The sequence below is a fragment of the Populus nigra genome, chromosome 19 (assembly GCF_951802175.1).
Source record: "Populus nigra chromosome 19, ddPopNigr1.1, whole genome shotgun sequence".
In the NCBI taxonomy this organism is placed as follows: domain Eukaryota; kingdom Viridiplantae; phylum Streptophyta; class Magnoliopsida; order Malpighiales; family Salicaceae; genus Populus; species Populus nigra.
Genome location: NC_084870.1, coordinates 2,119,221 through 2,244,798, shown reverse-complemented (window position 1 = coordinate 2,244,798; position 125,578 = coordinate 2,119,221). Strand labels below are relative to the sequence as shown.

At 33.8% G+C, this 125,578-nt stretch overlaps 5 protein-coding genes across 6 annotated transcripts; 2 read left to right on the top strand and 3 right to left on the bottom strand.

The window, feature by feature from the left end:
- Nucleotides 1-35,160: 35,160 nt before the first annotated feature.
- Nucleotides 35,161-47,179, top strand: LOC133680401 (ABC transporter G family member 3-like). Its single transcript, XM_062103323.1, has 12 exons — nt 35,161-35,278; nt 36,311-36,895; nt 36,996-37,075; nt 38,584-38,870; nt 39,401-39,572; nt 40,071-40,184; nt 40,321-40,449; nt 43,747-43,938; nt 44,539-44,625; nt 45,735-46,007; nt 46,451-46,558; nt 46,803-47,179. The coding sequence occupies exons 2-12, from the start codon at nt 36,427-36,429 to the stop codon at nt 47,058-47,060; spliced, it is 2,169 nt and encodes a 722-aa protein (XP_061959307.1). The 5' UTR covers nt 35,161-35,278; nt 36,311-36,426; the 3' UTR covers nt 47,061-47,179.
- Nucleotides 47,180-47,425: 246 nt separating this feature from the next.
- LOC133680074 (UDP-glycosyltransferase 86A2-like) lies at nt 47,426-49,008 on the bottom strand. Its single transcript, XM_062102887.1, has 2 exons — nt 48,489-49,008; nt 47,426-48,366 (listed from the first exon to the last, which is right to left on the bottom strand). The coding sequence occupies exons 1-2, from the start codon at nt 49,006-49,008 to the stop codon at nt 47,426-47,428; spliced, it is 1,461 nt and encodes a 486-aa protein (XP_061958871.1).
- A 6,027-nt stretch (nt 49,009-55,035) lies between these two features.
- Nucleotides 55,036-61,060, top strand: LOC133680073 (dolichol kinase EVAN). Its single transcript, XM_062102886.1, has 14 exons — nt 55,036-55,358; nt 55,500-55,612; nt 56,046-56,228; nt 56,323-56,427; nt 57,073-57,143; nt 57,237-57,317; nt 57,418-57,632; nt 58,091-58,280; nt 58,384-58,449; nt 59,153-59,241; nt 59,348-59,462; nt 60,222-60,273; nt 60,363-60,463; nt 60,587-61,060. Exons 1-14 carry the CDS (start codon nt 55,165-55,167, stop codon nt 60,698-60,700), a joined length of 1,689 nt encoding a protein of 562 aa, XP_061958870.1. The 5' UTR covers nt 55,036-55,164; the 3' UTR covers nt 60,701-61,060.
- Nucleotides 61,061-71,182: 10,122 nt separating this feature from the next.
- On the bottom strand, nt 71,183-76,033 carry LOC133680423 (ABC transporter F family member 1). The gene is made up of 5 exons (XM_062103365.1): nt 75,696-76,033; nt 74,842-74,915; nt 74,528-74,738; nt 74,179-74,413; nt 71,183-72,683 (listed from the first exon to the last, which is right to left on the bottom strand). Exons 1-5 carry the CDS (start codon nt 75,915-75,917, stop codon nt 71,626-71,628), a joined length of 1,800 nt encoding a protein of 599 aa, XP_061959349.1. The 5' UTR covers nt 75,918-76,033; the 3' UTR covers nt 71,183-71,625.
- Nucleotides 76,034-90,654: 14,621 nt separating this feature from the next.
- LOC133679507 (heavy metal-associated isoprenylated plant protein 3-like) lies at nt 90,655-92,807 on the bottom strand. 2 transcript variants are annotated; one of them, XM_062102117.1, is made up of 5 exons: nt 92,650-92,807; nt 92,361-92,535; nt 91,937-92,166; nt 91,707-91,794; nt 90,655-91,587 (listed from the first exon to the last, which is right to left on the bottom strand). In XM_062102117.1, the coding sequence occupies exons 1-5, from the start codon at nt 92,656-92,658 to the stop codon at nt 91,052-91,054; spliced, it is 1,038 nt and encodes a 345-aa protein (XP_061958101.1). In that variant the 5' UTR covers nt 92,659-92,807; the 3' UTR covers nt 90,655-91,051. The 2 variants fall into 2 exon arrangements, with proteins under 2 accessions (XP_061958101.1, XP_061958102.1); XM_062102118.1 differs by lacking the exon at nt 92,650-92,807 and having other exon boundaries at nt 91,937-92,225; nt 92,361-92,531.
- Between the last annotated feature and the right edge of the window lie 32,771 nt (nt 92,808-125,578).

The following is a 125,578-nucleotide window of genomic DNA, read 5'->3' as shown; positions in this document are numbered from 1 at the left end:
AAAGATGCCTTCAACATGCAAAATACGACCATTCATAGCAACAGAACAACTAGAGACACAAAAAAGATATGGATTCCATATACATAATATCCCCCCCCGAAAGGCTTAATGAGGGAACTGCATACCAAGCCCTAGGATGACGACCCCATATAGCAGTAATAGTGAAATCATTCAAATTTTCCGATTTTGTTTCTGAAATACCCAGGATATCAAGATTAAATTTTCTACCAAGATTCCTTAAACATCTTTTCTTTTCTCTGCCCCCTAAGCCACACACATTCCATACAATGATACTACCCATTGAAGTGATTGCAGAGAGCATACCTTCAGACTATTTAAGGGACCAAATCACGTCTTCTTCCTTAGGATCCACTCTTCCTGCTCTCGGTCTAGGAATCCCTGCAGTGTCTGAGTCATGATTGTGTTATCATCATGCCCTTATAAAATAGCTTTTCCAACATCCCAGCAAGCAATGGCTTCAGCCCAGTTATTAGGATGTGCAGGCTTATTTGCTTCATCACCAACATTTGTGTTGGGTCTGTATATTAAACTACTTGCCTCATCCTCACGAATCAATTCCCTTCCAGCTTTGATAATAGCATTTATATTCTTGATTTCATTATCATAAAATGAGTATTCAACAATTACTGTCTCAGAGTGCTTACCACTGTGATTTCCCATTTGATGTGATTTCCTCCTCTTAAGAGATTGTGTTCTGCGTGTGAGCTTCTTTGCTTTTTTTTCTGTGGCATTTCCTGTTTCCTACTTCCAGAGCACAAAGCTCATATGGATCAACAATAAGAGTGATGAAGGTTGTAAAAGATGGCCCAATGCTTGTTGAGTCAGCATTTGTTTTCGGGCCTATGCTGGAAGATTTCTACCTTTTCTTACGGCCCATCTTCTTCAAGTGTCCACTATCATAATCCCTATGTTGATCCAGCCCATCCTTAGCAGGAAAGCAAGAAACTTGTTGCCCATCTACAGCTCTGCATGCAACTGTATCCATTTCGACATATTCGTAAGGTATCAAGGCTAACTGGTTATCAACTTCGTACATACGTTCATCAGATAAACCTGCATGTCTGCATAGCTCAATAATTTCTGGGTAGAGGTACAACTGTGAAACTTCAGACGTGGTAAGTATGCTATCAATCTGAGTTTGGGTGCCCAACAAACCAATAATATCATATTCAAATTCAGGTCTTTATCTTGTATCTATGTGAGTTGTTTCTACCCTATTAGTTTCCTCATAAAAATCATCTTCATCATCATCGAATAACACATATGCTAAACACAGTGATACATCCATAGAGTGTTTGACTGTTGTGAGAGAGAGGATGAACTCACCTTTAATTTCTTTCAAACTGACCTCAACCTGCACTCCATCGAGCTGGAGCATCACTTGATCATGTAAAGTTTCCAGCTTTTGAGCTGCAGCTAGAGAGAGATGCTCTCCTTCATTTTGAAGTTTTCTCCTCCCGATGGTGATCTGCAGCTCATGAGAACCCGATTAAAGCCTCTGTCTTCATGGGTCTCTTTCTCCGTTGGCCTTTCTATGGCCATCGTGAATTCAAATCTTTTGTCTCTCTTCTCTCGGTTTAACTTCCAAGAGAAGTTTTGGATTATTGTCTCTCGACACCCGGTTTTGGTCTTTGGTGTGCCTCTTATACATTAAGCTCCTTTCGTTTTGTCTCCCCTAGATCACAAATACCCAGCCCTCAAAACCTTTGCTGATGGGTCTTCTGTGGTGGATACATGTGCTGGATCTAGGGCTGAGTATGTTTCCCCAAATATTCTGACATTTCCATCTCCTGAAACCCTAGCCGGTGGACCCTGTTCTAGGGATGCGATTATGGGTTTTGGTGTTGTGAGCTTGACTCTCTCCTTGGCGAGGGATCTGGCGAAAGATTTGTTCCATTTCATGGGTCTGAACACTTCTTGCATCAACGATGCAAATCTTTTGTTTGATGCTTACGGGCAGATTCTCTTGGTCGCCACCGTTGGGGTCTTCTTGGTTGCTTCAGCTGCTGGTGCCACTGGGCATTATCCTTGCTCAGGTAACTCTGAACCTATTCTAAGGTTATGCCGAGAATTGCTCCCGGAAACTGCAAGTAGTAGAGCATCCCCTACTGCTTCTCCTCTGTAACAATTTTTTTTCTGTTTTGCTAGAGGGCTTATGCCCTCTGCATATATATGAGGCAGTCTACCTCATGTTTTTGGTATGTTAGTTCCCAAGTTCAGTTGTTCTTGGAGACTCTGTTCTCTAGATTGCTCTTTTGGTTTCTGCTACTCCTTTTAGTGTTGGTCTGCTAGAGTTGGGTCTCATTCTCTAGCCTTCTACCTTAGTTTGTATCCCAGATGCACGCTATATTATTCCTGTTGTTACTGCAAGTTCATCTTGCTAGTTGGTCTACTGTTGCAGTATGCTTGTTTTGCCTGCCATTTGTTGCTAGTTTGTATTTGGTCATGTTCCCTCAGGCCAAGCTTCTTGGACGGTTTGCTTGGTGGATGTTGTCCTCTTTTGTTCCTGCTTCATGCAATCTTGTTTGCTTTTGCTCTGTTTGTGTTGCTATGGCCGTTGTTTTCCCTGGCTGCTCCATTGCAGTGTTGGGTGTAGCTGTTATATATAGCTTGGTTGCAATACGTCATCCTTCTTGAAGATGGCTGGATGCTTGCAATACTGTTTGTCATCCTTGACTACTCTTGCTAGCTTATGCATGTGTCTATTGGAGTGTACCAGTGGCAGTCAATTCTCATGCAGGGTGTTCTGTTGGTGTGCTTCTACTGTGTTGCTATATCTGCAATAGAAGAGCTTGGTGGAGCATTTCGGGTGGCATTTTTCATCTCTGCTGAGTGAATATTGTTTGCTAGACTAGTCGTATTCTGCTAATACTGGCCTCTGAGCTGGACAGTGTGTGCGTTGTTGGTTGGAAGCAGTGTTTTGCTGGCCAGCTGTTCATGTGCTGCCACCCTACTCCAGTGTTGATGCCTTGGACTGTTGCCGGTTTTTAGGACTTCAGGTGGCCTGCTGCTGTCTGCCTGTTGAGGGGATCAATGAGGGTGAGGCTCTCTCCCCAAAGATCTGATCTCCCCCAGTTCCTGGATGCATAGTTTTCACAGGATTGGGGCTTGCTGTCTGATTGCTTGGTAAAGGGATTCATTTGGGTGAGGCTCTCTCCCCACTTAGTACCCTTGCATGTTGATGTACTAGAGTTGTCGTTTGTTGGTCAGTGATCCGGTTGGGTGAGGCTCTCTCCCCAATTGTTTGGTCCTCTTGCTGGCTGCTCTCCTAGAGCTGTTGTGTTCTTCTCTGGCTCGTTTATGTTGCTTGTCCTTTCGCTAGCTTTGGTTGGTGGAGGGTTGGTCTCATTGGCTGCTGTCCTATATGGGTGACATAATGACAGTGCCGTCTGTTGCTGCTCCTTGTCTCAGCTGCTGGGTTGGAAGGAGTTTTGCTGCTGGTTTTTGGGTCTCCTGACTGATGTTTTCATTGTATGCTAATTTGTTTTGCTTTCTGCCTTTGATGCATGTTCAAGGGAGCCTGTTCCCTTTGCTTCTAGGTTGATTCAGGGAGTCTATTCCCTTAGTTTTCAGATAGCCTGTCTTGCTTTTGGATTGTACAAGGGAGTCTGTTCCCTTTGCCTTCTGTAGCAAGCTTGTCTTGCTTTTGATTTGGTCAAGGGATTTTGTTTTGTTCCCTTTTCCTTGTATTGCTGGTCTCCAGCTCTTTTTGATCTATACAATACTTACATTTGATAAAAAAAAAAAATTCCAACTTTGTGGTTCGAATAAGAACCCTAATTCCTAATATGGACCCCTGACTAACACAGGAAGTGTCGTATCCTATAATATTTCCCCAGTTCTGAAGTAGAATATTAATATAGTTTCTGTTCCACCCTTCCATTGGCAAACCAAATATGGAGATCCAAGCGAATCTGTCATAAGCTCTAGTCCTTGTTTCCCACTGTCTAAGATTGTTGAAGAGTGAATGCAGCATAAATCCTTCATTCCTTTGTTCTTGCACTGAGGCTAACTGATCCATATAGGTAATAATCACTTGGCTAACTCCCAAGAAACGAAAGCCCACAGCTTTGTCACTTGATTTTAAAATCGTTGCCTCCAGTGTTACTACATCCATATTTTGCAAGATATTTCCCATTAAGCTCCCATGTAACCATTCCTTATCCTCATCCGTGGAGTTATACTGTATCATTCTTCTCTCCTTCGTGACCATTTATTGTGGTTTGGATGTGAGTACCTCAGCAAAGGACCTGTTATCTTTTAACATAAGTTGGGGTTTATGAGGTGATGCAGGTTTGGGTAGGGGTTTTGATGTTGGCAGGGGAGGTTTAAAGGATTGGCGCTTTGCTGGGTTCACTCTCAACTTATAGGAATCAAACCAAACATTACTGGCTTGGTCACAAAGATCCGACATAGGCAGGGGTGATAGTATTTCTACAAAACCAAAGCGTCGTCCAAGAACTGTTTTCTGTTTGGACAAAAACAATTTGATAACCCAGCCAAACTTACCGAAAGTTTTTTTCAGGTCTTGATATTCCACCCACGAAGGGAATCTCTCAAAAAACAACTTAAGATGGTCTATACCAGTAGGGGCATTGGCATAATATACTGGGCTAAAAGTTTTTGTGGGGGGTTCAGATGGTAAGACATGGGAAGCGGCTTGGTGTGAAGTAAAGGTGACAGGGTAATCTATTGGATTTGAGTAAGGAGATGTTATTGTGGGTGGTTGAAGTAGTACTTGAAGATGTTAGTAGGGGGTTTTGTGAAGGTTTAGGGTTGATGATGCAATGGCGGGCATGGGAGGGTGGTTTTTAGTGAAGGGTGCAGAGGATACAGAGGGTGTCATGTTGTTTGTTAATTAAAGATGCACTTTCTGGTCTGATAGGGATCTAGGACACTTTCTGGCCTGATAGATCATTAAAAGCTAAACCTATTTTGGAAACTTCCAACATTCAACAGGTTATTATTTTACATTGCGTTATAAAAGTATTTTTAAATTAATATGTTTTTTATGTTTTTAAATTATTTTGATGTGCTGATGTCAAAAATAATTTTAAAAAAATATTATTTTAATGTGTTTTGAAATGAAAAATACTTTAAAAAGCAACCGCAACTACACTCTCAAACACGCTCCAAACTATTCACAACCACACAAGTTGTAGTCTATACGCAATCACTCTCATGCTACACAGACGTGAGTTCCTTTCAACTTCATTACACTTTTCTTTTTCTAATTACTTCTTTCTTATGGTTTATATATTTCACTAACTTTAGAGAATTTTTGTTTGTCTTCAAAGGATTTGTTTTTTTTAAAAAAAAACATCTAGCCAGCTCATCAACTAAATGTCAGTCACATCAATATTCCAGAAAGCAACTATATATGTAAAGCTCTATTTTTATTGAAATATTTTCATGACTTCATCACATGAAAATTAAAAATACATTTCTTTTTTAAACCCTAATTTTTACCCCATAGTACATTCTAAGATTAGTAATATTTTTGGATATATATAGTGCTAATAAATGGTGTTTTAGAGTTATTGCTAATAGAAAGAAAAAGTTATTTCAATTGGATCAAACACAAACATGTTTAGTTTGCACAACAACTCATGATTACAATCTCTTAATTACCCATTTTTCTTTGGTGATTTTCCCTATTTCTCTTTGAATTTAAACAGTTTAGTAGCCTTTGATATTTTAAACAACAATTTTTAAGGCCACATTAATGTTACAAGCTAGTTTATGTAATAATTAGTATGGATGATCATTTTCGGTTCGATTCGATTTTTACCCATAAAAAACAACCAAACCGAAAAAACCTAATGCTTTTTTGGTCGGTTTTTTCCCGATCCCAACTATTGGGAAAACTAAAGGAGCACATGAACATGCACAAGCATACATAGATAGGAGGAGGGTTTTAGATCCATTGAATCATAATGCCTTTTCTTTTCACAAGGAAAACATCGAAGTAATACTGAATCACTGATGAATTGTTATAAAACAGAATAATCAGCAAGTCCAACACCCAATTTCCTATACCCTAATCCCAATGATGAAACAAAATCAACAAAAAGCTGAACAATAATTGAGGCAATGGTAGAATCACAAAGCATATGTCAAAAGGAGGGGGCAATTATGTGAACGAGAAGTGAGGCCTGAGGGAAGGGGCGGCTGTGGTAACGAGGACTGAGGACTGAGGCTTGAGAGATGGAATGGCTATGAGAATGACTGAGGCCGGAGAGAGGGGGCAGCTGTGCGAATGAGGACTTAGGCCTAAGGGAAGGGATGGCTATGAGAACGACTGAGGCCTGAGAGAGGGGGCGACTGTGAGAAGTGAGAATGACTAAACAAGGATGAGGTTACTCTGCTAGAGTTAACTATTAAGTCTTAATGCCTTATTGTAGAAACTAGAAAGCTTTGTAGCCTTTTTTATTTCTGAATCGAACCGATTCAGTTTACTCGATTCAAGCAATACAAAACTGAAAACCGAACCGGACCGGACATTTTCCTAAATATTTGAATCTGTTTTTTTTTCACAATTTGATTTTTTCAGTTAATTTTTGCTCACCCATAATAATTAGCAGGATTAACATTAATAAGAGTATCAGAAGCAAAGACAATAGGATTAATAAAAGTAGTTAACAAGAAATAATTTAAAAAGCAGTGGCTGAAAGTTGCAACTGTCATTGATGGTGCAGCAAATCCAAAAGAGTTACACGTGTCAATATTTGTTAGTTTGCTAGCTAGAATAGTTATAAGTTAGTTATAGGAATTACTTGTATAAATGTAAATATTATACAAAAACTTGAATGTCAAGCAATAATTAAAATCCCATTTTTCTTGACTTGTATTCTCTGTAACTTCAAAATTCCTTGGCTGAAAACCAGAAGCAATGGCATGAATAAACAAAATGAGATAAGCAGATCAATTTGCAAATGAAAGTTATTATGGCTACTTTAAAGTCGTTCATGACTGGTCAGGAAGGGGTAACTCAGTTTTTATTAGGATTGTAGACACAATTTTGAGTACCTTACAAATTAAACAAGTATATATGTAAAAATATTAAATTTTATTAAATTATATAATTGGGTATAATTTTCATTTAAAATACTCTTACAAAAAAATAAAACAATCCTTAAACTCCTCTTTTGAATTTGATACATGGTAATTTGATTTATTTATAAAATCATGTTAAGATTTGTGCTTTGCAAAAACATGAATTTAGACTTGTTTGTGGAGTGATTTGGTGATTTGATACTATTTTTAATTTGTTTTAAAAGTATTATTCAAAAACTTTTATAGAACATTTAAGTTTTATCAAATAAAACTTTATTTTTTTTATAGACTTAAAAGGTAGATAAAAGGAGCTTAAGAATTGTTTAAAGAGTTCCATTGCTTAAAAGTTTGTTTTAAAGAAGATATTTTGCTGAAAAGTTTTTAATAAGTTAGAGCTGATGAAAGATATTGGTTTCTTTTTCTCTTAGCTTGTCTCATTTTGCGTGCCTCCATCCTTTGTTAATTTCCTTACCTTCCTTGCTATAATACAACATTGAAAAGGGAAAATAAACCAATGCGGGTAATTAATTGAAATAGGAATTATTTTTTTTCCTTCTAATTGGCAAGAATTCATTGGCATTAGGGTAAAGTATAACTATAAAAAGCCATGTTAGCCCTTGTTTTCCTGTCCGTACCTTTTCATCCCTAAGAGTCCTTAGCACCCACGTGTACACAGCCACTAATTTACTTACATGGCTACTTCTTGACACTTGTATCTTTGAAAAACCCTCAGTTGACAAACTTATGGGCATACTTCACTAGCACACTATTGCGAACGTACGCCTAGAAGGCTTCCTCGCAGGCTTTTTCACGGTGCCTAAATTATATCTGCCTTTAATACATGATGTTTGGCTGGGCTAATTGTTCCACTGAAGTTGTCTGAAGATGAATTGCAAATTGGTGATTATCCAATTCATGGAGAAGAACCTTTTGCACTGTAGAATGATGAGGAGATATCTGACAACACCAAGGCTAATTCAGTTTTTGAAGAAGAAGATTTATCGTATATAAAATCAATTTCTTTGGTTGATGTTCAAATGGTAAGATAAAATTTTAAGTTTATGATGGATTTTTTTTTCAGGTCCGACAGCAAATAGGAAAAGGCTTTGGACCTTTTTTTGTCAGCAACTCTTTTGTTTACTGAATTATTATGGCACTAATTGCTTCACATATTCCTTTTATGCGGTTAGAATGATCTGTTGTGTTACGAATTCAATTTAAAAAATTAAACTATTAAGTGAGGTTTCAAGATATTATTTATATTATTCTCTAATACACTCCCTCAAGTGAAAGTTCTTTGGGCTTGAAACTTACACATGCCCACATTACCTTGTGCTTAATTTTTTTATCAAATAAATAGGGAGGGTGAGATTCAAACTCGTGATTGCTTGTCAACCAGGCTCTGATACCATGTCAAAGAACCAATTCAACCCAAACGCTTAAGTTGTTAAGTGGGGTCCCAAGATATGATTTATATTATTCTCTAACACACCCCTTCAAATGCACACATTACCTTGTACTTAATTTTTATCAAATAAAAGGGGTCGTGAGATTCAAACTCGTGACCACTTGGTCATCAAGGCTCTAATATCATGTCAAAGAATCATCCCGACCCAATAGCTTAAACTGTTAGGTGAAGTCCCAAGATATGATTTATATTATTCTCTAACATGTTAAACTTGCACAATTGCCATAGCTTGCTACGAAACATGTTTTCTCTTTTTTATTTCCAAAAATTATCTCTATATCCCCAGTGAATTGATCTTCTGCTTTTTTTTTAACAATCACGCTTTGGATTATCCATCGTGGATCATACGCTATTGCGGCATCTTGAAGATTATCAAAGCTTGGGCCACGACTATTAGTCTCAGATGTGACATTCACAACTTCTTTGCCCATTTGATTGATAACTCTTAGGGATAATTGTTCTAGCACATAGGATTGCAAGCTTGATCTGTTAAGCGCATATTAGCAACAAATTTTGCAACAAGAACTTGAGCTGAGATAGTGTTGAAACCATCTCTAGCATTGTCAACCTTCATCTCAGAAACATAAGGAGTCCAAGTAGAAATTGTTGACATTGCTTCCTTGATTGATCCTACTAGAACTTCACTATTTATTGATGATGGAGAAGCAATTGTATTAGTTTCTACAGTTTTAAAAACCCCACTACCATAGGATACACCATATTTTGCGGTGCAACAAGACAAGCTCATTTTCTACTAAGAGGTGTTTGGGGGTATGGTAACAATTATGATTTAAAGTGTTTTTTCACTTGGAAATGCATTAAAATAATATTTTTTTTTATAAAAATAATTTTTGATATCAACACATCAAAACGATATGAAAACATAAAAAAATTAATTTTTTTTAAAAAAGAAAAATTTTCAAATTTTTGGGAAACACGGTTTAAACTGTGTTCCCAAACATTGCCTAAGTTGGAGGAAAATCAAAGTAATTGTTGTAACCCAATTTTGGATCCACCAAGATTTTCTTGAATGTTATTTTATTTCTATTATTATTTATAAAAATCCAAAAAAATTAAGAAAAAAGTTTAAAAATTCAAAATATACTTTTCTCGAGTCAACCGCATCTTTCCATCAAAACCGAGTCCACCAGGTCAATACGGGTCAAACCATGTCGACCAGGGTAAAAAATGAGTTTCGGACCGTTTCGGGTCAAAACCGTCATTTTTGGTCAAAACCGAGTCCACCGGGTCAATACGGGTCAAACCATGTCGACCAGGGTAAAAAATGAGTTTCGGACCGTTTCGGGTCAAAACCGTCATTTTTGGTCAAAACCGAGTCCACCGGGTCAATACGGGTCAAACCATGTCGACCAGGGTAAAAAATGAGTTTCGGACCGTTTCGGGTCAAAACCGTCATTTTTGGTCAAAACCGAGTCCACCGGGTCAAACCATGTCGATCAGGGTAAAAAATGAGTTTCGGGCCGTTTCGGGTCAAAACCGTCATTTTTTACCAAAACCGAGTCCGTCGGGTCAATACGAGTCAAACCATGTCGACCAGAGTAAAAAATGAGTTTCGAGCTGTTTCGGGTTAAAAACCATCATTTTCGACTAAAACCCGGTTCACTGGGTTGATACCCATCAAAAGTTTTTTCCCGGTGTTTAAAATAATTTTCGGTCATTAAAATGGATTTTTAGTGGTTGAATCAGGTTTTTTCTAATACTAAATAGAGTTTTTTAATTTTACCTGTATAAATATATAGTATTATACATAATAAAAAAAAATATAATAAAAAAAATAATAATAATAAAATAAATTGTCAAACGGCGCAACGCGTTGCGCCGAAAGCAAACGGCGATTAAACAAATGATAAAAGCAAACGGTGATTTAAAAAATAATATTTGAAGATTTGCATGTCTCTTGGCTATAAATAGCCAGTGATACTTCGACACAGGGGGGAAGAGAAAAAGAAAGAAAAAAAAAAAGAAAAGGGGAAAAAGAACAAAGAAAAAATCTTTACTATTCATGTTTTTTTTTACTATTTCTTCATGCGAGTAGGATATTGATTTTCAAAAAAAACAATTTGAAAAATACCAAATATATCCTAACCATTAGATCTAGAGTGTTTAGATCTGAACCGTTGATTTAATAGGGTACAATAGAGCTTACCACACCAAATTAAAACCCAAATCAATCTCAGCCCTTAAAACAATTCTCCTTTAGATCCGTTGCGCCACGTCACACGGTGTACCGAGCTTTCGGTGCACCGCGCCACACCAGATCAAGGCTCCTCTCATCCGGACCGTCCGATCAACTTGTAGATCCATCCAATCGCAGCCGCAGGATCAGTTCAACGACGATCCAACGGTTCGCAGCCTTCAGATGCACCGGTGAACCATGCGCGCGTTCACACCATAGCACAGCTCAGAGTCTCTCTCTCCTCTCGCCGGCGACTTTCTCTCTCTCCCCCGATCTCCCATCTCCGGCCGTCTCCAGCTTCCGCACCACCACAGAAAGTTTTCTCCCTTGATTTAAAGAAAAACCCCGGTGGTTTTCATTGATTTCGCCGCCTCAGTTGGCCGGAAAAGGGCCGCGATTGTCGGCGGCCACCGAAGCTTCAAGTCGTCGATTCTCCTTCGTCAGCCATCAACGACCGACGATACCACCTCCATCAGAATCCTCGTCCTCAGATCTACCAGGATCGACCGTCGGTTGGACAGAAATCTCGCCGGGAAATCTCGCCGCCGCCCACAGTAACCGCGCGTGTGCCACACGCGCCGCCAGTGGCATTTTCGTAATTTTAGGAGAATTTCGAGGGTATTTCAGTCCTTTACCTATACATTGACACTCAGGTAATTTTTTGGGTTTCAACTGGTATTTTTGATATTTTTTTTATATATAAATGCTTGTAAATTTTCTTGCATGTTGTAAAAAAAATACAAAAAAACAAAGTCGACAAGTCTCCTAATTTTTAGGGACTGATGTCAGTTTTAACGTGTCTCCTATTTTTAGGGACCGACGTTAACCGTTTTTAAAAAAACAAGTTACCAATAAACCCAAAATATAATGGATTATATCCATTATTTCTTTTGGTAACCCAGACGTAATTCTCCTTTTTAGGGACAAACGTCAATATTTTAGACGAGTCTCCTAATTTTTAGGGACTGATGTCATTTTTAATGTGTCTCCTATTTTTAGGGACCGACATTAATCATTAAAAAATTTACAAATAAGCCCAAAATATAATCGCATTTGAATCAAATAGAAAACACACAAGTAAGGGTAACCTTTCTATTGAAAGGATGTTTTAAGGGTGGTGTCTACCTTCCCTTAATCATAACTAACCCCGTACCCGAATTTCTGGGACCAGTGTCTAATTTGGGATTTCTAGTTCCCTCAAATTACTAGATGGCGACTCCAATAAAATCTTTGTTTCCCCCAATCGAGAAAAAAAACCTTTTTGTTAAAATAAACAAAAAAAGCGTGAGCCGTCGCCCGACGTCGTGTATCGACAGAATGGCGACTCCACTGGGGACTTAGGGTTGAGCCAACTGCTTGTGTTTGCTTTTCATTTTTTTTTATTGCTTTTTTTTTGGGTATTTATTTTATTTGCATTATTTATTTTATGCAATATCTACTGTGATTATTTTCAATTTTCATATCGTCACATGCATACATGTTATTTATTTGTGTTTTCACACACTTCACGGTGAACCCATAAAAGCTCTGGACCCGAGCTCGCCCTTTTTAAGATTAGAAAAGAAAGATTCAAGTGGCAAGTGTGACTTATGTCCACTGATGCTCATTTGGACTTTCGCTTGGATTGTAACTCACCCTATGCAACTAGTATTGTGGAGTCTTTCTCCCCTACTCATGTTGTATAAGGTTAAGAGGCCGATTACTTCATGAGTAATTCGGGCAATCTAAGAACCAAAAAATATCTTTAAGGATAGACTAAACTGAGCCAAACCTTATGAGCTAGATCCTATCGAGTAGGATATACCCATTAGGACACGAACAAATGTCAATGCATAAACATACATGTTCATATACATTTCATATGCTCATTAAGTCTCCACCGATCCTTACAGGAAGTGTGAGATGGAAAAACCCATTACTATTGAGGAATTTTTGACCAGATCAGAATTGAGCCAACATGATGAAGGGGATTGTTTGCCATCAGAATTTGAGTCTCAATTACCAGCACATGTTAAATTAGAGGACAGACCACTTGGTACAGGACAACTGCTAGACTGCTGGGAAAAGTTATCCTCTCATGATCAAATCACTTTCCAGAAACAATATGGGGATCTGTCACAATTACTGAAAATTAGGGTCCAACATGCTTGTTTTGAGGCCATGATAGGGTTTTGGGATCCAGAATATCGGTGCTTCACATTTGATACTGTGGATATGACTCCTACTATCGAGGAGTATGAATCCCTGCTAAATTGTCCCAAGTCAGAAAAGGTGTACTTTTACACACCTATAGAGCATGCACTTTCTAACTTTGCTTGGATTACCCAGACAGACTGTCAACTAGCAAAATCACATGCAACTAAACGAGGAAATAGCCAGGGTTGGTTTTGGAATGAACTAGAGGCCATATTCAAGAGGAGATTACATGATGAAAGCAATGAAATTCGATTGAGAATTTTGGCCTTAGGGATATATGGTTTGGTTCTTTTCCCATCTGCCGAAGGAATGATCGATTTTGAGGCTGTCAATGTATTTAAAAATATGGTGACCCTTAAAATTAACCCGGCTACAACAATATTGGCAGAAACTTTCTCATCCTTGAATTATTGTAGAAAAGTCGGAAGGGGTCGTTTAAGATGTTGCTTGCAGTTGTTGTTTGTCTGGACTGTGAGTCATATGATTGAGGGGAAGATTTCAGGTTTGGTTGGTACCCCATGGCATCTTTATTCTCAGCTGGAGAATTTTGCTGAAAAACACTTGCATGAAGTAGGAAGAACCACATGGGAATCAATGTTCTTGAGTCTAAGTAAATCTCCATTTCATTGGAGAAGTCGATACTCTTATTTCAAATCTTATCTGGCATACTGTGGTGAGTACCCATGGGTCCCGTTGATAGGAGCCCGCTGCTGTATTAGTTACTGTCCCAACATGGTCTTACGACAGTTTGGATTTGAGCAATTTATTCCAAGGACTACCAAACTGGGAACATTTTATGAAGATTTCAAGACCTCGAAGAAATTATTGGAGTCAGTGAAGAAGGCATGGAAACATCCTGGTAGGGTTACTTCTGCCAAGAGAGTTGAAGGAAAAACAACTGAAGGATATCCAATATGGCAAAAGAAGAGAGGGAAAGGGTACAAAGTTCCTCCTTTTGAAGGGCCACCCAGGTCTTTGATTCAGTCTGCTGAAGACATACACGAAGAAGTCTGCGCCCAGCAAGAATCTTATAACCTAAGTTTGAATGCTGAAGTAGAAGAGTTATGGGCTAAAAAAAGAAAGTTAGAATCTAATCTAGCCACTCGAGAGACAACTTTGGCTATCATAAAACAAGAAAAGGATGACTTGTCAGCTCAGCTACAACATCAACAACTTCAGTTCCAGCAATTGCAAGGAAAATATGTACTTTTGTCAGAAGATAAGAGGAAGCAAGATGTCAACTTGAAGAGATGGGTTAGAAGAGCATCAAAAGCTGAGAAAATGGTATTAAAATTGGAAGAGAAAAATGAATCACTTCAAGAGCAACATCAAAATCAAGATTTAGTCATTGCCAATTTAAATGAGCATGTCGACCATTTGCTTTCTGTTGAGCAAACCTTATCAGCAGAAAAAGAAAATGCAGAAAGAGAAGCAGAACGTTGGGCTTCTGAAGCTATGCGCTATCATGTACAAGCAGATGATGCCAAGAATTATGCTTTAGGATTACGAGGCCTAGCCCAACAAGTAGCAGATGGTGAGCCAATGACCAGAAATGAATTCCATCAGTTTTTTGGGTTGATCAGAGATGGAATTAATGAGATCTCAGCATATGACGGTCCAAGGCTTTGGAAAGATTGACTTATTGTACTTTTAATATTATCAATTAATAAAAGGCAATTTCATCATCTTTGTGTTATGAGAAATGTTTATTTTGATTCTGATTTATGGCATCAAATTTCTCCCCCAAATCGGTTCAAGTTCCTGTAGGTTTGGAGTCCTCAGTGAGAACTTTCTTAAGAGAATCTGATTTGGTCTATTCCTCGTCATAAGGAAACCTTGAAACAAATAACAAGCATGCATAAAACATATGACATTTTACATTCATTTGTGCATTTCATTCATTTATCAAGCATGCATACGGTTGAAACATACGTTCCCCTACCTGAGGTCTAATGGACTGATAAAGACAGAGGTTAGACAGAGGTTTGATAAAGGAAGTTGAGAGCAGTAAAGTTGACGTAGCTCGACTCATAAATCTGTTTGAATAAGTGTTGAGTTTCAAGAATAGAAAGGGAACGTTTGCACAGTCTCTTGCTGGGAACACTACTTGTCCACGTTCCATTGAAGTTGCACCTCTCCTTTTTCTTCATGAACAATGACAGCAATGCCTTCAGTCATCAATTAATGACGACAACCCTTGTTCTCGTTCAACTGCACTGATAGTCGTTCAAAGCCTTCACATATTCCAAGAGCACATAATAGCTGCTAGCTTTCTGTTCCTGGTGCATTGGCCTTCTTTCCAGACATCTCTATTGTGAACACCATTCCGGTCCAACAGTATCGGATGCTGCTCTGAGAAAAACAAGAGCAGGCATTGCAACTTTAACAAAGCAGAATTCCCATTATAGGTGTTTGTTTGTTGCACTGCCAGTGAGGAATCGAAGAGGAGACAAAATGGTTTCAGATTCATCATTTTCTCTTCCAGTTGAGACAACGCGTGATTCCACACATCGGTAGTGGTGGTGCTGCATGTTTCTATGCGTTACTAAGATCACTGGCTGTTGGAAAGTTTCTACCAATCCACAAATAACCACAATAACATGGGAAGATTGACATGATGTTGTGAGGATTGTCGAAAGAATTGAACAAGCTATGAAGAGGGGAATGATTGAAGATTCTACCAAGAATTCTAGAACAATAATGAGAGATGAATCAAAGGATAAGCCTGACGATGGGAAGCCTTAATTATATGGTTCAACCAGGTCTCACTGTAGCATCAATTGCTCAAATGTCTTTGCCAAGATTGACATACCTCGACCACTCGAGTTTGTCTACCAGTATTTGTTAGACTCTGGACTTATTGCCCTGACTCCACCAATTTACCTCCTTTTGAGTGCGCCTTTGAGCCCTCAACTCCTTTTGAGTGCTCCTTTGAGCCCTCACCTCTATTTTTGGGTGCGCCTTTGAGCCCTCATCCCTTTGGTAGTGCGTCTTCTAACCCTACCTCCTTTTGAGTGCGTCTTTGAGCCCTCACCTCTATTTTCGAGTGCGCCTTTGAGCCCTCATCCCTTTGGTAGTGCGTTTTCTAACCCTACCTCCTTTTGAGTGCGTCTGTGAGCCCTCAACTCCTTTTGAGTGCGCCTTTGAGCCCTCACCCCTTAGTAAAAGATACATGAATATCATTGGGGGATTTTGTGTCATTCAGTTGAACATTTGCAAGAATTTAAAGAATTGAGTTGAGTTTGTGAAAAATGACATCATCGGCCATATTGCCACCTCAACATCCTCAGAATGACAAGTGATCGAAATGCTTGGCAAAACACAGATATCGCCAGAAAAGCTTATCCAAGAAGAGTGTTAAACTGTCGATCCTTTTTGTTATGAGTTTTGTCATTCTGCATTTTATTTTGGGATCACATCTCATCTTTTAACGAAACATGTCTTTTCTTTGTCCCTTTGTTGTTCTGAACGCATGAGATGTTTCTTTCAAAAGGTTATTTACAAAATATTTTGATCAAACTCCAACATGCGTTTAAGATTAGTCAATCCTGAAGATTAAAATTATTTTGCTTGAATGACTCGATGCTTGTTGAAATGATATGAGGTGACCAAGAAACTTTTGAGCTCACCCATGAATTGAACCATACACCATGTAGCTAAGTTTTAGCAGTATGCATAATGACATATAGTGGATTCAGTAGTTATGGACTCATGAATTATGATTCGTACAAGTCTAAACCATTACATTGGATGAGGTCAAAATTTATCGGTTCTAACCGACCTTGCTTGAAATGAGAAAAGGCCATTTTTGTTTCATCCTTTCACAATTCTTGAAATATATATCCCTTGCAGTCCCATTTTGAGCTGATAGAATATTTCTTTCATAAAAAACCCTGACTAGGATCACACCCCACACTGGGGGCAATGAGAGTCTTTTCCTAGAAAAGACGAAGACAATGTTAGAGTCGATGGATAAAGGGAAGGCTTAGAACAAAAGTCCAATAATTGAGAAAGGGCTAGAAGAAGAAAGCCAAAGATTGATAAAGACACAACAAATACCAAAAGTTAACACGAAAAATCAAGCGTTATGTCTTTCGGTGTGTCTATGGTAAAGCCTCTATAATCCTCAAAAGTTTAGATTGGCTATTCATCAAAGAAAAGTTGGATTTGGGTTATGACTTATGTTAAACAAATATTGATTTTTGAGATTAACAAGGTTATATGTCACTATCTCTACAAAGACAACGTAAGGAAAAGAGATTGATGAGTAATTAATTGTGATCCTAAGTTCTTGAAACCCTCAAACACCTTTTGAGATTGTGAAATTCCTTTCTTTCATAGCCAGGAACCATAGCCTACATTACGTGCTTTAGAAAGTCCTTTTTAATCAAGTAAGCAATCTGAACCGATAAATGGTGATCTCAAAGCTTGAAGAGTTGTTTCATACAGGTCGTGACTTCATGAATCAAGCTACTGATTATTATGCATACTGATAAAATTGGTGCTAAGAAAAAGAAACAATCTTTCTTGATTAAGCTTCAAGTTTTGACTCGGGTACCTTGTTTTTCTTGAAATTCATAAAAGGTCACCTCATCACAAATAATCAAAAGATATACCCAAAATTAGAGTTTAAAATGGATACAAAGAACTATGGAAAAAGCCATTTTAATCTTACAACGAGTCAATTTCTTTTCTCTAAAAAATACAAGACAATCAAAGGACTACATTGAATAGCGTGTGTTGGATCTTTGACCAACAAAGCTTGATTTCCAAAAGTACTTTCAAAAATTGACATCTCTCTGATTTCATTTCAACAATCAACTTGAATTGACATGATCTTTGAAATGTGAGATTTGATTTCAAAATAAGAAAGATTTTCAAACAAGAAAAACATCGACCGAGTTTGCAAATTCCTGACAGAAATGACATCAATTCTCCTCGACACTCCTGGGGGCAATACAATGGACCTTCGAGAAGGAAAACAAACAGTATTTAAATCAGCTGGGGGGTAAAGATGATCAAATGATGAATCAATGAACTGAGGACAATATGGTTCAAAGAAAGATAATCAGTGAATGAGCACATTCAGATCAATTACGGGCAATAATGTTCAAGAACAGTTTATGATCCAGTAAACCCCGACAACAATTGAGAACAAGGATGTACCTGAAAGACATCTTCATATCTTCGTCTTGGTTTATCGTCTCCAATATGGCTATGACTATTGAAAGATATTATCACATGATTGCCTTTGAATGAATGTTGGAAGGATGCACCACACCTGCCTAGACTGATTGTGGGACCATCTGATTTGAAGCTCAAATGCGCATTACACCATATGAGTATGGGTGATAAAAGCAATATCATTGATGAGGCCGAGACACTTCTTTTCACAATCTGGTTAGATCAGTTGAGAAGAACTTATTATGTTTCAACTAGAGGTGAGTTCATAGCTGATTGACAATCTTGATGGGTGTTGGCACGATGCGCACAATCAATCAGAGAACAATTCTTGAAAGAATCCAGGAGATGAACGATTTGTTAAGCTTCTTAATGATAAATCAAGCAACACCACACTTGGGGGCATTGTCAAGCTTGATAAACAGCGAGAGCAGTAATCATCACGGACAGCCCAAGATGGGCACTGCATTTACAACTGAGCGGATGGCTAGCACATGAATGAGCCAATGCATTGAAAAACAAAGAAGGCTTTGGAATGCAAACAAAGCCACCCTATGACAATGAAGCATCAAAGAGGGGGGAACCTATATTTCAAAAACAGGTAAGATGCATTGCATATCATCTAACTTCGCATGCATTGCATAATTGTTTTGCAGATATTTCATAAAACAATATCCCCACTAGGATCCAACGAGACTCACATGAATTGAAGTTCTTTTAAATCACATCAAGGATGGCAATTCCACAAAAGCAAAATTCATAAATGAAGACAAGAAAGATGGATTTTTATTCATGGAAAAGGGGTTTACAAGTACAAATGTTAAACAGTGCGAGGACGATCAGGGATATTTTCATCTTGATGGTTAATCATGCCTCGGAATTCCTCAAATTGTTTATGCATACGCTCCATCTCTTCCTCGAACTCAAGGTGTCGTGTGTTAACATAGTCCCGCCAAAAGTCAACACGTGTATTCAGCTCTTGGTTTCTCCTCTCCAAGTTGTTTCTGTGACGTCTCTCATCACGGAGTCTATTCCTTAAATTCTCAATCTGATGATGGAGATCAAGAATCTGAGTATTCAACTCAAGTCTTCTGGCATGAAGACGCTCTGCAACGTTCACCAAAGACGAAGTAGCTCTGATACTGAGAGCAAGTGACTGATTCACCGCTTCAATATCGGTCCTGGCAGCTAGCATTATTTCATCACGAGGAAGGATCATGTCTCTAGCCACGGCTACAGCAATATCTTCATTGTCCATTACAGTATCCTCTATTGTAACCGGACGACCATTCACTTCAAAGGTAGTACGCCAAACTGCAGGCTCTACTGCTGCAGGAACAGGGTTTGGGTTAGCATTGGAAGAAGAGGAAGACATGATTAAAGCTTCAAAAGTTAAGAACTTTGAGAGTATTGAAAATGCAAGAAGTTGATGATGTCTTTTGCCAAATACTGCGTGATTTATAAGGAATTTACTCCTACCATCATTTTGAACGGCAGCTCAAATCCCAACCGTACATACAGTACTTCCTTGGGAAGCTTTCCTCATTTTTGGGATCCACAAATTGAATCTCAACCGTACATACAAGACTTTCTTGAGAAGCTTTCCTCATTTTTGGGATCCACAAATCAAATCCCAACCATACATCCATGACTTCCTTGAGAAGCTTTCCTCATTTTTGAGATTTACAAATCAAATCCCAACCGTACATACAAGACTTTCTTGAGAAGCTTTCCTCGTCTTTGGGATCCAATTACAAATCACATCCCAACCGTACATACAAGACTTTCTTGAGAAGATTTCATCATCTCTGAGATCGATTTACAAATCAGATTTCAACCATACAGGTATGACCTCCTTTAGAATTTTTTCATCAACCTTGAAGCTTATTACTGAAATCACTTTCATGTATTTCACAAAATTATATTGAAATCACTTTCAAGTATTTTCAATTAGACCACTTGCGAGTTTCTTCGCATTTTATCATCGGGCAGGTCGCCTGGAACAATTAGACCACTTGCGAGTTTCCTCGCATTTTATCATCGGGCAGGTCGCCTGGAACAATTAGACCACTTGCGAGTTTCCTCGCATTTTCACCATCGGGCAGGTCGCCTGGAACAATTAGACCACTTGCGAGTTTCTTCGCATTTTATCATCGGGCAGGTCGCCTGGAACAATTAGACCACTTGCGAGTTTCCTCGCATTTTCACCATCGGGCAAGTCGCCTGGAACAATTAGACCACTTGCGAGTTTCTTCGCATTTTATCATCGGGCAGGTCGCCTGGAACAATTAGACCACTTGCGAGTTTCTTCGCATTTTATCATCGGGCAGGTCGCCTGGAACAATTAGACCACTTGCGAGTTTCTTCGCATTTTATCATCGGGCAGGTCGCCTGGAACAATTAGACCACTTACGAGTTTCCTCGTATTTTCACCATCGGGCAGGTCGCCTGGAACAATTAGACCACTTGCGAGTTTCCTCGTATTTTCACCATCGGGCAGGTCGCCTGGAACAATTAGACCACTTGCGAGTTTCTTCGCATTTTATCATCGGGCAGGTCGCCTGGAACAATTAGACCACTTGCGAGTTTCTTCGCATTTTATCATTAGGCAGGTCGCCTGGAACAATTAGACCACTTGCGAGTTCCCTTGCATTTTACTATCGGGCAGGTCGCCTGGAACAATTAGACCACTTGCGAGTTTCCTCGCATTTTATCATCAGGGTGGTCACCTGGAAAATAGGACCAATGTTGAAATCACTTTCATGTATTTCACAAAAAAAAAAAATAATAATAATTTTGAAATCACTTTCATGTATTTCACAAGACTAAGGTTGAAATCACTTTCATGTATTTCACAAAAAAATCAATTTTTGAAATCACTTTCATGTATTTCACAAGACTAAGGTTGAAATCACTTTCATGTATTTCACAAAAAAATCAATTTTTGAAATTACTTTCATGTATTTCACAAGACTAAGGTTGAAATCACTTTCATGTACTTCACAAAAAAAAAAATCAATCAATTTTGAAATCACTTTCATGTATTTCACAAAACCATTGTTGAAATCACTTTCATGTATTTCACAATGCTAATCTGAAATCATTTTCATGTATTTCACAACATTAATCTGAAATCACTTTCATGTATTTCACAAGATCAATATTGAAAACACTTTCATGTTTTTCACTTGGGCAGGTCGCCCATAAGAATTAGACCAACTGAAAATCTGTGCATTTTTCAACACTTCCATCGTTTTTCTTTACAAAACTTACTATGCAAAGTCAAAAGAAAATGAATTTTCCAATGCCTTTGCACCGTAAGCATTGTAAAGAGGGGGCAACTGTTGTAACCCAATTTTGGATCCACCAAGATTTTCTTGAATGTTATTTTATTTCTATTATTATTTATAAAAATCCAAAAAAATTAAGAAAAAAGTTTAAAAATTCAAAATATACTTTTCTCGAGTCAACCGCATCTTTCCATCAAAACCGAGTCCACCAGGTCAATACGGGTCAAACCATGTCGACCAGGGTAAAAAATGAGTTTCGGACCGTTTCGGGTCAAAACCGTCATTTTTGGTCAAAACCGAGTCCACCGGGTCAATACGGGTCAAACCATGTCGACCAGGGTAAAAAATGAGTTTCGGACCGTTTCGGGTCAAAACCGTCATTTTTGGTCAAAACCGAGTCCACCGGGTCAAACCATGTCGATCAGGGTAAAAAATGAGTTTCGGGCCGTTTCGGGTCAAAACCGTCATTTTTTACCAAAACCGAGTCCGTCGGGTCAATACGAGTCAAACCATGTCGACCAGAGTAAAAAATGAGTTTCGAGCTGTTTCGGGTTAAAAACCATCATTTTCGACTAAAACCCGGTTCACTGGGTTGATACCCATCAAAAGTTTTTTCCCGGTGTTTAAAATAATTTTCGGTCATTAAAATGGATTTTTAGTGGTTGAATCAGGTTTTTTCTAATACTAAATAGAGTTTTTTAATTTTACCTGTATAAATATATAGTATTATACATAATAAAAAAAAATATAATAAAAAAAATAATAATAATAAAATAAATTGTCAAACGGCGCAACGCGTTGCGCCGAAAGCAAACGGCGATTAAACAAATGATAAAAGCAAACGGTGATTTAAAAAATAATATTTGAAGATTTGCATGTCTCCTGTCATTGGCTATAAATAGCCAGTGATACTTCGACACAGGGGGGAAGAGAAAAAGAAAGAAAAAAAAAAAGAAAAGGGGAAAAAGAACAAAGAAAAAATCTTTACTATTCATGTTTTTTTTTACTATTTCTTCATGCGGGTAGGATATTGATTTTCAAAAAAAACAATTTGAAAAATACCAAATATATCCTAACCATTAGATCTAGAGTGTTTAGATCTGAACCGTTGATTTAATAGGGTACAATAGAGCTTACCACACCAAATTAAAACCCAAATCAATCTCAGCCCTTAAAACAATTCTCCTTTAGATCCGTTGCGCCACGTCACACGGTGTACCGAGCTTTCGGTGCACCGCGCCACACCAGATCAAGGCTCCTCTCATCCGGACCGTCCGATCAACTTGTAGATCCATCCAATCGCAGCCGCAGGATCAGTTCAACGACGATCCAACGGTTCGCAGCCTTCAGATGCACCGGTGAACCATGCGCGCGTTCACACCATAGCACAGCTCAGAGTCTCTCTCTCCTCTCGCCGGCGACTTTCTCTCTCTCCCCCGATCTCCCATCTCCGGCCGTCTCCAGCTTCCGCACCACCACAGAAAGTTTTCTCCCTTGATTTAAAGAAAAACCCCGGTGGTTTTCATTGATTTCGCCGCCTCAGTTGGCCGGAAAAGGGCCGCGATTGTCGGCGGCCACCGAAGCTTCAAGTCGTCGATTCTCCTTCGTCAGCCATCAACGACCGACGATACCACCTCCATCAGAATCCTCGTCCTCAGATCTACCAGGATCGACCGTCGGTTGGACAGAAATCTCGCCGGGAAATCTCGCCGCCGCCCACAGTAACCGCGCGTGTGCCACACGCGCCGCCAGTGGCATTTTCGTAATTTTAGGAGAATTTCGAGGGTATTTCAGTCCTTTACCTATACATTGACACTCAGGTAATTTTTTGGGTTTCAACTGGTATTTTTGATATTTTTTTTATATATAAATGCTTGTAAATTTTCTTGCATGTTGTAAAAAAAATACAAAAAAACAAAGTCGACAAGTCTCCTAATTTTTAGGGACTGATGTCAGTTTTAACGTGTCTCCTATTTTTAGGGACCGACGTTAACCGTTTTTAAAAAAACAAGTTACCAATAAACCCAAAATATAATGGATTATATCCATTATTTCTTTTGGTAACCCAGACGTAATTCTCCTTTTTAGGGACAAACGTCAATATTTTAGACGAGTCTCCTAATTTTTAGGGACTGATGTCATTTTTAATGTGTCTCCTATTTTTAGGGACCGACATTAATCATTAAAAAATTTACAAATAAGCCCAAAATATAATCGCATTTGAATCAAATAGAAAACACACAAGTAAGGGTAACCTTTCTATTGAAAGGATGTTTTAAGGGTGGTGTCTACCTTCCCTTAATCATAACTAACCCCGTACCCGAATTTCTGGGACCAGTGTCTAATTTGGGATTTCTAGTTCCCTCAAATTACTAGATGGCGACTCCAATAAAATCTTTGTTTCCCCCAATCGAGAAAAAAAACCTTTTTGTTAAAATAAACAAAAAAAGCGTGAGCCGTCGCCCGACGTCGTGTATCGACAGTAATCACTAAGTTTCTCAGCATAAAGTTTTCTTTTAAGCAACATTAAATTTGATCGAAAATAAGATATATCCTTTACCAATCCAAACAGTGTGTTAGTTGCCCAAGTTCTTTCGTTTGCCTCATCGATCATCACAACACTCTCACTCACTAGATTTCTTCTTCTTCTTCCTTTTCTTTTCTTTTTGTTGCACCAATCTTGAATTTTCTTTTATTTGCTTTTTATGAACATTCTTTAAAACTTGAATGCAGGTTGATCATCTTGACTTAAGGTTCCACATAAGCTGCTTTGGTGATTTGATTTTTCTGCAATGTTTGGTGTTAACTAATTCTCAACAGTTGCTGTTTTTTCATGGGATTTAGCATGTGAACCATTTTCTCAATGGTTGTGGCTTTTGGTGAACCGTTACTTAATGACAGTTGTGCTTGAAAGATCGTTTCTTAATGATCGTGGGGCTTTTGGTGAACCGTTACTTAATGGTAGTGGTGCTTAAAAGATCATTTCTCAATTGTCATAGAGCTTGAAAGATTGTTTATCAATAGTAGTAGAGCTTAAAAAGTTATTTCTCAATGGTTGTGGAACTTGACAAGCCATTTCTCAATGTTATAGACCTCGAACAGTCGTTTCTTAATAGTTATGGTCCTCAAAGAGCTGTTTCTTAATGGTTATGGGTCTTGAAGAGTCGTTTCTTAATGGTTGAGGAGCTCGAATAGTCATTTCTCAATGGTTATGAGCTCGAAGAGTCATTTCTCAATGGTTGTATATGGAGCTCGAAACGCCATTTCTCAATGGTTATGGAGCTCGAAGAACTGTTATGTTTGGTGATTCGCAACCTCCTATCAAACATGAGAGGAGTTTTCTTCTTTTGCACCCTTGATCTAGGTATGTTCTCATATCTTTTCTTTTTCTTCTTTGTTTTTTTTTTATATAAACTTCATTGGACTTGTAATCTTGTTACCTATACTCTTATGTCATGATTGTGATACCAAGTTACTTTTTTTTGTGCAAACCATCAAAAAGATCAAGATAGTTTTAAAAGGTGACGTAATTGTATTTAGAATAATTTTTAAGTTGTCTGCATACCTTTATGGTTAAAAGATCAAGTCACAACATAGTTCAAAATATTTTTTTCAATCAATGTTTTTACATGACTATACTCAAAACAAGTTCTAAATTGCTTACATACCTTTTGTGGAATAAGGATCAAGTTATAACGTAGTTCAAATTTTTTTGTGTCATTCACAGTTTTAGCTCTTGTTGGCTAGGAACTACATTAAATTTCAAGCATAATATCTCTCTAAGAATTTGTAATTGATGGGCCCAATCTTCAATCTATTCTCATCGATGATTTTATAAGTTCCATTGGTGTAGACCTCTTAAAACCATATAAGGTCCATCCCATTTGAATAGAAACTTATTATCTATGTATTTTAACATGATTATCGGGTATTGTACTGCTAAGAAAACATCTCTTACTTGGAATGAGAATGGTCACACCTTCTTGTTAAAAACTCTATAAAGTTGAGCTTGATAACATTTTATTTATTGTTGTGCTTCAAGATGCTTTTCATTTAAAACTTTAAATTCTTTGAGGTGTAAATATATATTGTTTTTATTGAAGAGTCCTTCCTAGATTTACAGTCCTTAAAGATGGAATTTGACATTCTAGTGGAAGAACAACTTCAACACAGTATACCAAGGAATATAGAGTTGCTTGAGTTGGTGTTTAGAATGTAGTATGAAAAGCCTATGGTGCTTTTCCAATTCTATCATGCCTTTATAGCTTTCTCTTCTCCCATACAACGCAAAAAAACTCCAGAAAAAACATCGATAAAGAGTGCCTTGGAAATGTATGAAGTGAGAAGATCTTCGCCTCACTTCTGACTTATTACATGGATCTTTAGGTAGCTTAATATGTTTGAAATAGTCAATAAACAGTTTACACTCATCTTTTTTCTCAATTTTATAAACAAAAATAATGCCTACTTGTTCTTTCTCTTCTCCATCACTAGTTATCGGTGGAACCACCATATTTAAAACTTTGTTCTTTGTAGACTTCAAGCATAGATGAAAGGAACTTGAAAGCTTTTAAAACAGTTTCCTTACTTGAAAAGCTTGTCTTAAACAAAAAATTTGTATCTCCAAGAATCATCCTCTTTTTTTTTAAATGGGACCCTTTATTTATAAAGGTTTTTAGAGGATCTCAGGTTCTTTTCCATTGCCACATTAATATGTACTTAAAAGTTTCTTTTTATTACGGTTTTATATAATTATATTGCACTTAAAATATCATTAAATTCTCTAACTTGAGCATGTTTTATAATAACAAATCTGATAATATAAGATATTTTTAATTTATGGTAAATGTTCATTTTAAATGCAGATTTGAAAAATAGGTATATTTTACAATTCAGATAATTGATTGATGTGTTTCACTATTAAAATTGAGAAGACCAAAAGGGTTAAGCTTAGAAAGGAAATTCTAGTTGAGTTGTTTCAATTCAAACAGGAACACCATTCGATTATTGGGTCATAACTGGAGTTGTAAACCTTGCATTTAGGTCTAGTTTATCTTGATAGAAAGCTAAGACATAGGCCTAAAATATTCATGAAGAGTCCAAGATTCAATACTATCATTTTCAAATTCAAATCTTAGTAATGAAAAAGAAGTCTGAATTTGTCTTGCTGCCAAGATACTATTTGATGTTCAACCCATAGCTCGATTTCTGGATGTCAAAATAAGCTCATTTTCTCTTGTTGGAAAGCTGAGACAAATACCTATAACTTTTATGAAGATCATTTGTTCAAATTCGGATGTTATCAGTGATGTTTTGTACAGCCACTAAATTAATAGTTCTAAAATTTAGCTATAAAAAGCATAGGTATTAAATCTGGCCCGGGGGTTGACCCGGCCAAGAGGCCGGGTCCCAAGTTTCATGGGTCAACCCGAAAAAATTTAAAAAAAATATTAAAGTTTTAATATTTTATATGAAAAAATCCATGTAAATATAGGCTATACATATTGTAAACAATGAAGTTTAAAAGAATATTTAAAAAGTTTTTTTATCACATATTGGAAAAACATAACTTTTTTCTTGTGAACATAAAGTATATATATTAATGAGTTTCAAATCCCACATTGAAAAAACATAGTTTTTTTTTCTTATGAACATAGAGTATATATATACTAATGGATTTCAAATTCCACATTGAAAAAACATAGCTTTTTTATTGTGACTAATAGGTTTCAAATCCTACATTAAAAAGATATTATGTTATCCTTTTAAGTTGAAGTATTTAAACTGAAAGGTTTTTTTTATCCCACATTGAAAAAACATGAAAAAACATAACTTTTTTCTTGGGAACATAGAGTATATATACTAATGGGTTTCAAATCCCACATTTGAAAGAAAAAAAACACCAGATCTCGCCCGGGTCACGGGTTGTCTCGTCGGGTCGACCGGGTTTGGTCGGGTCGTTGCACCGGCTGATCTTTTAACAAACCCGAACCTGTCCAGCCCCCAGGTTGACCGGGTCCTGGATCGACCCGCTGGACCGGTCCAGGTTTAATAACTATGATAAAAGGAGGTATTTGTCATATATTTAGGTATCTTGGTTTTGAGATCAAGACCTTACTTTGCTTTTTTTTTCTTTGTATTTTTCTAATGCTCAAGTTTTATTTCATAATATATTCTCATTAATCTCTTGTTTATGTTTATCATTTTCTTTACTATACTTAGTTAATTTATATCATAACTATGTTCTTATCTTGTTTATTTATGTTTTTCTTCTTCATTAATCTCTTTTTTTCAATGTGAAAAGGTTACACTAATGGTATAAGAATAAGTATAATACAAACTCAACATGGATTTTAATGTTTATATTCCAAAAAGTTTGTTGTTATTATGTTTTATAATTGTTATTTTACTCATTCTTAATACCCTGCTTGTTAAGTGGTGAGTCTAGATCTATGGTGTACAACCCTTAGTACAACAAATACTTAATTCTTTCATAGCCTACTGTATGGATAACTGACACATATGCTATGAAAGAAATTTGATTTATTGTTGACACATGTTAGCACCATAAATACTTGACAACATTTATAAGTATTGTCGTTATTCAAATAAGATAGTTAATATTACCATGTTAATAATTATAATGAGCCATTAATGATAAATTATCTGATTGAAACCTTCTTTGTATGTGGTTTTCAGTTAAGTGATAAAAACAGTTTGGACTACTTATATGAAATACCATTAGTGGATCCTCTAACCTTGACAATTGTTTTATCTTTGTTTAATTTTCACATTAATATCACATCTCAAAGTTCTCTTTAACTCTGTTTCTTTTATTATTTGTGGTTTTGTATAGTTAATCTCTTTGTGGATAGATCCCAGTCTTGCTAGGTTATTTACTACTTTAAAACTTCTGCACTTGAAAGAAGACATCAATTATTTGATCGTGTCACACATGATATTGTTTTATTGGTTGATTTTTATTTATAGAATTTTATATTTGTCATAATATATCTTAAATATCTAATCCTATAGGTGAAGAAGGCCTATTTATTTTTCATGTCATTTATTTCAATTTTACTTTGTCATTTCATGTACAAATAAAATAAAAATGACATATGGCAATTTTGATTGGTAGAAATTTCGTGTTTCTATAAGGATAATTCTGAAACAAAAAAGGTTATAATCATGGAAAGCCATTAAAAACCATAACAATCATTGGATTGGGTATAATGTTTCACTTTCTAAGGTTAAATTACCCACCTTTTAAAGAGAAATCTAAGGGAGTACAATAAATTTTTCAAGATGCACTTCATACTAGTACATTAGTAAGTGAAAATAACTTTCTTATATCTAAAAGGGAAAGAAAAATATGGTATGAAAAGTTTTTACTAAAAAGAGATGACTTAGTTAATTGTAAGGAATATACATGGCCATTTGCATGAGGTTTGGTAGTATAGAATATATATGGTAGAGAAATTTAATAAATTAGTGCAAGATAAGGGTGTAAAATAATATGTAGAGAGATTTGAAGAACTCAAAGCTTTAATGAATACCTTAAAGCCATCACTATTATAATTATATTACATCTTCATTTCCATAAATGGACTCAAGGATGACATCAAGTCATTGTTTAATATTTTTAAGCTAATAATTATAATATCGGTTTTCGATTAAACTAAATGAAAATAGTTTAATAATGCATTGATCAAGAAAAGTAGAGTCATTCCAAGAACTATTTTTTCATATAGCATGGGTAAACAACTAGGTAATCCACCACCCAAACCTTTTAACCATTCTAAAATAGGAGGAAGAAGGTAATAGTAATGGAATTAAAGCTAAAAAAGGTAAAATTGAGGAGTATGATCTATCTTTTAATACATTGATCGATGTATATATATATAACACTATTAGAATCAAGGGTAGTTGTAAAGGAAGAGACATTGTCATTTTGATTGATAGTGGCAGTATATATACTTTCATTGATGCATGAGGTTATTAAAGAAATCAAGGCATTTATTGAGAAAACTATTGTTCTTAAAATAACAGTAGCCAATAGAAATGTAATGCTCGTGGCCTCAAATTCATATGGTTTATACAAAGATATTAGTTTCAAATTGATTTAAAAGTGTTGAATCTATGAAGATATAACATGGTGCTTGAGGTAGATTAGTTGAGGGTCTATTCACCAATTTTGTTTGACTTCATTAAAATGAAATTATTTTTCAAAAAAGTTAAAGGAATGATTGAGTTAAAAGGAATTACAGAAGCTAGATTAAAGATTATCACAACAATAAAAGTCCATAAAAGCTTGAAATAAGTAATATATGGTTTCGTAGGATAATTATTTTCCAAAGAAATATCTGAAGCACCCCCCAAACAAGTAGTGCAAAACTTAGAAGTAAAGGTATTACTAGAAGAGTATGATTCAATATTTGCAAAGCCTAAATATCTTTCATATACAAATAGGTTTAATCATATGATTCCTCTAATACGTGAATCCAAAAAAGTCAATGTCAAACCTTATAAGAGTTCATTTATGTACAAGGAAATGATCAAAAGGTTGTTGATGGAATTGTTATAGAATGAGATTATACAACACAATTGCATTCTATTACCTCTTTAGTGTTGATAAAAAAAGAGGATAAAACATAAAGGTTTGTATTAATTATAGGTAACAAAATAATCTGACTATCAAAAATAGATTTTTCATTCCACTAATTGATGACTCGATGGATGAAATACATCGTTCTTAGCTCTTTTTAAACCTAGACCTCAGGTCTAGATATCATCGGATGAGAATGCATAAAAAAGATGCGGAGAAAATAACTCTTAAAACTCATTATAAATATTATGAATTCAAATATATGTCATTTTACTTAACTAATGTGTCCATAATATTTTAAGCCTTTATGAATAATATAAAAGAACCATTTATGAAGAGGTTTGTATTTGTATTTTTTTTATGATATTCTGATATATAGTTCTATTTTAGAACTATATATCAATCATCTAAAGGTAATACTAGAAACACTAAAGGAAAATCAATTATTTATAAAGCAATTAAAATGTTTATTTTATGCATAACAAGTTAAGTATCTCTAGGCATAAAATCTGAATAGATGTTGTGGTAATTGATCCAAGAAAGATAGAAACTTTGAAAAGATGGCCAATCATATATTTAGTTAAAGAATTAAAAGGTTTCTTAAGATTGGTAGGATATTGTAGGAAGTTATTTAGGATTTGGAGTCATGAAGAAACCCTTGATTGAATTGCTAAAAAAAAATATTATTGGAATAGGAAGGCTTAAGAAATTTTTGATAGACTGAAGGGGAAGCTTTATGGTAAGCTCAAGTTCCAGCCTTTCTAAATTTTAACAGCACCTTTATACTAAAGACTAATACATATGCAAATAGATTGGGTACAATTTTCAGTCATGAAAAGAGATCATTAACTTTTTTTAGCAAGACATTAAGTCCAAGACATCTTGAACCATCAATTTATGAGAAAAAAAATACTTGGTTATATTGATGTAAATAAAAGATGGAGACAATATCTGAAACATGATTAGTTCATTATTAAAATTGATCATAAGAATTTAAAACATATTTTATAGCAGAAGATTTGTACCCTTTACAAAATAAGGTTCTAACTAAACTTATAGGACTAAGATGTCAAACTCAATACAAGAAATGTAAGGAGAATATAATAGTTGATGATCTATCTAGAATAATTAGAGATAGAGATAGTTCAACAACTGAAAAGGAAGCAATTGAGAAGGATGTTAGAAGTTTGGAAACTATTATTAAAATGGTGTCAATATAGTATGAAAAGGCAAAAATAAAAAGTGTAGCCTACTATAAACTACTACAATATCATAAGGAACATAGAGAAACATAACTATGGATTTTATAAAAGGGTTGCTTTGACCTAGAAACCCATTTTCCAACCAATGTTTGACCAAAAACACTATAAAACCTTGTTAAATAACCCAAAAATCCATCTAAAAACCCAAAATTAACCTAAAACTAAAAAAACTTCACAAGCTCAGATTTACCATTTCAAGCAAAAGGAAGGACAAATAACAACTAGATGAAGCTCCCCTCATCGAAAGAAACCTGTTGACACTAAAATCAACCTTTTTATGGTTGAAATTGGTGTCACCAAACATTCTCTCCCTCACCAAAATTTAGCCACTCTTTCTCTCTCAACTCACTCAAACTAGGGATCTAAAAATTTAAAAAATAAAGTTTAGGCTAAAATTGTATTTTTTAAATTTAAGAAATTGAATAATTTTGTAACTTGAAAAATATGAGGACCAAAGTGAACCTTTTGCACTATTTTTTTGAAACTGTCAACCATTTCTTTTAATCTTGCCCTTGCTTAATAAACACAAAGTGATTGGGATTCAATTTGACTCTAAAAAGATGCAGCCAACAAAAAAGAAGTTTGAGGACCAAAACAAATTGACACATTAAGTCCACAATGAAATGTAAAAGTGTGCACAATGATTTTTATCTATGATGTTTTTTTCCATAACATTTAGAGTTTATTTAATTATAGAATAATAAACATATTTTTCTTTATGATTTATGTTAGTATTGTTTCATAATAAGGAAAAAAAACACTCTCCTTGTTATCTAATGTAAAAATGAAAACCCAATCAAAACACTTTAATTTATCAAATGACAATATAGTAGTAATATCCATAGTTTTTAGACTCAACTATAGACATGACTTGGTTCAAGAGTCGGGTTGTGCAATTGTTAGGTTAATATGGAAGTTAACACATCAACCAGATTTTATTTTAAAATGATATCATTTCAGTTGTTTAAAAAATTCAAACGATGATGTTTTGAAAAAAAAATCAACATAACATTGTTTCAGATAAAAATTAAAAAACAATTTCTTCGAGTTGACTCGGCTAGGTCTCGTTTGAGTTTGGCTAGGTCAACTAAGTCATAGCGTCATGACCTATTAGGTTATCTATTTTGATCGGGTTAGTTTTCAAAACAGTTGTAGAAAAAACCCATCACAAATCAAAGTTTAGATCAATATATTATTAAGTCGATCTACTAGACCATACCATATGTAATTTTGATCGAAAGGGCATTTCTTTGGCAAAAAATAAGATGGGTTTTCTTTTCCTAATCAAATCTAGTCTAGTCTAGTTAATAAAATTTGGCATGTAATGGGATTTGCAGTTGCACACTAACCCAATATGAATTTCATATGTGATGCAAACTATGGGTTAAAATGAAATATTTTAAGCAATCATTTCAAAGGATACAAGATTTAGAATTATTGAAAGAAACAATTGTAACAAAGAAGCAATAATATGATCAAGTGCTTTCACGGAAAAAATCAAAATTAAATTAACAAGAAATGTTGTTTTTGTCAATGGGCATACATTTCTGAATCTAGCATGTATTTAGGGTGTATTTGTTTTTGTGGTGACACTATATTTTAAAAGAAATTTGATTTTTTTCTTTAAATTAATTTTTTTATTTTTTTGGATTGTTTTGATATGCTTATATCAAAAATAAATTTTTTAAAAAATATTATTTTGATGCATTTTCAAGTAAAAAAATACTTTGAAGAGCAATCGCTACCACAATATCAAACATTACCTTAACCTTACTTGAAAAAAAAGGTTATACATTGTTTAAAGAGACTTCTTCGTGCTATCAACAATCAACCAAATAAATAAATAATTTGTTTTTTTTCTTTATTCCACAATAAAAGTATTTTTGGAATCAATTATTTTACACATTTTTTTCACACATCAATATAATATATTCATAAAAATCTAATATAAGTTTTTAAATATTAAATCCAAAAATAGAATACAGAGAGAAAATTAGTCTAATTTGAAGAAAAAACCTGTATAAAAAAGAGACCGAAAATAAAATTTATAAGTCACCAAAAGTAATAAGGATATTTCCATGTGTGATTTTTTTTTAATTATATTTTTCAATTTCTTTAAAATGAATCAAATAAAGTAATTAATAGGATGTAACTTATCTTGCATTGCATAAAACTCTTTATATATTTATTTATTAATTTCTTTTATTTTTTTGCTACTATTAAAGTATTATTTGTTTTTGTGTTTAAAATGGTGTTTGGATGCTATTTTTAAAATACATTTAGTTTGAAAAAAAATTGTTATTTTTTAATATGTTTTTAACAGTTTTAATATAATATCATAAATAAAAAATATTTTGATAAATATATTTTTTTAAAAAATATCACAGTAATAATCTAACAATCATTCAAGGCGTGAACGATGGATGAGTGGGGCACCCTTTATTTCAAGCAAAAGTTTTGCCTTTACGAGTGTTGAATTGCATTGGCAATATCAAACATCATTACCATCAAATCTTAGAAAAGGACAAAACAGAAACCCAAAAAGAAAGATAAAGCGAAGATGCCAATGCAGTCATGCTACTGAAGTCCAAGGTCCATCAATTTCTTCACAATAATTAATTTCGTTTGATTTTATGATGTAGTATATTTTATTCTAATTATAAATTTAAAAATACTTAATTAATAAATATATAATATTTCACTAAAAATTATTTCTATAAACATTTGTTAAAAAAATATAATTTATATATATTTTTAAACATAATAGGAAAAATTACCACAATTTTAAATACACATTAGTCTATGGCATGGACAATAAACTTTCTATATTTTTTTATTCTATGATAAAATATTTTTAGTTTAGTTTATATATAATTGAAATTAAGTATTATGTCGGGTAATTTTAAAAATATATTTTCTATATTAGTTTGATACATTTAAGTAAATTTAATGTTTTTTTTAAATACTAACTTTGAAATTTAAATATAAAAATTAAAAAAGGAAGCAAACCTCTTTCACTATCAAATATATTTTTTTTAAAATTGTGCACTTCTAGCATTGATAAGGCAATTAAAAAGTAGTTTTTGTTTTTTAATAAATGTATTACATAGATATAAATGATCTATTTAAGATTTAGATAGCATTGAAAATGCATGCCAACCTGTATTTTTAAAAGATTTAATTTTTTTTGTATTTTTTAAATAGTTTTAATTCGCTAATATCAAAAATAATTTTAAAAAATTCAAAAACATTATTTTAATACATTCAAAATAAAAAGTATTTTGAAAAACAATCACAATCACACTCCAAACAGGAAAATTAATATGCAAAAACTACTTGCAATTAAAATAATAATAAAATAAACCTAAAAAAATCTCCAAAGATAATTTTTTCCCTCGAAGATATTTTTTATATTAATTTTATCTTTGAATTTCTAAAATTTCTCAATTAAGTCATTTCATTGTATGTATTTTTTTAGAAAATAATATCATTTTGTTGAAAACTTACTATTTTCTAGTTATAAATTATAATAAATGATTCAATTAAAAACAATCTAAATTACTTAACAACATAATTGATATAAAAAAGTTTGAAAATACAAAATTGGCAAAACCTCATTGCCTATTAATTGGGGATGTTTATTTAAAATTATAGTAATAATGATTTAAAATATTTTTGATTAGAAATATATTAAAATAATTATTTTTATTTTTTAAAAATTATTTTTAATATTAATATATCAAAATAATAAAATATAATTTTTTCATTTAAAAAAAATTAAAATTTTATAAGAACGCAATTTACTTCACGTTTTCAAATACTCCCTTGCTGGTTTGCCCAAAAAGCAAAATAATAACAAAAATGAACTGTAATTAATATAATATGGAAAATTCAGTGTTTATTGAACACACTGACAGCTTCTCCCTGTTCACTCCTTCCTCTCTCTCTCTCTCTCTCTCTCTCTCTCTAAACTCCTACAATCCTATTCACATTCAGATCCAGGTATGTCTCTTTTTACATTACTCTCCTCAACTTCATTTTGTGTTACTTTCTTATCTATCCATTGAAGTTTTTATGCTTAACATGGGCTCTACTTGCTTACTGAGGAGGGAAAGTACAAGAAAATCTCAAGTTGCTAGCTACTTTTCTTTTCGTGGGGGCACTCCAGGCAGTTGTTAGGTTACGTTGAGCTGCAAAGTTTTGGTCTTTTGCATTTTCTTGGCAACAAAACAGAGTACTAGTACTAGGCAGAGCAGTTTTCTAAGTTTCAGTGAATTCTATTTGATAAGTTACTGCAAAAAGAGTTTGTATAAATGGGCTTGCTTTATTTTTTCTCTTTTTGTATCATTTTTTATTGTATCAAAATGATTTCTTTTGTTTAGTTTAGCATTTGGGGTTTTGGTTTCTCTTCATTATTTTTTTTTTCATTTTGCTGTCATTTTCTATTCTATGATGTAAGCTCTATAAAAGAGCTGATTCTTTTTGACCATCTGTTTAGTTGCTGAGAAAGAAAGGAAGAAAGAAAAATGAGGAAATGAAAACGAAAATTGAAGATGTTGGTGTCTATTAATGATATTTAGATTTCCATAAAATGAAAAGGCTACTCTGATTTTTTTTCTTGATTTTTTTTCTTTTCTTGTTTCATTCATTTTTAAATTTTTTTTTATAAGGCTAGTTACGAATGTAATGTGATAATGGGATCTTTATACTGTTGAGAAGTGCTGCCTTGCTGTTTATCATTATACTACATTTTATTTAAGAAAAAAAAAAGAGAAACTTACAAGCAATATGGGAATGGGGTTTCTATTTTTTTTGTTTTTGTTTCCCTTCAAAAGTACCTTAGAACTCTATTCTTTTCTCACTTGATTGTGGGCCTTTGATTTAACAATTCCAAAATGTTTAAATCTTATTTACTTTTCTTTTCTACTGTGTCTCCTATACTTGCCTGTCAATGTTCAGTGCATAACCATAACATGCAGGGATATGAATGCACACTTTTACTAATTGATGTTTGAAACTTTGTATTTCTTGAAGATGGGGAGTTGTCGACTAACTGGAAACTGTGATTAGCAGCACAGATGCTATGATGTTTGTGTGAAAGTGTAGACGTTTTCTACAATTTTGAGTTTGAGAAAAAGTGGGAGTAGGAGATGGAAGAGATACAATCTCAATCGGATAATTACAGATCTTCTTCGTCTTCAGCGAGTAGTCCTGCAAGTAGGGTGCCATCAAGTAACTTCTTCTACTTGCGGAAGCCTGGTTTGCATAGACAACCTATCTCATTTGAGGATTCACCAGAGTGGGATACGGATATTGATGTCAGGTTGGAGGAAGGAGGTGACTCTATCAATGTTGCCACAACACCAGCATCCCCATCTTTGTCGAAGCTTAATAGTGGGTCGTTGCCATCCCCACCATTACCGGAGGGTGCGGTTGTTGCAAGAAAAATTGCAGGGGCTTCTGTTGTTTGGAAAGACTTGACTGTTACAATCAAAGGGAAAAGGAAGTACTCAGACAAGGTTGTCAAGAGCTCAAGTGGTTATGCATTGCCGGGCACAATGACAGTCATCATGGGTCCTGCAAAATCAGGGAAATCCACATTGCTACGGGCTATTGCAGGTTGGTTAGCATGCTATTCATTTATCACCAAGTTGGAATATTTGCTTTAAATTCTCTCTATGGATGCTTGAAACTAAAGAAGTGAATTTCAACACCGCAGGGAGGTTGCATCATTCAGCCAGAATGTATGGTGAAGTTTTTGTGAATGGTGCAAAATCACGCATGTGTTACGGCTCATATGTAAGTTCGATGTATATTCTCTTGCTATTGGATCATTTTTTCTCTCTATCAATTTGATTTTTTTCATTGGGTTTCCTCCAACTCTGCTGTCTTGATATTCTTCCTTCTATGATTTGATATTTCTATGATTTATTTTTTCTTGGTCTTTAAATATGTAAGATAGAAATATCCTCTGCTGCAGTTTTGATATTCTTCCTTATATGATTCATTTCTTCTTGTTTTTTTAATATGTGACTTCAAAACATTCTTGGTCGCTCTTCCTTTAGTCTTAGTACATTATTGTGTCTCAAGGAGCTGAGAGCAATATAGTTATATACATGTTTTGGCTTTGCGGTGTTATCCTATTTCTAATCAATGGTCCTGTTAACTTCAAAAGGTTGTACAAATTGGTAAGGCTGTCTTGTTATTGATGTGATTAGTTTTTTGTTATTGATTCTGTAACCTTCAGGGAAATCATCCCCAGAAGTTTTGGCCAATATCCTCTTGGCATCACTGAGCCTCATGATGTACTAAGAATCAATATGGTACACGACCAATGTGGGTTGTGGATTGTTATGTTTTCTTCTTTTCTTTATGAATTATCTGCCCCCCTCTTCTATCTCCATTTCTGTACAGTTTTTAGATCATGATTTATGGTTGGTATGCTAAATAGGAGCAAGTTATTATGAGGAATGCATTGTCAAGTCTGGATTTTGCATATAATATTACGCAATCTGATTGATTACGTGTCATTTGATAGCTAAGGCACATACTTTCTGAACTTACATGCTGAAAATCTAGCATCATACAAGGCTATGCAGGTTGAGAAAACTCAAATGCATCTTTATGGCCCTCTTATAGATTTCTATGTTAATGACATTCATCCATGTTGGTGAGTTGTCCAAAGATAAAAAAGGAAAAAAAATGATTAGTCTATACTCTATACTTGTGACCAGCACCCTAATTCCAACCATTGTTTTCTTTGTAATAGGTGGCCACTATTTTGCATTGATATATTAACATGCATGTGCATAAGGGAGTGTGCTTGTAAACTCAATGGCACTAGGATAGTCCTAAAAAGACATCTGATGTTTTAAGTTTGAATGAGAACCTGGTATGCCACCCTATCGGTGGTCATTTTCACAGTGTTTAGTGTATTGCCTTTTGATCTCTTATCTTAAACATTTGCATTATCAATAAGATCAATCCCACTTCCACTGGACCTTCTTGGTGTTGACTTTAGCTTACATCATGATTTGGAATAGTGCGTGCACGCGTGCACGTCTGGAACCAAGGTTGGATGCTTAAAACTTTTAGATTCTTTCATAACTGGAAAGGATGCTTCTCCATCTTGGAAGTATCGAATGATAAATTATAGCTGTTTTATTTTGCCAATTAAGTTCTGTTACTGTTAACGAGGAAATTGTCTTGAGACAGACAGTTAAAGTTGCACTTCCATGATAGAACTAAATGTTGTTATTTGTAGCAAAGTCAGGGCCTTTGACCTTGAATTATCTTCCAATTTGTAGGGTTTTGTTGAGAGGGAAACTGCTCTGATAGGATCTCTCACTGTCCAAGAATACTTATACTACTCTGCACTGCTTCAACTTCCTGGCTTCTTCTGCCAGAAAAAGAGTGTGGTAGAGGATGCCATTCGTGCCATGTCTTTGAGTGATTATGCAAACAAACTGATCGGAGGACATTGTTATTTTAAGGGCCTTCCGAGTGGTGAGCGAAGGCGTGTTAGCATTGCCCGGGAGCTTGTAATGAGGCCACATATCTTATTTATAGATGAACCTCTTTATCATCTTGACAGGTTTATTGCTTTCTTCTCCGTCCTATCTCAATTAAGTTTACTCGTATCATTTTCTTACATCCATCCTACATGAGTATTGTGCATGATGGCATGGCTTATTGCACTGTTGATTTGAAGCACTCTATCAAGGGTAGGAACAAGCGGCTTAGGCTTATTTCTTTAGAAGAACATAGATTCGATGCTGCTAAACCACTTTGATTACATGTGTATGAGGAATGGGCATGAATTGTGGATCTTTTCCTACTTTGCATCTTAAAATGTGATGGAAACTCCAAAAAAATCAGAACTTGTGGACCAAAGTACTTGGCATGACTGAGGAAATATGACTGTTGTCAGCAAAGAAAGTTTAACTAACTTTATGTGAACTTTGGTACCAAGAAATTATTATTTGTCATTTTTTTATTCAAAATTGTTAATGGCCTTACTGTTTTCATATCTCTATGGGGTCATAGCTCTGCGTGCTCATAATAATTCATGTCTTTCTTCCTGTAAGTATTGACTATCTAATTTCATGACTTTACCTCAATCAGTGTCTCTGCCCTTCTGATGATGGTTACATTAAAGAAACTTGCTAGCATGGGGTGCACTCTTATCTTTACCATTTACCAGAGTAGCACTGAAGTATTTGGTCTCTTTGATCGGATCTGCCTACTTTCAAATGGAAACACCTTATTTTTTGGAGAAACGTTGTCCTGCTTGCAAGTAAGGGATGCTTGGAATTTGATCTTACCTTTTGTTTCAGTTTCTATTAAAGAACATAATTTCAAAATGAGTGAAGCCCATATCATATGACCATTTTATAGTTTAGTGTCATATGTATGCAACCGAGGTACTATGTGGTCTTTATTTCGTGCTTCATTTGGTTGCGATAAAATGTGGTATCAAATTAACATTAGTTAATTTCAAGTAAGGGATGCTTGGAATTTGATCTTACCTTTTGTTTCAGTTTCTATTAAAGAACATAATTTCAAAATGAGTGAAGCCCGTATCATATGACCATTTTATAGTTTAGTGTCATATGTATGCAACTGAGGTACTGTGTTCTTTATTTCATGCTTCATTTGGTTGCGATAAAATGCAGTATCAAATTAGCATTAGTTATGCACAGAACTCCCAAGATATTTTTTTTTTCTTTTTCTTGGAATTAAAGAGAGCATTATATTTATATGGATACTAATTGACATATTTATTTTGACGAAGCACTTCTCAAATGCTGGATTTCCTTGCCCAATTATGCAAAGCCCTTCTGATCACTTCTTACGTGCAATAAACACGGATTTTGACAGGATCATTGCAATGTGCAAAAACTGGCAGGTACTTGAGTAATTATTATTATTATTATTATTATTGATGGCACCATCAAAGACGCATTGGAAACAGTGAGACTGATTTTTGAAGTTATAACATGTACTCATTTTGACATTTACTGGACATGGAATCATTGTCATAGGATGACCATGGAGATTTTTCATCAGTGAACATGGACACTGCTGTTGCCATACGTACCCTAGAAGCAACCTATAAATCATCAGCTAATGCTGCTGCAGTTGAAACCATGATATTGAGACTCACTGAAAGGGTATTGTCATTTATCTTCTCTTATTACACTATGTTTAATGGTTGTCTATATACTCATCTTCCACTGTGCACATAATTATTGATTGTCGTGTAATATTGACAGAAACTTGAATGGATGTCGTTAGCTCATTCTTTTATGGGTTGTGGGTAATGAATGAATCCATCCTTTTGTTTTTGCACCTGGATAGCTATGTCAATGCCTTGGAAGGCTAGATGGTGCCCTAGTGTCTATAATTAATTTTTTTGGATTATTCCGGTGATGCTTTGGTTATTGACTCCTGGATATTGATCAAATGCTGAAGAGGATTGGTGTTGGATGGATTTAAGGTCAAAATTTTATCGATTGATGTTATGAAAGGCTTATTTTTTATGATTTTGTAACATATGACCATATGGGGTATGCCACATGTTGAGTGTTTAACTTGACACAAAAACAATCAAGCTTATCCATGTCTCATTTGACAAACTTAGAAAACTTGGAGCAGGAAAAGTTGTGTTCCCTCTTTGGATAATCGCTATTTATCTTGAATATGGTTACAAGCTAAATTTTAGCTCCTTTAAAATAGCTAACCTACCTTATACATACTTTCCTAACAACTAGCCTACAACTAATATATCCTAACAAAGGAAATCATAAAATATTTACAAATGTAGAAGGTAATTGTCAAATTTGTCTTTAAATAGACAACTAATTCCTTTGACATCCCTTTAAATTGATGTTGGTAGGTCTACGAGCATCAATTTGCTAACAAGAAAATGATGGCGTTGACGAGTCATGGAGAGTAGTAGTGATACATGGGAGTGTAATAACCTGACGATCAAAGGCCTCTTGTATGGAGTGAGAGTCAACCTCTAGATGCTTTGTGCATTCATGGTAGATAGGATTGCAAGCAATTTGGATGACATTAGTGTTGTCAGCATGCAGAGGTGTAGCTTGAACCTGGGAAAAGCCAAGCTTTGTGAGAAGACCACGAAGTTAAATGATCTCAGAGTAGACAGCAAACATGGCATGATACCTAACCTTAGTAGATGACTTGGAGACAGAGTCTTGTTTCTTGCATTTCCAAGAGATAAACGTACCACCTAGGAACATGCACCAGCTGGTAGTAGATTTCCTAGTATTTGGACAACTGGTCCAATCAACATCATTGTAGACGTGGAGATGGAGTGAAGAACCAGTAGGGAAAAAATAAGCCACGAGAACTAGGGTTGATAACTGTTGTTCTATGACAGTCTGAGTGAGAAGACATTGCTCCTACGAAACAAATCATTGAGGCATGCATCTAAGGAAGGAACTGGTTCTCAATTCATAAGATTAGATCTGGTGCCTTCAAATTCAGATTGTAATTTCATAAGAAATTGGTCCCTTTTAGTAGTTTCATGAACAAATTGAACAGAACAAAGATCGTCAGATGGTAAAGTAGCATAAACTATATTATTATATTCAGCCCAAAGATTCATGAAACTAGAGCAAAATTCAGAGATAAAAAGACTATCCTGTTGAAGACTAGCCAAGTCATGTTCAAGCTGGAACCGACAAGTAGTTTTTGTTGACCGTAAAGCTTCTTGAGATAATTCCACTATCTCAACCACAGGTGTGGAGGATCGAAGATTTAAGATGATGTTGGATTTGACAGATCCTAAAATCCATGTCGTGCTTGTGCATCTGTAACCTCCCATTTGGCGTGTTCCCTATCAATGTTTTTGTCAGGGGCAGGGCTGCTGCCATCATCATAGCCTTTATAGATTCTTCCCTTTGACAAATATCATGAAGTGGAATGCCCTTGATGAGTAATTCTTGCCATTAAAATAAACCAAGTTCCAGACTTTTCTGAAGACATAATGCCGAGATTGTTTGATCTAGAATAATTGAGAATAAAGGACTGTGCTAGGACTACGATGGACTTGAGGACAAAAGACACAGAAGACAAACAAAGACAGAACTAGATTTTTGTTAAGAAAGGCTTTGATACCATGACAAACTTAGAAAACTTTGAGCAGGAAAAGTTGTGCTCCTTTAGAGAATCGCTATTTATCTTGATTACAAATGCAAGCTAAACTTTACCTCTTATAAAATAAATAACCTACAACATACATACTTTCCTAACAATTAGCCTATAGCTAGTATATCCTAACAAGGGAAAGAATAAGATATTTACAAATATAGATTGTAATTGGCATATCTATCTTTAGATAGACAACTAACTCCTCTGATATCATTATGTGAAGAAGAAGGTAGCTTGCTGTAAATTTAGCCTTATAAGTGCAGCCATGTAGATGTGCTCGTTTATGTGTTAATGCCTTTGGGCATGTGTGTGAGTACATGCATGTGTGCGTGGTCATATCCAGATGCAAATACAAGTTTCACTTCAAAAACATAATGCTTTGAAATTAGCTTTTGTGTGCTAAATATTTTTATAATATCAAGATCATTGCACTGCACGCTTTAAACAAGGAGGTTTTGATGCAGTTTTACCTCTACTGTCATGTTGTTAGGATCAATCTGACAGTAGTCAGAAACTTGACTTTCCTAGGAAATTTGATCCTGCATGTACAAGGAAACTTAAGCAAACCAGCTGTAGAAATCTTTATTAGATGGTTTTTCTGATATGGGCCTATGATACCTCAAATTGTGATTTTGAAGGTATGGCCATTTTAGATTGAAGTAGAAATCGTTTCTGTTGGTTGTGCTTAATTAGTTTGCTATATCACTTTGCAGGCAACTTAACTGAATTGGATCATGTATCTTTGCATGGTACATACGAATGTCTCTTTGAAAGCGTGTATTTCGTAGTTAAAATAATGTCATGTTGCATCCATATTCTGATGAGAATGTAAACTAGTTTTGGAAAAGACAGGTATACAATGATGGTTTAAAGGAGATATTCCAAGTCCTAAAGGCTAATCATGATGGTTCATGTCATGAATAATCCGCTCTCCCTCACTCGGCCTTTTCTTTTCTGCTCTCCAGTTTGATAAAGATGTCAGTCTAGTAGTGGGTTTTCATCTCATAATTTTTTATTATAAAAAAAACTTTTAATAATTCTTTTTTTTTTCCATTCCATAAATTATTCCTTTATTATGAAGAAAACTTTTAGTCTGAGAAATTCCTTCAACATCTGTAATACTCTCACACTTGACTTTCATTGAGTTCCATTTTTTTCATTGAAGCACAAACTCCCCATTTTTGCATTTAAGCATTAGCTATAATGAAATCACTCCTGTTTGCATGGCTCCACAGATGGTTGCTTTTATAGACTAGACAATATATCTCATCATATGTGATTTAACTCTGCAGGAAGGTCCACTTCTTAAAAGCAAGGGAAAAGCTAGCAATGCAACAAGGATTGCAGTTTTGACTTGGAGATCTTTGCTAACTATGTCAAGGGAATGGAAATACTACTGGCTTCGCCTTATTCTGTACATGCTCCTTGCTCTCTGTATTGGTACAGTTTTTTCAGGCTTGGGGCATTCTTTGTCTTCAGTTGTGGTGAGTTTCTTAAAACAAAAATCATTACTGCATCTGAATCTGCATCCATGAGTACCCAACTAAGAACAGGATAACCACGAGTCTTTTAGAACCTGGTCATGATTGTATTAGACATGATATCAAAGTTTTTGTAATTAGATATGTGATTTGAGTAGAAACAGGTCTAGTTAGACATGCACATCAAATTGTCTGCGTCATTGTAGCAGCAGCTATTACTGTAACTATTCCTGTAACTAACCCCAGCATGATGAAGCTTTCTTCTTCTGGGAAAAAAAAATCCGCTTGATATTCAGCAGGTGGCTCTCACCACTCCTACTACTACTTAGGCCTCATAGGAAATAGTTCTGATGTCTGACTTGTACAGATTTTCCATGAATATCTGATTCTTTGAACTTCCTGATTGGCATGGATCCATGCTGTTATCTATCTTTCATTTTCTGTGCTAACTGTTCATCTCATAGCTTAAGAACAATTTCTGTTACATCGCTGCTTCTTGACCTTGTTTTTCATGGTTATTGTCTTCATTCATGCACATGCACTGTCTCTCTTGCTCTGGTGACGTGCACGGATCAATTTCTTATCTCCTCTCCCATTTTGCAGGCAAGGGTGGCTGCAATTTTTGTATTTGTATCATTTACTTCACTTCTAAGCATTGCAGGTGTACCTGCGCTTTTGAATGAAATCAAGGTATTCTGTTGCTGCTTCTGTTGGCTGTTAATATCTAAAGTTGATCTCATATAGAGTTCTGTGGATTATATAGTTGCCTTTGACATCCCAAATGAAACCTTTGTAATTTCTCATGAAAATCTTAGAACTGTTTTGGTAGCTTTCATGAACTTGTAACTGGTCCCTGAATAATGATAAGGGTGTCAAGATGATATACTATGCTAGTTTCTTTATTATTATAATTGGGTGGCATTCCAAATTAGAAAAGACGAACGGAGCTTCCTTTGTTTTATTTAATTTTTTCTAGTAGGGGTGATCATTTTCGGTTCGGTTCGGTTTTTATAAAAAAAAAGTAACCAAACTGGTTTTTTTAAAAAAAAACCGAACCGGAACCGGTTCAAACCGACCAGTTTCGGTTCGATTATTTTAGAACAAAAACCAGTTCAAACCAGTTTGGCTCGGTTTTTTCCGGTTTGGCTCGGTTTTTTTCCGGTTTGGCTTGGTTTTTTTTTGCGGTTTGGGTTCGGTTCGGTTTTTTCGGTTTCAGGCTTATAAAACCGAAACTGAACCGAATCAGTCGGTTTTTTCAAAATTCTAATCGGTTTAATCGGTTTTTTTTCACGGTTTGGTTTTTTCAGTAATTTGTTTTCCAATTTTTTCGGTTTTTTTGCTCACCCCTATTTCTTGGCATATGTACAAGTCTTCTGGCTCATCTAGGTCGCAATAAAGCTTTTATATGTTTGCATTGGGAGCTTAAGTGATGCCGAACAAGAAGGAGATGGAGAAAGATGGAGGTATAGATAAGGGAGAAAAGCAGTAGAAAGAGGCTGAAAAAATAAAGTCTTGATATCATCCAACGTTGTCTCAAGTAAAACGTTAGGTGCTTTATGTAGAGGCACCAAATGAAATAAATCATTATTTATTAAGTTTGTTGATTATACATCATGTGAACTAGATACCAAATAAATAACTAAGTTAAAAGTTCTTCAATGTGAGCATAAAAAGTTGATTATGACAAAAGTGTAAAATGTAATCGATAGAGGTTTTTCTTCTTTTAGTCATCATTTGCCTGTATGAGGTTCATCTTTCTCGTGTATGTGATTTGGTCAACCTGGTTGCCTGTTTTGCAGATATATGCATGTGAAGAATCAAATAGGCATTCAGGAGCACTTGTCTTTTTACTTGGGCAACTTCTCTCCAGCATACCATTCCTCTTTCTCATCTCCATTTCATCAAGTCTTGTCTTGTATTTCCTCATAGGCTTGCAAGACGAATTTAGCTTGTTGATGTACTTTGTTTTGAATTTCTTTGCGTGCCTCCTGGTAAATGAAGGACTAATGCTGGTTATCACTTCCCTTTGGCAACATGTTTTCTGGAGTGTATCAACTCTAGTAACCATACATGTGAGTTCCATTATCGGTGCTTTATGCTAATAACTTTTAATTGCTTAGCTTTTTGCCGAGTTTAATACAACAGCAGATAAATATTTTCATGGCACACACATGCAATTACACACTCCTTTTGGTGCTGGTGTCAACTTGTATCTATCTACCTCTCTCATTTAGCTGGGATATCCTGGAGAAGATAGTACAATTGTATTAGAGGACTAATGCTGATTGCAAAAATCAAAATTTCAATTCATCTCAAATGTTTAGTCAGATTGTCTTGTATGGTGTTTGATGACCTTTCTAATGCATATATGCAAGTTACTACTCAAGTGGACATGAACATTGCAAAGTGATAATTAAGTTGAGGTGATCAATGTTTCAATGATGTACGTGCATATTTTGTATTGATTAATGAGATGACATTCCTTAATCTGATTGATGGTCTGGATGGCATTCAGGTTGTAATGATGCTTTCTGCTGGGTATTTTAGAATTCGAAGTGTCTTGCCAGGACCAGTGTGGACATATCCAGTATCCTATATTGCTTTTCACACTTACTCTATTCAGGCAAGTTTGCATGTAAATGAGTTCAATTGTGTCCATCTGACTAGCTGTGTTTCTAAATTAACGTTATAATTGGCTTGATTTTTTATTGCTCAATCAATTCAATACAAAAATCCTGACTATTAGAAACATATTAAAATTTTCCTTTTCCCTATAAATTTTCATTTATTGGAAGCAGTTGCAGCTGTTGGAGTGAGATCATGTTTCTGGCAGTATCTTAGATGTGTCATTGTTTTTGTTGTTGCAGGGGCTTTTGGAGAACGAGTACCTGGAAACTTCGTTTGCTGTTGGGGAAGTAAGGAGTATTTCGGGATTGCAGGCCCTCCGTAGTGCATACGACATCTCTCCTGACAGTAATTCCAAATGGGAGAATTTGCTGGTGTTGTTTCTCATGGCGATTGGGTATCGCATTCTAGTGCTTGTTGTACTGCATTTTCGTGTAGGGAAAAACGAATCCATAGTAAAGTTTTGCCGGTGTAATCGAGATACAGACAATCCAAGGTGAATGGTAATTGTACTGTCAAGTCTTGTGTAACTAACCTTAAATTTCATCTGCCTGTTTCGGTTTAGCATTAGACAGGAAAATATGAATACAATAAAAAAGAGCATTGGTCAGTGTCTTCATCTGAGTTTCTCAGACCCATTTGTCAAGATAGTCTGGATGAGCTTTCATACGTAGTTAAGACAACTTATTGTTCTTTTGATTCCTCAACCAAGTGGCTACTATAAAGGGACAATCAAAATGCTTCCAAACACTTCCAAAGTTGCTTGTTCTTGTGATTTTATAATATGGATACCTTATCCTTGCCAGATTGAAAACTGCTAAAAAAACACCGTATATAACCCAAAAACGAAAAAGGAATAGTAGTTTTAGCTGTCATTGCATATGGATTTGTTTGGTTGGCCCATCTTGTCACTAATCTTATTCTTTAGGTCCGTGATGAACTGAGCCATATTTTTCTCTGAGGATCCTCCGGGTGACAACGCATTTTCTAATGTTTTCTTCACCTCCTTGATTTTGGTTCTTAATTCGTTCCCTAATTTTCCACTGAACAAACTGTTGATATTGCTTGAAACTTCCTCTTTAGTGACAAACTTTCTATCACTCAAATTGATCCCTACCTTCCAGTCATCAACCACTAATTTCCTGTTAGTGAATTGATCGGTCAGCAAAGGGAGACACAGTAATGGAACTTGACACCATATACTTTCTAGAATGGAATTCCATCCACAATGTGTTAAGAACCCTCCGATCGCATGGTGGGGCAACACTTCTCTTTGACAGCACCAAGGTATGATCATCGCGCGGTCAGCAACCTCTTCCTCAAATCCATCAGGCAGGGGATGAGCATCATCAGAGCTCACAATATCAGCTCGAAGCACCCAAACAAAACTCACTTTGCTAAGGGAAAGCCCATTTGCAATCTGTGCAAGGTCCTTTTTTGTAACATGTGCGTAGCTACCAAATGAAACATACAAGACTGAGCCACGAGGCTTTTCATCAAGCCACTGGGTGCAATCGGACTCGGACCACAGGCTAGTGGCCACAAAGCTCTTGGTGAAGCCATTAGGGAAAAGGGGTCCAATTGCATAGTAGGGCATTTCGGCTTGTAGAGCTGACAAAGTCTCGACCTCAAGTTCCTGCACCGAATTGCATACAACAAAATCTGCACTTCTAGTGTCGTTGAAGGCATTGAAAATGATTTGATGGCAAACTGAAGTTGTCTCTGCCTCTTGAAGATATGATGTCATGTCCATCGGTTCTATTGCCTTAACTCCTGGTATGTAATCTATGATGTCCTCCCGGCAATCTAGTCACAAAATTTACCAAAACCTGATGATCATATATTCCTATCTAGTAAGAAACTAGCTAGTACTTGAAATAATAATATTGTTTGATTGACATGAATAAACATGGACATAAACAAGTTACCTTGACAACCAAAATGACCATTTATCCTTAGAAGATCCATATGGTAATACAAGGAAAACACCAAAGCTGGTTCTGTCCAAAAGGAAACGTAGAGCAAACCAAACTTCTTTGCAATCTTCGATGGCCATACAAAAAATGTGTCAGCAATCAAACATCGAACACTGTCGTCAGACTTTACAATCTGGCCGACCACCTCATCCACATGGGCCGAGAACACATGCAATAGGGCTGCCATATACTGGTCATGGTTCAACGACCGGTCGAACCCAACGGGAAGCCCGTCGGATATAGTTGCGTACCGAATATCAAGCCCTGATTCTCGGACCTTGGTGAAGATGTCGGATTCGCTATTGGGCTGAGCCTTGGAGATTTGGTGATGGAAGGCGTGGGTGTTGATGAAGGTGATGGTGAAACCTTGAGATGCAAGCTTGATGGCAAGGTGAACTGATGGGATGACATGGCCTTGAAGAGGGTAGGGTACGAGGATGGCATGGGGTTTCTTGGATGTCTGATCTACCATATTCCTATGAGGGTTTTGTTGCAACGAGAAGGGAAAGAGAGAGGTTTGTTACAAGAAGGAGAGCTAGAGATTATAATGGCGTGTCTTTAGTTTGATGCTTTGAGGTTATATTGGAGTCTAGAAGCACTGACTTCGCCTCATTTACGGACGTTGCTAAAAATGGTTGATCGACATGCTCTTCTAAAAGTAGAAAGCGGAATTTTGGAGTGGAGGGGGCAATGTCAAAATCATCTTCGGCTTCAAGCATGTTCACTAATTAACTAGATGCATTTAAAAGGTAAGCATAGTTTTGCCGTATTTAGTGAATTGAAGTGTATATATACGCTTCTTTATGGAGTCGACGTGCATTAATTTACAGCACAGATTCTTTCCTTCCAATTAAAATCTTTTTTTTTTTGGCAGAAATCTGCAATTTTGCAAGTAATACTCCGTAACATGCATGCACGCATGCACGCACTCTCACACAAGAATAAGAGCATTGAATACATATGATAAGGAATAACAATGAATCAAAGAGGAGAAGAGAATAAAAGAAGAAGAGAAGAAAAGGAGAAGAGGTAACCAAAGAAAAAAGAGGACAAATGTATGTCTACAAATTCTTTAATCAATCATTAAAAAGTGTCAATCTCATTTAAAAAATATACTTTAATAATATCAAGCAAATCCTAATTAAACCATTACTAATAAATATTAGGGTAACGAATCACTAAAATTAAAATAAAGTTTGAAATATAATAGTTAAATAAAAATCCAATAAAATGAACTCAAATGCTTCCAACCTATCAATTAAAGATTAAGGGAGTGTTTGGGAACGCGGTTCAACCCGCGTTCCCAAAAAATTTAATTTTTTTTTCTAAAATTTAATATGATTTGTACATTTTAGATCGTTTTGATGTGCTGATGTCAAAAATAATTTTTAAAAAATAAAAAAAAATCATTGGCATGTATTTTAGCACGAAAAGTTATTTGAAAAGCACCCGCAACCACACTGTCAAACAAGCTCTAAATTATCTTTTTTAATCTCCGACCATATACATATATGATCTATGGCATATATAGTCTAGCACCGTATTAAAACAGACTTTTGCTTATGTAAGATTTTGATTCATCTTCCTCAACTTTTCTTCTTTTTTAGATTGAAATATTTTGAACAGTTTTGAAGTTTTACAGATAAAAAACAAGCATCTTTAAGATATATAGATTATCCAAACCTTACACGATCATGTAACTAGGTAATGCATTATGCATTGGTGACCGCGACCAAAGACTTTTGATATTTGGGTATTGTCTCGTCTAAGTGACATATAGGTTGATGATGCCATTAATACAAGGGATGAGAAAATTTATGTGCATATTTTGGATTAATCATAGTCATTAATGGAAATTATTGGAGGATTGCATTAATAATTGTTTTTGTTTATTGAAAAAGAAAGAGGTATCATAAGGTTTTGCCTAATGAGGAAATTTTTTTAGAGTGATCTATAAACTATAAATAAATAATTATTCTTGTGATCTTATATAATAATTTAAACTCTTGGTTAAGATAGTTTTTTGATATAGCTAATATCAAAAATTTGATTACCGTTTTTCATTTTAATTAATAAAATTAAGTATAAAATAGTATAAGTCTGTGTGAGCTCTAAGTCCAAATAATTTTTACTTAAAATATATGTGTTATAGAGTAAAATATAAAATTATTATTAGGACCTCACCTAATAGTTTAAACTTGGAGTTAAGATATTTTTTTGACATGAAATCATAGCCTTTATAACTAAATAATCACGAGTTTAAATTTGTTCAAATCACTTGGCAATCAATATTATTATATAAAAAAAAAACTAACCCCCGTAGAGATATTATTGTACCCCAAGACCTATATTACTATTTTTACAATAATATAATTACTATTTTGCCCACTGATCATTTTATATTTTATCTTTACTTTGAGAGTAAGGTGATCTTTCACCATGAAATAAATATCTTTCGAGGATTATGTAGGGTTATTTTAGTAATTGTATTTTTTATAATTCAATTCCTAAACATTTAATTTCATTTGATTTTTCCCTAAACATTTAATTTTATTTCATTTTTATGTTGAATTTAATTATAATTCTTTTATTTGCTATTTGTTTTTGTTTTGCATTTGTTTTTTGATTGATTTTTTTTCTTAAATTCATCCCTCAATAATTGTTTAATTAAGAATTTTGCTTTGTTTTTCAGGTTTACTTTTAATAAGATCACTCGGTCTCATGACTCGGGTAATAGATCTGAAGGATTAGCCCAAGTCGACTTCCATCTTTTTTAAAAGCATTTATTTTTGAATATTTTTTTGGAGGTATTTTTTTTGTTTTTGAATTTATAGTGTCAACTGAATTCCATGTTCTCTATCATGTGTTTCAATTGTTGATCCAAGTTGGTTACCGAGTTCGCTCGAGGTTTTTTTTTTATTGACATGTTTTAAAAATATATATTTTTAAATTAGCTTATAATAAACTTTTTGATAGGACCTAGATCTAGGGTTTTATAAATTGCGAGTTTTTTAAAATTTGACCATGTTTAGGTTGTTTGTTTGGGTTTGCTTTATTTGTACAGATGTTTTCAATTTCACTTCATATGATTTTTTTAATCTTTAAAATTTGGTTCTTATTTTTTTAATTGATATTTATTTTATTTGGCATTATTTTTTTATTTTTTTCATTAAATTGCATTCTCATAGGGTTTTTTCTATTAAATTTTATTTTCATTCTTTTTGTTGTTTTTGCAAGGTTTGTTTTTTAATATTCTTCTACTTATCTCATTCTTCAACATTAAATTAGTTAATAAATATACTTCTTGATTGAATCTAGGTAAAGAAATTCACGAGAAGCAACTTTTAGAGATTAGACTAGATTAAAGAGGTTTGCCTTGTTTTTTTCTCTTTTCTAAATTTATGTTGTCTTATTTTTTATCTTTTTTTTTAATTCTGTTTTGTTATTTTTTTTTGGTTTAATTCACTTTTTTTAACTTTTGTGTTTTTATTTTTTTTCGGTTTAATTCACTTTTTTTTAACTTTTGTGTTTTTATTTTTTTTCGGTTTAATTCACTTTTTTTTAACTTTTTTGTTTTTATTTTTTTTGGTTTGATTCTATTGAATTAACACTCAACAATCCTTTTTCTATTTCACCATTATCTTTTTTAATCTATAAGTAATCTACTACATTACAAATAAATTTTAATTTAACCCCCTATAATTTTTTAATCTTTCAAGTTTGGTCTTAATTCTTTTAATTGTAATTTTTTTTGTTTGCGATAATTTTGTTTAGATTCCATCCTCATTGGGTTTTTCCCTGTAAGATTTTAGCCCTATTATTTTTTTTGCTATTCCTTTTCTTTTGCAAGTTTTTGTTATTAATAGTTTTTTCAACGATTCTATCTTTCAAAATTAAATTAGATGATATTTAAACTTTTTAATTGAACTCGAACTCATGATTTAACAAGTTGTAAGTTTTTTATATTAAACCAGATTTAGAAGGTTCGACTAGGTTTGCTTGGTTTTCTTCCTTTTTTTTATGCTGATGTTTTTTTAAAAAAAACTTTAACCTTTTGTTTTCCTGTTTTTCTTCAGTTAAGTTAGCATTAAGTTGTTTAATAATCCAAATAGGTTTGAGTGTACTGTTTTTTTTTTTCATTGTTTTTTTCCAGTTTATTTATTATTGTTATTTTGTAAATATTTAAATTACCAACTTAACAAATGACCTGGGACTTAAATTTTTTTAACCTATCACGTAAAAAAATATTTGTTTGGCCCGCGACAATACGCATTCACCATATCTAGTCATATACAAAAGGACCTTGGCATTTCATTGCAATAATGAATACTGAAATGCTGTGGCTTTTTTTAATTTGGTTATCAAAATTTATTATTTTTCAATTGTATCCTTCTATGTCCAATTTAGTAACCAACTTGTCAAAATTACTTAATGAAAGAAATATTAAATGATAGGGACCCCAATGTGAAACATGAAGAAATATTATAACTCATTTAAACTTTGTGGAAAAAAAATCATTTCCATCCTCCAACTTTTACTTTTCAACTTTAATAGTCCCGATATTTTTTTCAAAATTTAATTCTAGTTCAAAAGTTTTTTATTTTTATTTTTCAATCAATGAGTTAGAGAGAAGAGAAAGAAAATTTCTAGAATCCAATAAAAAAAAAGAAAGCCAAGTATTCACATGGATGTCAGCCATTGAAAAAATCAATTTTGACGTCTAGAAGTTACATTCAACAAAGAATATTACATTCAACAAAGAATATTTAATGATGATTATTTTAAATCTTAATATTTTTTAAAAAATAGATCAAGGGTGATAAAGAAAAATATTGGCTGGTTTAATTTTGTGTTTCTAGATTTTTTTTTTATGTTTATATGTTTGTTTTTTTATGTTTTAAAGGTGTTATTTCAATGGTTTTATGTGAAAATATAGTGAAAAATAAGTTTTTAACAAGAAAAAACACAACCTATAATTTTCCAGCCTCCATTGGCGACCCCGAATCTAGATTACAGAAGACCATCGTCTTCCACTTTTGTTTTTAAAAAGACAAATATTGTTTAAAGAAAAAATTGGCACGTGTATCAACAATTGCCCATGTATCCAAATGGTCAAAATAATTGACTGAAAGTTTCTTTTTCTTTCCCAGACAGGTTTGAATTCTACTGGTTGTCTAATTTTTGTTTCTTTTCATTCTTTTTTTTTAAACTTTATTTATTTATTTATTTATTTGGAAACTTTATTCGTTCTTTTTTTTACCTTCAATGTTCATTCATTTTATTTTATTTTTGCCCATGTGGCCCTTTTTTAAGGGTTTTTTTTAAGAATGTTTGGAAATAATATATTGTAACAAAATTGATTTTATAATAATTCAGAAAAGGCTAAGCACTTGTTTTTTTATTTATTATATAAATAAATTAAATAAAAAATAATTTTTATTAAACCTATTAATTTGATAAATTAATTCGAGTTGATTCTGATATTTGTTTTTCAACATATTATTAATTAAACAATTATTTTAAAGCTCATAAATTTGTATATGAAATAAGTTTTTTTAAGTTTTACTTGTTGAAATGAATTTAATAATAATGTTAAAGAATTTCTCATCACTTAAATATTATTTTTTTATATTAATTTTTTTATCCTACTTGCAGTGTAATGAGTAAAATAATATAATAGAATTTCACTATTCATGTTAATATACAGTGAAGCTTCGCCTTTTTTTTCTTTTAATTGTCCCCCTACTCAATCCCTTTTTTTTTTCAATTGACCTCCTTTTTTTTTTCCATTCCTCTCTTTTTATTTTATTTTATTTTTTCAGTTTTATTATTAGATATTTTTTTAAAAAATTATTCATGTTGCTTTTATATTAGCCAAGTTAATTAGATTATATCAAAACAATTCTTATACAATTTAATTTTAAATCATGGCTAAACAAGAAGTCGGATCGAGAGATTATTTTATGTCAATTTCATCTTTTCTCTCTTAATTTTATTTTTATTTTTTTTTATTGCTGGCCAAATTGCTTTTAGATCGACCAAGTTAATTTTCTCAAGTTATGATAACTTATATATTGTTTGATTTTAAATTCGGGTTAAATAAAATGTTGAATTAAAAGATTTTAAAATTAATATATTATATTGAATGTAATAAAAATATCAAACTATTATCTATAACTTTTATATTTTTTATTACGTTAAAAAAAATTGATCTGACTAGGGTGGCTTATAAACTAGTTCAACATGGGAAAAAGAGGGACCAACTTACTAAGATGAACACAAGGATTGGTTAATTACTATATTAAACTACAGGGACTAGTTAAGTTCTTCCGATAAAGTACAGGCACTAAATTATAATTTACTAGCGAAAACGACTTTATAAAAAACCAGCCTGGGAGAACACAGTGGCAGCTGATGTGGAATCCTATCATTGACTGAAACACGTATTGGTGGGGCCCACCAATTAAGTCACCGAGCCGGCCACCTAACCGAACGACTCCTCCCGACGGCTCTGAGCCTCAACCCCATCCTTTTCGAGAAAAAAAAATACACCGTTTCTTTCCTCCGTTTCCTTTCTCAATCAAAACGAATCCTTTGTTTTTTATTCCAGCTTGACAGCGGAGTCGCCATGGCCGCTGTCTCGTTTTCGCAGTTACTTAACGGCGAGAGAGCGGTGGTTACGCTTTTTATTGTCATCGTCCTCTTCTCTCTCCCTCTTTCTCTTCTCTTACACGGCGTCGCTCTCTCTCTCCTCGCTCTCTTTGCTCTCTCCGTCGAGGTCCGTGTCGAGACTTCCACTTCCTTGTCTCAATTCAAAACCAGGTACTTCTTATTAGGGTTTCCTGCTTCATTTAATCGGCGATCGTGAAATTGAATTTTAATTTGTGATTTCTGAAACCTTGTGTTTTGTAATTGACCTTATCGATTAAGCTAGGGTTTAATGATATTTACATTTGAATTCAGGGCAGGTGCTTCGTCAGGGCTACTATTAGGTGCAGTTACATTACCAACTTTTATGCTTTCAAAATTGATACAGCAATCAAGAGCCTTCTCATTGCATCAAGTTCATCCTGGAGGTACTGACAATTGCTAATGAAATTATAGAGAGAAGCAATTGCTATTTCTCCCCTGTATTTGTAGTGAAAAGTCAATTACCCCTCCGTGTTTCATATGTGGGCTAAATCAGGCCAACTGATAATGATTGCTAGTCTCCACCAGTTTTATATGCATCACATGAAGTCACTTTTCCCTTGTTTTTGTAGAAAAACGGTCAATTTCTCACTCATGTGATGCGTAAAATGGATGGAAATCAAAGACGATTATTGATTGGCCTTGTTTGGCTCACATTTTTTCAATTATGGGGGAATTTACTTTTGCTACAAATGCAGAGGAGAAATTAGGAGTTATCTCTTTCTCTCACTCACACACGCATATATATGGAGTATATTTTATGATATTGATCTATGATATAAATGTTTGGTCATGTGTTGTATTCGACTCGTTATGCAGAACTTAATTACCTGGCGTTGCAATACTGGGCTGCATTTGGTAGCTGCTTCACTGTGCTTATGGTGCTCTGCTTACTTACATTGGACAATACACGAAGCCGTTCATGTCAGGCATGGAATGCTAAGTTTGGCTTAGTATGTTTTGTGATTGGTGCAGCCCTATTATTTTTGTATAGTACTACTGGTAAGTATGTAATTAGTTTGTCATTTGACTAATAAATATTTGCATGCCTGGAACTTTTATTCACCTCTACTGTTTTTGTTTATTTTATTTGCAGGTGTGCATGCAATATGGAAACTTTCGTGGGTGTTTTTTCATGGATTCGCAGCAGTTAAGTTGGTGCAGCATCTCCTTAATACTTTTCCCTCATGCGTTTCCTTTGGTATGTTTACTGCTTGCTGTTGGCCTATCTTGTTGATAACAAGTGTGGAATGCTAGTATAATTTTGTGTTGCTTTATCAGTTTTGGTAACCACAAAGGTCTTGTATAATTTACAATTGTGTTGCTTTATGTTTCTTTCAGAATTTGGTAGGAGGCGTATTAAACCTCTGCATGATAAACCTATGGCTTACTGGCAAAAATTTAGTGAGAAGCATGATATCATACTTCTCCATGTGGGTTTAGTTTCATGTTTCTGCAATTGTTTCTATAAGCTTAGCGATTTGCTTGCACAATGGAACTTTTATAGCATATTTGTACATTCCATGAGATTTTTATTGTTGCTTAGTTTGATTTGAGATTTATGTACTGTGTGGTGTCTTCAATGTGTCCATGAATACCATGCCTATTTATCATAGTGGCTATCATTGTCAGAATCCAAAAATACACATTTCTAAGCCACTTTAAATCTCCAGATGTTGCTGGAATTCCATTGGACAAATGTCCTTCATTTATCCCTAACTAGATGAAACTGCATTGTTGTCTAAGGAACTCACATTTCCTTTTTATATTTATATTTGGTGTTGTACTCACATTAAGAATGTCTGGTTCTTTTGTTGGCAATCATCCCTTTCCTTGGTCTTTCTAGGGGAAGCACTTCTGGTGACTGTGGGTCTTGTACTCTACTTTGGTGACATGTTGGCCTATACCATTGAAAAGGCTAGTGCTCTTCTGTACAAAACAGTCTACTCTTCCCTCTGGATTAAGCCCAGAGTTTTTTCTTTATAATGGTAATGGGTGTTGTTTGAACAGCTTTATGGATACATGACTTCGTCGGAATTAGAATTTATGCAATATGGATTTAGGAGAAGTGAGATTGGCATTATCATTCAGGTTTGATTTGTTACTGGTGGAGTTATCCATAAAGATAATCATCCTTAATTGAGGAATTGATTATGAATTTTGTGGTTTTTTTTTTTTATCTTCTTTCCAGGGTCTACTTCTCGGCCTTCTCCTCTACCTAGTTGTCTTGAAATATTTGCTCTGTGGATGGGATGGCTTTTCAAGATCAGCCTACTCTGGAGCAAGGATATGTAGTGAGAAAGGGAAATCTCTTATATTCTTCGCTTCCCTTGGTTTTTTGATTGTTGTGATCATCCCTTCATGGATGCAGTTTGTACAGGATTTTGACATGCATCCACTGTTGTGGTATTATTACTTGCCTCAACATTTACTTTTTGTATAAAATTTTGTAACTGCTTGAATTTTCTTCTCATTCTGATTTCATTTGAAGATAAAATATTTTATCTTGATTAAATTGGCTTAATAATGAACTGGTAGATGATTGGCATATTATCTCAGTGATATATATAGTTCATGATTTTTGGGTTGCATGTGCTGAATGTTATTTTGATCAAAATGTTTGGGTCTTTCCCCCTTTCTGATAGGTTAGGCTGTGTTGCTGGGGTTTGGAACTTGGACATCTCTGTAGTGCAATTGGTGTCTCTCACCCTGTTAGGGTGAACTGTGGGGTTATTTTGCACTGTAGTGATGCTTGAAACAATTGTGGCTAGGAAATAGGAATCACAGTCTTGGTTCTTATATTTGCAATCCATTATATCCATATAATTCTTCCGAATATATTCTCATCATATGTTTTTTAACAGGGTGGTTAGATTTGTTTTTATGGAACCAGTTAAAAGACTATCACTCTGTCTCTATTGGGTGTGTGTGATATATCTTTCTGTTCTGCGATTCTATAACATATCCAAGAATAGTAAGATTGAGAGGATTCTTCTTCGAAAGTACTACCATCTAATGGCTGTTTTAATGTTTCTGCCTGCTGTTATCTTACAGGTAATTTGGGGATAAAAGATTGATCATCATTTTGGTTGTTTTGGTGGTCGTTGTTTCTATTGTTGATTTCCTGGATACACTGCTGATGTAAGTTTGTTTTCAGCCTAAGTTTCTTGATCTGGCATTTGGTGCAGCCTTGGCAGTTTTCTTGACTTTGGAAATTATTCGAGTAAGTTGATTGAATGTGTAGATTGTATTGTATTGACATTTTCATTCTTATACACAGCTTGGATGATTACAAATTTGATCAGTTTGTTGAAAGTGATGCTCCAAGGGTCAATATTGTAGGGAGGAGCAATTTTAAAAGATATGTTATTTGTTGATAGAAAAGAGGAGCTGAGAATTTCTTAAAAATTGCAGTGGCATTTACTTCACTGTAGAACTTTTTAGGTTAATAATGTCTTCTCATATTTATGTTTAGCATTAAATTTTGTAGTTTCCTTTTTTCAAATTATCATAATCTGTACTAATCCACCTCTATATTGTCCCATGAATTCTACCATATGCTAACTTTCATTTTTATTTTGACTTGGCTATGCTTTCCAGTCATGTCGACACCTCTAATTGCAATTCCAGCATCATGCATGAGATATATTACCTGAAACCGGTTGGTTAATCTGATCCTGGTTTCAAGACATTAGAATTTATATTTTTGGTGGTGACTATAATCAGTGATATAGTTCTGAGTTTCAAGAAAATTATTAGTTACACCAGGAGTTCTACTCTCTCTTACATGGAGGTGGGACCCTTGGAATAATTTTTATGGTGGGTCCTATGTGTACATGAGTGAAAATTACAAAGTTCTGAATAACTCCTGAGTTTCATTATGTTCCCGTAAATTATTTATCTTTGCCATACATTTTTGTGGTCAGGTTTGGAGAATTTGGCCTTTGGGACAGCTTGTGCATGAATTTATGAATGCTTTCACAGACCATCGTGACTCTGACCTCCTCATTGTCAGGCATGACTAGTTATTTCCCTCACACTTTGTCTTTGTAATGCAAATGTTTAATGCAGATGAGTAATTTTTCCTCTTTTATTATCATTATTTTTTTTTAATTCTTTAGCCACTTTTCACTTTTATTGGGATGTGCACTTCCTATCTGGATGTCTTCTGGATACAATGATCGACCCCTTGCTCCTTTTGCTGGAATTTTGAGCCTTGGAATTGGGGATACAATGGTGAGTGAGCTTATTTCCATGTTTCTTATTGGTAACAATTTGGTTTACAATTTTTTTTTTTTTTGCTTCATGTTTCTAGTCAATTTGTATCTCTATAAGTGATCAACCGACACATCCAACCGACACATCCAACCGATAAGTTACAAGCATGCATTTGCCTTCTATAAAACCGAGTTGGTTAATAAACAGGACAACAATTGCAACTTTTAAATAAGATTTATGAGGGGGTATGAAGTAATGAAATGCAATAGTTATTCCTCATGGTTGCAAGCTGGAGAGGTTTGTGATGTATGTTTCAGATTTACATTCATGCAACATTCTAATGTACACTTAGCAAGTCATATGTTGTGCCGAGTTTCAGATTATGGTTCGTTTTTAGGTTCTGGTTGTGAGTGATAATATTCATATATAATAGCTGGACAATAACATATTATTCACAACATATTATTCATATATATTAGCTGGACAATATAAGATGATTCACATGGCAGGATACGAGTGGCCCTTTGGCCACTGAGATAGGGCTGTATATCATATAAATATCTGATTCAATGAACTTGCACAATATTTGTAGAAGCTTTTACCAGTGAAATTCTAATATAATTGTATATCTGGTGGATGGATATGGAGTATTAGAATTTTTGGTAATAACATATGTAGGCCCTTGTTTATGTCTGCCATTAGATTATTCATGTTTATTGTTCACCAGTAGCCCTGCTTCATTGAAAACTAATAAGATGGCTTTGCTTTAATATTCAGGCTTCAATGGTTGGCCACAAATATGGTGTCCTCAGGTGGAGCAAAACTGGGAGTAAGTTCTCTTTAGAATGATTAATTCTTGGTCTATTAGTGTTTTTAATATATTTCTGATATTATGCGTGGAACTCTTTTACTTGCTAGAGAAAACCATTGAAGGCACTGCAGCTGGTATAACATCAGTCCTTGCTGCTTGCTCAGTATTGCTTCCGCATTTAGCATCCACTGGATATTTTCTTACTGAGGTTTCTCTCTCTCTCTCTCTCTCTCTCTCTCTCTCTCTCACACACACACACACACACACGCGCGCGCGCGCGCGCTTGCTTGCGCACACAACTTGTTAATATTTCCTTTACTACTTTGTGCAGCATTGGATCTCTCTTCTCCTAGCTGTAACAGTGAGTGGCTTGTTGGAGGCCTACACGGCACAACTTGATAACGCATTCATACCACTTGTTTTCTACAGCCTTCTATGTTTGTAAATGCAGCTCTTACCTCAAAATAAATAAATAAATAAACCAATAGCCAATAAGAAATTCACCTGGAAATTACATTATATCTGATTGTTTCCTATCCGCTAACACCATTTTGTAGGCACACGTTACCAATTCTTAGAGAATACAAACATCTTGTTGTATAGCATATTCATTTATAGTTTAGATTGTATCTGGATTAGACCTAGGATTACGAGAGTCCATGTTCAAAGCTGTAGATACTGGTACTTTGGTTATTCATTGTACCACAAATACATGATCAGAGCAGATAATTTTCGGTACATGTTTTATTTATTGTATTGTGTTGTATTAATGTAAAAGCTTAATACAAGGTTTTATTTTGGTTAAGTGGTATGTGGGTCATGTTCCTTTCCAGTGTTATATGGTATTTCACTAGTATTCTTTTCGTAACGATCATTGTAAAAAGAGGTATTGTAACTCACCCCATTTGACAGAACTTTCAGCGGGGATGGCGGTATAGAACATGACAGAGATCTAGCTAATCAAACCATTCTATGGGAGCATCATGTCTAATGTTCTTGGAGGAGGCCTCAACTCGTACGGGCATGCTGTGGTGCACAAGGTTTTTTTCCCAGTGTTCAATGGTAAGCAAGCCAAGTGCGAGGGTTTTTGAGAATAGATCAAAGATTGGTTGGGTTGGGAAAGTGGTTGAAATAATGAGAGTTAGTATTGTGATTCGTAGAAATAATGGTTTACTAATTAAGAAGAATGGATGCAAGTAATGAAAAAAGGTTGTAGAAGAAGAGTAGACGGAGTTAAAGTCAAAACCCAAACGAACATAGTCTTAGGAGTTAAGTATGTGAGAGTGGCAGTCTTAACAGGGAGAGCTTCTATTAGTAAAAAGTCTAGAAGTTCAGCTAACTTGGAAAGAAAAAGATTGAATCTCTTAAAAATTATTGCGAGGTTGGTATTCACAGAGGACGGAGGATCATCTTCATCACTAGGATAATGTCGTATCATTCAAACTTGACCGGTTGGATTAGAACCAGATAAAGAAAATAAGATTTTTTTGGCCAAAGTTATTAATCCTGGTCCACATAAGGATTCGATCAAGCTAATAGGTCACCTAGGTTACTAAATCATTCTTTATAATACATTTTAAAGACAAGGCATGGACAACAACTCCATCACGATACTTGTGTCTATTCTTACACATCTCAAGTTTTGTACTAAACAAAGATTATCATTAATAATCTATTTGACACGCAGCTTGGATAAACTATCAAATCAAGAAAAAATAATATAAATTAGTGCATAAAAAAATTAGTTAAATTACCTGATTATCTCTGAAGACAAATCTAAGCATAGACAACACGCACACACAGAAAGGGAAGAAGAAAGGTTAATTGAGTAACTTCCCCCTTTCATAGAAAACACAAATTGCAAATTTCTCCCCCTTTCACTAAGTTTTTAGTTTTATAATAACTATCGAATTGTTTTTTTTTCCCTTGATTTTCTTTCTTTCTTTTTTCTTTTTAAGAAAGCAATTGTAGACAGATTATTATTTTTGTTGAGCATTCACTAACTTTGACAAGGATGGTCACACTTACAAAATTCTTTATTGGAAGTTAAAGCAAATAGCATCGATATCTCTGTTTATTTCGCATCAAATCTTGGGAGAGGTTGCAAGAAAATAATTTCTTCGCATAAATACATCAGTCCATCTGGGACAACAAATCTTCTTGGTTCCTCACTGTCCACAGCTATCACCACGAAATGTCCTTCTTTAACATCATCAGCGACTCTTTTGTATCATTATAACTAAAACATTACCATGTTAACTAAGGGTTATTCATATTAATTTCTTATTCATTCATAATTTATTTTAATCATGTTAATATTTCATATTAAAAAATTTATGTTAAAAATAATTTTTTTAAAAAAATTAACCCTAAAATTGAATGGATCACATTTTTAATTTGATTTTAAATGTGTCCATTAACGATATTTTAAAATAAAATTTCAATAATCCTCCAAATAAATAGAAATTGTTTACCTAGTAAAAAAAACTTGAAGATTTATAGAGAGATATTGATTTTATAAATCACAGTTTTTAGCTTTGAGTTTTCCTCAGAGAAATATTATCAAATTTACTCAACTAATTAGTAAATATAATGTCTTAAATTATTCTTCATGTAAACTAAGACAAAGTACTCACATACTTCTCTACTTAAAGATTTCTTTGATTTTCACTGTTGTGTTCATTTTAAACCGAAACAACTTCTATAGTTATGAGTGCTTTAGAAAATTCAGCCTTTTCAAAATTCTTAAGCAAATAACCATATTTCTCACTCATATAGGTAATATCTCATTAAGAATATTCTATTATATTTCACTTGGTATACTAAGATATGAAAATCATTAAAAGAACTACCCATCCTTTATAATGCTACAACTAGCACCTTTTTTTATATATATAGGAATAAACATGAAATAAAATTTTTTCAAAGGCTATTAAGATTGTTAAATAACCTAATTTTTTCTTTCAACATAGATCTTGAGATCTCTAGTCAACTAGATATAATTATTATCATTATAATCTTTCATTTTTTGAAGGCTTGAATCATATTCTTCTCGATGAACTATATACAAGCTCTCTCGATAAACTTTCGGTTAGCGAATCCGTAATATTTTCCTTTAACTTTACATAGTTAATAAAAATAATATCATTTGAGAGAAAGTGTTTAACGATATTACATATACAATGTATATATCTTGACTTACCACTATACATATTACTTTGAGCTCTTCTAATTGCAGGTTGACTTTTGCAATGAACTCAAATTTCTAGCACTAGTTTTGCTAACATAGAATATACTCTAAAAAATTTCAAAGTCATTAAGCTTTTTGTTTAACTTTATCAAAAGCAATAAACTCCTATTCAATTGTGGATCGTAGGATACATGTTTGTTTCGAGGATGTTTATGATATTGCTGCTCTACCAAGTGTAAAGACAAATCCACTAGTAGATTTTTAATGCTTAGTGTTGGATATCCAATTAACATAACAACACCCTTCTAACACTTCCAGGTATCTTGTATTATATAACTAATAGTTCAAGGTATATTTTAAATATTTAAGTATATTTTTAATTGCTTTTTAAATATGCACATTTGAATTACTAGGAATGAGAAGCGTTGTGGATTAGCTCAATAGTTTTAATAGTGGAGAATACTCTAGTAAACTTACTCAATTTTTCAATCAAGTATGCCATATAAGATATTGTATGGTTCATATTATCATCAAACTCCCAATTATTTGAGAATAGTTTAATTGGTCTTTTTTTTTCTTTATTTTTTTGATAGTTGGAACACTTATATCCATTGATATTTTTATAATACTATTTTTATATTTAGAAAATTTTTCGAGAATTTTCTTAACATAATAAAATTCTACCAATCAAATATCCTAGTAATTTTTATTTATAGTACGAGATCTGCAACATCTTTTTTTTTTATAACAAACTTATAAATTTATGTATTTTTAGTAGACTTGATGATGTATCCTTAATAAAAAATATTTTGTTCTTGTGAATGTCATAGTTCTCCCCCCGGCAGTTAAACACAGGTAGTTATTAATAGGTTAAGAGTTGTCCCGTTATTTATAAATATCACTAAAAACCCTCTGCGTTCGTTCTCGTAAAAGTTTTCGCCATTAACATTTATATCCCTTGTACTGATGCAACCTTAGGGTACATTGAATCCAAACAAGCCCATAACAGGTATATACCGTCTAATGCTCTAGGTCCTTTGGGATTGGGGGTTGGTTCTTTCTATCTTGTTTTTGCCCCTGATCCTCTGGATATGCTGGCCAGTTTTTCTTGACTCTGTTGTGATCTAGCGGTTCTGCAACTTGCTCAAGAACAGCAGCATTGCTTTAAGTTCAGGGGTCTCAATCTTTATCTGACTGTATTCTAGCTTAAGCAACACTGGAAATTGCTGTTATCAGCTGGGAGCACTCCCCCCTGCTCCTTCTGTCGCGTACTGTTTTTTTCCATGGCTAACTTGCCTGGCTGCTTGTCAAGAAAAATTCCATGAAGAAGTCATTCTTCTCACATGCTTCTTACTTCTTAGCATTTTGAGCACGTAATTAACATCCTATGAGAGCCATGACATGCACTGTGTAGGTTATGTCACATTACTTCATAAAACAGATCTAGTCAAATGCTTATCTCTAGTCTTCTTCTCTGAATTTTAGCTGATATGATTTCTAATTGGTTCTAGATGTCAATTGGACTTGATAGATTCACTGCGGCGTATTGCACCTTTCCATGCGTTCCTCTGCATGCATGCCCACTGATTGAGGCTCATGCTTTCGGCTTCAGTTGTTTCTTCCACCTATGGATTGTCACAGCACGCTATGACTGTGACCTCTATCTCTCTCTCTCTGTTTTTTTTAATGAGATTTATTGTCGAGGGTCTTGATATATTTTAGAGTGTTTTTCAAATGAGCATATTTGGAACTTTGAATTGTTAATTATTGGCTTATATTGAATTTGCTTGTAATATGACAAAAGAAATGTTATAACATGCTTTTGAATTACATTTAAAAACTTGGACATATACTTCTCTTTCAACACTCTACAGTATCATCCTATTTGTCCTCACTCCACCACGGGGGTATTTTTTTCCAACAAAAAAAAATGAACATGGAGGCTTCTTTGACACTTTTTATATATATATATATATATATATATATATATATATATATATAATCAAGTGTAAATTGAAAGGTATAAATATATGTATTTAATTAAATAAATTGATAACTATTCATGTCAATAAATGAAAAAAAAAAGTCATTAACGATAACTAAATATATATATATGAAAAAATCGAGAGGTGGATGTGGATCTAGATATTTGATCTCGCAATAAAATCTATTTACTCGATTATATTTAATGATTCTATATATTAATATTATTTTTTATTTAATAAAATGATAATAAAAATAAATATACACGTAAAATTGATTGAATACAATCAAAATGAAATGTATTTGTAGTGCTTATTAGAAATATTATTTATTTCTAAAAATAAAGTTAAATTATATAGAACATAAAAAATCATAAATGAATTAGAATAACCTCTTCAAAAATTAAATACATACAAAATAATTTAAAAAACAACTAATATTGAAAAAGGCTAAATATAAAAAATAAAATTAAGTGAGGGGTATTATTTAAAATATAAATTCAAACTTATTTAAAAAAACACATATAAAAAAACATGATTTTTTTTAAATACAATAAAAAAAACAAAGAAATAAAGAGGTCAGACACTAATGAGCCTAACAAGCTAGGGTAATATCTGACTCATAGAAAGGGCTCATGTGTTGGTCAATTTTTTTTAAAAAATCTAATTGGGGCAGATGATATGTTATTCGCATCAATATTTTTTTCAAAAAAAATTCCAAACAACGTGTTGTTTGGTATTCTCCAAATTCAGTGGTCGAAAAAAAAGAGTTTATGTTTTTTTAACTTAACAACTCATTTTTGACCTAAAACTCCTATATAAGAGCTGAAACACCTTGAAAAACCTATAAACACCTAGATAAGAGTCTAAAAACATTGACAAACTTATAAATGACCTTGAAAAAAAAACACACAAAAAATTAAAATCATCCCAAAACTAGAAATTTTCCTAAGCTTAGATATGTTCTTAGGTAATTTCAAGGTGAAAAAACCTAAGTGGAACTCCCCTCACCAAACGGAACTCTATGACACCAAAATCGACCATTTTGATGGTAAAAAATGATGTCAATATCGATTTTCTTTTTCTAGCATCATAACCCGACATTTTCTCTCTCCTTTTATAAACCAAACCAAGGTCTTTGAATCAAAGAATATGAAATTTAAATATCTCTCAACAATACGAGTCTAAGCTCTATATTTGGGATGAAAACCAAAACATAAAAATAAAGTCAGAAAAATTAGGTTGATTTAGGATCAGACTTCATTGCTTGCGTTGGTTTGCTTGTGGGGTTCTTACAGTGTTGAGGAAAAAATCTATCAATCATTTGTTGCTTCATATGGCAAGAAAAAAATTGATTGTATTGATTTAAAATAATTTAAGCGTTAGGGATCAAATTTGAAATTGGTACAAATATCTAGCCCTTTTTTTGCCCAACTAAGGACTAAAGTGAGAAAAATGAGTGGCTTTCTCCAAGCTTTGAAGGTAGCATTTCTTGATACTGTTGAAATCTTCTCGCCGAGAACTTTGCTATGGAGCGACGCGTGATAACTTCGACACTCAAGTGTGGCTCTAACATCCATTTTTCTTTTTTTTATTTCCTCTCTCCTCTCCTCGTCTTCCATGTTTAACTTTCTCCAAAATAACATTGCCTAAGTCTCTCAAAAAATAACAATGTGGCATGTGATTTGTCTTTTATGTTAGATTTTATCCTCATTCTTTTTATTACTATTTGCTTTTTTTATATTTTCTTTAGTTGATTTTTTTTCAATTCCATCCTTCAATATTGAATTGGTTGGGAATTAGGCTTCATAATTCTTTTTTATTTTTCTTCTACAGGGTAATCTCGATTTCATGACCCAGGTCACGAGTTTGAAAGGTTAACTCAAGTTGACTTGGGGTTTTTGTCTTTTTTTTTTAATTAATTTTTTTTATTTCATCCCTCAATATTTGGTTGGTTGTGGATTGTACTTTGTAGCTTTTTTTTATTTAATTTCAATGATATTATATCGGTCTCATGACCTGAATCACAAATTTAAAAGGTTAACCCAAGTTGATTTGGATGATTGGGAATTGATCTTTTTAATTTTTATCCTTTTGCTTTCTATAAAGTTATCTTGTTGTCATGACCCGAGTCATGGGTTTACTGATTTACCCGGGTTGACTTGAGTCACTTTTTTTTTTATCCCTTTTTAATTGATTTTTTTTTCATTTTTATCATTCAATACTGGGTTGATTTGGAATTGGGGTTTGTAATTTATCTCGATTTACTTTTCATTATATTATTCTTATGACCCAAATCGTAAAATTTACAGGTTAACCAGGGTCGTCTTAATCGATCCAATATGTCCTTAATACTAAAAAAAAAATGTTGCTAATATATCACCATCTCAATATTTATACATAAAAAAAGTGTCATCCAATATACATTATTTTCCGAGTTAATAAATAAATTATTTTTTTACTAGAAAACATGTTAGTAATGTCTTTATATTTTTTATGTCTAGAAAAAAAAAATCAATCTACATCATGGTGCAAGGCCAAAAATCTAGTTATATTTTGAAATGGTTGCATTCACGAATAATAGATAATAAGTTCAAATCATTGCCAAAAGAGAGGAATTGAGATGGAAGAGAGATAAATTTTAATTTGTTTATTGGTGTTTTTGATATATTATATACGAGCATAGTATGGGTTTTTTGTTCAAATTTAGAAAATATATCTAATTTAGTATTTTAATAAATAGAAAATATTTTTTTAAATAGAAACTGGGGCATGCGTAATGGGAGACATCTACACCATTTAGGCAGTGCGTGATGCGTCCTCCAACAACCCAATGGTAGCTTCTAGTGCGTGATGCGTCCTCCAACAACCCAATGGTAGCTTCTAGTGCGTCATTTTGTCTTGACCCCTACCTATCCCAAGGCAACGCGTGTTGTAAAGAAATTTTTGGTTTGGTTTCAGCAACTCTTTTTTTTTTTTTACTCTCCACCTTGATTTTATTACCCACCAATGCAATTTTTTGAAGTAATCCTTCAATTTGTTTTTTCTTCATATTTGGTTCATGTTTTTTTGATTGCTATTTGTTTTATTTAAAATAATTTATGAGATTAGAATTGTTTTTCAATTTCATCATCCTTTAATTTTTTTTAATCTATCATATTTGGTCCCCATTCTTTTGATTATTATTTTTTAGGTTTTAACCTTCTATTGATTTATTTTATTTTTTTATTTTATCCCTCATTATTTTTCAATTTCATCCCTAATTATTTTATTTCATTTAATTTTTATTCTAGATATTATGGTCATTATTGTTTTGATTTCTTTTGGTTTTGTTTTTTAATTTTGGATGACTATTTGGATGACTAAGAATTTTGCTTCAAGATTTTTTTGGATTTGCTTTCTATGAGGTAACTCGATCTCATGAATTGAGTCATGGGTTTGAAGATTAGTCCAATTTGACTTTAGTCTTTTTATAGGTCTTTTTTTAATTTTTTTTTTTAATTTCATCATTTAAATGAAATTATCTTGTTCTCGTATCTTGGATTATACATTAATCAAGTTAACCATATTTGACTAGGGTATTTGTTTTGTGTTTTTTAATTGATTTTTCTCTATTTAGCCTTACATTATTTTAGTTTGCTTAAGAGTTGACCTTCATTGTTTTATTTAATTTTTTTTGTGCGAGATTATCTTGACCTCACAACTAGATCATGAATTTGACATGTTGAATCAAGTCAAGTCTTTTAGTTCTTTTTAAAATTAATTTTTTTTTCAAATCATCCTTTACCATTTGATTTGCAGGTGATTAAGCTTCTGATTTTTTTTTCTCTTTATAAGGTTATCTCATTATCATTTATTTTTTACTTTGTTATTAAATGACATCTTTTATACCTCTTAAGAATATTTTGAGGATATTTTTTTATAATATTGGCAAGTATTCAATTTTTTTTATTAGTCTTTTTCGTTTTGCTTTTTTTTTTTGTTTTTTTATTGTCATTGACTGTTTTTTTATAACCATGTTATTAAATTAAATAAGTTTATTGAACACATTTGAATCAATGACTTGGATCGTAAGTTTTTCTTTCTCCTTTAAAATTGTTTTCATCATTTGAGCATCCTTTTCATGTGTTAAGAAATTTTGGTCTGGCTTGAGACATAGCATAAGCCATCAATCTAGTTATTGAAAACTTTAAAAGGTATGACATTTTCACCGTAAAGAAACAATATTCACATACTCACATGTTATTGTGGGCTCATTGTTCATTTTTTATTAATTAATTTTGATCATCGAAGTTTTATTTAGAAAAAGTTAATCCTAATTGAAAGCTAATTGCTTTTGATTTCTTAAGTAAAGGTGGAATCGAAAGAAAAAGATTAAAATGAAAAAGGTGCAAAAAATAAGTGTTCTAGATTTTTGGTGAAAAATACACTTAAGTCCTCCATCTTTAAAAATAATACAATTTATCCCTTTAAGTTTCAAAAAATAAATTTTGGTACAAATTTTTTTTTAGTTCCTGGTTTAAGAGAGAAGAGAGACAGAGATTATCAGATTTCATTAGTAGAGAAAAAATCAATATTGACATCAATTTTAACAATCAAAATGGTCGATCTTTATAACAACGCGTTCTATTTGGTAAAGAGTTCTACTATGTTGTTTTTCATCTTGAAATTGTCTAAAAAACATATCTGAGCTCGAAAAAATTTTTAATTTTAGGTTGATATTGAGTTTTTATGTGTGCGTGTATGTGTTTTTTTTTTTAGGGTCATTTATGGTTTTTTTAAGATGTTTACTCTTTTTTATGTGTTATAAATTAAAAATAGATTGAAAATGAGTTTTCATGTAAAAACCTCATTTTTCAACCATCATAGTTTCCGTAATATGAGGAAGACCACATGACATGTCATTTAAAATTTTATTTTTTTAAAAAATTAATAGGACTAACAAAATATCATCCGATCAAATTTCAATTTTTTTAAAGAAAGGCATGCCTGCATGCATGCCTTTTCTAAATGGGTCAAGTTGGCCTCTTTTTTGTTTTATATAATTCTTCCGTTTAAAAAAGGTCATGCTTTTTTTTTTAGAGAATTTTTAAAATAATTTTTTAATTTATATTTAAATTAATACCCTCTCTGAAATTTTTTATTGTTGTATTTAACCTTTTTTAAAATAGTTGTTTTTTAATTATTTTATATATATTTAATTTTAAAATTTTTTTTTGATTAATTGTTTTTTTATGTTTTATATAAGTGAGATTTATTTAGAGAATATATTTATTTTTGAATAGTATTTTAAATAAGTGCAACTTACCAGAATTGATTCAGCTATAATTGTTTTTTTATGTTTTACGTGTGAGATTTATTTAGAGGAAATATATTTTTATTATAATTTAATTAAATAAAAATTAATTTTAATAAACTATATCATTAACAATCAATTTTCATTCATGGTTAATGATTTTTTTATTGAAAAAAATATTTAACCGGGGAGTAAAATCCAAATTGGGACATAACCGACCCAAAAGCATACACTCCCCGATGTTGAAAACCGTTAAAACCTGCCCAAAGCACAAGGCCATTTACACCATGGAAGACAAGTTTACTTCGAAGAGAGAGAGAAGAAGAAACCGAAGCCTCGACTTAGAAAACCCAACATGCTCCTCCTCGAGAGCTGTGAGGTGAATTAAGGGCGACTCCATTTGACATCAAATAATGTAATTACCATCCAGCCCCTCCTTTATAGCGCATGAAGCCCAGCTTATAAAATCAAGTGGAGCATTTTATTACCATCAGGCAGATGCAAATCCAGTGGGCGACACCAAGACATTAAAAAGAGAGGAATAAGAGTAGCATAGGAAAGAAAGTAGCATAACATGTTTTCAGAGTGCACATGTAACAAGAAGAGGATCACATCAGCATCGCCTCTGAACTAAATAAATATTGTCACATACCACCACCGACCAAGTCTAGTAGTAGAACGCCAATCGTAATTAAGGAAAACAAAAATAATACTCCATAGTAACCGAGCAAAGGATACGATGAACATTTGGCTCGAAACAATAAACAAGCCTCCTTGTCACCCATCCCCTCCTCTCTACAAGCTGCTGCTTTCTTCATCCTGGGGAAACCAAAAGCACCCACTCGGCCTTGTCATACTCAACTCAACCCTTATCCGAATTCATCCCTGTGATCTATCTCAACTTAATCGGACAACCCTGCCTTCTTCTTCAGGTGCGCCTTGAATTCCATAATGTCGCCCTCCCACCGGGTAACAGCTTGATTCTCACATACCCATATCTCCTGCGCTACCTGGTTTATGAGCCTGAAATCATGGCTAACAAGAACCAGACCCCCATCCCACTCTTTCAATGCCTCCGCCAGGGAGTCGATGGTCTCAATATCCAAATGGTTGGTTGGCTCATCCAGAAGGAGCATTTGGGGTTGCCTAAATGCCAGCCAAGCAAAAATCACCCTGCTCCTCTGCCCATCTGACAAATTACTCATGGGCATCACCTGGGCCTTGCCTGTCAACCCAAACTTCCCAATCGCTGCCCTCATTTTTTCTTCCTCATTCCCTGGATACTCTCTAATCATAAAAAGGAGAGCAGACAATTCTAAGTCTAGTTTCTCAGTCAAGTGTTGATGAAATTGCGCAATCCTCAAGTGATTGTGCCGGCGAACCATGCCATCTAAAGGAACCAAGTCACCCGTCATAAGCTTCAGCAAGGTACTCTTTCCAGCTCCGTTGGGGCCAACCAGCGCAACCCTAGAGTCCAGATCCACACCAAAGTCAAGATTCTTATAAATGAGGTTATCAGGTGTGTAGCCAAAGGTTACTTCAACAAATTGAAGCACGGGTGGTGGGAGCTTCCCCACATCAACAAAGCGGAAGACCAGAACCTGGTCTCTCACAACCCTTTCTGTAAGTCCACCGCGTTCCATCTTAGCAAGAGTTTTCTCCTTGCTCTGCGCCTGACGAGCTAACTTTGCTGACCCATGCCCAAATCGGGCAATATACTCCTTCATGGAAGAAATCTGATCCTGCTCCCATTTGTACTGTTTCATCTGGTTTTCTTCCAGTTCAGAACGAGTCTGAACATACTGATCATAGTTACCAGTGTAGATTTTCAATTTCTTGCTTTGCATGTGGATAATGTTTGTGCAGACACCATTCAAGAAATCCTGAGAGTGAGAAACCACAACTAGAATGCGTTCAAAGTTCTTTAAAGTTTCCTCCAACCAGACACAGGCTTCGAGGTCTGTCACAACATAAAAGAATTGATCATTAACAAAAAAATTTTGCAGATTTCACAAACCCCTTAAAACTCCCTCCCAGGCCATTCTTCTCACAATATATGAGAACTGAACTTTAAAGAGTCAAACACACTTATGTGCCAACAAACAAGGAACAAAGCATGAAAAGAAAATAACAACATAAAATTGTTAGATGGTCATAACTTTCAACATTTCACCCAACACAATAAGAACTCAGTTCGGTATACTGTCTGCCACACAAGCTGAAAAACAAAGTCCCCATGCTAACAATCATCAACAGGAGAATTCCAAAAAGTTTTGCATTATCTGAAAATAATGAATTTCCTTGCTTTTAGTAATGGAAAATAAATCACGTGAGTTTGGCCCAAGTCCTCCATGTTTTCACTGAAACAAATGTCACAGGCTTGGCACTAATTGTCTGTTTTGAAAAATTCAAGTGAAGAGTTGAATTCAAATCTTCTATAGAAATGAGTTAAAAGTGCAGATGTTGATAGAAGTAAATAGTTGTCCAATAGTTTGGTGTTCATATTTCTTTTTTCCCCTTTACTGTTGACCACAAATGGGATTAAAAATACTTGCAAAACAGAACCCCTTTTTATGAATATATTTCTGCTGCATGGTGTGTGACCATCCAACAGTAATCCACATGAAATCAGACCCTTCAAGGTTGAATTTCAATTGGGTGGAAATCAACGTGTAGAACTGAATTTCTTAGAAAATCCACACTTCCAAACATAAAAATTTGATTTCATATAGAATTGTAAGTTAGAATGTACAGAGAAGAGTTGGAAACTGGTAAAAAGAAAGACAAACAATCTATGATTGAGAATATGTCAGTCATTATACACCTTAAGTTCTTGGATAGATCCAACTCAACTAATAAATCCAATAGAATTCAATTGAAATCATTACCATAACCAATAATCTAAACAGGCTGTAACAGGCCATGATTTCAAGTTATATGTGGACCTGTCACTGATTTTTTTGTAGATTTTTGAATGAGGAAAATCAAAGAGCTTGTAAGGATGTGCATGCAAAATTCACACTTCTTAGGAGAGTTCAGACAGAAAACTTAAGAATCTTCCCAGAACAACTTGCATTATGGAGCTTTTTTTCTTTTTAATATTTGATAGTTTTGACTTCTCATGATATAGTGTCATGGATAAAGGATTCACATCTCATGCTCAATAGGACAGGACATGGCATTGTTTTCTCATCTTGGGTTTTGCTTTCTTTTCCATCAAGTAGGGTGTTGTGGTTTCTTAAATGTACTTGCAAACATTCAAGGCAAGAACAGATTTTTAATCCAAAAAATCCTAGTCCAGTTTAATACGCAGAAGAAAAATATTGGCGTGTACTTGCAAATTCACAAACCCCTAGAGAGTTTTTCTTTTCTCCAAAAAAAGGAAACGTAGCCAAAATACCACACGAGAGAGTTGGAAAATGTAATGAGCAAACATCAGTGCTAGGGGAGCTTACCAAGATGATTGGTTGGCTCATCAAGTAAGAGGACAGTTGGGTTCATGAACAAAGCCCGAGCTAATGCAATCCTCATTCTCCAGCCACCAGAAAAATCTCGAGTTTTCTTTGTTTGCATTTGCTTGTTAAATCCAAGACCAAACAAAATTTCAGCAGCACGTTTCTCTGCAGTTGCCACATCCATGGCCTCCAAACGCTCATAAATACGATCAAGAGCTTCTCCACCTCCATCATCCTATATCCAAGCCAAGCCAAAATAAATGATCAATCACACATGGAAGTCACAATAACATACATCATTCACAAGTTCTGAAATACACCAAAATTATTTTTAGTCACAAGGAAATACCTGTGCAGCCAAGGCCTCTGCTTCTTTCTCCAACTCTAACCTCTCCTCATCACAGCTTATCACAGCCTCAAGTGAAGACATATCAGAAGCTTCGATCTCCCTGGTGAGGTGATATATGTCCATGTGCTCTGGAATTGGAAGCTCTCGACACCCTATTGCAGCTAGGAGTGTTGATTTCCCACATCCATTTAAACCAAGTAATCCATATCGTCTGAAGTACAAAATGATGTACGGATGGGGAAAAAATAGAATGAATTTCTTTTTCAATATGAAGTTATATGACACATGCGCCAATTAGGTAAGAATATCCAAACCTGCCATAGTTTAGCTCCAGCTCAGAATCAACAATGAGATCATGTCCATGAAAAGTAACTGACAATGATTCAATCTGCAATGAAGATCTAAGTTATTTGCCAATAACATTACCTTTTGAACCAAGATTCAAACTCTATACAAATAACCAATAAAAAAACCCTTATCACTTGATATTACCTCTTCCAAGGAATCCCAGAAGGGTGAACTATTGCTTATATTCATTCAGAAAAGAAAATTTTTAGTCTAAACATTGCATGTTCACGGTTGCCAGAATGCACTGATGACAGACACAGCTGCTCGCATAGGCACTTGTCTAGGTAACACCAAGCTAGCAACAATAAGCTAGTGGTGAGACTAATTTATAATTCTGGTGTGATGTGTGCAAGACTAGCAATCATACAACATAATATATCCTATGGAATATATCAATTGAAGAAACTGCACGCTAATATATCTATAACAAGATCCCAGGGCATTCGATTTAATATCTATATGATCAGAATCATACTCAGAAATACAAAAAAAAAATCAAAATAATTATCTTTAGATATTGAAAGCAAGATATGGCAATTGGAGACACTCTTACAGTTAACCAATTAATCCTTACAATAAGCTCTTGCAGCTTAGAATTAGAGAACCATCTAAAAGAACCTTGAGAAAAAAAATTGGTGCGATCAAATTAATTAAGGAGCCTAATCAAAAAATTAAGTAAAAACCTGCGTTATAATCAACATCTAACAAGACTTAGAAAAAAAAAGGTCAATAAAACATAAAAATAAATCAACCAACCAATCAATCTATATATACATAGATTAAACTGTAGTATTTAAAAAAGAAAAATCAACAAACATACGCGGATATCTCTGGAAAGAGGATGCGAGCATAGGACGCCAGTACAAGTCCGATCGGAAATCTGAAGAGCTCCAACTCCATTCGACAACTTATCAACACCTCCATTCTGCGAATCGGCAGCCGCCGCTGCTTTTGAGGAGGTTGCAGCTGCTTTTCCACCTCTCTTGGCAGCGGCCGCCGCCTTCTTTTGAGCGGCCTTCTTCTTGCTGGCGTCGGAAACCATGGTTATATCAAGTAATTAGAGAGAGAGGGATCTAGGGTTTGGTTTCGAACGGATGTTTCGGTGGTGTAATAGAAAACCCGTATATGAGGGTTATGGGTGAGAGGGTTTGAGGAGAGTCGATGATCTAAATATTTATAGACGATTGGTAGACACGTGTACGGTTGTTTACCATTCTTTTTAAAGGCAGATTAGAAGAAGTTAGCGCTTGTTGTAATGTTCAGGTTTTCTTCAGTTCCGTGCCTAAATTCAACTCGTGACTGTTTGGTATGTGGAAGAGTTAAATTTGAATTTGTTTTAGCTTTTTTCGTCATAAAACAATTGTACGATCAATTTATATTAGGTTTTGTTATCGAAACGTTATGGTGATAGCTAAATCCTTCTCGACAAATGCTTATATTATTGGTGTGTGGTTCAGATTAGTTTTTTTAATATAAAAATATTTAAATATTATTAATATAGTATTTAATAAAAAAATATGTAATTATGATATAATGGAGTATATTTTTTAAAAAATATTAATACGGTAATATATTGAATAATATTTTTTAAAAAATATTGAGATGTCGACATATTGGACTGATTCAAGTTAAAAAGCAAATCAAAATAAATTATAAAGATCAATTCCTAATCAATTCAACATTAAATGATGAAATTAAAAAATAAATAAAAAAAACTATATGAGTCAACTTAGGTTCACTTATCAAAAACTATGACTCAAGTCATGAGATCAGGATAACTTTATTAAAAGCAAATAAAAAAATACAAACCCAATTAAAAGTATATTCAATAAAAAAAAAATAGAGTCAACCCAAGTTAACTTATCAAACTTGCAATCTAGGTTATGAAATTGGATAACTCCATAGAAAGTAAATAAAAAAAATATGAAGCCTAATTACCAACCAATCCAATGTTGAAAGATGAAATCGAAAAAGAAAATTAATTAGAAAAAATAGATTAAAAAGACAACTCAAGTCAACTCGTGTTAATTAGTTAAACCCGGAACTTGTATCATGAGATCAAGATAAATTAATATAAAGATGCTAAGAAGTAAAACATTTGATGCATACTAGATGAAACACTTTTAAAATACTTAAATGATGACATGTTTTTTTTTAAAAAAAAATATTAAAACGGTGACTTATTTGATCGATTCAAGTCAACTATGATTAACCTCTAAAACCTGTAATTTGGGGCATGATATGGGTAATAACCCCATAAAATCCTTATTGAAACAAATTATAAAGTATAGTTCTAATAAACCAACTATTAAAGGTCAAAAATGAAAAAAAATAATTTAAAAAAAGAGCATAACAAAAGTGACTTTAATAAACTTATATTAGTGATCGGCGCTATGTCGCAAGGTAGACCAAATTTTTCCGAACACAAAAAAAAAGGACATTAAGGTGATAGTAGAGTTTCTAAAGAAGTCAAATAAAATATAGACTTCATCCATTGAGTTGGTTGAGTTTAATAAGCACGATTAATTTAATAATATTAAAAAAAAAAAGCAATCCTATTTTAATAGTATGAAAAATGAAGTAAACCCGGGTATTCTAAACCTGGGATAACCATCTAAATTCATGACCTGTGAAATCTTAGACCCGAGCTCAATTAAAAAGTCCAATTCCCAACTAAATTAATGTTGAATGATGAAATTGAAAAAAACAATCAATTAAAAAAAAATTCCAAAGAAAAAAAATAACAAAAATAAATAAAGATCAAATATGATAGGAAAAAAGAATTAAGAAGGACGAAATCATAAAACAAAACCAATTTTAAAAATCATCTAAATTTAAAAAATAACAATAAAAAAAATATGGGCTAAATTTGAGATACGAAAACAATTGAGGGAGGAATGAAATTGAAAATAATTTTCAAATTGAAATAACTTATTCAAAAAAAATTACAACTAAAAGAATAAGGACTAAATCTAAAAAAAAAACAAATTGAAGAGTTACTTTGAAGTTTTCAGCATTTAATTCGAGGAGGAGAAAGTGAGAGAGAGAGAAAATCCTACTGACACTAAATTAGCGAGGATTACAATACTTATGTTACCTAGAGAGGTAGGCACCACCGAGACAAATAAAAATAACACTAAGGAAGGTTGCTTTTGGCCACTGGAAATCATCATAGGCGTTGTCTAAAGATGGCAGGTTGGCTCACACATTAGAATATCTTAACATTTTTATTGCATTAGACAAAGAAAATACAATTTGAAGTATAATACTTTTTCACAACATTTGAATTTACAAGATTTGAAAAATCTATAAAATGAGAGCCCTCCCTGAAACTATATTCTTGACTTCATAGGGGACTTTATAATTAGGTGCTCATTTGTTTTGATCCTCCTTGAGAACTAGTAAAATCTTCTTCAACACCAAATCTCTTCCATGAAATTCTCGAGTTCGTAATATCTTATCAAAAGTTGTAGCCATTCTTTTTTGATATAGTTGTTTATGGAAAATTATAGCCAACTTTATCTCGCTAATAAAATGTAGTTGTTCACACCGGATTTTAGTCTATTTTGACTTTTCTATTTTTATTTCATTTAGTACTTTTAGGAAATATATTTTAATTTCAAGAGAAATCACTGTATCTATTCCATATACCATGGAATACTGGGTTGCATCTATTGATGTTCTAACAATAGTTTGGTATCCATGCAAGGCATATGACAACATTTCATGTCAGTTTTTGTAAGTAATGATTATTTTTTAAATAATTTTCTTTATGTTCTTGTTTGCTTGGGCTCCATTCATCTTGGATCAATAAGGAATTGAAATGATTAATCTTTCACTATTGACAAAGGTCTTGAATAATCTTGCTATTAAAATTGTAAGTATGGCTAGTTACAAGCGCCTCTGCCAAACCATACTAACAAGCAATATCTTTCTAGGCAAGGGGAGAGCGTGCGAGTGGGTTTTCAATAAATTCCTGAATTATTTTCTGTGTGACATGAGCATAGACAGCCGCCTCGATGCATTTTATAAAGTAAGCAATTGTAACTTAAACAAACCGATGTCCATCACTTTTTTTTAAATTTATCGTGCCAATGACATCCATTCTCCATATCTTTTTTTTTCTTTTGGATTCGAGGAAACCCTACTCCTCAGAAAGTGTACTTTGTGGGTCTAGGTGAGCGAATAAAACCCCAGCTGTCCCAGGCTCTTATAAAAGCTGTACGTCCTAACTCGAACTTGAGACTTGCTGTGCAGTTTTCAAATCCTTTATCATTACGCTACACCCATTAAACACCCATTCTCCATATCGCAAATGCCCAATATGCAATCATATTATGCAGAGATATCGGAAATAATGCCATCTTTTTATAGGTTTCCAGAAGTATTCACTGCTCTGTATTTGTCCTAACATCATGTTCATAGCACAAACACCTTCATGAATTTCCTCCATTGCCTTCAGAGCTTTTTTTTTTATCCAAATATCTCAACGGTGTCCCATCAAATCCTCTTTTGTACAAGATTTCCCCTTCTAAGTAGCAGTGCATGGTCATTATTCGAAAATATTTTCGGTTTGTTTTATCCGCTCTTGCCTTGTAGTCTCGGCTTCTGATAAACTGTTGGATATTATGATACCAGGGCTTCATATCTTCTTCCATTTCATTCAAGCAACAACAATATGCAGGGGAAATCTTTATCTCAATATTCACAGGTTGGATCTTCACCTCACCCCCAATTTGAGTCATTAAAGCTAGTGTACCCAGTGCATCTGCAAACTGATTTTTGTTTCTACTCAAATGAGCAAATCCAGTCTCTTCAAATTGAGCTGCCAGCTTAATGAGGTGTTCTTGGTAAGGCTTTAGCTTCATCTTTTTTGTTTTGGCCTTTTGACTTTCCTCTCCAAAACAGCCTCTAGCCCGTGAATACATGCTTTGTATTATGCTATGTTGATGGTACATTCAAACTTTAATTCGATTGCTATTGGATACTGTTTAGTAATGGGTGAAATGAGTATTGCAACTATTCCATTATCAGAAACATTGGCAGCCCCCATCAAATAAAATCAACGATTGATTTTAGCCTTTCCTTTTCTGTTTGATAATAAACAACTATTATTCTTACTTCACGTGAATGTTTGTTTGTTTGTTTTTATGTAAACACTAAGCCATGCTTGTTGGTTATAATTACCAAATATTGATTGATTAATCGCGGCTCTGCATTGTTTTGTTATCTTTGTGGGCATTGATGAGTCAAATAAAATTACTCTTAATCCTTCAAAAACTGTTATTTTCCTTGAAACAGAGATGGTTGCATTTTGATTTATGTTGTCCTTTGGTTTCTTAAATCTAAAAGTTGCTGATCTGTTGCGTAACACCTTGGGCCAAAAACAAGCACTCCAATGATGGTGCACCTATTTTGTTCGATGGAAGGAAACTCGTTTTGTTGCTCCATGTTCGATTCGAACTTGTTTACATGTACCAGATGTTATTCTCTTCTCCAAGCTGATGCTCTTATTGAGTGAGAGTTCATGCCCGTTGTTACAATTTCAAGTAGTGGATATCCACTTGAACTCATAATGCTGAATGGTGATGACCACCGTATTGCTAAAGGAGATGGAAACTTTCTTGCTTCGAACTAGAAATATAGCATAAGAAACCTGATCTTGAACTCTCTTGCAACTGTAGGTTCAGTTTATATTTCTCAAAGGGCATTAATAATTGGTGAAATGATCTATGTTTATTCTGACATGAGTTCACTTGAATGCTCTTGGAGTTTGTCACTCTCTAAAATAGCAACAAATTAAGTTCTTGTTCGTTTTCAAAATTGAAAGTACTAGAAAACGGGCAGTACTCCACCAAATGAAAATGGACATGCCAAATAATTTCTTAAGAATGTTTTTTCCATTCATCTTTTTCTCTTTTAATCATGTTCGTCAATAATTAAACCCTAAATTCATAAACAAGAATGGAGACCTTCCTTGGAAAGGTTGTTGAAGGATGACCTTAAGTTTTCCCTTCATGTATACTACCTCTGAATCTCTGTTTTTACCAGTCCCGCTGAGGTTTTCCTTTGTTTTTCTCCCAAAACAAGTCTTCCGATGCTTCACAATGCTCCTCTCAGTTTCCCATATCCCTTGAGAAACTAACCTGATATTTAATGTATCAGGATCCATGATAGTCCGTCCCAGGCTCTCAAAGATCTATATCTTTCTATGGCCATTAAGAAGTCTGGCAACTTGCTTATCACTTTGTTCCCTCATTTTGATAACCTGGAGAAATAGAAACAATTGGGAAATACACTTTAGCTGATTCTTGTGTCCTGCTATTTTTCCAGTGACGCTGTTTGTTGCTCCTGTCCCTGCATGATGATTTCTCATTGTTGTATCTGATGATACAACAATGTATCATTCTGAGTTTCACTACACTATATTACCACAACAAAAGTCTGGACGTGCGACTGTGCAAGTTTGGACAACCTGTCAAATTATCTGAAAAATCTTGAGTTTCAAGCTTCAAACCTGTCAAGTTTTTCTAGTTCTTAAGCGTGTGTTTGTTTGTGGATTTCTCTGTTTTTTAGTGTGTTTGGATTTCTTAAAAATGTTTGTTACCTTTTCATTAGGAGGCCAAAATAGATTTTTCCATGGTTAACTGCTATTTGTAGGTATCTTTTAAATTTCTGCAAATTGGTGGGGTTGAAGAAATACACAAAGTGCAGAAGCAATACCTATATAGAGGAGGCATTGAATTGCACAAGTTAAAAACGCTGTTCGCCAATCTTGTTCCAAGCTAAGTTTGAGATTTAAGAGATGTTATGATTGTGCTTTCAGGAGCCGAAATAAGAATGCTGGTGGTGGGTGTAGCTTGTCTAGGCTATGCTTAGCTTCTTTGGTGTATGGATTGTTTGTTTCATCGACTCCATCTCAGTTGATATTAATGTTCCAAAACTGATTATATTCTTTTGCTGTTAATCGAAATGTCAGGATAGATAGAGAAGGCCGATCTTGAAGAGATACGTCCTTAGTTTGTTTATATCATTGAAGAACATAACAGCAGAGATGTTGTGGACAGAAACAATGGGAGAATTGTGGCAACAGCATCAAGAGCTGAACATTCCATCAAGAACACCCTTGAGTGTGCTCGATCTTGCAATGCAAAAGCAGCAACAGTTGTGGGAGAGGTGCTGGCTATGAGAAACAAGGTGGAGGAGGGTCTAGAATAGGGACAAGGAAGAAAGATTCATGTCGATATGTACAAAGAGTTTGAGAAAAAAGGCTTTAAGAACCGCACCAGGATTTGGGCTCTTGTTAATACCGTTAAAAACAATGGAGTTAAAATAATTCTTGATGAGGATAATTATAACACATCTCGACAGAATTTCCCATGAATCTTTTCCTGTGTGTAGAAGATATAGTTTACATGCATTTTACAAGGGAAAGAATAGGGATGGGTCTTGATTAGCACATGACATGATGCTTATTACTTCAATTTAAAAACTTTGATCTTTAGCCACGCATTCCGATTGCAAACATCAATGTTCTGGAAATGACGCTCAACTTGAAAGAATGGAGGGATCTTGTACAACAACAAATATTTCAAGGATTTTCTTCTATGTTTCCATGACCCGATCGGACCCGAACAGTCCAAGCCTGCCTAGAACATAAACAAGTCAATTCATAGGCCAGTGAGTTAATTTATTTTAAATAATGTTATTTAAAATTAAAAAATAAAAACAATATTATTTTTTAAAAAAATAATTTGATCTTTTGAAGGTTTTACTCGGGTCAATTATATATAAATAATTTTAAAAATTAATTATTTTAATTTTAATTTTATATTAGTTAAATCAACCCATCAAACAGGCAAGGTTTGAAAAACCACCTCAAGTTTTCTTGTGTCTCTTGTCGGCTTCCAGCTGTGGAGCTGTAAGATACCTGCATTTCAACTGCAAAGTCATTCTATTGATTATCTAGATTTTTTTTTTTAAAAAAGAAAGAAATAAAGAAAGAAAAGAAATAGAATTTAGGCCCATATAACTGTATCCATGGAAAAAAAGGCAAATGAAGAAACTAGGGTCATTAAAAAGAAACTGGTGTCTTCTCTCTTTGATCGGTCGTATTTATTTGGTAGCACTGAAAAGTACGAGGATGGAATAATGTCGGAAGGGTCCATTTTTGGTGCTGCTGGGTGGGGATATGCATGTCTTGAGCACTTGTTTTAAAGTGAGATTTTCTTTTTTCAATCAAAATCTACTTTCACCAATTCTATTATTATTCTATTAAAAAAATAATAAAAATGTATTTTTTTATTAAAATATAAAAATAAATATTTTAAAATCAATTCATATCATTTTAAAACAAAAAAATATAATATAAAATCATGTTCTCTATCTTAAGTCTAAACTACTTTTTTCTCTTTAAAGACAATATCTAAACATAGTATAAAAAATATCCAAGGTTTGTTGATGCCTCAACACAACGCCCCTCCCTTGCAATTACTGCTAAAAACTAACTAATTGGTTTATGTCCAGACTGAGTTCTGTTAGGGTGCTAGAGAGATGAGTTTTTGGGTCATTGGGTAATCCAAATTAACCTTAATTTTTTAAATAAATTAAAATAATATTGTTTTGGTTTAAAAAATAAATAATTAATAACTTATAATTAGGTTTTTAACCAAATTTTACTAAATCAATTTAAGATTTTAATTTTTTTTTAAATTCAGTCTAATTTCAATTCTTGAACAGCCGGATGCCAAATCAAGTTCTCGGGCTTAATTTGAAAACTATGATATAAAAGGTCTTGCATAAAGCATCTTTTAGTTTTCAGTGTCGAAATCTTCAAATTTTCAATCTCTGCTCACATAATACCACATGTTAAAAGCTCTCAACATTCAACAATTTTCAAGGTATGTTATAGATTAAGCCTCCAATCACTACTCATAATGCCCAACTTTGACTTAGTGTGCCTTTATTAGTGCTAGAAAATTGCTTCATAGAGGGACCAAGTTCTTGAACTCATTGAACATCCCACTCTCCAAGTATGTCGGCAAAGACCACCATTCATCTTCTTCTTTTTTGTCTTTCTTTCTTTTTTTTTTTCTTTTTTTTTTTAAAAAATTCATTTTGAGACCTGTGTTTGCATTAAATTGACAGATTAAATCTCGAATAATTAATTTTGCGAATTTGACCTTATAGTGGTTATCTTTAGACAATTCTATCCCATTAATCTCAATTGTTAACATAAATTCATTTACTGTGTTAAAGCTTGTTGAGGTGGAAAGTATTAATAAACAATTTTGGTGAAGTTTTTCAGTCCCATGTTTTTTCTTCTCAAACAATTTTTTTTAAAATGGAAAGTTAATAAACCTTTTTTTTTGGTTTATTAACTTTCCATAATTCAAGTTTTATAAAACAATTACGTGACTCTCCCAATTGGATTTGTTTATTTTATTTTCTTAAAATTAGAACCGAGCATCTTTATTAAAATTGTCACATGAGTAATATTTCTCAACTCAACGAGCAGCGTCTTATCTAACTATTGGATTTCTATTAACAATTAAGGATAATTGGACCAAATATCCCTCATGTAATGTAAAGAATGTAAGATTAAATTTGTAAAATTACTAATAGATACTTTATACAGACACATAATAAGAAAAGAGATTTACTGTAGAGCTTGTTAAATAACCATCTCAACCCAAAAACTTAAACTGTTAGGTGAGGTCCCAAGATATTATTTATATTATTCTCTAATACCCTCCCTCAAGTGAAAACCCTTTAAGTTTGAAACTTGCACAAGTATATATTACCTTGTGCTTAATTTTTATCAAATAAATAAGGATGATAATATTCGAACTTGTGATCGTTTGGTCAACAAGACTCTAATACAATGTCAAAGAACCAATTCAACCTAAAAATTAAGTTATTAGATAAAGTTTCAAGATATGATTTATATTATTTTTTAACTAAGCTAAAATGAAATTAAGTAGGAAATGTATTTAATAATATGGAATAAGATGCTTTTTAAAAGTGTTTTTTAATTAAAAATATATTAAAATAATTTTTCTCATACAAAATTTAGCACGTCCAAATCGTAACAAATATATGAAAAAACATAAATTTAATTTTTTAAATAAAAAATAATTGAGAAATATATTTTTTTAAAAGAGGCAAAAACCATTTTTCATTGTCATGTATGATGTACACCTATCAATTATTGTCAACCACCAAACTTGTACAGGGGTTGCTGCCATTCATGATTATGAATGTATTTGAAAGTGTAGTGTGGTTTTTTTCCGTGAAACCCACATAATAAAACAAGAAAAAACATGTAAAACTTGCTTTTAATAGTGACATTTTATATATATATATATATATATATATATATATATATTAGAAGTGTGGTTTGATTGGGTGTGATAGTTTATATATATATATATATATAAACTATCACACCCAATCAAACCACACTTCTAAAGACACCCGTATGTTGCTTCCTATCCACATTGAAGGTGAAATCCTTACCCTATATATGTCCCAATCAACTAAATATCCCCTTGGGACTTTTCTACAAAGCGTTGTGAGGAGGGTCTAAATATCCTTAGATATTACTCACACCTTGCACAGCAATTTATAATCATTCACAAACTAAACATAACAAGACTAGCTAAGAAAATAAATATCATGAATGAATCTAGAGAGCAAATTTTCTTGTCCTACCATGGCAGGGGATATTTGAAGGGATATTTGAGGTAGTAGGAACGTCGTTCATGCTTTAAAGCCTAGAGGCACATGCGATATAGATAAGATCCGACGACCACCCAAACTAATGAATCTTTTCCTGCTTTCTTTTCAGTCGACTTCACCTGTAAGTTCACCTAAAGTAATTATGAAGAGAACTGAGGCTTGGCCCGCACACATCAGCAGATTAGAACCACTAAAATTCTCCATGGCACCATTCAACATTATGGCTCTCAAGAATCCAAATCCTTCCATCTCCATGCAGCCAAAGATCTTTCGGCTGAAAACTCAAAAACCAGTGGTCTAGACTCTAGTCTGTGCCTTGCTTTCCGACGGGAAACAATCATTCTAAATACGTATGCATAGCATGATGACGTGCCTCGGTTACACAAACCAGTGCAATTAGAACATCGCAATCCAAAGAGTTTTATACTCTATAGATTATAAATAAATAAATTAGCTCTCTTTCATAGACGTGAGATATAGATTAAACCTTTACCATAAAGTTTTGAAGTACTCTATTGGTAAAATAGGTATGGATGAAGAATGAAAATGGCTTCTCCATCAAAATAAACCTTTTCCCTTCTTTTTTTTCTTTCTTTTTAATCCACTTTTTTGACATAGCTTATATCTGTGCTCACATGGAATGGAACTCATGCAATCATCACTGTTAAAGGGGAAAAAGACTTAAAATAACTCTTAGATCACATGGGTATTGGAATCTAATCAATGTTATTTAACTTCTTTTTTCAACATATATATATATATGCGCGCTAATATTCCAAAGCATACCAGATTCACGGTGTGTAAATCTCCTCCTTGCTGGCGTTGGTATTGTCCCATGTACATTGATAAAATTAATGCAAGCAAATTGAATATTATAAGTAGACTGTAACTATTTATTTATTATATTAATAATTATTTAAAAATTTATACAGGTGCAGTGAGTCGCTCTCAACCCAATACTGTTTGGGGTTTGTTTGTTTTTTTTCTTTAAAAAATTGAAATCCTTGACGATGAAGATTGAGACTCAAGGTATCGTTAATTTTTTATTTATTGCATGAAGTTGACATTTTGTTAGGTGATTTTTATAGGCAGATAGAACATTCCCTTTGTAGATCAAAGCTTATAAATATATATATTAGATTAGTGTATTAATATACTTAATTTATCGTAACAAGATTATAGTTAAAAAATAATTAACATGAATTATTAGTTTATATATCATCACAAAAACATGCTAAACAAAAAAATATTCTAGAAAATACTAGAATTTATACATGTTTAAATTATCTATACTTAAATAAAAATAAAAAAGATATTTGCTTGTTGAAGCACTTTAAAGTAATAAATCTTTTGTTGTTGTCAATGATAAATTATTTGTTCTTAAGATTTTATTACTCCTCACTTGTGCAACATGTCTCTCAAGATTCCAACAACATCATCCTGGTTTAAATGCACTTCTAAATCAAGATCTTTGAACAAAAAATATAAAATTCAAATATCTCTCAACAATATGAATCTAAACTTTAGATTTGAAAGGAAAATCAAAATATAAAATGAGAATAAAACACTAAAACATGAAAATAGGGAAGAATGTGTAAAAATCTAAAAAATTCCTTGGTCAAACTCTTCATTCACCCTTCATTTTATAGTAAAATTTTAAAAATTAAAAGGTTAAAAAATTAATAAGAATTAATTCCCCCTATTACCAACATTTAACTAGCCACCATAAATCAATAATTAAATCTAGAAAAATCAAAGATTCTTTGAAATGAATTTCTTATTCACCTATAATTTTTTTAATTAAAACAAACTTCCAACATCTATTTTGCTTAATTTCCCTTCAACTCATAAACATACATCATATTCTTCCCACTAAATATTCTATTTAGTAAGATGGCTCAACTTTTTTAAAAAAATATTTTCATTTGAAAAATATTAAATTGATGTTTTTTAAATATTTTTCCAATTATTTTTGATATAATAATATCAAAAATAAATAAAAATATTATTTTAATTAATTTTTTTTTATAAAAATATCATAGACAATTTTACCAAACAAACATTAAATAAAGTGAGAAAGATGGGAAGATAAAAGAATTTTTGGAATTACCTAAAAAAAGGTTTGCTAAAGCAATACCTAAAAATCAAGATGATTCTTAAAAGTGTAAAACACTTTTCCCATCCTTTATGGAAGTTTCTTGTATCCTTCACAAACGCAGACAAAAAATGAGAGCATGCAATTATCAAAATAAATAAATTAAATTAAATTAAAAATCATGCACAATGTATCATGATGTGCATCACATCACATACATGATATGAATCATGTATTCCCATTTGCCACTCCCCTTGATGATTGCTGCACGTCCGAGTCGCCGTGTACGCACGTGTAAACATAGACTAAGTGCAGGGTAGTGGGGCACCCCTTTTTTAGCAAACCGGATTTTCTTTTTTATTCTTTTTAATATTTTTTTGTTCCTCTCAATTTTACCTTCTCCGATGCTTCTCATGCATATGCAACCATGCCGTTTTTAATGAATAATGATTAGTTTGATTTTTTTAGTGATTAATTTATCAAACCATGTAATGAAAGAAAACATTGATTAAGTTGTTGGAAATTAGTTTTTTTAAAAAATTAAATTTTGGAAAAGTGAATTTCAAAAAAATAAATTATTTTCTCATGTTTAGTAGTGTAATAGAAAATAAATTGAAAAATACTTTCCAGTGTTTGGTTATGTCATGAAAAATAAGCTGGAAAATAACTTATTAATATTTTATTTTTCTGAAATTTATTAAAATAATGAGGAACAAATCTTACAAATTAAAAGGTTGAATAAGAATGAAATTAAAAATATATATAATTTCATAAATTATCTAAAATAAAATAAATAATAATCAAAATAATAGAGATCAAACCTAAAAAATAAAAAAATTAAAAGATGAAAAAATTAAAATAACAATAATTAACATTTCATAAATTATTTCAAATAAAATAAGTAACAATTAAAAGAATGAGAATCAAATTTGATAGATAAAAACTTTCAATAAAAAAATGATAAGGAAAAAGTAAATAACAATTATAAAAATGAAGACTAAAGTTAATATAAAAATTAAATTTTAAGAGATGAAATTGAAAAATAAATATTTAAAAAAATATATATATAACAATCAAAAGTTTGAGAACCAAATTTGATATAATCAGCAAATAATATAATATTTCTAAATTTTTCACAACTTCCAGAAAGTGTTTTCCGCCCAAATTTTCCAGGGAAACACTTTTTTGAAAACCAAGTTAAATTTTTCTTTAACTGGAAAATGTTTTCCGTTAACCAACTTTTATAATGACAAACAAATACATGAAAGTTTGGAAAGTGGTTTTCCGGAAAGTGAATTCCGGGAAACAAACATGGCCTAAGTTAGAATTTAGAACATATTAATAGTCTTTTTTAGAGTATGGTTCTGATTATTTTTTAAAGTGTTTTTCCGCTGAAATGCATCAAAATAATTTTTTTTATTTTTTAAAAATTATTTTTGAGATCAGTGTATTAAAACAATCCAAAATACTACAAAAAATATTAATTTTTAGCAAATTTTTTTTAATTTTTAGAGAATACGGTGCAAATAGAGTCTAAATTTCATATAATACATATATGTTCCAGATATATTAACTTGAAATCTAATTTGAGTTAATGGTTCAATTTGTTAATAATCAAGCGAGTTTAAATATTAATCTAGTTAAATATAGATAGATAAACAAGTTAATATGGACAGTCATATTAAATTCTAATGTTATGAGACCTGGTAAATTTTAAAAAGTTAATTCAATTTTTATTAAAAATAACTTTGTTTCATAAAAAAAAAGGGGAAACAAGAGCGATTTATTATTATAATTTAGAATGAAATTAAGGTGGGCTTAGTGATAATTAATTAATTACCCTAGTAAAGGAAGAGGCCAAAGAAATTCCCCGCCCCGCTCTCGCTTTCGATCGACATGCTATAGCGGAGGAAATTGCCGAAGACTCCAGCGTAGAGTCAAGTCCACGCACAACATCAGGCGACCACTGGCATCATGACACCTATAATTACTATTCGTATAGCATAGCTCTACCTACCATTACTAGCTAGCCTGGTATGGTGACGGCGATGTGAAAATCGTCATGGACGTGCATGTTTCTACATGTATAAACTGGAATACAAGGAAGGCAGAGACAGAGAGGTAGAGCTCGGGTTTCTGGAAAGGAAAATGCCTTTGCGCAACGCTCGCCCTCCTGCCTCGAGCAAGAGGACAGATAATACTACAAAAATGAAAGACAGCTGCAATTTGGTGCTACACTCCTCTCTCTTTCTACATGTCTGTTTCTTAACCTCTTGGCCTGGAATATATGTTTGCGCTTTGCAGTGCTAACCAGCCCCTCAGGCTCAGCCTCCCCAAGGACAACAAGCAAGGACACCGGACAAAAAGTTAACTAGGCGTGTTTTGCAGGTTCACGGTCCAATTTTTTAAAATAACTGGTAGGCCCCAGCCCTACGATACCACTCTCCTTTTGCATTAAAAATGGCTTGTTATTATATATATATATAGTCACTTCAATGACACAGGGCCCTTCCTATGGTTTAGTTCTCTCCCTCGTGTAAACACAGGGAAAACACATCTAATCATTTAATAGTGAATGAAAATTAAAATTTATATAATTATTAATTTTAAAACATGTAAAATTAATCAGAACATATAAAATTAAAATTAATTGACATAATAAACTAACTCGAAAAAAAACACCAGACAATTTTCCGTTGGCTTATAAGGGATGACTCATCTTTAACATTGATTTGGTTGGTGTTAGATTAAATACTTCATTTAATAATTATTTTTAATATTACTGTATCAAAACTGTAAAAAAATATATTAATTTATAGTATAGTGTTGATGATAGGGATTGAAATTATAGGTGGGATTGGTAGGTGCGGCAGGATTATTTTTTTGCCAAGAATCTCTGCGAGGGCATCCTCACAATTTCTTCTACTCCACGGGCTAGACATCATTTACAAGACCAGATCCTGGCGTGGATACATATACATCACCAAAATTAACCACAAGAGCCAATCCTCCTAGAGTTGTGATCGCATGGTCTCACCAAAAGGAGAGCCCCTGGTTCATGACCACCTAGAGCTATTGGCATTTAAATAGAAACAAAGACATGCGCAGAGCGCAGTCATAAAATTACATTAAATCCAAATAAACTATACTCCATTAATCCAAAACCTTCAAAATATTCCAGAATCAAGATCCTCCCACCAGACCAAATAGATAATCATAGTAATTGGCGTCTATCACCACCACCCTTACCGAAACCCCCCTCACCCCACTCACTCTATTCATTATTATTTACATTTTAGCTCATTTTATATAATTACTAGCACTGCTTAAACACCTTGACCTCACATGATAGAGCAGGCATTAGGGTTCTCATCATTGAACTGCAAATGATCTGGGTAAGCCTGAACCGGTCGATATCCCTGATGCGGTGCATGCCCGAATCCATACCCCTGATGCGGTGCATGCCCGATTCCATACCCCTGATGCGGTGCATGCCCGATTCCATACCCATACCCGTAATCCGGTCCATGTGAAGCATAAACAGGATGACCCACATAACCATTTCCATAGAATGGCTGATCCATGTATCCCAATCCAGGTTGCACCGTGAACTCCATCCTGTTGATCTCTTCCAATTTTGCAGCAGCAGCAGCAGCATCTTGCCCGCCACCATTTCCACCGCCACCTTTCTTCTTTCCACCGCCACCTTCAGCAGCATTATCAGCTTCCTTACCACCTTCCTTCTCCTTCTTCGGTGGCACAATGTCCACCGGCCTCTTAAGCCTCTCCTTCAAAGTCTCGGCCAAAGCCTTCACATCCATCGTCCCTTTGACCGTCACCAATTCCGTCTTTGTGTCAATTCCTATCTCTTGCACACCTACAAAAAATTAAAATAATAAAGTTGATTAGTACTTAATAATTACTAATTAATCAGCAGCATTAAAAAATTTAACGCCGTGACTTGAACGGAAGGGAAGATTTTGAAAACGTATATACCTTTGGTCTTGAGGACTATCTTTTGAATCTTCTTAATACAACCCTGGCAGTGAAGTCCCAGCTTTAGTACCGCCGTGCTCACCGTAGCCTGTTAACATTTGAATAATAAAGGCAAGTCATTAATTAATTAATCATAAATCATTACAATTAATAACAAAAGAATCCCAACATTAACCAAAAAAAAAAAAAGTATAAACAAAGGCTTAGGCTCTAAATTTTTTAAGCAATACCTCTTTTGGTTTAGCAGCAGAGTCTGGTTTTTTGTCATTGGATTTCTTGTCTTCTTTGTTGCTGCTGCTGCTGTTGTTTTTGTTGCTGTCTTGTTTTTGGGGTTGTGGAGAGATGAGGTCGACCTGCTTCTTGGTTTTAAGGTGGAGATAGTCTGTGACTTTCAAGGGATCAATCTTTCCTGTAACAGTAAGCTTGTTTGAAGATGGCTCTGCTTTCACTGTCTCTACGCCTAAAAAAACGCCAAAAACAAAACCCATTAAAGAAACAGCAAAAACCCAGTTGCAGGATCTGCATAGCAAAAAAGGGAATAGAAATCTTATACTGAGAAGGAGAAAAACAGAGTAAAATGAGATAAATCTTTAGAATCTGCTTATGCAAAAAAATAAAAAAAGAAGCCCAACAAGGTTAAAAGAAAATGGATACCTTCTAAAGCACGAACAGATTTGACAATCTTTGAAACACATCCTTCACAATGCATTTCCACTTTCAAAACCACAGGGACTGGGCCTTTCTCTTCCTTCTTTCCTCCCCCGTCACTGCCTTTGCTTTTCTCTTCCTCTTTCTTCTCTACTTCGTTGTTGTTGTTGTTGTTTTTCTTCTGCAAAACAGAAAGGAAAAAAACCCATTATAGCTAATTTGAAAGGATCCAAATATAAACTATGAGTTAACTCAGAGAAAAAAGAAACCTCTAGTTTTGAGTGGGTTAACTCACCTTAGCCATTGTGAGTTACAGAGCCGTTTCTGCTTCTGAAGAATGTTGGAACCAAGGAGGGAGAGAGAGAGAGCTAGGAGTAATGTAGAGAATGTTGGAGTCCTATTTATAGGGGAGTGAATGGAGGAGGGCAGTTATTAGTACATGATGATGATGATGGTAAATCGCATGTATGTATGTCATGTAATCACACCATACCATAGCATAAACAAATCATAGCAATGTAAAGTGGACTTCGTTGGATTTATGTGCTTTCTAAGGTTTTGGGCATGTTTCTCGGTGGGGAAGGAGAAACGTCTGTGTATTTCCTGGCAGGCAAGCCCAGTGTCAAAGCCTTCATTGGATTTATTGGGTTGCGTCTGTTTGCCACTGTCTGTCTGTGTTAATGGAATGGCTTTAAATTTGGTGGATGTGACACACTCACTCTCAAGTAATTGACACCTTGTTAAAGCTTCTTCCCATGGTGCTAAGCGTGTAAATCAATCGACTGTAACTACACGTCTACACCCATTTACATTGATTTTGCTGCTGATACTATGTACATTGTTCCTCGTCGTATAAGACTTACAGAGTGATGATTGAAGCTTCTTTTGATGAATATCGCGTAATGTGGAAGTTGACAAGGGAAGCATCTATGAGTTGCAAAGTGACAAGTTCTTCCCCTCTTTTAGGCTTGGATATGAGTTTAATCCAGAAACATGTGAGTAATGTGGAAGTTGATCTTAAATACTCCATTAACTGAAATATGTATGCATGCATATAAACCAAGTAATTCTTTCGTTTCATGCCAAATGAATTGTTGATTTATAAATTCAAAAGAAAAAAATAGGCTGTAGTATCTTACACGTTTTCAACTCTTGATTTTGATTCAGCTGACACGTTTTCAAAGGGGGGAAGAGAGAGAGAAAAATAGAAGAGAGAAAAATTCAACCATCACTTAACCAATGTAATATCTTACATGCGTGTCGCTCTTATGGATTCACCTCCACATGATTTATCGAACAAGATGATGATTGGCGTTTTTTTACCATTGGAAGACACCGTACTCGTCATCTAAAAGGCACTGCACATGCCACCAACTTCTCTGTGTTTTTTTTAATTTAGTTTATAAAAATACCTAAGTGCCCCTAACCCCACATAATATTAACAAAAAAAAATAAAAAAAAACCAAAAATCCCATTAATAGATTTTTTACTTCAAATATACTTTAGTAATAAAGTGTGCTAAGAAGGACAAAAACTCAAAAATGCCCTTGCTCAAACAATTAAAAAAAATAACTTTTAATGGTATTTTAGACATTACATTGTGCAAATAAAAGGTTAAAAGACTTCTCTACCCCAGATCATAATAGCTCTGGAAACATGTTATAAGATTTAAATTGTGTAAGGTGAAATGGTAATTTTACTATGTAAGTCCACATTGAACTATGAGGGAATATCCAATGAAACACTATTTATTTTTTTAAATTGTTTTATTTAGCTTGGCTCGATAAATTGACCCAAAACAGCATAATTAAGATCCTAACTCGAGCCAGGTTTCTAATTAAATCAAATAAGATATTGACTTGGTAGAAACATGATTGACCTAATCAAGTTTTTAATGACTCATTAATCTGGCCAAATTCAATTAAATCAACACCTAGAAAAAAAAACGAAGATGTTTTAATAAAAATTGCTCACTTGTGCTGACCTAGTAACTTATAGGTCAACCCATTGACACAATAAGTTAATTCCTTTTTATATTAGTTTTTGAATCGGGTCTGTAAATACGATTCTAGTTAAGGGGGAAAAAAATGAGTTCTTCTCTAAAATGTTTTTGAACATTTTTAAATAAACTAGATCTGATTTGGATGACCAAAGCCCAACCTAATACATTTATGCTATGAGCCTAGACCCTTGTATTCTTGAACATAGTTTGTAGCAAGATGAGTTGGGCTGAGGTTACAAGGACTTGATATCTCATAAAGTTTGGAAACCCACCATCCAAAACCTTTTATTATTGTTGTTTTGTTATTGTTGTGATAAAAATATGTTTTTTATATCAAAATCAAGAATTTATGGGAAATTATTTTTTTAATACAATCTCATTTTTTATTCAAAAACTAAAACAAAAATTGCTTTTGTAACCAACAAACTAATTAGTTATATATTTAGATCAAAATAATTAGTGTACTTGGTTGTGGTGTCTCTTTGTTAAAATTAAAGTTATTAAACTTGGTCCCATCTATGATCTGGTTCAAAGTTGAAGTTATGAGTTCAATTCAAAACAACATTTTTTCAACTTTTTTTTTAAGTTAAAGCAACGTTGTTTTGAAAAAATAAAATTAAAATGTCAAACTAAGTTTTGATTGGGTCAACTCTCACTCGATTTTTTCGAATTCTAGCCTAGATCAAGTCTTAAATCGACTCATTAAGTTAGATTGGATTTAATAACACTAATTAAAACACATATTGACCACTCAACCTTTGATTATGAATTGTAATTGTTGCACTTGACATAAATAGAACCTCTAAAATTAAAGAAAATGGATTTGTAACCTAGTTATTTAAGAAGACTAAGAATCCTAAAATATTTAAGTCAAGGGTTGGTTGTTAAATGAAGGATAAAAATCATCCTTACCATATCTTTTCCAAGGAATGATTACCTCATCTTTTTATTTCTCCCAAGTTCATTTTAAACATGTCATTGATTGTTTAAATTATTTCCTGAGTTTATTCGTATGTCATTTGTTGTTGGTGGATATTCCTCTAGTTATTGTTGGGCCCTAAGTAAGAGTCTCGCTTCTCGAAGATTTTTAGTTTTAAAATTTTTATTTTTTTAATTATTTCTTGACCTTTTATTATCATCACTATTATTTTCTATAAAAATAAAAATTGAACATCATACCATGTTTGACCCATGTTGGTTCGTATTTTAAGGAGACTCACTGACTTATTATTTACCTTGTTTTTTTGTTAAAAACATCACGTTAGGCCTACATTGATCCTTAAAACTAGAAGACTCACTAAATGCTAACTTGATGAAAACTCATCGACTCACTAACCTAAACATTAAAATCCAAGTTTAATCACAACTAAATGCTAACTTGATGAAAACTCATCGACTCACTATTGAACTCATTTTAAAATTAAAAAAAATACATGGAACTAGGCCTATTCCAGTTCCTAAATATTAGGAGATGCATTGATTTAACTGTTAAAACCAAGCTTTATTAAAACATAATACTAACTTGATGAAAACTCATTGATGTTGTTTTTGTTCTTTCTTAAAAATAAATATTTACATGCGTACATATGTAAAAAGACAAAAATGTAGTTTTATGAAATGAAACTAACATTATTACAAAACTAGTAAAAATAAAATAACAAAATGCATGAGTGAATGTTAACCTAATTCTGAAAATGAATTTTTGCATGCTTAGGCATAAATAAAAAGCGAGAACGTAATTTTACAAAACAAAGCTAACATGAACACGAAGTTAGCAAAAATAAAATATAAATGCATGGATGAATAATAATCATGCATCAATAGTAACATGTGTATTATTTTCAATTGTGCACAGTAACTTTCATGAAAAAACCTGTAAAGAAGTAAAAAAAAGAAGGAAAAGAGATAGCGGTTTACCTTAGGGCTGGTTCCAGATGGAGTTGTTGTGGTGGCCACTGGTGGCAAAGATGATGACAATGCTTGAAGTGGTGTGGTTTTCAGGTGGTTTTTCTCAAGCTTCTTTCTCTCTCTTGGGTTTTCATTTTTTTCTTTGTTTTCTTTCTCTCTCGGGTTTTTTTTCCTTCATTTTCCTTCTCATATTTTTTCTTTCCCCTCTCTCCTGGCTCAAACTTGTTTACACTTTTTAGTTCAAACTCTCTCTCTCTTCATTTTCTTTCTCTAACTTTGTTTTTTTCTCTTTTCTTGCTTATCCTTTCTATTTATTAGTAAAGATGAAGCTTCTGGAACCCTTCTTGGTGGCATGATCATGGCCATTGGTTCCTTTGAGTTAATCTCAACTTTACACCATGGTTGTACTTTTTGGCCAATTTTTTTTTTTGTTGGTCTCTTTGCACCTTTTTTGCAACGACTTTAAAAGGTTAAAGTGTTATTTTTTTTTGGATAAACATGTAGTACACATGTAGAGGAGGAGAGTGGTGTTTTATATATTTGTCGTTTTTGAGAGGTGTGGAAGAGAGAAAAAAGTGACCAAAATCCTACTAAAAGACATGAAAGCACAAAAGAAAAGGAAAGAAGTTGTAGAAGCCATGCAATGGGGAAGACAATACTTTGTTGATGCATGCACCAAAACAACATTGTTTTGGTGTTTTTTTTAAGTACCCTTTCATTACAGGGAATAAAGCACACCACTCTATTTTAAATGAAATGATGTTGTTTTAACTTAAAATGAATTTTAAAGTTTTAAAAAAGGTCCCTTAATTTCTCCTTTTTTTAATTTTTTTATTGTTATTTTTGGCCAAACTCAATTATTTTCTTAATATTTCTTCTCAATGTTGTCTCGGATTGCATTGAAATGATCTTGCATGTTGTCACATTTTCCAATTCAGTTCTTGACTTTCTCATTTTCAATTATTTAGCTAATTTCAATTATTTTCTTAATAATTTTTTTCAATTTAATTTCTAATTGTATTTTTTATTATTTGATTTGCTTTTTGATTGAGATATTTTTTGCTTTTTTCAAGGATATTTGAAAGGGGACAAAAATTGGATTTTAAGAGTGATTATTAACGTTGGTTGTGATCAAGGAAAATTTTATACATAAATGAAGTCAATACACAAAGACAAGGAAATGAATAAAAAAGTTGGACTTCATGATTTTGAATCATTAACTATAACTAAAAGAGATCACCTTTTCACTATGCGAATCTACAATGAAAGGCTGATTTTGCCCTTGGTGGGCTATATTGGCTTTAGGGGTATGTGAGTCTTTTTCACAGGGCTTATAAGCAATTACGTTAAAGAACTGTATTGATTAGTAATTTCATGTTTTTTTATATAATGTAATTACCAAATAACCTTAAAATTTTTTTTCCCTTTGGTTCAAGGGCTTTTCGGGTTTTTTACGTTTTTTTTTGCGTGTCAATTACTTAAATGTTTCTAAAAAATAAACTCTCTTTACTATGGATGCAAGGTCATTTTAGATTTTTTGCTATGGTTTTTTTGTAATTCTAATGAAGGGTTATGGGTGATTTGGTATTTTAATATGTATAAATTAATTCTAAATTCAAAAAGTTGCTGGTATGTGCAGTGGCGCTGCTCTCGCATTTCAAGTGATGCATGCGGCGCTCACAGAACGCCGAATGCTGCTGTGCGGGGTGACATTCGATACGCCTCACCACCCCCGTCACGGTGGTGAGGCGCGTGTTTGCCGGCAGCATACGGAGGGGCGCTGGCAAAGACTTTTTCCCTTCCTCCCTCTTTTCCCTTTCTCTACCTAGAAAAACATGTTATCCATTGCAAAAAAAAAAAAAGTCCAGCTATTTATTTGTTAAGTTAAATTTAATCCTTATTTTTTTTTATTGCAATGTATTTAGTCTTGAATTAGTTATTGAGTTACTTGTTTTTTCAATTTCATCCCTTGATACTTTATTTTTATATCAGGTTTGGTCCTCATTCTTTTAATTGCAATGTATTTGGTCTTGGATCATTTATTAAGTTAATTATTTTTTCAATTGCTTCCCTTTACACTTTGTTTTTATATTTGATTTGGTCCTCATTCTTTTAATTATGATGTTTTTGATTTTGAATCCTTTATTGAATTAATTTATTTTTGGATTTCATCCATTAACATTTTATTTTTATATCAATTGTGGTTCTCATTCTTTTGATTGTTATTTTTAGTTGTTCATATCCTTTTCTTAATTGAAATTTTTTTCTAATTTCATCCCTTATGATTTGTTATTTTTTTTTTCTTTTTGTGTCAGATTTGGTTTTCTTTCTTTTCAAATCTACATTTTTTAAATCACTTTTTTCTTAATTTGTTTTTTCATGTTTATCCCTAATTATTTTGGTTGGTTTAAAATTTTACAGTGTTATTTTTTTGTTTGCCTTTTACGTTGTAATCCGGTCTCATGATCTATGTCACAGATTTTGAAGGTTGGACTGGGTTCGCATTAGTTATTTTTCATTATTTTTAGAAATTTCATCCAACATCATTGAGTTCGTTGAAAATTAGTTTTTTTGTTTTTTTTATGTTTTGGATTCTTTTGTGAATTTGATTTTTCTTTTTGATTTTACACTTCAATTCAATATTTTTTTATATTTAAGGTTTGACATGATACTACTCGTGAGTTTTGGCGATCTCATTTGGTTTTTCTGGTGTTTTTTTTTAATATTTTTTTTTCATGATTTGTTTCTCCATAAAGTTTGATAATAATAATTATTTTTTAATTCTTTTTTTTTTATTATATCGAGTGTTAATTGTTTTCCTTCTTAAAATATAATAATAATACTTTGACATTATTTTTTTCAGCTGCAAAGAAATTGAACAGATTCACGAGGATCACTGTTCATTGTCTTATTCTTTTACCCGGGTAAAGCTGGCCCGGTTACCTACTTTGCAAGTGCATTTAATGCACCTAATGTCCATCAAATTTGACAAAGCTTGCACGAAAATGATCCCCTGCAGTTCCTCTATAGCCCCATGTTGTTTCAGTCTGAATGGCAACGAGACGGCATTGGCGCCGGCTTAAACATGCCAACTCAGGCAGCCTTTTTCTGCAGATTTGACAGTGCACCATGCCTACTTTGAGCCAACAGTTGGGATCTTTTCCAACCAAATCAAGGGCTGAAATTTTACCCCGGTGTAGACGAGATTACCCTCTTCCACCGCCTATAAATAGAGGCTCCGTTGATGACCTAAGAGAGGAGAAAATCAAGTCTAAAGTAAGCCAAAAAACCAGCCTTCCTCCCTCTCCCTGCTGCAGATTTTCTTTTTCTGCTTCTTCTTCTTTCTTCCTCTGCCACAGGAAACCAACATCGTCACCATTTCTTCCTCTAGCTCCGCCTTGAGCAACCAGCACCACCAAGCGTTGCCAAGATCACCGGCCAGCCACCACTGTGTCTGTAATAAGCCACCGTGAACGTCTTTCTCTCATCTACAAGACGTTTCTTCTTCCATCTCTCTCCACCGTGGCCTTCGGCCACCACCATTCCTACCTCGAACACCAGCTCCACCACAAGAAGCCAGCACAACCACCAACCAACCATCACGATTCTCTCCCTCTTCTCCTTCCTGCCTTTCTCTCTCCTTTGCAACTTTTCTTCTTCCTTCCATAGCCGACTCTGCCCCACCGTCACCCCAGCCGTCGCCTCCTGAGCTACCAGCCGAACCACCTCGTCATGTCCAAGATCCCCACACCAAGCAACTTCCTCCTCCCTGCTTTGCCTCTTTCTTCCTCGTCGTGGCTGTTGCATGTAGAATTCATTTTTGCACGTAGTAACGAATTAATTAGCTCATGGGTTGGGTCGGGCCAGTTATGGCCCAACCCAAGTGGTTGGGTCTGGCTCGGCCCCTATTTTTTAAAAAAAATTCCAAAAATTTTCAAAAATCATATTAAAAAAAATATGATTTTTTCAAATATTTTCTATTCATTTTGAATAATATCGGATTGTATATTTACATTGTAAAATACAAATCCGGTATTAAAATACCTGGTTTTCTCTGAAATATTTCAAAAATAAATAAATAAATAAATAAAATTTAAAAATAATAATATTTTGTTGCATACAGCCAAATTCTAAAATTTTTCTAAGCATATTTTTCATAAAAAAACAAAAATTGCATCTCTTTCATGAATAAAAAAAAAATCCAAAAATGGATATCGTAACCAGTTTATATCTATTAGGATTTGACCAACTTGTCAAAAATCTTTTCCAATCTTTTTTTAGGATGTAGATGTAGACTTTAATATTTGTGGGGTGTAAAATTACATGATAAAGTACACCCTCAGGTATTAAAGATACAAGGTGTAGAAATGTGATGCTAAAATTTAAACTTTAGAACGGTTAGGATTTAACCCGATAAGGTAGAGACTCTCTCATGAAGAGAAACCTGCCTTGAGCCTTAGAAAAGACCAACGAATAGAAACCCGACTTAGAAAAAAAAATCAAACAACAATGCAATTTACCTTAGGTAGGGTGTACTGGGGGTGATGCGTCTTTCCCTTGCATAACCAGTCCTTTACTCAGACTCTCGCAGACCATATATTCCTAGTGATTATAATACCAGGTGGCGACTCCTGAACCTTAATCATAATTTTATGATTAAATCCAAAAAATCTTCCCAACACACCACACCTCACAACAGAAGGCATGACAGAGAGCCTCCACCGTCACCAGACGACGTTGCGCCGGCTCGCGGCCCCGCAACAATTATTATTATTATTTCTACCGTCATCATCATTACTATCATTACTATTTTTACTACAATAATAATAATTATTATTGAAAATTAAAGATCATGAACTTGATTTGAAAGATAAAATTAAAAAATATAAAAACTTTGATAAAAAAAACTAAGGAAAACAATAAGAAAAAAAAAGAGGGACCAAATTGAAATCATTATTATTATTATTGAAAAAGCAAAAATCATAAACTTGATTTGAAGGATAAAATTAAAAGTTATAAAAACTTTAACAAGAAGGCAAAGGGAAAAAAATAAGAAATTAAAAGTAGAAGGACTGAATTAAAAAATATTAAATATAAAAATTAAGAATTAAGGGTTAAATTATAAACAAATAAAAGTTTAACAAAAGGTAAAATGACAAAAATATAAAAAACAAAACTAAAAGGACTGAATTTGAAATACCAATAACAATGAGGATCATAGTGCATTTTTGAGGGTCGAGGAGAGAAATGAAGGGGGAAAAAGAATAATCGGCGATAAATTAACCATATTTGGATGAAACGTGCCATTTATCATAGAAAATGAAACAACAAGGACTAAAATGACACGACAAAAACCTTTTTTTAACCACCGGGAGTCGTTGCATGCTTTGTCCAAAATACACGGCAGCTACAAAGTGATAACACTTTTTTTATTTTAAAAACATTATTTAAATATTAAATTATGTTATTACCCACAATCAAACCTAAAATTAACAAAAAAATCCAAGGCTAAAAACCCTTAATTAATAAAAAATAAACTAAAAGGTCTCAGTAAATTTCTGTGGGCATTGAGTGTAAACACTGTAGACTGGAGCGGTCTTTCTCTCGTGTGGATCTGCTTCTATGTGGTCTTCTCACTCGAGTTGGGAATTGTTGGAGATCTGCTTCCCCGTTAGCATGCAGGTCAACACAAGTTGTCTTTGCAGTTCTGCATTTTTCTTGGCCTTTGGTTCATTTATACCTGCTGTTGCAGCACCTCTGTTTTCACTGCTCAAGGCTACATTTTTGGGAGGCTATCATGGCCACTGTTATTCTATTTACGCATGCCTCTATTAAGGCTCTTTTATGCTTCCATTTACCCATGGTTAGCATAACTTTTTATTTATTTTTTCTTATGTGACGACTTCTTTGATGCTATGTCATTGTAAGAGTTTCGTTTCCGAGAGAGTTTTTTCAAACCAATACGGCTTTGTTTGTTCGTGCTTCTCTTAGATTTGTTCACCTTTTGTTTGCCAAATAAACATCTCTGAGTTTACGTTTTTGCTCGAAGTTTATGTTCTTGCTTGCTATCTCGATTTGAGCAAGCAAGGTGACTGATTACCCAGCTTTCTTTTTGGGCTGCCTTGATAGGGAGATTATTTTTATTTTTATTTTTACTTTTATTTTGTTGTGTTGCTGTCTAGGGTGGAGAAGTTTTTTAGGCAGGGGTGTTGCTGCAGAACTAATAGCTTTGATTAGGATATCACCTTGGTCTTTTGTTGAGAAGGAATATTTAATTCCTTGGCTTTTGTACCGTTATTTGTTGGGAAAAAAAAAGGAACAATTATCTTAGGTTGATAGTTAGTGCTCAGTCATCTGTTTTCAAACAAAAAAATGTTTGAAATTGCATACAATCTTATTACATAATTAAGTTAGCGATGGGGAAAATCAACTCATGTATTAAAAATCCCATTTAAAAAAGAAGTTTATGATAAAAAACAAATTTTAAAAAATTGAGAGACAAATATTGATCAAGGTGTATTATATGATAATAATTTTTTATTTGGTTATGTTTAGTCAATTTATTTATTAAAATAAATTAGTAACATCAATTAACACACATAAAAGTTTTAAAATGAAATAAAATAAAAAACATAATATCGTACAAAGTTTCACATATTAAAAATATTATAACAAATACAACATTTTTTAATTCTAAAAAAAAACTATGTGAAATGTTTTAAAAAATACAAATAAATCACATTAACCTTCTCAAAAAAGTAAATAGACCAGTATAATTAACAAATTAATTTCATTTTAAAAAGTACTAGATATGCCACAAAAAAAATAATACAGGTGTTAATCAAAGCATAAATTTTAGAAAAATTTTAAAAACATATATAAAAAAGATATTTATTAAAAAAACATAAAAAAAAGAAAGATAAGAGAAAAAAAATGAGAGCAAGTGCTTCTCTGCCTGGTGAGCTCGGCCGAATGCCTGCGAGCTCGGCCGAATGCCTGTTCGCAGGCCCTTTTTTTTCAAGTTAATGGGGGAGGTCTTGGGCTAGCCTTAGCTTTAAAAGTAATTGGGACAAATTACAAAAAAACATTTAATGGTTATATTTGATTCAAAACCATAGAAAATATAAAAAAATCAGCATATCTTGAAAAAATAAAATAAAAATAGGTTACATGTTTTTTTATTTATTTAAAAAATGCAAAATTTGATACAAAGTTAAAAAAAATCAATAAAACATTTAAGGGTGAAAAAAAAAGAGAAAAAAAATGAAAAAAACATCTGGACGAACCTTCTTAATTAGAATTAATCACTGTTTAGTTCCTAACCTTCGCCCAACTAAGACATTGATTTTATACAAGTTTAATGTTGAAGGGTGGGATAAATAATTTTATTTCTTTGAAAAAATAATTTTAAAAAGAACAAAATATAACAAAAAAACACAAAAAAAAGAGCCAATACCAAGTTAATTTAATTTCAAAGCATGGAATAAATGAAACCAAGTGTTGTTGTTCTTAGTAGGTTAGGCCAAATGCTTGGTCGCAAGCTTTTTATTTTTTTTTCAAGTTAATGGGGCAGGTCTTGGGCTAGCCCAAGTTTCAGGAGTTATTGGGACAAATCATGAAAAAAATTTGATGGTTATATTTGATTCAAAACAAAAAAAAAAAAAACGTTTTAAAAAATAAATTGGACATATCTAAAAAAACAAACTCTAGGTAACGTGTTTTATTTTTTTTTAAATGCAAAATCTCACATGAAGTTAAAAAAAATGTAATAGAACTTCTGGTGATGAAGAAAAAAATAAACAAAGAAGTGGAAAAAAAATACTAATCAGGATGAGTCTTCTTAACCAAATTTAAATTTTCAAAGTTACAATCCGTTTAGTTCTAAATCTTGGCCTAATAAAGACGCTCATGTAATACAAATTTAATGTTAAAAGGTTATGCAAGTTAATTATTATTTTTTAATAAAAATCTATTTAGGAAGAACAACAACGGAAAAAAAAGCAATACAAGGCATATTTAATTTTGAAAGATAAAGAAAATTAAATAAATCTAATTTATATATATAAAAAACCATTTTGGACGAGGTAGATCTAGCAAATGTCAAGAGTAAAAAAGGCGAGGCCATCTATTTCAATCTAATAAAGCAAAAAAATCCCATAAGAATTGTGAGAAAATGATAGGTTAGGGGGGAAAAAACCCAACTCAATCTCTCTTAACTTTTATAACTTGAGGATAAACTAAAAACAAAATTATAATAAATTACAAAGCCTAAGATTCAATAAATTACTATTAAATTATGATAATGAATAAAAAAGTAAATTTTAGAATGAAACTAAAAAAGGAAACCAAGTCTAAATCAAATTAATTAATTAAAGTAGTGAACCCAATTACGGCGAGCTAGCAGATGAACCAAGCAGCATTATTTATATGTCGAATAGAAGGAATGAAACCGATTAACCGTAGGCGGGTTTCTTAGATAATATTTGGGAAAGCGGTTCAACCCGTGTTTTCAAAAAATTTTAATTTTTTTTTTGCTAAAATTTAATATGATTTGTACGTTTTGGATCGTTTTGATGTGCTGATATCAAAAATATTTTTTAAAAAATAAAAAAATATCATTGACATATATTTTGACACGAAAAATTATTTGAAAAATACCTACAACTATACTGCCAAACAATCTATTAATAAAAGAACGAAACACCACCGCCTGCAGCTGCTCCTCCAACGCCAACGACTACTGATTGTGTCAGCCATTCCTTTCTTCTTGCTATTGATATAGTCGAATTCATTCCCTTATATTGACAAATCTATTTTTTTTCAGTTAAAGGCTATCTCTAAACGGGGATTGATGAAGAAGAGCTGCGGTATGAATTCCTACCTTCAGACAGACAGAGAGAGAGAGAGAGAGAGAGAGAGAGAGAGAGAGAGAGAGAGAGAGAGAGAGAGAGAGAGAGAGAGAGAGAGAGATGGATTATCCTCATATTTCTCTCTTCAAATTCAATTAATCCAGTTTAAGCATCGCCTGGTTATGGAGAAGGGGGCAATTGCACCACTTAATTTTTTGAATTCCTACCTTCAGTCCTTATTTTTCTTTTTATATCTTTTCATATAGGTCTACCGAGCAAGAAACATGGGGCTTACAGAGGGGAGGCCACCTCACCTCTTGCAAGAACCAAACAAAGTTCAGCTAAACTTGATTCATTCTTGAAAGTTTGGTTGAGAGCGACATTAACTTTAAGCACATTTCTGTGAATTCGTCATTCATCTTCCTCAACAATTTAATTTCTAGGCCTAATTGACTGTTTCACCTTGAAAAGTTTAAAACAGAGAACGAACGAGACTCAAATAAAGGAGTGGTGTGGAGACTCGGGAACAAGGGCATCGATATTTGGTATCTCTCTCGAATTATTTTATTACAATCTATGCTTGCTTTTCATTATAATGACAGTGCAATGTTATCATGGAATTGTGTTTGAAGTTAAAACGGTCCCATTTTGAAAATGCTAGTGTTGACAAAATACAGCAAGTTGTTCTTGTCGTTGTCATGTATATATGTGCATTCTGCTAATATCTACCTTATGAATATCTTGGTAGAAATTAATTATCCAGACTCTCATTTGAGTTCATCAATAAGATCAAAGTTCGTTTGGTGTATGACTTTTGATTTTAAATTATAATTTTAAATATATATCTTAAAATGAGTTTAAGTTGAAAGTATATTTGATATAATTGACTTTAAATATTTTTTAAAGTTATAACATAAGGTAAAAATAAAAGTTTTACTTTTGATTAAATCAAAATTTTAACTTGGTTTTATAATAAATTTTTTATTTAAGTTAAAAATTATTTCTAATAAAATATACTTATAGTTTTTCTTTGAATCAAAAGTTAAAAAATAACTTAAACCAATTTGCAAAATCATAGAAACATAACCTTAGTCAACTCTTAATATTGTCATTGATGGAGCAGTGAGGTGTACACTAAGACCATATATTAGAATTTAAGGTCTCTGTCACACACACATAAGATAAGATAAGATATGATTTTGTCTTATTTTTAACGTCTAAATCTTTATCCCATCACTCTTTGAGATCAAACTTATCCAAGTATCTTTTCCACACTATATGTAGCAGGGTGCGCCGCGACGTTGCCAACAACTACAAGGTTTTTTCATGTATTTTGATAAGGTGTGGTGTGACAGGAAGGTTTTTTTAGATTTAATTATAAAATTATAATTATGATTTAGAAGTCATTACCTAGTATTATAATTACTAAGAATTTATAGTCTGTGAGAGTTTGGGTAAGTGACTAATTGTGCAAGGGAAAGACGCATCACCCCCAATACACCTCATCAGGTAAGCTGCATTGTTGTTTGATTGTTTTTATAAGTCGGGTTTTTATTTGTTAGTCTCATCTACGATTCAAGGTAAATTCCTCTTCATGAGAGAGTCTTTACCTTATTAAGTTAAATTTTAACCATTCTAAAGTTTGAATTTTAGCATTGCTTTTATTTTATGCCTTATATCTTTAATACCCGAAGGTGTACTCCATCGTGTGGTTTTAAATCCCACGGATATTAAAGTCTACATCTGGACACTAAAAAAAATAAAATTGTAAAAGGGTTTTTAATATTTTGGTCAAACCTTAATGGATAATCACAAACTGGTTACAATATCCATTTTGCATTTTAAAACATGAGAAAAATGAAATTTTTGTATTTATGAAGATATGCTTGGAAAAGTTTTACGATTTGACCGTATGAATGAAAACAATTTTTTTAAAAAAGAGGAAATTAATTTAAAATATTAAGATTTTTTTTTGAATTTTTTTTTGAAAATTTTCGGAGGAAACCAAGTATTTTAATACTGGATCTGTATTTTATAGTGTAAGTATACAACCCAATATTAAAACTGACCCTTTTAGGGGGTGAGCTGGGCTGGAATAAGTCCGGCCCACCTTCAAAGTTAATTATTCTACCATTGCATGCAGAATATCTTCTGCATGCAATAGCCATGAAAACAGGGAGAAGGAACGGGGAAGAAGAAGAGGGAGGCCACCTAACATGAGTGGGAAGAGCTGCTGGTCTTGGTGGCTGACGAGAGGTTGGTGGTGGCGTTGGTGGAGAGTTTTGTGGCCATTGTTGGCTGTGGGATGAAGGAGAGAGAAGAATAAAAAATTACGGAGGAGAGAGAGAGGAGGTCACGGTGCTACTCTACCGCTGGTGAGGAACAGGGTTGATGGAGATGGTGGTGGTCAAGCCGATGGTGATGGTGGAGGTTGTTGCTGATGTTGTTGTTGCTGATGCTGGAGAAGGAAGAAAATGAAAATGGTGGTACTGATGGGTTGCTGCCGCTATGGAGAAAGAGAGAGAAGCAATCAGTGGAGAGGGAGAAGTGTGGTGGAGATGATGGTAACTGAAGGCACAACTGAGAAGGAGAAAGAAGAGAGAGAGACGACAGAAAAAGAGAAAAACATGGGAGGGTGGCTGGTTTTTTGTCAACTTTGAACTTGATTTTCTTCATCTTTAGGCCACGAAATCCACCTTTATTTATAGGGCATGGAAAAGAGTAATCTTGTCTACACTGGGAAAAACGTTTGGCCCTTGATTCAGTTTGGAAGGATCTCAACCGTTGGTTCAAAGTAGGTACCATGAACTATCAAATCTGACAGTTCAAGGCTACATGAGTTGGCCATACAAGGCCAGCGTCGAGACTTCTATGGTGTTAATCAGCCTGAACGGTTCATATGGGGTTGTAAAGAAATGTCAAGTGATCATTTGCGTTCAAGTTTGGTGGAGAAATGAGACATTAAACGCACATGCAAAGTAATCTTTCTAAGATGTCATTTCAGAGAAAACTGAAGAAGGAGATGAACAGTAACAAAAAGAGCACCATTTGGTCAAGTTCATTTCGGTCATTTGATTTATGATTTATCTCATATACACTTCTGAAAAGTTTTAAACTTTTAATTTTATGCAATTGAGTCCCTAGAAAAACAATAATTTTAACCCCGGATTAGCATGCCTTTTTCAATATGGTCCTTGGACTCGGATTTAAGCAATTTAACCCCTAATTGACCATTAAACTTTTAATTTCTTCAATTTAACCCCCGGTTTTATCAATTAAGCCCCTATAGTTCGTTGCCTCTTATAAAATGGTATTTGGCTGTGAATTTTTTTAATTTAACCCCTAATTGACCCAAAATTCTTGTAATTTTTCCCCTGATTTCAATCAATTAACTTGGTAAAAATTAAATTTATTCTCTTAAAAATCCAATCTTCTCAATTAAGTGCAAATTAGGCTCCCAAACTCAATTTTCACCAATTAATCCAATAATAAAATTCATTTGACTTTTTTTAAAGTATAATTAAGTCCTTGCACTTAATTAAATCCTTTAATTGGACCCAAAATAATTTTTAAACATAATTAAAATTCAATTTGGCCCATGATTAAATAAAATTGGCCTATTAAAAATTTAATTATGTCTTTGAACTTAATTTTTATGCAAATTTATCCAATAATAATTTAATCTAACATTGAATTTGCATTGTTTTATTTTTTATTTTTTGGGCATAATCCGGTACAATTTGGCTTTGAATTTCCTCTAAAATTGCAATTGTATTCCCCAACCTGTTTTCTCCATATTATCAGCTTTTATTTTAATTTTTTTAATTTTTATTTTGCAAAAAAAAAATAAATTTTAGGGAGTAACCTAGAATTGGGTCATGACACTATTCATACTCATATTTTCCTCATTCAAAGACACAATCCACTCTTTTAGACCTTGAGCTTTTTTCATATATCTTATTATAAAAATAATATTATATTTAATAAAAATAATTTTACTCAAATAATTTTTTTAAAATACAATATTAAACTTATAACTTTAATATAATTTTATTTATTAAATTAAAGAAATATATTACTTAATAAAATATTATTTAAAATAAAGTAAATTTTAATTTTAATTTTTTAATAAATAAAATAATTATCCAAGAAAAATAAAGAAATTGGTTATTTTTAACAAATTATTCAGAAACAAATTATTCTATTTAAGAAACAAATAAAAACTAAATAAAATAATATAAAATGATTTAATTTTATCAATTGATTCACATCAAAATAGTGATTTAGTTTTTTCAATTAGACTAGTATTTTTATATTTATTTGTTCTGTCCCATAATTAATAAGCGCGAAGCAGAATTTGCTTGTGCATGATAAAGCTGGAAGTAATGAAAGAAGCTAGAAAATGATCTTCACCAGGTGGTGGTTTGATCGAGCAAAATTGTTTATCCTCGAAGTGACATAAACTGCCAAGCATTAATGTATATTGTGACACTTTACACTCACAAATCACCATCACAATGAAAAGGATAAGGAGCACTTTAGACCCATGCATGTAACCATCGACCTGATGTTAAGACATAACTGTTGATGAGATGAAAAGGAGAACGAAGAGAAAAAGGTTGCCAACTTGACAAAATGCAGCCATACAATTTATGTCTACATTGTCCTCATCTCACCATTTCTTTTTTCTTTTCTTTTCTTTTTTTTACCGATGACCACCGGAGACCAAATAATAAAGGCTTGAGCTTCCTGAGGTGAATCCAAAAAGCACAGGGAAGCCTGCACCTTGGATGGATTGAAATTATATATATTCAGAAAAAATAATGATATTGATCTCGTAGGCTATGAAACCTCACACACATCCAGCTGGCCATCATAATTGTACTGATGAGTAAGTATATTGGATGGTTATTTTTGAGCTAGGAGAAAGCTTAGACCTTATCCATGGTTTAACCCTTTCATATATACTAAGCTATTATATTTATAAACTTGGGTATACTTTTTAGATGAATTTAAAACACCATGGGTCTGGTAAAGTGCTAGATCCAATATAATAAGATTCATCCTTAAGGTGAATCCAAAGTTACTTTGGCCCAGCAAAGTACCTGAATCAATATACTTCGATTCAATCTTAAGGTGACTGGTAAGGTGTCAGACTCAATATACCTGGGTCCACTCTTAAAATGAACCTAAGACAACATGGGTCCACTCTTAAAATGAACCTAAAGCAACATGGGCCTAACAAGGTGTACTCCACTCTTGAGGTGAATTTAAGAAAACGCGAGTTTGGTAAGGTGCTAGATCCAATATATTTGGGTTCACTCTTAAGATGAACCCAGGGCAACGTGGGTCTAGCAAAGCACTAGACTCACTGCAATTAGGTTTAGCCGTCAGTTGAGTCTAAGGTATTGTGGGTTTGAGGAATTGTTAAACCCGTCTCATATGAGTTTGGCTATATGCCAGGTCCAATTGGTCTTAGAAATCCAGGACTATGGAGCTCTATTTTTAGATTAATAACATGACATATTCGTGTAAGGAATAATCATCTTCCTGCATCTATAGATGTATATATCGTCTCTCAAAGGGCCTACCATATTTTTCATATAATTAATGATGTGTAAGAGATATTTGTCTTTCATTAATAATGTGTAAGAAATCTTTATCCCTTATTAAAGTCGCCAAACGGGAATGACTCTTCAAGCCCTCCTAACTTTATCAAAATGACAAGGTTCAAGGTGTATAAATATTGAACCACCCATGTAAAGGGTTCAAAACTTTTCTTACTATAAAAAGCTTATATATTTGAAGAGCATTAATCATACCTAAAAATAAGAACTAACACTCTTGTTCTTAGAATTTAAGGTCTTTTCTTTCATTTATTTCCCTTTTCCTTTAAAGTTATTGACTTTATCATCAGAAAGTCTTTAAGTCTCACCGATAAAGACTGTTTTTGTAGGTGTTGTAACCCAATTTTTAACCCTTTATTTTTCTAAATAGTTTCAACATACAATAAACAAAAAATATGTTCTTGATGTATTTGCGTTATTTTCAACATTTTCAGCGTTGTTTCAAAAGGATTCAAATTTCTTTTCAATGCATTCAGCTTTTAACATGTCATTTTTAAAATAGTTGATTTTTTTCATTGAGTCAATATTGATATTGCCTTTTAAAAAAAACCAAAATACAAGAAAAAAACATATGTGGACAAAGGTACCAAAATAAGAAGGAAGAAACCAAGGGACTAAAGTGAATTTAGGTTCCTTGTTGGACTAAGCAATTAGAAAAGAAGATAAAAATTTTCACCTATAAGAAGGTGTTTATCTCATATAAAAGAAAAGTGTGAGGAGGCCATCACAAAGAAAAAGAAAACAAAACAAAAAAACTCTTCAACTCACACACTCTCTTCCAAAATATATACACAAAAAAACCTTATACCCAATATACTTAAAACCCTAACCATCAACCATCAACCACTGAACACTAACCTTTCATTTCCCTTACCCTTACTGTAAGAGAAGAAGCACACATGAAAGGCCATTCAAAACACTAATGGCCTTTATCAATCGAGCCTCTCTCCATAAACAGCCAACATCCCTCCATCAACACCAGTGAAGAACTTCAATGGCAACCTCCACTAACAAGAGCCAAACACGGATAGACCAAAGACCCATCATTGTCTCCTATAAATATAGTTGTACAAGGCTTTTCATCCCTTGTTTTTTTTTTCCACCATATTCAGCCTCTCACTACCCGACAATTGATCTTCCTAGCTATGCTTCATCTTTCTCCTCACATCTATTGTTAGTAATGACAGACCTACACCAATAACAAGACCACCTCTATAGCAGCAATCTCTTTTTCTCCAGCCCAATTAATGACCAACGACCAATCCCTACCCATAACGCCGATCTCTACCACACCTCTCCCCCACTTTTTATTGTTAAAACAACCAGAAAGGGGAAGAAAATTGAGAAAAATGACTTGTGAAATAGATTTATGAAAAAGAAAAAAATAAAATCAATTGTTTGTCTTGGTTTCTTTACTTTATAAGTGATGGTGTATGACATTGTCGATACAGATGTGAAGAGGAAGAGGTGATCTACTCGATCCACCCATTTTTCGCTTCACCGATGATAGTTCATGGGTTCACGTGTTGCCAATGGTAGTGGTGCCTAGAGCAGACATGCCACCACTGTTCTAACACTAATCCTCCAACCCCATACTCTTTCAATGTGCTTCCAGAGTTCCTAACAGTCTCTCCAACCCGTTTCTAGCCTTTGAAATGACTATTTTATAAATTTTAAATTTTTAGTGTGTTTGAATTTTTTTTAAATCTTGGAGTTTTATTATTTGTAAACATGTAATTATGGGCCGTGTGAGTAATATATATATATATATATATATATATATATATATATATATATATATATATATATAAGAGTGTGTGTGTTGTGTTTTCTTTTTATTACTTTTTATTTTGTGTTAAATGAATGATCAAAAAAGAAAAAAAGAAAAAAAAAATTTAATTAACAGAATTTTTTAATTACATATGACCAACAATCTTAAAAAATAATTTGAGCATTTATTTTAAAAATCTAAAATATTTTTGAATGGATTTTACTACGAGTTTGTAAAATTCCAAATGATTTTGGCCTACATTTCAATAATACCAAAACAAATTATTATTTTTTAATATATGAGATTATGAACTTATATGTAAGATATATTCCTGATATTAAATAAAAAATAAGTTATTTTTATGTTGGCATTAGAACAGTTAGATTTTTACCCTAATAAAATAATGACCTCTTTACTGAGAAGAACTTTTCTTCAACCTTAAACAGACCAATAGTTAGAAAATAAATTTTTTTTTATATCAGACAAAAAAATAATACAGTTTATTTCAAGTAAGGTGTATTAGAGGTGTTAATATCTTTTATTTATCCAATTAATCCCTTTTCCAATACTCTAAGACCAATTAGAGTTTCTAATGACCAAAAGATTAGATGGTGACTCACATTCTCTCTTTTTACTGATAAAGGATAAGAAGTCCTTATCCTTTTATCCCATATCATTCCCGACTATCCTGATTTAGGAGGATGATCGTTACAACGCTGCACATGTGCGACAACAAGTACTAAGGCTTTTACCAGTAATTCAATACTTCCAACGCTAAGGAGGAGAGAAGTATATGAACATGTTGATTAGCCACTATCCAAACATCAAATAACATGTTTCTTGAACATATTGGATCTTGGGACATCGTTAGTGGCGTTGTTTGTGACAAACTTATGAAAAGTCATTGATAACTCTATTCGTTTGTTGATTTCTCCACTCATCATCATTAATGGCAGATAATTAGAACATTCCTAGAATAGGAGTAGTTAATGATCTCCCTGCCACAACCGCAACAAATACTCCTGCACAGCTAACCCTTCAATAACTTATTAATCAAGTGCAACTCCTTACCAAAGTAATGTTGGCAAATTAGCAAGCAAGAGAAAATATACCTCAACAGATCCCAGTGCCATCTCAACAAGTCCTTGCATCCTCCTCGCCACCTCCACAATAGCAGGTTGCACCTAGTGTTTGTAGATGATTACATTACCCAGAAGAAGAGGGTCAGAAAAAGTTTATGAGGGGTTTTCAGCCTCAAAGGTCATCCAACCATTCTAAAAAGCATATACATCCTCATAATGGTTGAGCATGTAATAGATACTCTAAACATCAATATAGCTAACATGGGAAGAAGGCCATCTATGAATCACGTCATTCCATACTAGAAACCTCAAGCTTCTCGGAATCCTATAAAAATAGGAGTGGAAGTCAGCTAGAAAAAAGAATATATGCAGGAAGATGTCTACACCTCCTATCAGATTAAAGACTCTCATCTATTTAGATGGGTGTTGAACACTCACATACCCAGGGACTATATTGCCATGAAGATGACTCTAGATAACTATGAGTAGCTCACAAACCTCAGTGAGCATATACAAAATATATGAAGTAATCTATAACTAGTCATTCGGGACAATCATGCCATATACAAAATCCTCTTAATAAACTTCAAAGGTTCAGTACAAACATGATACAAAAACCTAGAGTCAGGTTCAACCATGATTTTCAATGACCTTTGTGCCAAACTAGAGGCACGTTTCATTATAAGTATCCCAACCAGAAAAAGTTCCACAAAACTTTTTGAAATGACTCAAGCATAAGATGAGTCTACACGAGCATACCTAAAGAGATTTAATGAGGAGATGATTAAGGTTGAAAAATTGATAGAGCCTACAGCTTATGAAGCCCTTATTAATGGAGTGAAGGAAAAAAACTTTATAGAAGGAGTAGTAAGCCCTACCAAACATAAGGTTGTTAAAAATGAAACAAGTCATGAGAATCATATTTGGGTATATGAGGCGAGTGTGTTGCATCATGGTCTTCTCTACTTCTCTAGAGATAAATATCCGGAGAGGTCTTTAAGGTAGGATCACCATCCTATGAGGGACAATAATCCTAAGCTTTTTTAGTTTTCATTCATGGAAACAATTATAATTCCTAATCTGACTGTTGGATCGAGCTAAAATTTTACATAGAGTCTCCTGACATGTTGTCCTACCTTGGGTTAAACTTTCAGGTCAATCGGAGTTCAGAAAAGCATCACAATACTAGTCAACAGAGATTATATGAATTTTGTTATTTACTTTCTTTTGACTTATGAACTTTCTATTTGGCTAGGATTTATTTTCCTACAAGGATGTGACAACTGGTTTTGGAAATTTCCTAGTATTGCAAGGATATTTGATGGGCAATAACATAGTTTCCATGTGGTATGAACTCCATATTAATGTGGAATCCTTATGGTGTATGGAAACAATTATTCTATCCTTATTATAGTAGCAATCTATCATTAAATAAGTTTTCAAGTCAGCTAAGAATACTTTGCAAACAAGGAAACTAAAGAGGAGATAACTTTAGATTTGATTCTCCTAGCTCATATGGGACTGCTAAAGAGCAGCAAATCTGATCCTATCATATTTAGGATATTAAATTTAGATTTATTATTATTATTATTATTATTATTATTATTATTATTATTTTCTTCTTAGCTTAGGGTTTATTTATATTATTTAGGTTCAATTGTAAGTGAGCATCATATAAGTCTATATAAGGGGTCTATTAGAGGTTGTTTCAGTTTATAGTTAGTATAAATAAAAGCATGACCAGACATGTAAGATAGATAATTCATATTAATAAAACTTCTTGTTTGCCACACTTGTTATGTGTTGGTGGGATAATGTCCCTTCCTTGTTCTCTAAAGAACTGAAAAATGATTTATTGAAGAACAACTAACTTTGTGGCGTCATCCTTATACTTTTCATTTGCGAATCAATATTCGTTGGGTGTGGGTTTCTATTTCCAATAGTGTCGGTGCCTAGGTACAAGTTATCTTGATGTCACACTGACACGACCAAAATATTGATGTCTTCTTACAAGTGTAGGAGTGTCGAAGTAATAAATAACCCAACAAGACCAGGGTTGAACCACAGGAAGGTTAACTGTATAAACTACAAATAAAGAAATAAATAATAACAGATAAGGAGTTGAAGAGAGTTTTGAGATGTGATATTGATATAAGGATTAAACAAGGATAAAATAATTGTCAAGGTTAGAGGATACACTAATTGTATTTCAAACAAGTATAGTGTAAACTCTTTTTATTACTCATTTGGAAACCACACACAAAGGAGGTTCCAATCGGATTATAAATTGTTAACATGATTACATTAGTTATCTTATTCGAATAATGCTAACACTTGTAAATGTTGTCAGGTATTCATGATTATAACTTATGTTAACAACATATCAAGTTCCTTTCATAACACAGGTGTCGGTTATACCATACGGCTGGGCTATGAAAGTGCCAAGTAGTTGTTATACCAAGGGTTATACAACATAAATCTAGATTAACAATTTAACAAGCAAAGTATTAAAAGTGAACAAGATAACAAATACAAAACATGTTAGCATTAAACATTAAAGTCCATGTTGAGTTTATACTATACTTATTCTTACACCATTAGTGTAATCTTTTCACCTTGACATAATAAACTTAACTAAACATAATGAAAGAGAGAAACATAAATAAATAAGATAAGATATAAATAAGATATAAGTTTAACTAAATAAAGGAAAGGAAATGAAAAACATAAACAAGTAATTAATATAAACAAAACTTAAGCATTACAAAAATATAAAGAAAGATAGCAAGAACATGATCTTGATATGAAAACCAAGATGTCTAAATGCATGGCAAATGCCTTCTTTTATATGCCAAAATTCAGAACTATTGATTTGATGACTAATTGTTGAGTGGGTGGCCACATCTTGACTTAGTGACAATCCTTATCTTCTTGTCTACACAAAACATCATTGCTAACGTCAGAATTTGAATAAATTGTCCCATGAAAGTTCTAGAAAATTGTATCAACTTTCCAACAAAAAAAGAATCGGTGTATTTGGACTTCTAAAACTCGAGATATGGGTTGAACATCAAACAGTGTCTGAGCTGCAGGATAGATTCTGACATCTCCATTGTTGCTAAGATTTGGACTTCCAAACAGCAGAATTGAGTCTTAGACTCCCATGAATGTTTTAGGCCTATGTCTTAGATTTCTAGCCATATAAACCAAATTAAAATCCAAGATCTATAGCTCTAGATATGAACCAATGACTGAATAGTATTCTAGTTTGGACTGAACCAACATTCTTTTCTAAGCTTAACCCTCTCTTTGTCTTCTCAATTTCAATAGTTGAACTCATCAATCAATCCTTTGATTTATGTGATAGGCCTGCATTTAAAATGAGCATTTACCATAAATTAAAGCTATCTTATATTATCAGATTTGTTATTATAAAACATGCTCTAGTTAAGGAGTTATTGATACTTTAAGTGCAAAATGATGATATAAAACCTTGATAAAAGTACACTTTTAAGTTCTAATCAGTATTCCTTGAAGACACCCCTAGTGGATTAGCATCATTAAGGGTTGTTGCTACCCAATTTTTGACCCATATTTTTGATAAATTTTCAGAAAAATCAAAAATAGCAAAAAAACAAAGAAAAACCCAAAAACATATTTTTTATATATTTGCATCGTTTTAGTATTTTCAACGTCATCTCAAAAGAATTTAAATTTTCAAAGGTATTTTGAACGCATTCAACTTTTAACACATAAATTTTACAATCACTGATTTTTCTTGTTGAGTCGACATTGATATTGCTCGCTTTTAAAAAATATAAAAAAAAGAGAAAATCAAAATTAACAAAAAGAAAAGAAAAGGTTGAGGGACCATTGTGATTTTGGCCAAGCCACACTTCTCCCATAAATACCACGCTACAATGAAAAATTATGGGGGGGGAATTTTCTCGGGGGAGAAAATTGGAGGCGGAGAGAAAAGAAAGAGAGAACCCTAAACCTAAAAAAATCTATCCTCTCTGCAGCCACCCCTGCTCCTTTGAAAAAGCCAAAAACCTAAATCCACCTGGAGGAGCCGCCGCTGCAGGGTCTCTTTTGAAAAATAGAGAACCAGAGCTCCCTGACCCGAACGAGAGCTTTGGGGATTTTTGCTCCCACAACCATTTCTTCCCCAACTCACCTTTTACCTTAGCCTTCACCCGATTTCCCTCTCCTGGTCATCAACACAGTGACCGCCCCTCCTATTTTTAGGTTTCTCTCCCTTTTCTTCTCCTGAAATCAGCCCAAAGCTTTCAGCCGCCACTCACCATTTCCTCCTCACAGTCTCCAGCTCCACCCGATAGAGACCGGCTACCACTCCTTTCATCTCTAGACTCAACATAGCGGCGGTACCCACTGTATTCTTCAGCTGCTTCCGTCTCCGCCTCAGCCACGGTCTCTCTTTCCGGGCCAACCACAGCCACCTGGCCCTCACAAGTCTCCACCGTACAAATGAAAAGTAGGTTCCTCTAGCCGAGGTCTACTACACTGGACTAAAAAAGATGGGAAATGAAAAGGGGGATCAGAGAGGCTCATTGTTAAAAGAAAGTTGAGAGCATCAAAGGTGAAGTAGCTACACTTAGATCTACTTGAACAAATATTGAGCATCAAATGGAAAGGGAATGTCTGCACAATCTTCTGTGGGAACACTACTTGTCCACGTCCAATTGAAGCTACACCTCTCCTTTTCAGTCATCAACTAATGACAACCTTTGCTTTTGGTCAGTTGTATTATTAGTTGTTCATCGCCTCCACATCTTCCAATGACATCAAATAACTGCTAGCCTTCTGTGCATGGTGCATTAGTCTTCTTTAAAGTTACCCCAACTGTGAGCCCAATTCCAGTTCAACATGATTAGACATTGAACTTCTACGTGGCAGAACTCTCTCTGTAGAGATTTGTTTGTGGATCTGCTAGTGGGAAATGCAAGAGAGAATGTAGTAGTTTCATATGCTACAAAACTTTATCTCATCAGTTTCAGAAACGAAACACTGGAGTAGGCAGAAAGGTCAAACCTAGTTTGAAAACATGAGCAGTCGTCGAACTTCAACATGACAGAGCTTTCTCTACAAAAATCCATTTGTGGCTCTGCAAGTGGAGAATACAAGAGGGGGTGTAGTAATTTTAGACACTATGAAAATTTACACCACCAGTTTCAGCACCAAACACTGTAGTAGGCAGAAGAGCCAGGCCTGGTTTGAAAAACATGAGCAGCTATAGAACTTCACCATAGCAGAGCTCTCTGTCTATAGAGATTGGTTTGTGGATCTGCCAATGGGGAATCCAAGAAGAAATGAAGTAGTATCAGATCATGTGCAATTTTCTCCCACCAGTGTTAGAATCAAAACGCAAAAGTAGGGAGAAGAGACAGACCTGGACTGAAAAACAAGAAGAAGACTGAAACTACAATAGAGCACAACTCCCTCTCCAAATGTCTATTCATTGCATTGTCTGTGAGCAATCAAAGATGAGACAGAAGAGTTTTAGATTCATCAGGTTCTCTTCCAGTTTTGAAAACATGTGATTCCATACGTTGGTAATGGTGCCGCCACATGTTTTTGAGCGCTGCCAAGATTACCTAGCTATTGAAAGGTTTCCAACAATCCTAAAACAACAACCACAACATTGAAGGATTGACATGATGTTGTGAGGATTGCTGAAAGAACTGAACAAGCTATGAAGAAGGGAAAGATTGAAGGTTCTGCTATGGATTCCAGAACAATAAAAAGAGATGAATAAGAAGATAACTCTGAAGGTGGAAAACCTTATTCATGTGGTTTAGCCAGGTCTCATTGTAGCATCAATTGCTCAAATGTCTTTGCCAAGATTGACATCCTTATGCCACTTAAGTTTGTCGACCAGCATCTGTCAGATTCCAGAATTTTGCCTAACTTCGACAAATCCCATGCAACCACTATTTTCTAGGTGATATAATCCAAACAAGAGATGTGATGCCATGGTGGTGTCCTCGACCATTTTAGTTGAACAGATGCAAGAGTTCAAGAATCGAGCTCAGTTTGTGAAAGATGATGTCCTCAATCATTTTGTCGCCAGAACATCCTCAGAATGACGAGTGATCAGAATTGCTTGGCAAAACACAGATATTGCCAGAGAAGCTGATCTAAGAAGGGGTTAAACTGTCAATCATCTTCGTTATGGATTTTTGCCATTTTGCATTTTGTTTTGGGATCACGTCTCACCCTTCAACGAAACATGTCTTTTCATTGTTTCTTTGTTGTTATGAAACATGAGATGGTTCTTTCAAAGATTATTTTGACAAAATATTTTGATCAAGCACTAACATGTGATTAAGATTAATCAATCCTGAAGATTAAAAGTATTTTGATTGCAGAAATGACTCGATGCTTGAAAATGACACGAGGTGACCAAACAATTTTGAACTCATACCTCCTGAAACTAAACCACACATCATGTAGCTAAATTTTAACAGTATTCATAATGACATGTAGTGGATTCAGTAGTTATGGACTCGTGAATCATTGACTCTTACAAGTCCCAATCATTACATTGGATGGGGTCAAAAGTTATCGGTTCTAACCGACTTTGCTTGAAATGAGAAAAGGCTATTTTTGTTATCCTATCACATTTCTTGAAATATTATCCCTTGCAGTCCCATTTTGAGCCTTGTAAAATATTTTCTTTCAAAAAAGAAACCCTGACTAGGATCAAACCCCACACTGGAGGCAAATGAGAGATTTTTTTAAAGAAACTGATAGGATTAATGGATAAAAGAAAGGCTTAGAATAAAAGTTCAATGATTGAGAAAGGGTTAGAATAAGAAAAGCCATAGATTGAGGGTCATTCAAGAAAAAATTGAGGAAAGGATATGTAAAAAAAAAAAAAGAATGGAAGGAGAATGCATATCAATTCCAAGAGGGGCAAAAGAGGTTTCAGTTGAAGAAAGACACAACAAATGCCAAAAGTCAAAAGAAAAAATATCAAGCTTCATATCTTTTGGTGTGTTTATGATAAAGCCTCTATTGTCTTCAAAAAGATTAGATTGGTTATTCATCAAAGAAAAGTTGGATTAGCATTATAACCTATGTTAAGAGAATTCTAATCTCTGAAATTAACAAGGTTATATATCATTTTCTCTACAATGACAACAAGAGAAAGAGAGTTGATGAATAGTTAATGTTGATCCTAAGTCTTTGAAACCCTCAAACACCTTTTGATCCTAGATTTCCTTTTTTTCATAGCCATGAACCATAGCCTGCATTACGTGCTTTTAAAAGCCCTTTTTGATCAAGTAAGCAATTTGAATCAATAAATGGCGCTCTCAAAACTTGAAGAGCTTTTCCTTAAGAGTCGTGGCTTCATGGATTAAGCTACTTGTTATTATACATGCCGGTAAAATTATGGTAAAAAAAAACAATCTTTCTTGATGAATCCTCAAGTTTTGACTTGAGCCTTTTGTTTCTTGAAATTCACAGAAGGTCACCTCATCGCAGACCATCAAAAGATATACCCAAGATCAAAGATTAAAACTGACACAAAAAACCATGAAAAAGTCGTTTAAATCTTACAACAGGTCATTTCTGTTTTCAAAATACAGGACAATCAAAGGATTGCATATTTTGAATGATGTGTGTTCGGTCTTTGATCAAAAAGCTTGATTTTCAAAAGATCTTTTCCAAAACTGATGTCTTTTTTATTTCATTTCAACAACTAGACTTTGAATAGACATAATCTTTGAAAAATGAGATTTGATTCCAGAACAGAAAGATTGTCAAACAAGAAGAATATCGATCGAGTTTGTAAAATCCTTGACAAGAATGACATCAACACTTCTTGACACTCCTTGAAAAGTTGACCAATTGGGGGCAATACAGTGGACCCTGAGAAGGAAAACAGGCAATATTTAGATCAACTGGGGGCAATGAAAGATGATCAAATGATGAATCAATGAACTGAAGACAATGTGGTTCAAAGAAAGATAAACGGAAAAATGAGCATGTTCAGATCGACAGGGGGCAATGTTGTTCGAAGACAGTCTGTGATTTAGTGAACTTCAGCAGCAATTGATGAGCAACGCTGCACTTGAAGGGCATTTCATTATCATCAGCTTGGGTTACCCTCTGAAACATGGTTATGACTCCTGACAGATGTTATCGTATGACTGCATTTAAATGAACATCGAAAAGATGCACACCACCAAGACTGATTGTGGGACCATCTATTTTGAAGCCCAAAGGTGCACTTCACCGCATGAATATGGGTGATGAACATCATTGATAATGCCAAATCATTTCCTTTCATAAACTAATTTGACAAGCTAAGAAGAACTCATTGAGGAGAGCATCGAGCATACAACAATGAGCCTTTTACTGCAAAGTATGAGATCCATGTCTGGATGACTTAGCAGTTTCCAAGAAGGTTGATGATAACATATACTTGAAAAGTATTGTTTGAACTGGAGATAAGTCCATGACTAATTGGTAAACTTGATGGGTGTTGGCAAGATGCACACGTTCAATCAAAGAACAATTCTCAGAAGGATCTAAGGGAGAAACTCCTTCATGGAATCAAGCTACATCACACTTGGGGGCATTGTCAAGCTTGATAAACAGCGAGAGCAGTAACCGTTAAAGACCGCTTAAGATAGACACTGTAGCTGAGTGATGGCTATCACATGAATGAGCTAATACATTAAAAGAACAAAGAAGGCTTTGGAACGCAAACAAAGGCACCCTATGACGATGGAGCATTAAAAAAGGGGGGACCTATATTGCAAATCAGGTAAGAATGCATGCATGTCATCTAATCCCAAAGCATTGCACATACTTTTGAATTGTTACAGGAAAATTCTCAATAAAATCCAGCAAAATTATGGATAGAAAGAATCATTGAGTCGACAATAACAAAGAATCGGTTTGAGATCCTGTAATGAGAAGAGAATGAGATGAACCCTACCGGTAAGAGAATCTCAAAGAAACGAGGTGATCAACCCCGTCATCAAGAGGAGTCTTCAAGTCAAGCCTGCAATCAGGAAGCACCGTTTGTCAGCTTTATCCTGTCAGAACTTCGCCTGCCAAGTCTTTTTGCCAGGTAAGTCATATTTTTCCATCTGGGTAGGTCACCCGTAACAATGAGACTATTTTTTAAAAAAATCTTTGCATTTTCCTAGGTAGGTCACCCATAACAATGAGACCACCTTTCATCTCCATCTAGGTAGGTCAACCATCATAATGAGACCATCATTATTTTCTCTGAGTAGGTCACCCATCATAATGAGACCACCATCTTTCTCTGGGTAGGTCACCCGTCATAATGAGACCATTATCTTCCATCTGGGTAGGTCACCCATAACAATGAGACCACTTTCCATTTTTCATCTGGGTAGGTCACCCATAACAATGAGACCACTTTCCATTTTTCATCTGGGTAGGTCACCCATCATAATGAGACCAACATCTTTTTCTAGGTAGGTCACCAATCACAATGAGACCATCTTGTATTTGGGTAGGTCACCCATCACAATGAGACCATCATTTTATCTGGGTAGGTCACCCATCACAATGAGACCATCATTTTTTCTGGGTAGGTCACCCATCACAATGAGACCACCATCTTCCATTTGGGTAGGTTACCCATAACAATGAGACCAATTCATATTTTGATCATCTTGCATGTGGGTAGGTCACCTATCATAATGAGACCATCTTTCTTCATCTAGGTAGGTCACCCATCATAATGAGACCATCATTTTTTTATCTGGGTAGGTCACCTGTAATAATGAGACCATTTTTTTTTGAAAAAATCTTTGTATTTTTCTGGGTAGGTCACCCATCATAATGAGACCACCACCTTTTCCTTGGGTAGGTCACCCATCACAATGAGACCATCATGTTTCCTGGGTAGGTCACCCATCATAATGAGACCATCATTCTTCTGGGTAGGTCACCCATCACAATGAGACCATCATCATTTTTTCTGGGTAGGTCACCCATCACAATGAGACCATTTTACACTTTCCATCTAGGTAGGCCACCCATCATAATGAGATCATCATTTTTCTGGGTAGGTCACCCATAGCAATGAGACCACTTTTCACTTTTCATCTGGGTAGGTCACCCATCATAATGAGACCGTCGTCTTTCATCTGGGTAGGTCACCCATCAATGAGACCATCTTGCATTTGGGTAGGTCACCCATTATAATGAGACCACACACACATCTTTATATTGGTTCTGGTTAAAGGAGATCGCCAGATGGGATCTTAGGTTAACCCAACCGCACACAGAGTTTAGCTTCGATTAAAGGGAGTCGCCAGATGGGATTTCAGGTTGACCAAGCTAAACACCGATTTTGGTTCTGGTTAAAAGAGATCGCCAGATGGGATCTCAGGTTAACCCAATCAAAAGGGCAGGTCGCCCATGAAAATAGACCAACGTGAGTATGTGTGGGAAGGTCACCCGTGAAAATAGACTAGCGTGAGTATGTGTGGGCAGGTCGCTCCCCATGAAAATAGATTAGTGTGAGTATGTGTGGGCAGGCCACCCCTGAAAATAGACTAGTGTGAGTATGTGTGGGCAGGTCGCTCCTGAAAATAGACCAATATAAATGTGTGGGCAGGTCGCCCTTGAAAATAGACCAATTTTTCTTCAAAATGGGTAGGTCATCCAAGATAATGAGACCATTTTCTTTTAAAAAGTGAAGTCTTTGGCTGAGTGGATCACTTAGCAAGCCAAGAAGACCTTTTGTTTTCTTTACAAGCTTACTATGCAAAACATTGAGTAATTTTTGCTTCATAAGTATTGTAAAGACGGGGCATCTGTTGCTACCCAATTTTTGACCCATATTTTTGATAAATTTTCAGAAAAATAAAAAATAGCAAAAAAACAAAGAAAAATCCAAAAAATGTATTATTTATATATTTGCATCGTTTTAGTATTTTTAACGTCATCTCAAAAGAATCTAAATTTTCAAAGGTATTTTGAACGCATTCAACTTTTAACACGTAAATTTTACAATCACTAATTTTTCTTGTTGAGTCGACGTTGATATTGCTCGCTTTTAAAAAATACAAAAAAAAAAAGAAAATCAAAATTAACAAAAAGAAAAGAAAAGAAAAGAAAAGGTTGAGGGACCATTGTGATTTTGGCCAAGCCACACTTTTCCCATAAATACCATGCTACAGTGAAAAATTATGGGGGGGGCATTTTCTCGGGGGAGAAAATTGGAGGCGGAGAGAAAAAAAAGAGAGAACCCTAAACCTAAAAAAATCTATCCTTTCTACAGCCACCCCTGCTCCTTTGAAAAAGCCAAAAACCTAAATCCACCTGGAGGAGCCGCCGCTGCAGGGTCTCTTTTGAAAAATAGAGAACCAGAGCTCCCTGACCCGAACGAGAGCTTTGGGGATTTTTGCTCCCACAACCATTTCTTCCCTGGCTCACCTTTTACCCTAGCCTTCACCCGATTTCCCTCTCCTAGTCATCAACACAGTGACCGCCCCTCTCATTTTTGGGTTTCTCTCCCTTTTCTTCTCCCGAAATCAGCCCAAAGCTTCTAGCCACCACTCACCATTTCCTCCTCACAGTCTCCAGCTCCACCCGACAGAGACCGGCCGCCACTCCTTTCATCTTTAGACTAAACACAGCGGCGACACCCGCTGTATTCTTCAGCTGCTTCCATCTCTGCCTCAGCCACGGTCTCCCTTTCCGGGCCAACCACAGCCACCCGGCCCTCACAGGTCTCCACCATACAGACCGGACAAAAGCTTAGCAGCCGACAACCCCCTTTGTCTTGCCGCAACCTGAAGCAAGAACAAGAAAAGGAGAGAAGGATACAACAGTAACCCACAGGCCAACAGACCCAGCTCACCGCCTCCAGCAGCGACGCTACTCCCTCGTTTGTTCCTCTTTGTCGCACAGCACATGGAACAGAGGAGAAGAAGAAGATGACCGAAGGAGACCGATCTGCAGTGA

Bases quoted from the DNA above. Each gene is read 5' to 3' on its own strand.
- LOC133680423 (XM_062103365.1), bottom strand. From the start codon at position 75,917: ATGGTTTCCGACGCCAGCAAGAAGAAGGCCGCTCAAAAGAAGGCGGCG. The intron at 74,739-74,841 runs GTTTGGATATTC...TTTGTACTTCAG, and splicing joins CTGGAGCTAAACTATGGCAG to ACGATATGGATTACTTGGTT. The intron at 72,684-74,178 runs GTAAGCTCCCCT...ATGTTGTGACAG, and splicing joins TGAGCCAACCAATCATCTTG to ACCTCGAAGCCTGTGTCTGG.
- LOC133679507 (XM_062102117.1), bottom strand. The intron at 92,167-92,360 runs GTATCCATTTTC...GCGTTTTTTTAG, and splicing joins ATCTGTTCGTGCTTTAGAAG to GCGTAGAGACAGTGAAAGCA. The intron at 91,795-91,936 runs GTATTGCTTAAA...AAATGTTAACAG, and splicing joins CTGCTGCTAAACCAAAAGAG to GCTACGGTGAGCACGGCGGT.
- LOC133680073 (XM_062102886.1), top strand. From the start codon at position 55,165: ATGGCCGCTGTCTCGTTTTCGCAGTTACTTAACGGCGAGAGAGCGGTG. The intron at 57,144-57,236 runs GCTAGTGCTCTT...TTGTTTGAACAG, and splicing joins TGGCCTATACCATTGAAAAG to CTTTATGGATACATGACTTC. The intron at 60,464-60,586 runs GTTTCTCTCTCT...TACTTTGTGCAG, and splicing joins CTGGATATTTTCTTACTGAG to CATTGGATCTCTCTTCTCCT.
- LOC133680401 (XM_062103323.1), top strand. From the start codon at position 36,427: ATGGAAGAGATACAATCTCAATCGGATAATTACAGATCTTCTTCGTCT. The intron at 37,076-38,583 runs GTAAGTTCGATG...TCCAATTTGTAG, and splicing joins GCATGTGTTACGGCTCATAT to GGTTTTGTTGAGAGGGAAAC. The intron at 43,939-44,538 runs GTGAGTTTCTTA...CCCATTTTGCAG, and splicing joins ATTCTTTGTCTTCAGTTGTG to GCAAGGGTGGCTGCAATTTT.
- LOC133680074 (XM_062102887.1), bottom strand. From the start codon at position 49,008: ATGGTAGATCAGACATCCAAGAAACCCCATGCCATCCTCGTACCCTAC. The intron at 48,367-48,488 runs GTAACTTGTTTA...TTTTGTGACTAG, and splicing joins TGGTCATTTTGGTTGTCAAG to ATTGCCGGGAGGACATCATA.